The following is a 144,179-nucleotide window of genomic DNA, read 5'->3' on the forward strand; positions in this document are numbered from 1 at the left end:
TGAGGAGAGAAACATGAAAAGAGTTAGGCACACGTAAAGAAGTAGGCAACTTCAGCTTATAAGAGACTGGATTGATCTGTCCCAAGACTTCAAATGGTCCAATGATCCGGGGACCCAATTTGTAGGATGGCAACTTCAGACGGATATACTTGGAGGAGAGCCATACTTTGTCTCCGGGGCGAAAGGTAGGCGCATCCAAACGTCTCTTGTCCACATGCTGGGAGGCTTTCTCCAGAGTAGTTTTGGTGTCACTCCAAACCTTAGAAAAATCTTCAGAGAAAGTATCGGCAGCCGGAACACCAGATGATCCGGAAATGGGAAGCGGTATTCCGGGTTGCAGTCCAAAGACAATCGGAAAGGGAGACTTTCCAGAAGATTCACTTACTTGGTTGTTGTAAGAAAATTCAGTCCAGGACAGTAAGTCTACCTAGTTGTCATGATGCACGTTGACAAAGTGACGCAGAAATCCAGCCAGGATCTGATTAGTCCTCTCCACTTGTCCATTGGATTGGTGATGGTATGCCTAGGAAAAGACTAGTTCAATTTTTACCAGTTTACAAAGTGCCCTCCAGAACTTTGAGGTGAACTGGACTCCTCTATCGGACACAATGTGGAGAGGAAAACCATGGAGACAGAAGATGTGCTGGATGAACCAATCCGCCAGCTCAGGAGCAGTTGGAAGACCGGATAGCGGAATGAAATGAGCCATCTTAGAAAAGTGGTCCACCACTACCCACACCACAGAACAGCCAGATGAGATTGGAAAATCTGTGATGAAGTCCATTGTGATGTTCTGTCAGAGGGCGGACGGAATAGGTAGAGGCTGAAGCCTACCTGCAGGTAGACGTTTGACAGTCTTGTTGCGGGCACAGGAAGGACAGGCTGCGACATACGCCTGGATATCCTTAGCCATAGCAGGCCACCAGTAGTATCGGGTGATGAGTTGCAGGGTCTTCCTCTGACCGGCATGACCAGCCAACTTGGAAGAGTGACCCCACCGAAGGACACGAGTACGTTCAGGAGCAGACACGAACGTTTTCCCAGGGGGAAGCCGGGTAAGATCAGCAGAAGCAACAGCGGCTAACCTTGAGGGTTCAATGATGTGCTGAGGTTCTTCCTTCTTGATCAGGAGGCAAAAAGGCTCTGGACAGTGTGTCTGCCTTGACATTTTTGTCAGTTGGACAAAAATGAAGAACAAAATTAAATCGAGCAAAAAACAAAGCCCAGAGGGCTTGACGAGGAATCAGCCTCTGCGCGGTTTGGAGGTAAGCAAGGATTTTGTGATCGGTGTATATGACTACCTGATGAAGAGTTCCTTCAAGAAGATGCCTCCAATGGAATAATTCCTCTCTGCAGAAGAAAAAACCTTGGGAAAAAAACACGAGTTCATTCAACCAGTGGACGATTTCTGGGTAAGTACTGCTCCTGCACCTACGGAGGAAGCATCGACCTCAAGAAAAAATTGTTCATAAGGGTTAGGACGATGGAGGACAGGTGTGACAGCAAAGGCCTTTTTGAGAGAAACAAAAGCCTCCTCTGCATCAGTAGGCCAATCCTTGGGATTTGTGCCTTTCTGGGTCAGAGCTGAGATGAGCGCCACTCGGGTGGAAAAGTTAGGAATGAATTGTCTGCAGTAGTTGGCGAAGCCCAGGAATCGCTGTATGGCCTTCAGCCCAGATGAACGAGGCCACCTGAGTACAGCCGATAGCTTCTCTGGAACAATTTTCAATCCTGTGGAGGAAACAATGTAACTGAGGAAAGGCAAAGAGGATTGTTCGAAGAGGCATTTTTCAAACTTGGCATACAGTCTGTTTTCTCTGAGCCTCTGTTAGACTAGGCGTACCTGCCTCCGGTGCGCGGCCAAGTCAGTGGAAAAAATCAGAATGTTGTCCAGGTAGACAACACAGGTATAGAGCAGATCCCTGAAAATGTCATTGATGAACTCTTGGAAAACAGCGGGCGCATTGCTTAGGCCAAACGGCATTACCAGGTACTCGCAGTGGACATCACGGGTATTGAAGGCTGTTTTCTATTCGTCTCCTTCTCGGATTCGGATCAAATTATAGGCACCTCTGAGATCTAGCTTGGTGAAGATTTTGGCCCCTCGAAGGCAGTCAAACAGTTCTGAAATGAGAGGCAAGGGGTACCTGTTTTTTACCATGATCTGGTTTAGTCCCCGGTAATCAATAGAGGGCCGCAAAGATCCATCCTTTTTCTTCACGAAGAAGAATCCTTCTCCTACCAGTGATGATGATGTTCTGAGAAATCCTCTCGCCAAATTCTCCTAGATGTAGTCTGACATAGCTTGAATCTCTGCCTGAGAAAGAGGGTAAACTCTCCCATGGGAAGGAGATCTATAGGACAGTCATACGACCTGTGAGGAGGAAGTCTCTTAGCCTCCTTTTTCCCAAAGACATCCGAGAAGGCCCGGTAAGAGGATGGTAACCCAGGCAGGGTAGCAGGTTGAACAGGGGGTGAAACTGGTTCAATCTGAGTTAAGCATCGGTCCGTGCAGGAATCTACCCAATGCAGAATCTCGCCTGTTCTCCAAGTAAGGACTGGTTCGTGTTTCTGGAACCATGGCAAACCTAAAAGCAAGGGGTGAGACAAACCAGGGTACACATAAAAATGGATTCTTTCAGAATGCATTAGACCCACCCGGAGTTCCACTGGCTCAGTCTGGAACTGGACGGGTTCGGTCAGTGGATTGCCATCGACAGCGGTCACCTGCAATGGATTGGGAAGAGACTGGACTGGTAAGCAGTAATGGTCCACAAGCGTCTGCTGGATAAAATTGCCGGCGGCTCCGGAATCCAACAGACAGAGTCCAGAAAATTTTATTGCTACTTAGGACACGGAGACCGAGATCTGCAACGAAGGAGAGGAATATTCTCTGCCTACAGTGGCCTCTCCTACCAAGCCTAGGCACTGGAGTTTCCCGACTTCTTTGGACAGGAGAGGATCAGGTGTTCGGAGCTACTACAATATAGACAGTTTCCTCTTTGCGACGCGCTTCCTGGCGGCGGCTGGACAAACCTGCTCGGTCAACCTCCATAGCTTCAGGAGAAGGAGGTGAGGTAGCCATTTTGGAAGAATTAGAGTCCGGATGGTAGGACCTCCTGTCTTGCTTGATCTCCATGGAACGCTCCTGAAAACGCAGGTCAATCCGGGTTGCTAAGGATATCAGATCATCCAAGGTGGTAGGCCTGTCCCGTCCCGCCAGCTCATCCTTGATTTTTCCAGATAGTCCCTCCCAAAAGGTAGCCACAAAGGACTCATTGTTCCAGGATAACTCAGATGAGAGAGTGCGGAACTTAACAGCATACTGAGCTACTGTGAGTGTTCCTTGGCGTAAACGAAGCAAGGCAGAAGCGGTCGACGTGACACGGCCAGGTTCATCGAAGGTCGTGCAAAAAGTCTCTAGGAAAGATTGAAGATTATTAACCAGCGGGTCTCCTCTCTCCCAAAATGGGTTTTGCCAGCCGAGAGCCTCTCATGCTAGATGTGACATAATGAAGCCCACTTTGGCATGGTCAGAAGCAAACATACAGTTGTGGCCAAAAGTATTGACATCCCTTCAATTCTGTCAGATAATACTCAGTTTCTTCCTGAAAATGATTGCAAACACAAATTCTTTGGTATTATTATCTTCATTTAATTTGTCTTAAATGAAAAAACACAAAAAGAATTGTCCTAAAGCCAAATTGGATATAATTCCACACCAAACATAAAAAAGAGGGTGGACAAAAGTATTGGCACTGTTCGAAAAATCATGTGATGCTTTTCTAATTTGTGTAATTAACAGCACCTGTAACTTATCTGTGGCACCTAACAGGTGTTGGCAATAACTAAATCACACTTGCAGCCAGTTGACATGGATTAAAGTTGACTCAACCTCTGTCCTGTGTCCTTGTGTGTACCACATTGAGCATGGAGAAAAGAAAGAAGACCAAAGAACTGTCTGAGGACTTGAGAAACCAAATTGTGAAGAAGCATGAGCAATCTCAAGGCTACAAGTCCATCTCCAAAGACCAGAATGTTCCTGTGTCTACTGTGCACAGTGTCATCAAGAAGTTTAAAGCCCATGGCACTGTGGCTAACCTCCCTAGATGTGGACGGAAAAGAAAATTGACAAGAAATTTCAAAGCAAGATTGTGCGGATCTTGGCTAAAGAACCTCGACTAACATCCAAACAAGTTCAAGCTGCCCTGCAGTCCGAGAGCACAACAGTGTCAACCCGTACTATCCGTCGGCGTCTGAATGAAAAGGGACTGTATGGTAGGAGACCCAGGAAGACCCCACTTCTTACCCCGAGACATAAAAAAAGCCAGGCTGGAGTTTGCCAAAACTTACCTGAAAAAGCCTAAAACGTTTTGGAAGAATGTTCTCTGGTCAGATGAGACAAAAGTAGAGCTTTTTGGGCAAAGGCATCAACATAGAGTTTACAGGAGAAAAAAAGAGGCATTCAAAGAAAAGAACACGGTCCCTACAGTCAAACATGGTTGAGGTTCCCTGATGTTTTGGGGTTGCTTTGCTGCCTCTGGCACTGGACTGCTTGACCGTGTGCATGGCATTATGAAGTCTGAAGACTACCAACAAATTTTGCAGCATAATGTAGGGCCCAGTGTGAGAAAGCTGGGTCTCCCTCACAGGTCATGGGTCTTCCAGCAGAACAATGACCCAAAACACACTTCAAAAAGCACTAGAAAATGGTTTGAGAGAAAGCACTGGAGACTTCTAAGGTGGCCAGCAATGAGTCCAGACCTGAATCCCATAGAACACCTGTGGAGAGATCTAAAAATGGCAGTTTGGAGAAGGCACCCTTCAAATATCAGGGACCTGGAGCAGTTTGCCAAAGAAGAATGGTCTAAAATTCCAGCAGAGCATTGTAAGAAACTCATTGATGGTTACCGTAAGCAGTTGGTCGCAGTTATTTTGTCTAAAGGTTGTGCAACCAAGTATTAGGCTGAGGGTGCCAATACTTTTGTCTGGCCCATTTTTGGAGTTTTGTGTGAAATGATCAATGTTTTGCTTTTTGCTTCATTCTCTTTTGTGTTTTTTCATTTAAGACAAATTAAATGAAGATAATAATACCAAAGAATTTGTGTTTGCAATCATTTTCAGGAAGAAACTGAGTATTATCTGACAGAATTGCAGGGCCCCAAGATTTCAAAGCGTAGGGTAAACTGATTGCGAAAACCCCTGACACTGAGTGGGATCACCATGGAAGCGGGTAGGAGCCGCCAGGCGAGGGCCCTTGCTTGCCGTGACAGCAGATACCTGGGTGCTGGAAGATGAATTGGGAGTAGCCGAGGTCAGCAGAGAATCCATGCAGGTGGACAGGTTACGTAGATAAGTCGTGATCTTGTCCTGTTGATCTCTTAAACGGGTCACCTCTTGGCACAGTCCCATAGCCGGAGGCCTCTGGGGTCCAGCGGATTCCATGGCCGGAGCAATCTGTAACGAATGGAAGCGGAGGCGAAGATGGTGAAGTTCACATTCATTTTTTATTTTTAAAGTGGAAACTTAGGACCACGATCCGGGGACTCCGAAGGGGGCATAAATAGTGAGCCCCGCGTACCCGTAGTAAAGTCCCTCAGACAGGACCAGAGTGAGATACCCGGAGGACACAGGTGCTACCTCCAGTTAGACCCCGGACACGTGGCAGCTGTCCCAGTGGAACCAAAAGGGATAACATAAGTAATAGCAGAGTCCGTAATGAGATGGGTCCTGGTTCCGGGTAGTTGGTAGATAGCTGGCTCCAGTAACCTTGTCACAGTCCTTGGACTCGGATGGCTGTTGGCGGAACGCGATGGCTTTTGCACAGATAATAGCTGAGGTAGCCAGGGTAATCAGGATACATATATTCTGTGGAGACAGATAGCATGAGAGAATGCACAGAGACTGCAAACGCAGCGCAGACAGGTTAGCAACAGAACCGGATGTAGCAATGATTGATACTCGTTGCTCCGGCGCTCTCCCTATGGAGGAGAGGCCAGAAATAGCAGCCAGTGCGCTGCCATTGGATAATTACCAATTTTGAAAAATGCACACTGTCCCTTTAAGAAGACCTGCCAATGGGACGCCAGGAAGTGGGGGAAGGACGCTAAGAAGCAGCATGGGACACACAGGGAGCCGGCTGCTGCACAGGGACAGCGTGCAAGGCACGATGTGAGTGCCCTGAACGGGGAGCAGTGGCAGACCGGGGAGCAGAGCCAAGACAGGGACCGGGTTTAACAATGTGGTTGAGGAATACATACCGTAATGTAAGTAGAAGTCGCTCCTCAGCAGATATAGCTTTGGGCATCCTGGTGTCCTGAAAGGTGATCCCAGGGCATCTCCAACAGTAGATCAATGGTCTCCAGGCTCATGTGACAATATTGAAAGAATTTTTCCGGATGAGTCCGCAGAGAAGAATAGAGCCGGTGGAAATTACCTTTTATGAGGCGTTGCCACAAAAGCGGATGGACCCACATTCTTCTCCTCCTCCTCGGATCCACAATCACAGAGTATGGATGCCCAAAGTGGTGTGACAAAAGCCAGTTGAAGAGAACCTGCTCAGTAGGGTTGAAACTAAGTGTGTCTGTCATGTTGGCCAAACAACACCAAAACACCTTCAAGACAAGGCAAGGTCAAAAATTGACAGATTGGAGGCAGGCACCTGTTACTGAGCCAATAAATAGGGTGTAGGCTGATGATGTAAATAATTTGCAGGCCTTAAAACCGTTAAATGTCCATTGTGCAAGGTGGCGAGAAAATCTCGCCATATGGATTACATACGGATGCTTACATGCGCAAAATACGCAACCACACCTTGATTACAGATGACATACGGATCACTATTTAGGGGACATTTCTCCGTATTACGCATGTAAAATACGGACCGTATTTCTCGTCGGTTAGTGTGACCCCAGCCTAAGGCTGAGGTCAGACTTGCGAGAAACTCGCACGAGTCTCGCATCTCAATAGCTGGCACTGCCGCTGGCACTCGGGACAGAGTGTGCGGCTGCATGTCTTTCTATGCAGCTGATTATGCAAATTGTCTCTTCAGAGAGGAAGAGGACTAGAACTCTAGTGCCACCTATTGGAGGTAGCAATATTAAAAGTCAATGTTGACCCTTTAACGAGCCTAGTTACATGACTTAGGATAAAAGCCAAACCAGAATCTCCATCTGCAGACACTGTGTTTCGGGTTACTGCCCCTCATCAATGCAAAGTGGGAGATCTGGTTTGGCTGTGAGAGAGGCGTCTGACCGATATCCAAGAAGTATCATTTCTCCTTGCGGAGAATGACATGCTAAGCATGTCGAGGTGAGGAGACTTAAAGCCGCAATGCTCCTCTGTACACTCTGGTCCCGCGTACCGGCGCAGTGCCAGGTATTGAGATGCGAGACTCGTGCGAGTTTCCCGCAAGTCTGACCCCAGCCTTAAAAAAAGCAACCAAACCAAAAAAAGAAACATATTTGCTATCGCTGACTCCATAGTAGTCGGACAATATAATATTTTTTATCCTACAAAGTGAACCGTGTAAAAAGAAGGACTCCAGCTGTGAACTGTATTTTGTAGTTGGGCTTATAGTGTAATAATTCACAGGTTTACATAATCTGGTATGGTGATCATCCCATGTCTTTCCACGAATACTGAACCTTCGGAAATTAATAATTTATTTCCTTCTGCAAACTAAGCAAGGTTATTCATTGCTGCCACTCTTCCTCCATACAGTATTGCTAGAAGAGCGCCTAGATTAACAGACACAGGTTGAAGACCATGGGAATAAAGGGTCAAACCATTTTAATAATGGGATATTTCCTTATAACAAGATATCATCTCTCTGAAATTACACATATAATTATAATTTTACATGAAAATAATGATTCTTATATATGCAGTATTGGTTGGGATTAGGGTTAGGGTTGGAGTTAGAATTGGGGAATTTCCACTGTTTAGGTACTTCAGGGGGTCTCCAAATGCGACATGGCACCATTGATTCCAGACAATTTTGCGCTCAAAAAGTCAAACGGTGCTCCCTTCTGAGCCCTGCCATGCACTCAAACAGTGGCTTTTCCCAACATATAGGGTATCGGCGTACTCAGGAGAAATTGCACAACTAATTTTGTGGTTAATTTTCTATTTTTACACTTGTGAAAATAAAAAAATTGGTTCTTAAGGAAAATGATTGTGTTCATTTTTTCCTTCCACATTTCTTCAGTTCCTGTGAAGCACATAAAGTGTTAACAAATTGACGTATGACGTCACTGTCATACACCAGAACGACGCTGCGCGCCTCATCTGAATCGGAGGTGAGGACACCATTGGACCTTGACCAGGTAAGGAAAAATTTTTTTTTTGTAAAGCCACAGTATTGGGTGCATTATACTGCTATGGGGTGCATTATACTATGGGGGTGGATTATACTATGGGGGTGGATTATTCTATATATGACAAGGGGGTGCATTATACCATATGCGACAAGGAGATTCTGAGAGATCCAGGCATCCGCAGTGGTAAAATTGCTCAACACTTGGCACAACTAGAGGCACGGTGGATTTGGACCCTCAACACGGTCCATGGCTTCAATGAGAGCCTCAGTTTCGCCCCATTTTTGTGATCACCAGCCTTCTGTATTGTTGTACTTCTACTTGTATTTCCGCTGACTGTTGTTTTTATATTGGATTTCATTATCCTTTTATATGTTATATTTATATTTTAGGTTTTTCACACTTTATATTTTAATTTTTTCACACTTTCACGTTGATTTTTCCTTGCATCTTGCTTGACTGCCTGGATGACTGCTGGAATTGATTGGACCATTTTTTCTCCTTGCTCCCTATCCCCCCTTTCTTGAAGTGTATGGGTTGACACACATTTCCCCCTGAGGGGTACACATCAACCTACTGTGTAAATATTTTTTTACGGCCATCATAACAACAAAAGGCTAGCGGCAGGACAGGCCAGGACCTCCAAGGCGTATAGAGAACCAGTTCATGCCACGTATCCAGCTTTGAGTCCCAAAAATTAAAAGGCACAGAGGAATCTTGGAGGATGTTGGTATGGTCAGCAAGGTACTCCCTCACAATCTTCCAAAACTTTGCACTCCTTGTGAGAGTACCCCACGCCTCAGGGCCACTGTGATGGGAGGGTCTGAGAAAACTCTCCCAGAACTTTGCCAGTGTTCCCCTGCCTCTGCTGGATTGGAGTTGCGTCTCTCTCGCCTGTACTCCTATGTTGTCAAACAAACTGTGACCTCTGCCACCAGTGTTTTCAGTTGGGATTTTTTTTTATAATTCCACAACAAGGGCCTTCTGGTACTGCAACATTTTAGTACACCTGTCTGCCTCTGGAAGAAGAGATTGAAAGCTCTTCTTGTAGTATGGGTCTAGAAGTGTCACCAATTAGTAATGACTGTCAGCCAAAATTTTGAAAATACGAGGGTCACGGGAAAGACAGCGCAGCATAAAGTCAGCCATGCATGGCAGACTGCTAACAGGCAAGACTTCTGTGTCCTCACCAAGAGGACGACTGACCATGCTCTTCTCCTGCTCAGTGTCCTGGAAGCATTATCCGCTATCCAACCAACAACCTTTTGACACTGCTCTGGGTTCAATAGTGGTGTGCTGCGGTCCTCTAGTAATTGGGACAGGAAGGTCGAGCGAGAAGATATGGGTGTTTGTTGTGGCACAATTTCAGCTTGCCCACAGCCTAGACCTCTGTATGCACCATCACCATCACATCCAGTTCCCCATCCCTTGTCACGCGCCTTGCCCATTTTAAATGGAGGAAATATTTTCCACGTTCAATACAAATGGCAGAATTTTGAGCACAATTATATGTGATCCATATGACGGACAAACCACAGTTTTAAATAGAGGGATTTTTAGCGCAATAATATGCAAAGGATCTGGCTGTATTGTGCAGTGCCAACAAGCAAATAGAGCAGAAAATTGGTGTTCTCTGGAGTGATTTTTAAGCAAATAATCAGGATTAAAATCCAAAAAAAAAATTATTCCTGGCCCCTGATACCTGGGGCTATGTCTAGAAATATCTGTAAAAGCAGCAGCAGACAGAACTGGAATAGACCCTCTTGCTATATGCACTGCAGTTTGCCACATACACTGCCTGCCTGCCTAGCATCTGTATCAATGCAGCTGGATTAGTCCTCAGAAGGACTGTTAGTTGAGATGGATATGTGTCTAATATATTGTGGTATACCTACACTAACTAAGACACAAGCAAATTTCTCCCTAGCTCAGCAGCAACTCTCCCTGCCTGATTCTGGAGTAGACTGTAGACGAGCATGGCGGGGCCAGGTCTGATATAGACCTAATGACGCTGTGCATCCAGCCAATCACTGTAATGCCACAACATGGCTGGGGCATTACAGTGTGTGGCAGACACTCCCTGCATGTTCATTGGCTCTGTAAAGAGTGCTAAACATGCAGGGTGGGGACCCGAACTCCCGCCGAGCAACCCAGGAAATACTCGGCGAGCTTTGAGCATCTCGAGCAGCGAGATGTTCAGATGAGTACCGAGTAGTGGCGAGCATGCTCGCTCATCACTACTTCTGGTTTCTCATTGCAACACAGTTGTTGCCCAAACGATATTGATTAGCAAATGGGGCCTCCTGAGGCTGCAAAGCAATTTTAGCACAATCTAGTTAGATGCTGGAAGATTGATTTCACACAGGACTAGATCCTTTCCAGCTAAGTGACAAGTTCACTTTCAACAGCAGCAACACTAGCAGGAACAGATTTTCTGCACTGTGACACTGAGAAAATGGTGACAGCAAAACAAGATGTCCGCTTTTTACATGGACAGGTGTAGGTAACAGCAGGTACACAGGATGCAATGACAAGACACGAGACTGAGTTGAACTTTGGCTAGAGAACTTTTATAAATTTAAGCCGCTAGGGCTATGCTAAGCAACCAAAACCAATAACAGCTATTGTCCTCGCAGGGACTCTGTACAAACAAACACTTTAAAAGAGTACACGACTAATCCAGCAAAAGCCGGTTACTATAGGGCCGCGATATGGCCGACTACGGGTCCTTATTTCCTATAGTGTCACTTATCCGTCCTGACGTCCCTCGGCGTCTCTGATGAGGCTGCGTTGGTGTCGCAGCCGCTGGGCCCAGTTGCTGAAGATCTGTCGTAGTCTTCAGGCGCCCCAGCGCCCAGGAGGAGTTGGGGCACAACAGGCCCTGAGGAAGTCCTTTAATGAGGTAACCCCCTGTAGAAACAGCGGGGTTCTGCTCGTAGGCGAGTTCAATGAGACTCCAGTCTCCAAGCAGGGTGGTGTAGCAGTTACCAAGAGTGGCGCTTGGCAGGCCACGCGCACGGCCTGGGCCTAGGCAAAGAGTTTCCCTGTAGGCGAGGAGTAGGCCCCAACTGCCGACCGCAGTGGGGTGTCGACAACTGCGGCCGATGATGAACAGGCCGCAACCGCGGGCTGTAGCGGGGCAGCAGCGGGCAGGCCGCAGCCGCGGGCTGGAGTGAAGCGGCTGCGAGGAGCGGTGGACAGGCCACAACAGGCTGGAGCACAGCGGTAACAGCTGTGGATGACCGTGGGCAGGTAGTGACCCCGGATTGGAGTGCAGCGACAGTCTCTTGTTGATAGGTTCGGCGCTTTCTCTCCGCAGGCCACTGTAAGTCTCCCCGCTGCCGATGGTCTCCTCTCTGGTCACCGTCTGTCACTCTGGCTCTCTCAAACTCCCACAGTCTCTCACTTCATGCCTGCCGTTCTGCCAACTGTCTCCCCTGCGCGCTCCTTGTCCCTTTTATACTCGCCCCTCCCCTTGCTGTCCTGTCGCTCTCAACAGTCCACTCTCCTCCGTTCCCCGGGTACAGTTCCCTTAGGAACCTAGATGGCGGTCCCTTTGGTTCCGGCCCGGACACTCTGCATGGGCCCTCCTCCCTACACTCCCCCATCCTGTATGCTCGCCAGTCCTCGGGCAAGGGCCTCAGTGTACTTGGGTTGGTCTGCGGAGATGTCAGTTTTTGTTGCCATATGAACTGGTCCTGTTTATATCGTTCGGGGGTGTTTGCCGGCTGTTGAGCGCTCGGAGCGTCTTAGTTCGACTAGGGTGGAGTCTTCTGGGGTGGTAGACGGTGGTGGGCTAGCTGATTTGGGCAAGCTAATTGTGTCAGTTGGTTTGTCATTGAGTAGAGTCCCTGGACCTTGTGGGGAAGTTTTCTTCGTTGTCCGGGTCCCAGAACACTGGCAATGGTTCAGAGACCTGAGGAGTAGGTTAAGGTTGTTTCAGGTCGGTGGAAGTACATGGGCATAATATATTACGATGCACAAAGTGAGTAGGCAGCATTCCGTCTTTCTCAGGTCGTATTTCGTACCCAGGTCCTTCAGGATTTATACGGCGTAGGACCTGATAGGGACTCTCTTCCCAGCGTGGCTCTAATTTCTTCTGGGGGTGTTGGTCTAGTACGAGTACTCGGTCTCCGCTTTGGAGGTTGGGAGATGGAGATAAATTGTTTCCTGGGTGTTCTAAGTCTTGGAGTTTGGTATGTACAATTCGATGAAGAGTTTGCAGCCGGTGCCGGTGATTTCGGACCCATGATGATACCCCGGTCCAGGGCTGAGGTTCTTCTGGGTCCTACCTCCGTGATCCCTTTGCCTTCTCGTCCGAATAGCAGGGAATAGGGGGAAAACCTGTTACTCGGTGTACTCGATTGTTATAAACCTATACTAGTTCAGGGACATATTCAGGCCAATGGGCCTTCTTGTCACTCTCCAGAGAATGCAACATTTGGATTAATGTCCGGTTAAATCGTTCACAGGCCCCGTTTCCCTGCGGGTGGTATGGCGTGGTCCGGGATTTGTCAATACCGTAGAGATGGTGTAGTTCCTCCATAATTTTTCCCAAAAAACATGCTCCTTGGTCGGAATGTATCCATTGAGGGCAGCCGTAAACTTGTATGAAGTTTCTACAAATTGCGGAGGCAGCCGACTCCGCGGTCTGGTCTCGAGTGGGAGTGACCACAGCGAACATAGTGAAATGGTCTACAATGATGAGGCAGTGTTCATACCCCTGGAATGTGGGACCAATGGTCAGGTAATCCACCGTCAGAAGCTCGAAGGATGCTGAGGTCATGATTGTTTGTACTGAGGCTCGCTGTGCGGGCGGTTTGGCTAATTCGCATAGGTGGCAGGCCCGGCAAGCCTCGTCCACAACAAAATGTAAGCGTGGATGGTAAATTATCTGTTGTAACCACTGCAAGGTCTTTTGAGCTCCAAAATGAGCCCCTTTTTCGTGGGCTTCACGAGCCAGTTCGTTAAGTTGAGCTCCGGGCGTAACTACCTGCCAAATCATCATGGATGTTGTCCTTGATGTCATTTTACGATACAATAGTCCCTTTCTGATAACCAGCCTCTCCCATTGTCATAACATCAGCGACATGTCCTGAGTCAAAGTCTGTCTTTGGGAGTCAGTGGGCAGTTTGCCAGCGGCGACCCATTTCCAGAGAAGCCCAGTTTCTTTGTCTTCTTGCTGCTGTTGGATCCATTTATCACGGGATTGTTCCACCATGCCCATTAGGGTCTCCGAGGGGAGTACTTTCTGGGTGGCAGCTGTGAACATGGCAGTGGTGAGGGCGAACGGTATCTCTTCCCCTTCCAGTTCGTCGTCTCGACCCTTCCCTGGGGTTGTATGTCGAATCCTGGAGAGGGTGTCAGCGTGTACATTCTCGGCCCCTCTTTTATAGATGATTTTATAGTTGAATTTCGCCATCCGGGCCACCCATCTTTGTTCCAGAGCCCCCAATTTGGCGTTGGGGGGCTCTGGAACGAGCCAGCGGGTTATTGTCGGTCTGCACCACTACTTCGGAGCCCGCCAGGTACTCTGCGAACCGCTTGGTCATGTCCCACACTACTGCGAGGAGCTCGAGCTCAAAGGAGCTGAAATTGCCAGGGTTGCGCTCAGAATCATGGAGTGAGCGGCTTCCATACGCGATCTCTCTCTCCCGGCCGTCTTGAACTTGTGACAACACAGCCCCCAGCCCGTGAAGACTCCCATCAGTGTGTAGGATGAAAGGTTGCGAGAAATCCACATAAGCTAACACCGGAGCATCCGAGAGCGCAACCTTTAGGTCTTGGAAGGCCTCTTCTTGAGGTTGTAGCCACTGGATTTTTCGTCCATTTGCCCCAGCGGGAGCCCCCTTTAGCAGGTTGTACAGGGCTCGAGCTCAACATGCAAAATTCTTTATGAAATGACAGTAGTATCCGGCCAACTCCAGGATAGCCCGCACGTCCTTTATTGTCTTGGGGGTAGACCATCCCTGAATGACAGCGACCTTTTCCCAGGACAGCCTTACACCTTCCGCCAAAACGACATGGCCCAGATATTCGATCTGGGTCCAAAATAGGTGACATTTTTGGGGTTTTACCTTCAACCCGTACTTTTGCAGCCAGCTGAGTACCTGCTCCAACCGCTTCAGGTGGTCCTCAAACATGGCAGCATAGATGATGATATCGTCCAGGTATATCAACGTGGCCTCAAAATTGATATCTCCCAGACACCGCTCCATCAACCGCTGAAAGGTCCCCAGGGCGTTGGCCAGTCCGAACGGCATTCGATTGAACTCAAATAGTCCCATAGGAAGTATGAACGCCGTCTTAGCCCTGTCTTCTTCTGACATGGGCACCTGCCAGTACCCACTGGCCAGGTCCAAAGTCGAAAAATACGTCGCCTTCCCCAAGGCGGACAAGGATTCTTCTATTCGGGGTAGTGGGTACGAGTCTTTGATGGTGCAAGCATTCAGCTTTCGATAGTCCACGCAGAACCGTAGGGTGCCATCCTTTTTGCGGACCAACACAATGGGAGCCGCCCAGGGGCTTTGGCTTTCTCGAATAACTCCCTTCCGTAGCATTTGGGACAGCAAAGTGTTCACCTCTTGGCAGAGTTGTGGAGGAATCTGTCAACATCGTTTGTGGATGGGGGCCGCTCCTGCCATGGGAATTCCATGAGTGATGGCGGTGGTACATCCAAAATCTTCCTCATGACTAGCAAATACCTCGTGATAATGTCCGAGCAGTGTTTTTATCTGGGAAAGCTGAGCTGAAGTTAGTCCGGAGAGCTCGGCCCGCATTTGTTCCAGGATGTTTCGACCCTTCTCCTGAATCGAGATTTCGGTAGCCTGTAGCGTCCGGATAGTTACTTCCCAAGGGTCCTCGGATTGCACTCTCAACTGAACCGCAGGGGCCGGCAGCACTTCTTCCAAAGGCTTTACTAGCTTAGCCAGTTCGGTCCTGGGCTTCAGGACGATGTTTTGGTCTTCAAGGGTGACGCAGCGCACCAGGACGGTCCCCTTTTGCACTGTGGTCAGGGAGCGGGCCCCCAGTATGCCAGGAGGCAAGCACTCCGAGTAGCATGGCTCCACCTGCATCTCTACGCCCTCCAAGGGTATCGAGGCTCGAATTGGCAGGGCCATCACCGTCTGCCCAGGAGGCAGTACAAGCAGGGGAGCCACTGGCGCGATGACTTTGCCCAGAGCCTCGCCCTCCCAGCAGTCCTGATGTACTCGAGCTTCCCGCACCAACCGCTGGAATACCTGTCCTTGGGCTGTGCGGGAACCCCACTGCTTCAGGATCTTGTGCATGGGATCATTGAGGAGCAGATTGCCGAACTCCAGTAGTATGTTCATGCCCAGAATGACTGGATGCTGCTTATCGGTTTCCCCTTGGGTCAGAACTAGTGTTGAGGATTCCGATACCGCAAGTATCGGGTATCGGCCGATACTTGCTGTATCGGAATTCCGATACCGACATCCGATATTTTTTCAATATCGGGCATGGGCATCGGAATCAGAAGTTCAAAGTTGATTGACAGCCGAAATGACGTCATCATGATGCGCGGTGTGTGCGCATCATGATGCGCCGTCATTTCGGGCCTTCCGGGGGTCTCTGCCGGCCTGCCGGGGGGCTGTGCCGGCCTGCCGGGGGGCTGTGTGGACTGCCCGGGGTCTGTACCGGCCTGCCGGGGGGCTGTGCCGGCCTGCCGGTGGTCTGTGCACCCTGTGGGGGTCTGTACCGGCCTGCCGGGGGGCTGTGCCGGCCTGCCGGGGGGCTGTGCAGGCTCCGGTGGTCTGTGCAGGCTCCGGGGGGCTGTGCAGGCATCGTCCGATGGGACTACAAGTCCCATCGGGCGATGCCTGCTACCATGACAGTGATTGACACATTAGCCAATGATGGGACAGTAGTAGTCCCATCATCCGGCTAATGTGTTAAATGTAAAAAAAAAAATACTACATACATACATACTACATGCATGCTACATACATACTACATGCTACATACATAGTACATATATACTACATGCATGCTACATACATACTACATGCTGCATACATACTACATACATACTACATGCATGCTACATGCTACATATATACTACATACATACTACATGCATGCTACATACATACTACATGCTACATACATACTACATGCTACATACATACTACATATATACTACATGCATGCTACATACATACTACATGCTACATGCATGCTACATACATACTACATGCATGCTACATACATACTACATGCTACATACATACCACATATATACTACATGCATGCTACATACATGCTACATGCTACATACCTACTACATGCTTGCTACATACATACTACATGCTACATACATACTACATACATGCTACATGCATGCTACATACAATACATTCATACAATACATACATAGACATACAGTACATATAACATAGAGTAACATACTTACCAATACTTGTCACATTGTTCCCCGAAGCCATTGTCGTTTACGGAATAAATATTAACATAACAAACCACAAAAATACTCACCCATGATCCGAAGCAGTCCACGAATGTGTCCCACGACGATCTTGGGTAGAGAACTGCAGCATCAGCTGATGCTGCTGCTCTCTACGGGCTGCAGGAATCCAATGACGGAAGGTAGGTATCCTTCCGCACTGTATTCCTCCGCCACTTTTTTCAAGTGGCGGAGGAATACAGTGCGGAAGGATACCTACCTTCCGTCATTGGATTCCTGCAGCCCGTAGAGAGCGGCAGCATCAGCTGATGCTGCAGTTCTCTACCCAAGATCGTCGTGGGACACACTCGTGGACTGCTTCGGATCATGGGTGAGTATTTTTGTGGTTTGTTATGTTAATATTTATTCCGTAAAAGACAATGGCTTCGGGGAACAATGTGACAAGTATTGGTAAGTATGTTACTCTATGTTATATGTACTGTATGTCTATGTATGTATTGTATGAATGTATTGTATGTAGCATGCATGTAGCATGTATGTAGTATGTATGTAGCATGTAGTATGTATGTAGCATGTAGTATGTATGTAGCATGCATGTAGTATGTATGTAGCATGCATGTAGTATGTATGTAGCATGTAGCATGTATGTAGCATGCATGTAGTATATATGTGGTATGTATGTAGCATGTAGTATGTATGTAGCATGCATGCAGTATGTATGTAGTATGCATGTAGCATGTAGTATGTATGTAGCATGCATGTAGTATATATGTAGTATGTATGTAGCATGCATGTAGTATGTATGCAGCATGCATGCAGTATGTATGTAGCATGCATGTAGTATATATGTAGTATGTATGTAGCATGTAGTATGTATGATGCATATATGTAGTATGTAGTATGTATGATGCATATATGTAGTATGTATGTAGTATGTATGTAGCATGTAGTATGTATGATGCATATATGTAGTATGTAGTATGTAGCATGTAGTATGTATGATGCATATATGTAGTATGTATGTAGTATGTATGTAGCATGTAGTATGTATGTAGTATGTATGTAGCATGTAGCAGGTATGTAGCATGCATGTAGTATGTATGTAGTATGTATGTAGCATGTAGCATGTATGTAGTATATATGTAGTATATATGTACTATGTATGTAGCATGTAGTATGTATGTGGCATGCATGTAGTATGTATGTATGTAGTAATTTTTTTTTTTTTTTTACATTTAACACATTAGCCGGATGATGGGACTACTACTGTCCCATCATTGGCTAATGTGTCAATCACTGTCATGGCAGCAGGCATCGCCCGATGGGACTTGTAGTCCCATCGGACGATGCCTGCACAGACCCCCGGACATCAGCACAGCCCCCCGGCAGGCCGGCACAGCCCCCCGGCAGGCCGGTACAGACCCCCACAGGGTGCACAGACCCCGGGCAGTCCGCACAGCCCACCGGCAGGCCGGCACAGACCCCCGGCAGGCCGGCAGAGACCCCCGGAAGGCCCGTACAGACCCCCAAGAGGCTGTACAAGGGCAGGAAAGGGTTTTTCCAATTCCGATACCGGAAGTCTCATAGACTTGAATGGGACTTCCGGTATCGGCATCGGCGATACCGATACTTTTTTTAAAGATCGGCCGATCCATTCCGATCCGATATTTTGAAGTATCGGACGGTATCGCTCAACTCTAGTCAGAACTACTCGTCTGCGACCGAGGGATTTACCACACAGTGTTACCTGTACCCACACCACCCCGGCAACAGGGACCGGTAGTTGATTAGCGGCTACTAGTCTGATCATGGGTCCCCACTGGGGTCTCGCTGCCTCGGGGAAATTTTGCCGGAAATAAGTTGCAGGCATAGTTGTCACCTGTGACCCCGTGTCCACTAGGCATCGGATGGCCCAGCCCTCTACTTCTACCCATACCACCGGACATTTTGCGACCAAATCTTCGGGACTTCCACCACCCCTAATCGTGGATTCTGGCTCCGAGCAGCATCCCCCCAGCCCGGAGCCCTCTAGTTTAATGGCCGACGAGGGGGGTATCTACAACACCACGGACACTCTCGGGTGAAATGGCCCGGCTCCCCCCACTCATAGCACCGGGTCTGCGCAGACCGACCACCCAGGGTGGAGCGGGGCCCCCAGGGGCCGGGATTGAAACTAGGCTGTCCAGTCCCGGACTCAGTCCTTCTCTTCACTTCGGCCAACTCGCCCTTAATGTTCTTTAATTCTTGTTTCATCTCCTCCACCCATTGAGGCTCCTCAACTGCGTTCAGGAAGCCTCCACACTCCGGACCTTCCCCACGGGGACCGCCATCCCCTGCTCCTGCTCTCGAGCATGTGCTTGACTTCCTACCTCTGAAAAGTCTATACGGGGATTCATTCTGACCTGCTCCTGTAATGACTGTTTTATTAACGGGTCCTGCAGTCCAGTCACCAACAGGTCGCGTAGGGTAATGTCAATAGGTCCTACCCCTATGCCGTCCTTTCTTTCGATGGTCGTATGCAACTCTTGGAGAACATTCATATACTGGGTGATGGTCTCCCTCTCTCCCTGCATCCAACTGAACAACCGGGTCCTTAACTCCCCCACATTGGTTGGGTTCCCATGGGTCTGTTCAAAAATCTGTAAAACTTTATCAAAGGTGTTGCGGTGTCCCGGGGGCCTCAACATTACTGAATTCTGAGCCTCCCCATCTAACGCCAAGAAAGCTACTTCAGCTTCCAGGTCAGGAGTCATCGGGTGCATCCGAAAGAGCCCCCGCATCCATTCTATCCAGCTCCATAGCATGGTATTAGAGCCCGAAAACCTAGGCAGGTTGCTCAGCATAGCCCCCAATAAAATGCTGGAGCGGAGGCCCTCGCTATCTGTCGAGTTCACGGCCCAGCCCTGGTCTGGGGTGTCGTTGCCCATGCTCGGAGACTGCATCCTGCCGACTACGCCAAATGTAGGTAACAGCAGGTACGCAGGATGCAGTGACGCGACACGAGACTGAGTTGTACTTTGGCTAGAGAACTTTTATAAATTTAAGCCGCTAGGGCAATGCTAAGCAACCAAAAACAATAACAGCTATTGTCCTCGCAGGGACTCTGTACAAACAAACACTTTAAAAGAGTGCATGACTAATCCGGCAAAAGTCGGTTACTATAGGGCCGCGATATGGCCGACTACGGGTCCTTATTTCCTATAGTGTCACTTATCCTTCCTGACGTCCCTTGGTGTCTCTGATGAGGCTGCGTTGGTGTCGCAGCCGCTGGGCCCAGCTGCTGAAGATCTGTTATAGTCTTCAGGCGCCCCAGCGCCCAGGAGGACTTGGGGCACAACAGGCCCTGAGGAAGTCCTTTAATGAGGTAACCCCCTGTAGAAACAGCGGGGTTCTGCTCATAGGCAAGTTCAATGAGACTCCATTCTCCAAGCAGGGTGGTGTCGCAGTTACCGAGAGTGGCGCTTGGCAGGCTACGTGCACGGCCTGGGCCTAGGCAAAGAGTTTCCCTGTAGGCAAGGAGTAGGCCCCAACTGCCAACCGCAGCGGGGTGTCGTCAACTGCGGCTGATGATGAACAGGCCGCAACCGTGGGCTGAAGCGGGACGGCAACGGGCAGGCCGCAGCCGCGGGCTGGAGTGAAGTGGCAGCGGCTGCGAGGAGCGGCGGACAGGCTGCAACATGCTGGAGCCCAGCGGTAACAGCTGCGGATGACCGTGGGCAGGTAGTGACCCCGGATTGGAGTGCAGCGACAGTCTCTTATTGATAGGTTCGGCGCTTACTCTCCGCTGCCGATGGTCTCCTCTCTGGTCACCGTCTGTCACTCTGGCTCTCTCAAACTCCCACAGTCTCTCACTTCGTGCCTGCCGTTCCGCCAACTGTCTCCCCTGCGCGCTTCCAGTCCCTTTTATACTCGCCCCTCCCCTTGCTGTCCTGTCGCTCCCAGCAGTCCACTCTCTTCCTCTGTTCCCCAGGTACAGTTCCCATAGGAACCTAGATGGCGGTCCGTTTGGTTCCAGCCCGGACACTCTGCAGGGGCCCTCCTCCCTACACAGGGACATGTGACTTCGACAGTCAATCACAGAAGACCTTGTGTCATGATATTGTGGTTTGTGTGCCCTGACTTGCTGCCAAAATGTACACACATTAAGTTATCAAAGAAAAAAAAAAGACACACCCTCTCCCCTCATAAAACATGCTCATCACACAGCACCACTATCCTAGACAAAGTGAAAACAAAAGCATTAGTGGAAAAGCAAACATTTACCGAACTGTGACCAAATTTTTCCAACTTTGAGGAAAAATGCTCGGGAAACCGAACATGAATCCGAATGTGCTACGTTCATGCCAAATTTGAGATTGGCGAACATTTTATGAACAAGATTGCTCATCTCTACTGCTAACATCACCTCCACCAATCCTACTTTTGGCCCACGAGCCCAACTTGGTAGTTCAGCAATTTCTGACAACCTACCCAGATTTACCAGAGTCAAGGAATGCCACTTCAGCACCCATTTCCACAAGTCAGCTATACCTCCCATTGCTCTGATGGTGCTGCAGTCGCATATGCAGGTGCCAGCTCACTGACTGGTGTGCGACATGACCAAGCACTGGAACTCCCGACTGCACATGATGGCAAGGCTTTGTGAGTATCAGAGGCCAGTTATGGAATACCAGCTCCAACACGCCCGTCGGTAATCTGGTCAGCCTCCGCACATAACAACTGAAGAGTGGACATGGATGTCTCAAATTTGTGAGGTTCTCCAAGACTTTGAGGACTCCACAAGGATGGTGAGTGTTGATGACTCTATATTCAGCACAACTATCTCACTTCGGTGCATTACTTAAGCAGTCGCTGCTCACAATTAATCAGGAAGCTATGCATGTGGACCAGTTGAAGATGGAGGAAGACATGAGACAAGGATATACTACCCAGCCCAGCCTCATTTCATCTGCTCAGCGTGGATTAGTTAACAAGAGGAGGTGGGTGCTGAGGAGGAGGAACAGGAGCTGTTGGCTAGCACAACAGAGGGTAATACCCACACAAGCTTTGTTTTGTCACTCCTACGTGGATGAGCTGCAGAGGGGAATGAGGAATAGGAGATGGAGCGTCGTCATCATGGTGGAAACAGGGACTTGTTGGCTGTAGGGAGCTTGGCATGTATGGCTGATTTTATGTACCACTGCCTTTCCTGTCACCTTCACATTTAATTTTTCATTACCAAAAGGAGTACTGTTTGTTCAACCTCCTAGACGTACAGTACAGGGATAACTTTGCATTTCTCCTTCCTGAGGCAGACATGTCTACTAAAATGGTGCTATACCAGAAGGCCATTGTGGAAAATATGGTCAAGAAATTCCAATCAGGCAATGCTAGCGGCAGGGGGCAAGCGTCCTTGCCTAACCAATGACTAGAGGCAAATGAGACACACACCTGGTACAGCAGAGGCTGTACATTGTCAAAGGCCTGGGACAATTTCATGACACCTTCCCAGCATCCATTCCCTGATGACTGGGTATTTTTGACAAGGAGGGAAAACTTTTTAAAGATGGTCAAGTAATACCTAGCTGACAAAACCAGCGTGATTCCTAATTCCTCTTTGACCTTCAACTATTGGGTCTCAAAGCTGGACACTTTGCATAAGCTGTCTATCTATGCCTTGGAAGTGTTGCATTGCCTTACTGCTAGAGTATTGTCTGAGAGGGTTTTTTATTGCCATCAGGGGGGTCATAAGAGACAGTTGCTTTCGCCTGTCAACATAAAATGCTAACAGGTGCACTCTGATAAAAATGAACAAAGCTTGGATTAGCCCATACTTTTCCACACCCACAGATGACAGCAGCACATAGTGTTTAAATCTTCAATATTTGAATGAGGCCCTCCAGTTGTTGCCTTCAAGGGTTTATGGATAACTGAATGACCCTATTTTTTTCCTGGCTTTGCACTTTGTGAAAAGCCTTTATGAGTGTAAGGGTACATCATCTACACTTTCTTAATTTTTTATGAGGCACGACATGCACAGAAGTACCACAACTACACTTGGTTTAAAAATATTTGAATGAGGCAGTACAAATGGTGCCTTCAAGGGTGTATAGATCACAATACTTGTAATTTTTGACAGGCTTTGCACTTAGTGCATAGCCTTTATGAGTATAGGAGTATCACTACATGACAATTTTATTATTATTATTTATTTATTTATATAGCACCATTGATGCCATGGTGCTGTACATGAGAAGGGGTTACATACAAATTACAGACATCACTTACAGTAAACAAACTAACAATGACAGACTGATACAGAGGGGAGAGGACCCTGCCCTTTCGGGCTTACATGCTACAGGATGGTGGGGAAGGAGACAGTAGGTTGGTGGGTTGCAGCAGTTCCAGTGTTGGTTGAGGTGACATCTCTGGTAGTGGTGAGAGAGAAGGAGGTAGCGGGGTCATTGCAGGCTGTAGGCTTTCATGAATAGGTGGGTTTTCAGGTTCCGTCTGATGGATCCAAATGTGGTTGATAGTCGGACTTGTTGGGGCAAAGAATTCCAGAGGATAGGGGCAATTTGGGAGAAGTCTTGGAGGCGGTTGGATGAGGAGCGAATAAGTGTGGAGGAGAGAAGGAGGTCTTGGGAGGACCGGAGATTACGTGAGGGAAGGTATCGGGAGATTAGTTCAGAGACATATGGGGGAGACAGGTTATAGATGGCCTTGTAGGTCAGTATTAGTAATTTGAACTGGAAACGCTGAGGGAATGGGAGCCAGTGAAGAGATTTGCAGAGGGGAGAAGCAGAGGAGTAGCGAGGAGAGAGATGAATTAGTCAGGCAGCAGAGTTAAGGATGGACTGGAGAGGTGCGAGGGTGTTAGCAGGGAGACCACAGAAAAGGATGTTGCAGTAGCTGAGGCGGGAGATGATGAGGGCATGCACAAGCATTTTAGTAGATTGAGGGTTGAGGAAAGGACGGATTCTGGAAATATTTTTGAGCTGGAGGCGACAGGAGGTAGAAAGAGCTTGGATGTGCGGTTTGAAGGACAGGGCAGAGTCAAAGGTTACTCCGAGGCAGAGGACTTCCGGTACTGGGGAAAGCGTGATGTCATTAATTGTTATAGCTAGGTCGGGTAAGGAAGATCTGTGAGATGGAGGAAAGATGATGAGTCCAGATTTGTCCACATTGAGCTTGAGGAAGCGAGAGGAGAAGAAGGAGGATATTGCTGATATACACTCCGGGATTCTGAACAGCAGAGAGGTGACATCTGGGCCAGAGAGGTAGATCTGAGTGTCATCAGCATAAAGGTGGTACTGGAATCCATGGGACTTTATGAGTTGCCCCAGACCAAGTGTATAGATTGAGAAGAATAGGGGTCCTAAAACAGAGCCTTGGGGAACTCCAACAGAGAGAGGGTGGGATGAGGAGGTGGTGTGGGATTGGGAGACGCTGAATGCATGGTTGGAAAGGTATGAGGAGATCCATGATAGGGCGAGGTCTTTGATGCCAAAGGAGGAGAGGATCTGTAGTAGGAGGCAGTGGTCAACTGTGTCGAATGCAGAAGACAGGTCTAGAAGCAGGAGTACAGAGTATTGTCCATTTGATTTGACTGTAAGTAGGTCATTAGTAATTTTCGTCAGGGCTGTCTCAGTGGAGTGATGGGGGCAGAAACCAGATTGTAGATTGTCAAAGAGCAAGTTAGATGATAGGTGGGAGGAAAGTTCAGCGTGGACGTGCTGCTCCAGGAGTTTGGAAGCGAATGGGAGCAACGATAATGGGTGATAGCTGGACATAGCGGTTGGGTCGAGGGTTGGCTTTTTAAGGATAGGCATGATTGTGGCATGTTTGAAAGCAGAAGGGAAGGTACCGGATGTTAGTGATAAGTTGAAGAGGTGGGTTAGGGATGGGATAAGCGTGGTGGTGAGGTTGGGGAGGAGGTGGGATGGAATGGGGTCAAGTGCACAGGTTGTGAGGTGCGATTTGGAGAAGAGACAGTTAAGCTCCCCTTCAGTGATGTTGGAGAGTGAGGTTATGGGGTTTGGGCATTGGTCTGGTATACAAAGGGGTTGTGGTGGTTGAATGATGAAGACTTGCCTTGTTTGGTCAATTTTATTTTTGAAGTGTGTGGCAAAGGCCTCGGCAGAGATGAGGGAGGTTGGAGGGGGCAGTGGTGGGCGGAGGAGGGAGTTAAAAGTTTTGAATAACTGTTTGGGGTTGTAAGATAGGGAAGATACGAGGGTTGTGAAGTAGGCCTGATTAGCAGAGATGAGGGCAGATTTGAAAGCGAGTGTTGCCTGTTTGAATGCGGTGAAGTCATCTTGTGAATTTGTTTTCTTCCAGCGCCGTTCTGCAATCCTGGACACTTGCCGGAGCTTTATAGTGGTGTTATTGTGCCAGTGTTGTCTGTTGATACGTCGCAATTTGAACAGAATATGTATAAGGCCCCTTATGTTTAATACAGGATGTATCCAAGTCATTTTTAGTCATTAATTTTTGGCACTTTTTGCTTCCTTCATAAATTACACTGACATTTCCATTTTTTTTCATTAAAAATTCAATTTTGGTTTACTTAAATGATTTTTTTAAATCCTTTTAAAATATTTCCTTATATACAAGTCATTATATAGGAAAAAATGTTTCTTATCCTTTTTTCCTCTAAACTACCATTTCTATGATTTTTAATGTTTTCTTGTCAGTCCTTAAAGGGAAGTAAAAGTGTGACACTATTGTTCTCAGCAGCGATATGGGAGTCAGATATGCTTCCAGGGGACTTCACCATGCTGTTCTACTTCTATTCAGCACTCTTTCCATCCATTTTAACATTTCCACTGCCCCCCCAGACCTCATTGTAGTGTCTGCTGGAAAGATGCTTGGATTTTCCCATTAACTCCCATTATACTCATTACTTGAAGCAAGCACCTGAGTATTAGGAATTGCTCGGTTCGAGTAACGAGCATCCAAGCATTTTAGTGCTCGTCATCTGTACTATTTTCATTTATCCCTGTACATCTTCCCTTGTTAGGCCGGTTTCACATTAGCGCTTTTTCAGCGCGCGCACGGCCGGGGGTAGCTCCGCCCCCGAGCCGGCTCTCTGCCCGGCGTGCCCGCCCCTTGCTTGTAGCGCCGCCTACTAGCGGACAGCGGCGCCTGCGATCGGCGCACCCTATCTTTAGCATAGGGTGCGCAGATCGTGCGCAGGCCGTGCGCTAGTTGCGCTTTGACCTGCGCTGCGCACTTTTGACGGTGCGCCGTGCGCGCCAAAATCAAACTTTTCGGATTTTGGCGCGCACGGCGCACCGTCAAAAGTGCGCAGCGCAGGTCAAAGCGCAACTAGCGCACGGCCTGCGCACGATCTGCGCACCCTATGCTAAAGATAGGGTGCGCCGATCGCAGGCGCCGCTGTCCGCTAGTAGGCGGCGCTACAAGCAAGGGGCGGGCACGCCGGGCAGAGAGCCGGCTCGGGGGCGGAGCTACCCCGGCCGTGCGCGCGTTGAAAAAGCGCTAATGTGAAACCGGCCTGAGTCTGGTTTGTATATTTTTATACACAACAACTCCCTACTTTTCCTGGGTGGGGGTGGTGACAGATAAGGGCTGATTTAGGAGCTCTGCAAGTCACGTGGCCCCGGCGTTACCATCCAAAGTTATCTGGGGAGTAGGTATAGCTTGGGTGCCCCTAGCTTAAGGGAAAGGGAAGGAGCCCCTAGCAGCAGAATTTCCTGAAACAGTGCCATAAATTTCCTTCTGGCTTTGCACTGTGCACAGAACCTTTATAAGTGTAGAGGTACCACAACTACACTTTCTTAATATTAAAATGAGGCACTCCAGTTGGTGCCTTGAAGGGTCTGTGGATGACCTTACTTGTAATTTTTGGCAGGCTATGGACATTGTGTGTGTGGTCATGTCGCACACCAGTCGGTGAGCTGGCACTTGCATGCATTACTGAAGCACTGCCAGAATAGTGACAGCAGTAGCCGACTTGCGGAAATGGGTGCTGATGTTGGGTACCTTGACTAAAAGCTCTGGCAAATCTGGATGAGTTTTCAGAAACTGCTGAACTACCAAGTTTAGCGTGTGGGCCAAGCATGGTGCGTGTGTGAGCTTGCCAAGCTACACAACCAGGTCATGGCCATTATTACACATGGCCATGCCTGGGTGTATGTTCAGCAGCAAGAGCCACAGATCTGTCTAGTCTTAGTCCTATTCCTTTCAACAACTTTGCCGCGGTGTGCAGTTTGTCTCAGACAAATTAGCTTCAGTAGAGCCTGTTGCCGCTTCGCTGAGGCAGTGCTGCAGAGCTTCCGGCTGATGTGAACTACATGCTCTGAGATAACAAATCGGAGATGGAGGATGAGGAGAAGCAGGAGGGGGTGCAGGAACAGGTGGAAGAAACCCTGATAGAAGTAGGGCCAGCAATCCCCGGCGTCAGTAGCACATGTGCCATGCCAGGGTAGGACACAGCTCAGCCTCCACAATGTTTACCCAGTGTAACATCAGGGAAATGTAGTGTCTCAGGTCACAAGCGCTTGTCCACTTAACTAATGCATGTGGACAATCCCTGTAACTGCGTTGGTAAGGGCACTGGTGATGTTCCTGGACATGTGCTGGTACAAGGCGGCGATGCCACACTGGTAGAATTACTTGGGCTTGAATACCGAGCGACGGCTGCCACCATGAGTCAGCGGAAATCCTCCATGTCTACAATCTTAAATGGCAACATTTTCATGGAAAGCAGCCTGGAAATATTCTTGTTTAGCATTTAGACCAGTGGGTGAGTGGCTGGGAACTTTCTTTTGCGTTCCAAGGCCTGGGGTAGGGACAGCTGAATGACGTGCTGGGATAAGTTTTTGGAAGTGCCTGATGATAGTGCCTAAGAATGTGCAAGGACAGGTGCAGGGTGGGAGTCATCTGTGCTACTGTCATGGACAGGGGATTGGTAAGCAGCTAGCACAGGAAAAGAGGCAGTGGTGTCACCTGATGGCACCAATTGTGGACCCAGGCGTTCGGTCAGGTGCTTAGATGACATGTGTCTGGTCATTCTGGTGGTGGTTAGGCTCTTAGTGGTCAGGCTCCTGCTGATCTTGGCATGGCACAACTTGCAAATTACCATTTTTTTGTCTCAGGACTCTCTTTAAAAAAGTCCAAGACTGGGGAACACCTAATTCTTTGACTGAGAAATTCATGAGTGTCTATGTGGGTCGCCCCTCATACCCAGGGCAGCGAGGTACTCGGTACCGGGCCAGTGTCAGGGGGAAGGTGTCACAACAGCGGTGACCCGGTCCGTGGCCCTGGGCGCCCAATATCAATGGCGGTGATGTAGTTAATGGTACAATAGTTTGTGACGCCACCCGTGGTGTTTGGCAAGTAAGATGTTGAGCCAACGCTGCATGCAGATCCGCTGGGACTGATGGTGTGGTGCAGCAAAGATGGTATAGCTCCCCACAGGTGGAGCTGTAGTCCCAGGGCAGTGTGGGTGCAATGGATGAGGAGAGGCGCAGAATGGTATAGATGCTGGTACCCAGATGTAGCGGTGCTGACGGTGTTAGCGACGAATGAATTGAGGACACCAGGGCTTGTAGTTTCAAAGCTTTACTCACAGTTCGTGGTACCCACTGGTGACCGCCTCCATGCTGTGTCCTCCGGGGTAGAGACTCAATCAACCTCTCGGGCAAGTCAGGGTTCTCCTCTCCAACACTCCGCCAACATGTGCCTTTCCTGAACGACTCCTCTATTGCGCCTTTTAATGTGAAGAGCTCCAGTACCGTAGTTCTCTGGAATTCCTCCTGTCAGATGTTCCTAGAACCTCACTTGTACGACAGACAGCTGTAGCCTCTATCGGGGACTCCTCTCAGAGTCCTGGCTCGCAAATCGGTTGCTGTTGTGTCCCAAGTCTTGGATGGGAGCAGTGCATTTACAGCACAACTACTCCATCGGTGACTGCTGCAGAACTATAAGTGTCCATACAACCTCGGGGACCGGGCCCCGGCCTTGCGCTGAGAACCTATAGGCAGGGTTCCTCTTCCAACCCACAACTCCTCTCTGTTCTCCTACTCCTTCGTTCCGCGCTGTTCCATCTCTCTCTTATGGAAGCTTAGGTTGCAGGTCTACGTCTTTCTCCTTCTCTTCTCTTTCCCGCGCCAGCTGGCTCAGATCACTGAGGCAGCTGCAGCACTCCTTCTTCTCTTCCTCTCCTATGGAGCTCGTTCCACTAAGACCAGTCCTCAGCCTCTCCTGACTGACTGCCTTCCTCTGCCTTGAGCTCCCCTCAGGCTGACCTTCTGTCAGACTGACCTCCTTTTCTGGGACTCACCCCAGACTGACCTACAATTCTAATCCTTCCCCCTCTTTTATACTAACTCCACCCACCTCCCAGCACATCTCGTGTTACGAAGCAAGGTTCCACGAAGGGTGCTCTGCTACCCCCAGCCTGAAGCTGCTAGGTGGACCTACTGAACTATCGTGTGTGGGATGTAGATGTTGGAGTATGGAAAGGAGTTTCCAACCTACCTAGTTGGTGGGGCACTACACCTTAGGAGAATTTGCAGTACCTCTGTGGCGACTGAGCCTCAGGGGCACCACATACCCCCCGTTAAACACAGCACGTCCGCGGGTTGCAAGATAACAAAGCAGACAGCAAAGAAACATACAAAAATTTTATAATGCTGCATAAACATTTTTTATACTAATCTTCCTAGTGTAGGAGGTACTCATCTTGAATGTTACAAACAATTCTATCTTAGAATTACAAATTTTAGATTTAATCTAAGTGCAATTCTCAATTCAAAGTGCTATTCTCTGTAACACATTTTCTCTCATTTTTCTCTCTCTCTAGTACACATTTATTTTTCTACTTTCACTGTCTCTTCTAGACACAAGACGCTGACCACAAGTACCTGGTCCGTCACCTGTCTACTTTCAATTCTTTATTCATATCACTCATCTCTAAATCAGACATTCCTAATTCTTCTATAAAAGCCATTTCTCAGTTACTAATACTCAATAAACACATTATCAAATACTTCACAGTAAAACATTCAACAGTTATTCTTGTAAGGTGCTGGACACCGCTCCCAGCCGGGATCTCTTGCAGTGTCCTATGAGGTAGACATCATCTCCGAAAAGTGTCCATGCAAAAACATTATCTTCGCAAAGAGTCTCTAAATGTAAAACCAAGAGAGGGCACCTAAAGAGGTGCAACTATTTACAAGTAAGAGTTTTTGGATCACTCCAAGTTCATGATCGCTAGTTCAAATTGTGAAAACGCTGCCATTGCAAAAACTAGGCAACAAAAGTGCTACCAGAAAAACAAAACATGATAGCAAAAACAACAAAGCACAACTGGTGCAAACAAACCCTCCTGGGTAACGAGATTCGAAGTGTTTTAACGGCTACCAGATTCCAAGTAGTCATTGACAATCCTCAAGTAATCCTCTTCCCACGGTGTTAAGCCAGGGGTCTATGGTTTCGGCTGCTGGACTGGAGGTGATACAAGAGCACCCTGGTTCCTAGAATCAGGTACCTGAGCAGTCTGAGTGGTAACGGTGGGTGGAGGGGCAGCAACAGGTCTCTTTGGCTTGTACCTTTCGATAAACTCCTCTGGAATACGGTGGATATTCAGGGCGTACCACCCCCGGAGTCCTTCATGCCGGGTGAAGGTCACATACTCCCCAGGCTGCAGGTCTCTAACAGGACGCCCCCTCCTCAGATGGGGCTCCACATCCCGCCGGTTAAAGAACAGGTCCCTGATTCTTTTGGGATCCACAATAAATCCGAACCCCTTCTCTCGGTTTACATTCAGCACGCACGGGCCCTCTCCTTCCGGGCCAGATCCAGGCCCAGCACAGCCTGCTTTCTCTGCTCCCTTTCTCGATATTCCTCTGCCAGCTGTCGAATGGTATCCCGACATCCTGCCCAACTCTCTTCTTTCTACCGCTCTTCCCGGGACCTGCTCTCACCCATGGCACCAGCATCCCGGTCCCAGACCAGATCCAGGATGACCTGGCCAGCCGCTGCAACTGCGGTACACCCCAGGGCCTTCCCAGGTGGAGGAACATCCGACATACCTGGGGCCTCCTGGCGGTGCGGTCTCTGCTCCGGTGCAGGTGGTGATGGAGCGGATGGTGGCTCCGGATCCGCAGGGGTCTCTGCGGGGACCTGCGCAGCTGCGTCGGGTCCGGGCGGGAGCTCCACTTCCACTCCCGGGTCCTCCGGTAGCTCCTTCGGGCAGGTGGCACCCAGCCGCACAGTCAGGGTAGACGTGTAGATTAGCGCTGCCCGGGAACAATCCGGTGTGGTAGCGGCAGGTACCGATGGGGGGTACCGCTGGTGTAGGCCCCGCCGGGGCGCGCTGCCGTCTCAGCTTCTCCAAGGCTTCCTTCCTCAGCTTCAGACTGGCTGTCAATTCAGCTATTTTAACTTCTAGCTGCTGGCGGTTCATCTCTGTGATCGGGTCAGAGCCTTTAGCCATGGCGCCGGGGAGATCCGTTTCCCCGCGCTCCGCAGGCCTCCTTCCCTCACTCTCCAAAATGGAGTTCTCGCGTTCTTCTTCCTGCCTTGGCCCCTTTCCCGCCACTGGCTTCTTCTGCCCCTCCTTCCGGGGGCGGCGTCTTCTTCCAGCACCTCCATACCAAGCCAGGAAGCGTACCCCTCGGGGGGTGAGCCATGTATCTGTCACACAGTAGTTCAGGCAGGGAAGGCCTAATACTCTTCACGGTCTTTTCTTAGGACCTCCCATCTCTTCATGCCCTTTTTCTCTGCGCCAGCGGCCATTTCTTATGTCCATTTTACAGTCTATTACATCAGGTCTTCTGCACATTTTCAAAAGCACAAAGTCTCACAAATGTCAGGCACACAGAACTCAATGGCATCGGGTCTCGTCATCCTGTTCGTGACGCCAAAATTGGGTCGCCCCTCACACCCAGGGCAGCGGGGTACTTGGTACCGGGCCGGTGTCAGGGGGAAGGTATCACAGCAGCGGTGACCCAGTCTGTGGCCCTGGGCGCCCAATATCAATGGCGGTGATGTAGTTAATGGTACAATAGTTTGTGACGCCACCCGTGGTGTTTGGCAAGTAAGATGTTGAGCCAATGCTGCATGCAGATCCGCTGGGACTGATGGTGTGGTGCAGCAAAGGTGCTATAGCTCCCCACAGGAGGAGCTGTAGTCCCAGGGCAGTGTGGGTGCAATGGATGAGGAGAGGCGCAGAATGGTATAGATGCTGGTACCCAGATGTAGCGGTGCTGAAGGTGTTAGCGACGAATGAATGGAGGACACCAGCGCTTGTAGTTTCAAAGCTTTACTCACAGTTCGTGGTACCCACTGGTGCCCGCCTCCGTGCCGTGTCCTCCGGGGTAGAGACTCAATCAACCTCCCGGGCAAGTCAGGGTTCTCCTCTCCAACACTCCGCCAACATGTGCCTTTCCTGAACAACTCCTTTATTGCGCCTTTTAATGTGAAGAGCTCCAGTACCGTAGTTCTCTGGAATTCCTCCTGTCAGATGTTCCTAGAACCTCACTTGTATGACAGACAGCTGTAGCCTCTATCGGGGACTCCTCTCAGAGTCCTGGCTCGCAAATCAGTTGCTGTTGTGTCCCAAGTCTTGGATGGGAGTAGTGCATTTACAGCCAACTACTCCACCGGTGTCTGCTGCAGAACCATAAGTGTCCATACAACGTCGGGGACCGCGCCCCGGCCTTGCACTGAGAACCTATAGGCAGGGTTCCTCTTCCAACCCACAACTCCTCTCTGTTCTCCTACTCCTTCGTTCCGCGCTGTTCCTTCTCTCTCTTATGGAAGCTTAGGTTGCAGGTCTATGTCTTTCTCCTTCTCTTCTCTTTCCCGTGCCAGCTGGCTCAGATCACCGAGGCAGCTACAGCACTCCTTCTTCTCTTCCTCTCCTAGGGAGCTCGTTCCACTAAGACCAGTCCTCAGGCTCTCCTGACTGACTGCCTTCCTCTGCCTTGAGTTCCCCTCAGGCTGACCTTCTGTCAGACTGACTTCCTTCTCTGGGACTCACCCCAGACTGACCTGCAATTCTAAACCTTCCCCCTCTTTTATACTAACTCCACCCACCTCCCTGAACATCTCGTGTTATGAAGCAGGGTTCCTCGAAGGGGTCCTCTGCTACCCCCAGCCTGAAGCTGCTAGGTGGACCTACTGAACTATCCTGTGTGTGGGATGTAGATGTTGGAGAGTGGAAAGGAGTTCCCAACCTACCTAGTTGGTGGGGCACTACACCTTAGGAGAAGGTGCAGTACCTCTGTGGCAACTGAGCCTCAGGGGCACCACATATGCTCTGTGGAACAGGTGCCAGTCTTCTCCCTCTGGTCACACCATTGTCTCTTCCTGCCTGTTTTGGTGCTGCCTATCCCTCCCCTTAGGCTTAGATGTGCTGGCCTCGCTCTGCATGCCAGCTTCCCAGGCTGGATCAATGACTTTGCCATCCACCACCTCCTCTTCCATGATCGCACCCTGGTCATCCTGATTTGGTGACTTAATAATAACATACCTTATTGGAAACTGGGTCTCATCATCATCTACCTCCATAGACAAAACTTGCCATTCCCCACCATCATCTTCTTGTGACCGTGGCTTCTCTATGTTTTGTGCATCACTAAACAGAATCTCCTCTTGTCCCTCTTGGAAGAGGCAGGCTAAGAGGCCATAATAAAGAAATGATGTTGTAAATAGCTCCTCAGAGTGTGCTAGTATGGGATCAGTAGTCTCCTGTGACTCAACATGGTGGGAGGAAGGAGGATCAGGGTGAGACTTAAGGGAACCAGACTGCTGGCTGGTGAGACTGGACCGTGTGGAAGACTGGGTGGTGCTTGCAAGTATGCATGAAGCATTATCTGCTATGCAACTGACCACCTATTTGCACTGATGTGGCTTCAGAAGAGTCCCTTGCTTTCCTGCAAAGTGGGACGGGAAGCAATGTGTCATGGATGGGTGCATTTCTTGTGCTCCAGCAACAGGGGTAGTCATACCTGCCCCATGTCCTCACCGTCTGAGTGTACCATCATCAGCACTTTCACTTCCTCTCGTCCCTTACTACATGCCTTATGCATTTTCTAATTGCTAGGTCTCTGAAAGCCAAATGTAATGTGCTGCTGCAGTGCAGCACAATGCAACCTCCACCAGGGGGTGAGGGTAGAGAGGTTGCACACACACACCATAGTAACACAGAGCAGCAGCACAGGTGTCACAGGTAACGAAAGAGTGGTCAGACAATCCAGAGTCAGCAACAAACAAGAAGACGAAGTACCATAGGTCACAGCAATGCACGTAGTCAGAGAGAAGCCAAAAGTCAGTGCCTACCGTGAACAAGGTATCCAAAATGTGAAGAGTAAGATGTAGTCGGGGTACAAGCCAGAGTCAAAGCCAGTTGGGGAGCGTGGTATCAGATGGGAAACAATTGGCGGAGTCCAGAGATCAAGCCAAGTCATACACAAATACAGGAAGTCAGAGGCAGAAGAATCACTAGGGTATATGGGTCAACGGCTCTAGCCTGGAAGCATGAACTATAGCTGACACAGGACCGCAGGCTGCAGAGGACTGAAATAGCCCAGCCAGTTCCAAAACAAGGTAGAGGGGATTAACCCCCGCATCACCAGTCCAGAGAGAAGACAGCTGAAAACAAACTCTGGACTGGATCATGACAACAAGTTTATCTTTAATACAACAAAAAAATTGGTCATCTGCAGCAGACAAAGTGTTTTATTTTGGAGTTTAATACCACCGTAATGTAACACAAAGCACACAAAACTGTAAGGATGACTAATTGATTCCAGAAGAAAATTTTGAACTTTTTTTGGATTGTTGTATACTATTGTGATGTAACACTAAGCAGTGCGTTAAAGTCTATGGATGACCAATTGAATCCAGAAAAAAAATGCTGATTTTTTGGGGGGAGTTTTAAACACTACCGTAATTTCAAACAAAGCACGTTAAACTCTATGAATAATTCAATTCAGAAAAAAATTGAAAGTTTTTTTGGTTTTAATTATATACCACCGTAATGTAACACTAACCACGTTACTGTATGGCTGACTAATTGAATCCAGAAAAGATTTTGAACTTTTTTTTTTGGAGTTTCATATATCACCATAATGTACCACTAAGGCCCCTTTCGCATATCAGTTTTTTGCCATCAGTCACAATCCCTCGAATTTTGAAAAAAAACGGATCCGGTGACTGATGCCACTTTTTTTCTCATAGACTTGTATTAGCGACGGATTGCGACGGATCGCCGCACGTTTCATCCGTCAGAAATTCTTTGTCTGTTGGCCAGAAACAGCGGACATAGGAACATTTTTTGTCTACATCTCTGTCCAATTTTTGTTAGAATAGAAGCCCATGGGCGACGGATCCGTCACCGTCCCACAAATGACGGAATCCGACTATGGATTCCATTTTTTTAACTGCGCATGTGCCGACACTGTGTGCCTGTGTGGTGTGTGCGGGCTGTGTGTGTGCGTGTGTGGGGGGGTCTGTGGAGCTGTGCGGGGATCTGTGCGGGGGTGTGCGGGGATATGAGGGGCTGTATGAGGGGCTGTGCGGAGGTCTGTGCGGGAGTGTGCAGGGCTGTGTGGGGTCTGTGCGGGAGTATGCGGGGGGGGCTATGCGGGGCTGTGTGAGAGTATGCGGGTCTGTTCAGGGCTGTGTGTGTGTATGTGTGTGCAGGCATCGTCCTATGCCTGCTACAGTGACAGTGATTTTTTGTGAGTTTTTTTTAACCCTTTATTACTTAGATTAATAATGGAGAGGCGTCTTATTGATGCCTCTCCATTATTATCCGGGCCTAATGTCACCTTACAAAAGCAAGGTGACATTAACCCCTTATTACGCCATATGCCACCGCTACATGGCAGTGGGAAGAGAGGGGCTAAGTGTCAGAATTTCTGGGGTGGCTGCGGGCTGGTATTTGTAGCCAGGGGGGCCAATATCCATGGCCCCTTCCTAGGCTATGAATATTAGCCCGCAGCTGTCTGCATAGCCTTTCTGGCTATATAATATAGGGGGACCCCATGTCATTTTTTTGGGGTGGGTCCCCCTATTTTAATAGCCAGTAAAGGCTATGCAGACAGCTGCGGGCTGATATTCATAGCCTGGGATGGGACCATGGGTATTAACCCTTTCCCAGGCTACAGATATTGGCCCCCAGCCGTCAGGGCGTGGATTCAAGCTTCAAATCCAAGCACCATACAATGTTCGTCTAGTGCCGAGCACATCCGCGCACCCAGATACTCGACTGATATTCGACTATTAAGAGCACGTTCGCTCATCTCAAGTGTGACGTCGTTGGGAAAAAGGCCAGATGGAGACAAAAATGATTCTCTCTGCCTAATGACAATGAAGAGGTCTATCAGAGGTTCTGCCAGAATCCTGTTTTTCAGAGGTTTACACATAAATCCGGATGTTAAGCGCTCAGCATAGGGCGCAGGATGAATGTAATCGAGCCTCCGCCCTCACTCATGCGACAAACTGGTCACATTATTTCGATTAGTTTGCGAGTGCCATCATTTTTTCTCGAACATGCAGAATAAAAAATGTTTCTCCGCCTTCTCCTTTCCAACAGTTTTATAAAATTGGAGAGCAATCCGATGGCATCTGATTTTTTAACCCCTTTCTGCCATCTGACGTACTATCCCGTCCACGGTACCCGGGCCTGTATGACCGGGGACGGGATAGTATGTCATAGCGATTAGCGGTGCTCCCTGGGGGTCGCTGCTGATCACGGCCGGGTGTCAGCTGATTATAACGGCTGACATCCGGCACTATGTGTCAGGGGCGGTCGCTGATCTGACACTGCACTGCAAAGTGTCAGATCAGCGATCTGACACTTTATTATTTTGCCCCCCCCCCGGGAGATAATAAATAATAATAATAAAAAAAACCCTAATAAATTATTTTTTTTTGTAAATAAAAAAAAAACAAAACAATAAAAGTACCCATATTTAGTATCGCCACTTCCGTAATGGCCCACCCTATAAAACTGCCCCCCTTTAGTGAACCGCTTAAAAAAAAAAATAGGCAACAAACGATGCTTTATCATCATACCGCCGAACAAAGAGTGCAATAATGCGCGATCAAAAAAACGCATATAAATAAACATCATACCGCTTAAAATGGCATCTTGTCCCACAAAAACCGAGCCATGATACAGCGTCATCAGCAAAAAAATAAAAAAGTTATAGCTTGCAGAATAAAGCGATGCAAAAATAATTATTTTTTATATAAAATGGTTCTTATTGCATAAAAGCGCCAAAACATAAAAAAGACATAGATGAGGTATCGCTGTAATCATACTGACCCAAAGAATAAAACCGCTTTATCAATTTTACCACACGCGGAATGGTAGAAACGCACCCCCAAAAGAAATTCATGAAATGCTGGTTTTTGTTCATTCTGCGTCCCCAAAATCGGAATAAAAAGCGATCAAAAAATGTCATGTGCCCGAAAATGGTATCAATAAAAATGTCAACTCGTCCTGCAAAAAATAAGACCTCACAAGACTCTGTGGGTGAAAATATGGAAAAACTATAGCTCTCAAAATGTGGTTATGCAAAATCTATTTTTACACTAAAAAGCGTCTTTTAGGGTATGACAGCTGTCAAACATAAAAACCCGCTAAAAATAGTAAATCAAACCCCCCTTTATCACCCCCTTACTTAGGGAAAAATAATAAAATTTAAAAAAAAGTATTTATTTCCATTTTCCCATTAGGGTTAGGGCTAGAGTTAGGACTTGGGTTAGGGCTGAGATTAGGGTTTGGGGTGGGTTGGGGTTAGGGTTGGAGTTAGAATTGGGGTGTTTCCACTGTTTAGGCACATCAGGGGCTCTCCAAACGCAACATTGCATCTGATCTCAATTCCAGCAAATTCTGCGTTGAAAAAGTCAAACGGTGCTCCTTCCCTTCCAAGCTCTGCCATGTGCCTAAACAGTGGTTTACCCCCACATATAGGGTATCAGCCTACTCAGAACAAATTGCACAACAACTTTTGGGGTCCAATTTCTCCTGTTACCCTTGGGAAAATAAAAAATTGGGGGTAAAAAATATGATTTTTTTATTTTTATGGCTCTACGTTATAAACTTCTGTGAAGTACTTGGGAGTTCAAAGTGCTCACCACACATCTAGATAAGCTCCTTGGGGGGTCTAGTTTCCAAAATGGAGTCACTTGTGGGGGGTTTCCACAGTTTAGGCATATCAGCCGCTCTCCAAAGCAACATGACACCCGTAGACCATTCCATCAAAGTCTGCATTCCAAAACATCACTGCTTCCCTTCCGAGCTCCGACGTGTGCCCATACTGGGATATCAGCTGGGATATCAACTTACTCAGGACAATTTGGACAACAACTTTCGGGGTCCAATTTCTCCTGTTACCCTTAGGAAAATAAAAAAATTGGGGACTAAAAGATATTTGTGGAAAAAATATGATTTTTTTTATTTTCACGCCCAGGCGTTATAAAATTCTCTGAAGCCATTGGGGGTTCAACGTGCTCACCACACATCTAGACAAGTTCCTTTGGGGGTCTAGTTTCCAAAATGGTGATATTTGTGGGGGTTTCCCATGTTTAGGCACATCAGGGGCTTTCCAAAATCGGCATGGCGTCCGATCTCAATTCCAGCCAAAAAATTCACATGGCGCTGCTTCCCTTCCGAGCGCTGCCATGCGCCCAATTAGTAGTTTACCCCCACATATGGGTTATCTTCGTACTCAGGACAAATTGCACAATAACTTTTGGGGTCCTGTTACCCTTAGGAAAATAAAAATTGGGGGCGAAAAGATCATTTTTGTGGAAAAAATATGATTTTTTAATTTTACGGCTTTACGTTATAAACTTCTGTGAAGCCCTTGGGGGTTCAAAGTTCTCACCACATATCTAGATAAGTTCCTTGGGGGATCGAGTTTTCAAAATGGTGTCATTTGTGGGGGTTTCCATTGTTTAGGCACATCAGGGGCTTTCCAAACGCAACATGGCATCCGATCTCAATTCCAGCCAAAAAAGTCAAATGGTGCTGCTTCCCTTCCGAGCTCTGCCATGCGCCCAAATAGTCATTTACCCCCACATATGGGGCATCAGCTTACTCAGGACAAATTGCACAAAAACTTTTGCAGTCCAATTTCTCCTGTTACCATTGGTAAAATAAAAAATTACACCTGAAGTAATTTTTTTGTGAAAAAAAGTTAAATGTTCATTTTTTTTTTTTAAAACATTCAAAAAATTCCTGTGAATCTCCTGAAGGGTTAATAAACTTCTTGAATGTGGTTTTGAGCACCTTGAGGGGTGCAGTTTTTAGAATGGTGTCACTTTTGGGTATTTTCTATCATATAGACCCCTCAAAGTAACTTTAAATGTGATGTGGTCCCTAAAAAAAATGGTGTTGTAAAAATGAGAAATCGCTGGTCAACTTTTAACGCTTATAACTTCCTAAAAAAAAAAAATTTTGGTTCCAAGATTGTGCTGATGTAAAGTAAACATGTGGGAAATGTTATTTATTAAGTTTTTTGTGTGCCATATCTCTGTGATTTAAGGGCATAAAAATTCAAAGTTGGAAAATTGCAAAATTTTCACCAAATTTCCATTTTTTTCCACAAATAAACGCAAGTTATATGAATGAAATTTTACCACTAACATGAAGTACAATATGTCACGAGAAAACATTGTCAGAATCACCAGGATCCATGGAAGCGTTCCAGAGTTATTACCTCATAAAGGGACAGTGATCAGAATTGTAAAAATTGGCCCGGTCATGAACGTGCAAACAACCCTTGGGGTAAAGGGGTTAACGGACCCATAAACTTGCATTGCTGATTTTGATAAGACTTTCAGACCAACCGCTCAGTCTATGAAAAATCACAGACAATAGCCCCATCTGCATGCTGGCAGATAGTAAATACTGTACACACATCTACCACTCCTCCCCCTTCCATCCTTGTTGATTAATAGGAAGCAGAGAGAACAAACATGATTCCCTCTATCCGATGGGACAAATTACCATGGTCACGGTGAGAGAAGCGTGAACAGGGAGTCGGCTATTTTATCTTTGGAGGTCGCAAGGAATCGCCTTGTTAACCATCAAACATTGGTGATGCTGACCTCTGTGTATGCACAATAAGCACCCTCTATGATCCTACACATAGGAACGTGACACCAGGGCAACCGCCAGCCAGCAATGAGGCACCAATAGTGGGCATGCATGTCAAGTGCTTTACCTAATTGCGCATGTCAGACGCATCACCACGGTATCTTGCCAGTGAATAGTAGAATGCGCCTTCCGGACATGCAACAGGTGCAGGGACGTATCACCACAGCAAGGACTGGCCATCAGCATGGAATGGTCTCTAGGCATGCGCAAAAGTGCAGTATACAATTATGGACGTCGGGTCATATTACCATGGCAATCGCCGGCACCGAAACACATTACCACGGCAATCTCCGGAGAACGGCGGGACTTCCGGGTAGGCTAATAATAAGGGCTCCATGAAAAGTGGGTTGGCATTATGTCTAAAATAATGTCAAATAAAACATAAATAAATAAAAATTTGTGATAATGATGACCAGATAGGATAATAGTTGGAAAGGCATTAAATGGTGGCTCCATGTAAGCATTTCATCCATGTGCTGCACAGCACTCTGTCACATAAAGCAGCTGTGAGATCATTATAGCACCCCATAATTGTCGTTTTTGAAACTTAGGAGGGCTCCTGTTAACCAAAAACCCTTCATAGTCTATTCCCTTTTTATACATTAATCTTCCCTGAGGAGTCCCCCACTACAGGACGATGAAACGTGTAGGGAGGGTTTATACAAGGACCTTTTTAGAGGGATAGGTCACACTTGGGCACTGTCCTTATCAAGACAGGAGATATTGCATTGGGCACACGAGGGAATGTAGTTTTACCTGCCTGAGTTTATTTCCCTTATATCCATCCTTCCTGCTTTGTTTTTTTTTTTTTATCAAAAATTTCTAAAGGTAACATTCAACTATTTTTTAATTGAGCACTGGTTCACTTAATCACTTTAATGTCTGTATACTGTAGATCATTGTGGGGTAATGGCTACTCATATTTTAAGCTTGAATATTAAGTTATATTTTATCTATGATATCTGATCCTGCTTACCCCTACTGAGATATATTGGATTCTTTTACCCCTAGTGGGTTTTGCTTATACCTTTTATTCATCAATTCTTTGTACCCTAAAGCACTTTATAATTGTACAAAGAGGTGCAAGATTGCTAGCTCATCCTACTTTTAATGTAACATTAAATTATGTCTGTCGCCCATATATATTTATTTTAAAATAAAAGATGGTTGGTATATTGTACAAAACCCACTATCTTTTGTAACATACCCAATGCTGCATAGATAGTAAGCTGTTGTAAGCAGGATTGTTACGAATATTGTTTTTATGTTTCATAGTTTTAATGTTGATGGTAGACTTAAGTTCATCAAGTTCAACCTACAAAAGTGGTGACGTGTTTCTATTATGCTTTCAATCATTTGTAAGATGCCCAAGCGAGGTAGTCGTGGGCGAGCTTCGGTCCCCACTCGCTCTGGCATCCCACAGACAAAGTGTGTCGCAGTCCTGATGTGCTGCTCTGTATATGGTGGTTCCCACTTACTTCTGGCCTTCAGGCCTTTTCTGACTTCAGGAATCCTTCTTCTGGAACCAGGGCAGCAATCAATCCAGAGGACACAGGGTTTATAAAAAACAAACTTTTACTGAGTGAATGGCAGTCTGTACAGTATTTAAAGGCAGGTACAAAGGTTAAGGCCCAATGGCTTGTCATCTTTCCCACTGGTACCGGATAATTTATCCCTGGTTCTCGGAATAGGTGGCATATTCCCTTCTATGGCTTTGCTGTGAGTTCATTTTCCCCTTCACTACTGAGGCCCGAGGAACTCCCTCTTCTGGTAAAGAAAGGTAGGGAGCCTGATTATCAAACACCTGAGTCTGATGATGATGACTGGCTGAGTGGAGTTACTGACTGGATATAAGGCTGCCGACGCCCTTCTGCCCTGCGGGTGATTTCTCTGTGGGATCCTTGGAGACCAGTCTGAATTCCTGCTCCTCTAAAGCTAAGTTTTCTGCTCGGCCTTTTGCATTTGTGCTTAGACTTTGTTTTGCTTTGTTTTTCTGGATTTCTGCCATTCCCTGCTGGGGTGTGCTGAATTCCTTTAGCTCTGTCTTCTGAAAATACCTGAGTGCTGATTTAGTTTTTGAAGCCTAGCTGCTTCAGGGTCTTTTTCTTATCAGCTTGTTGGCTTATGTCTTTGATAGGGTTTTGGCAGATTGCAGACAGCAACCTTCCTTTCCTGTTCTGTTTAGCTAGCTTGGGCCCCATCGTTTGCTCAGCCTATCTTTCTATCTGTGTGAGTGTTTTTTCATCTTGCTTCACCGTCATTATATGCTGGGGGCTGCCTTTTACTTTGGGGTCTGCTCTGGGGCAGTTTAGATTTCCTTTTCTGTCTTTAGGCTATTTAGCGCTTTGGCTGTGATCGAGGGGTCTAGGGCATCATAGGAACCCCCCACGGCTACTGCTAGTTGTGTTGATAGGTTCAGGGGTCTGCAATCTGATAGTTGCCAACTTCTCTGGTTTTCTGACGTAGCTTCTATTTTTGTGTCTGCCTCCTACGGTGACTCAATCATAACAGAATCACCCGCCATACCGCAGATCCTAGGGTACTCAATAGCAGGAAAGAATTGTAAAAAAAAAAAAAAGTGTGTATATTTTTTCCTCTATATCTCTGAGGCCGTAGGGGGAATTTTTTTTCTCTCAATGGAGATAAAGCAATTGTCTGATCGTGTGGAGCAGCTCGCTGCGGAAGTGCGGGGAATTTCCGCCTACCTTGCTCATTCACATGCTGCTGAACCAAAGATTCCTACACCTGATGTATTTTTTGGGGATCGGTCTACATTTTTGAATTTCAAAAATAATTGTAAATTATTTTTTGCCTTGAAGCCTAACTCGTCAGGGAGCTCCGCGCAGCAGGTTAAAATTGTCATCTCTTTGCTGCGTGGTGATCCCCAGGATTGGGCGTTTTCTTTGAAACCAGATGATCCTATTCTGACTAATGTGAACGCATTTTTTCAGGCCTTGGGGTTGTTGTATGACGAACCTAATGCCATTGATCAGGCTGAAAAGACCCTGCTGGCATTGAACCAGGGTCGTGATTCTGCAGAATTGTACTGTCAAAAATTCCGAAAGTGGGCAGTACTTACTACCTGGAATGATAATGCCTTGGCTGCTCTCTTTCGGAAGGGGTTGTCAGAAGCCGTAAAAGATACTATGGTGGGATTTCCTGTTCCCTCTGGTCTTGACGATTCTATGTCATTAGCCATTCAGGTTGATCGGCGTTTGCGCGAACGCAAAGCTGCACGAGAGGTGTTGCCACCTGTTGAACAAATGTCTGAACCTATGCAATGTGATAGAGTTTTGTCCAGAGAGCAGCGTCAGGAGTTCAGAAGGCGTAATAAGTTGAGTTTTTTCTGTGGAGATGCCTCGCATATTATTTCTGTCTGTCCTAAACGAGAGAAACGCTTTGCACACACGTTTTCTGTTGGGGGTGTTCAACCTAAGTTTCTTTTGGCTATTACTCTGATCTGCTCCCTGTCCACATTTTCCGCCAAGGCTTTTGTGGATTCGGGAGCAGCCCTAAACCTAATGGACTTGGATTTTGCTAAACGTTGTGGATTTCCGATGACACCTCTGCAGATGCCTATCCCTTTGAGGGGGATTGATGCTACTCCTTTGGCTAAAAATAAACCTCAGTTTTGGACCCAGGTGGTAATGCGGGTCGCCCCAGACCATCAAGAAAATTGCAGATTTTTGGTGTTGCATAATCTGCATGATACTATTGTTCTGGGGTTTCCCTGGTTACAAATTCATAATCCAGTTTTGGATTGGAAATCTGTGTCTGTGGTGAGTTGGGGTTGTCGGTGTGCCTTTAGTGAGGCTCCGGTGTTTTCCACCTCTCCTCAGTCGCATGATGTTCCTGATTATGTGGCAGACTTTTATGATGTATTTAGTGAGAATGAGTCTGCGTCTCTGCCTCCTCATAGGAGTTATGACTGTGCAATTGAACTGAGCCCGGGGTGTAAATTTCCCAAGGGTCGGCTCTTCAATCTATCTGTACCCGAGCACAAGGCTATGCAATCCTATATTAAGGAGGCGTTGGAGAAGGGTCATATTAGACCATCCTCGTCACCCTTAGGTGCCGTTTTTTTTTTGTAGCCAAAAAGGATGGATCATTAAGACCTTGTATTGATTATCGTGCCCTCAACAAAATTACTGTTAAATATCAGTATCCGTTACCCCTGATTTCTGATCTATTCTCCAGAGTTAAAGGTGCTTGCTGGTTTACCAAGCTTGACCTCAGGGGGGCGTATAATCTTATTCGCATTAAGCATGGGGATGAATGGAAGACGGCGTTTAATACTCCAGAGGGACATTTTGAGTACCTGGTGATGCCTTTTGGGATCACTAATGCCCCTTCTGTCTTCCAGTGCTTCATGAACGATATTTTCCGAGATTTTGTCGATAAATTTTTGATTATCTATCTGGATGATATTTTGATCTTCTCCAAGGATTGGGATTCTCATGTGGAACATATTCGGACTGTGTTCCGGATCTTGAGGGAGAATTCCCTGTATGTCAAAGGATCTAAATGCCTTTTTGGAGTACAGAGGATTTCTTTTTTGGGATTTATTTTGTCCCCGTCAACTATTGAAATGGACCCGGCCAAGGTACAGGCCATTTACGATTGGGTTCAGCCCACTTCTTTGAAGGCCCTCCAGAAGTTTTTGGGTTTTGCTAATTTTTATCGGAAATTTATAGCAAAATTTTCTAGTATTGCCAAGCCATTGACTGATTTGACTAAGAAGGGTGCTGATGTGTTAGGCTACTTTCACACATCCGGTGTGTGGGGTCCGGCGGCGTGCGGCGAAAAGCCGGGCCGCCGGATCCGGCCTGCAGCCGTGACACCGGATGTGTGTGCGGCGTCTGATACGGCTCGGACGTGATTTAAAGGAGCCGCAGCAGGAGGTGGACAGAGACAGCCGCTGAGAGAGACAGCTGCTGAAAGGGAGGTGAGGGGAGGGTAGGAGAGGAGAGGGGAGGGGAGAGGAGAGGGGAGGGGAGAGGAGAGGGGGTTGGAGAGAGAGAGAGACATGTGGGGTTAACACTCAGTGTCCGGGCGAGAGAATCTCTCTCTCTTGCCGGGCACTTGTGGGGTTAACCCCACAGAGAGATCTCTCTCTCTCACCCAGACACTGTGAGTGTTAACCCCACAAGTGCCCGGCGAGAGAGATCTCTCACACGTGTCTGGGTGACAGAGAGAGATCTCTCTCTCTCTCACCGGGCACTTGTGGGGTTAACATTCACAGAGTCCGGGCATGCGCTGTGGAAAAAGCCGGTCCGGCGCTGAGAAAAAACGTTGCCGAGAACGTTTTTTCCAGACGCCGGACCGGCTGTTTTTGCCGGATCTGGCAAAAACCGGATACGCCGCATAGGCATCAGGCGCGATGCGGCGATAATGAAACTCTATGGGGAAAAAACCGGATCCGGTGGCAACAGGCGCCGGATCCGGTTTTTACACTTTTCGCCATATCGCGCCTGATGCACAAAAACTGATGTGTGAAAGTAGCCTAAAATTGGTCTCCGGAGGCTGTTTCTTCCTTTCAGGAGCTGAAGCGAAGATTCACCTGCGCCCCGGTTTTGCGGCAACCTGATGTCTCACTTCCGTTCCAGGTAGAGGTGGATGCTTCTGAGATTGGTGCAGGAGCTGTTTTGTCCCAAAAGGATCCTGTAACAACTAAAATGAATCCCTGTGCTTTCTTTTCCCGAAAGTTCTCTCCATCTGAACGTAACTATGATGTGGGGAATCGGGAACTGTTGGCCATGAAATGGGCATTTGAGGAGTGGAGACATTGGTTGGAGGGAGCTAAGCATCAAGTCGTGGTCCTCACTGACCACAAGAATTTGATTTACCTAGAGTCGGCTAAGCGCTTGAACCCTAGACAGGCTAGGTGGGCCTTGTTTTTTACACGTTTTGATTTTGTGGTTTCTTTTCTTCCTGGAACAAAGAATGTCAAGGCAGACGCCCTCTCTAGGAGCTTCTTTGCTGATTCTCCTGTGGTGACCAAGCCTGCTACCATCTTAGGCGAAGGGGTAGTTCTTTCTGCCATCTCGCCCGATTTGAGACGTGCTCTGGAAGAGTTCCAGGAGGACAAACCTGAGCGTTGTCCCAGTGGAAAGTTGTATGTTCCTGACCTGTGGAAGAAGAGAGTGATGTCTGAAGTTCATTGCTCTGCTTTGGCTGGTCATCCAGGTATTTTTGGTACTAGAGATCTGGTGAGTCGGTCTTTTTGGTGGCCCTCCTTGTCTCGTGATGTCAGGAATTTTGTGCAGTCCTGTGGGACGTGCTCCCGGTCTAAATCGTGTTCTCGCTCTAGTGGGTTGTTGATGCCTTTGCCTGTCCCCAAGAGGCCATGGACCCATATTTCAATGGATTTCATCTCTGATATGCCTGTCTCTCAAAGGATGACTGTTATTTGGGTGATTTGTGATAGGTTCTTTAAGATGGTTCATCTTGTACCACTCCCTAAGTTGCCGTCTTCCTCTGAGTTGGTGCCCCTGTTTTTACAACAGGTGGTTCGCTTGCACGGGATTCCTGAGAACATTGTATCTGACAGAGGAGTCCAGTTTGTGTCTAGATTTTGGAGAGCTTTCTGTTCCAAGCTGGGAATTCAGTTGTCCTTCTCCTCTGCTTTTCACCCTCAGACCAATGGGCAGACAGAGAGAACAAATCAGACCTTGGAGTCATATTTGAGATGTTTTATTTCTGCTGATCAGGATGATTGGGTTTCATTTTTGCCCTTGGCCGAATTTGCTTTAAATAATAGAGCTAGTTCTGCCACTTTGATGTCACCTTTTTTTTGTAACTTTGGGTTTCATCCTCGATTTTCTTCAGGGCAGGTGGAGCCCTCTGCCTGCCCAGGTGTTGACACTGTGGTGGAGAGAATGCACCAGATCTGGGACCAAGTGGTGGATAAGTTATCTCTCTCCCAGGAAAAGGCCCAGCGGTTTTCCAACCGACATAGGACCATTGGTCCCCAGTTTAAGGTTGGTGATATGGTGTGGTTATCATCAAAAAATATTGCTATGAAGGTGGCTTCTCCTAAGTTTAAGCCTAGATTTATTGGACCTTACAAGATTTTGGAGATTATTAATCCGGTCTCTTTTCGTTTGGCTCTTCCTGTCACATTTAAAATCCATAATGTGTTCCATAAATCTTTGTTGAAGAGGTTTGTTGAACCTGTTGTTCCGGGGGTGGCACCTCCAGACCCTGTATTGGTTGAAGGTAACATGGAATATGAGGTAGAGAAAGTACTGGATTCCCATCTGGCTAGACGGAGACTCCAGTATTTGGTTAAGTGGAAGGGTTATGGTCAGGAGGATAATTCCTGGGTCTCTGCCTCTGATATTCATGCCAAAAGATTGGTGCGTGCCTTTCATCGGGCTCACCCTGATCGCCCTGGTGGCGTGGTTGAGGGTTCGGTGACCCCTCCTCAAGGGGGAGGTACTGTTGTGAGTTCATTTTCCCCTTCACTACTGAGGCCCGAGGAACTCCCTCTTCTGGTAAAGAAAGGTAGTGAGCCTGATTATCAAACACCTGAGTCTGATGATGATGACTGGCTGAGTGGAGTTACTGACTGGATATAAGGCTGCCGACGCCCTTCTGCCCTGCGGGTGATTTCTCTGTGGGATCCTTGGAGACCAGTCTGAATTCCTGCTCCTCTAAAGCTAAGTTTTCTGCTCGGCCTTTTGCATTTGTGCTTAGACTTTGTTTTGCTTTGTTTTTCTGGATTTCTGCCATTCCCTGCTGGGGTGTGCTGAATTCCTTTAGCTCTGTCTTCTGAAAATACCTGAGTGCTGATTTAGTTTTTGAAGCCTAGCTGCTTCAGGGTCTTTTTCTTATCAGCTTGTTGGCTTATGTCTTTGATAGGGTTTTGGCAGATTGCAGACAGCAACCTTCCTTTCCTGTTCTGTTTAGCTAGCTTGGGCCCCATCGTTTGCTCAGCCTATCTTTCTATCTGTGTGAGTGTTTTTTCATCTTGCTTCAGCATCATTATATGTTGGGGGCTACCTTTTACTTTGGGGTCTGCTCTGGGGCAGTTTAGATTTCCTTTTCTGTGTTTAGGCTATTTAGCGCTCCGGCTGTGATCGAGGGGTCTAGGGCATCGTAGGAACCCCCCACGGCTACTGCTAGTTGTGTTGATAGGTTCAGGGGTCTGCAATCTGATAGTTGCCAACTTCTCTGGTTTTCTGGACGTAGCTTCTATTTTTGTGTCTGCCTCCTACGGTGACTCAATCATAACAGCTCTTCTTGCCTTTGGGGATTTACCTCATCTATAGCAGTAGATCTGGATTGAGATACCTTCTGCCCCATATGGTCTGAGTCCAGCATTTCCTGTAGCTTTACAAACCGAGTATGCCCCTGGCCCACGACATCCATCTCAAGGTTGCCCTTGGTCATTAGATGGAATCACACAAAAGGGTATTTGTGGAAATCCACTGTCCTGAATATTGGGATCATGTTTTCCCTAGCAGCCAAAAGTCCTGCTGCATACTCACTGCTGCCCTCACATTGACTGACTTGTCACTTCCTGCCTCTGTCACTAACACTCAGTTCCCCCTTACAACTGGGCTGGCCACTTCAGTTAACCCTGTCCCAACTAAATGCAGTCCCAGGGGGGTATTATACCTTTACCACATACCAATGCATAAAAATACATTTAACCCTTAAGTGTCAGGGAGTAGTGCATTAGCACCCACCACTGATACACATTGACAGCAGCATTTAAGATGCTCAGGCAGGAAGTAATTGATCCCGTCCCTGGGTGAGCCTGTCACCTGATCGACGGGTGCCAATGGGTTGTCATGACAGCCAGGTGGTTGCTGAAGACCCCGTATGTGTCATCATGATCCTCCTGTGAACACCGGTGTTCATAGAAGATTGAAATTTTTGCAATACATAGAAGTGCTGAAGCTATGGTGTCAATCAAAAGTAAGCACTCCTACAGTTCTGTTTGCTAAATAATAAAAAAAGTTACAGTTCTCAGTCTATGATGACAAAATAATTATTTTTTACATAAAGCATTTTTACTTTATTATAGCGTCAAAACATAAAACAATATATAAATCTGATATCGCTGTAATCGCACTGACCTTAACAATGAAGTTGTCTAATCACTTATACCGCAAGGTGAACTGCGCAAAAATGAAAATAACTATTAGTATACTGCTGCCTATATGTTCAATCCACCTCCCAAAAAATCTGAATGCTGCTTGGCTCACATTTATCCTGCGCTCTCCACTGAGCACTTACGTTAAGGTTTCTGTTCAAATCCCCAAAACCGCGATTCAGACAAAACACTGATAGAACCCTCACTTATGAGGCAGATGGAGTCACTTTGGACTGGTCTCTGTTCCGGCGGTGTTCCATCATTTTAGGCATCTTTTTAGTGCATAATTATGGTTGACCATTTCTGTGAATGCCAAAAAGATAGATACCACCAAAGCAGACTGCTAAAGGAATCCAAAGTGTTATCATCGGCCTCATTTTGGTGGGTGGGTCAGTTGGAGGTTTTGTCTGAATCGTATTTTTGTGGGATTTACACTGAAACCCTGACTTAAGTGCTCAGCATAGAACACAAAAAGTTTATTTCAGCCTTATAGTGAAAATGATCAAAATGTACCCCAAAATGTTACCAACAAAAACCCTTAAGTTATCCTGCACAAAACCAGCCCCCACTCAGGTTCATCATCTGTCACTGGAAATATAGGGGGTTCCCTCGTTACTGGTAGAACAAAGATTCTAAAGTTAACACGTCTCCAACATAAAATCCAGTGAGATATGAGCTCCCAAATCCAAATGCCAACCCTCCTTCTGAGACCCACTGTGCTTAAACCATAGTAGGGGGGAGAGCCCAATTAGCAATTTATGGGGTATGGCACAAGCAGTTAACTGGTAATTTGCAGTTCTCCAAAATAAAGCACGGCATAGATGTTAGAAAAGTGTCAATGCAACCATAGATTAATTAATTGAGAGGTACAATTTCTACAATGGGGTCACTTTTGGGGTTTTTTGCACCTTAGCAGTTCCGCAAATTTCGTCCTCAAATTAGTCTAGCCAAATTTGTGCTCCAAAAGCCAAATAGCGCTCCTTCCTTCTCAGCCCTGACGTGTGGCCGGGGATTCTGATGACATATTGGGCATCACCACGTTGGAGAGAAATTGCGCAATAAGCTGTGATGTCCAGTTTCACCTATTAACCCTTGAGTAACTGACAAATTTGCAGTAGATACAAAAAATAAATTTTTACCACTAAAATGTTAATTTCCACATCTCAATGTTATAAAATTCTGTGAGACACCTGTGGGTTAAAAATACTCACTACACCCCCAGATGAAATACAGTAATTAGGCAATGAAGTTTCCAATATGGGAGGGGTTTCTGCTGATCTGGCACCTCAGGGACGCAGCTAATGGAGCCCAGTCTATTAAAACGCAATCTGTGTTTTAAAAGACAAGTAGCGCTCAGTCCCATCCGATCCCTGCCATGAGCTCAAACACTGTACAACCACATATGGGGTACTGCCACATTCAGTAAAAATAGCATAAAATTATAGGGTCCAATTTCTCCTATTACCCCTTTGTGGAACTAATAGATTTGGTGGTAAAATAGTATTTTAGAGGAAAAAATGTTATTTTTTTTTCTTTCACATCTACAAGTAAATGTTCTAAAGTTTTGTGAATCACATGTGGGCTACAAATGCTCAAAACACCCCTAGATGAATTCCTTGAGGGGTCTAGTTTCCAAAATTGGGTCACTTGGGGGTTTCTGCTGTTTTGGACCTAAGGGGCTTGGCTAATGGAGCTCACAATCTGTTCAGACAAAATCTATGTTCCAAAAGCCAAGTAGTGTTCCTTCCCATCCGATCCCTGCCATGCACAAGCAGTAGTGTACAACTACATATTGGGTCTAGTTTCCAAAATAGGATTACTTGTGGGGGGAAGGTTTCTGCTATTTTTTCATGTCAGCGGCTCGGCTAATGTGACATATTATGACATTCACTATCTCTTGCAGACAAATTTACAGTCCAAAAAGGAAATGGCGATCTTTACTTTCTGAGTCCTGCTATGTGTCCAAGCAGTTTTTGACCACATATTGGGTATATTTGTGTTTAGAAGAAATTGCATAGCAAATTATAAGATATGCTTTCCTATTATCCTTTGTAAAAATACATATTTTCTGCTAAAGTGATGTTTTAGTCCAAAATTTGTACATTTTCGTATTTACATCAACATTTTAAAAAGTTCTGTGAGGCAGCTATGGGTTCAAGCTCAAAACACCCAGTCAGATGAATTCCTTCTTGGGTTCACTTGTGGGGGGTTTCTGCTGTTTTGGTACCTGCAAATGAGACATGGTGTCTGCAATCTATTCCAGCTAAATTTACATTCCAAATGTAGCTTCTTCCCTTCCAGGCGCTGTCGTGTGTTCAAACAGAAATTTTTGACTACGTGTGGGGTACCTCCGCTCTCAGAAGAAAGTGGATAACAAACTTTTTGGTCCACTTTTTCATGTCACCTCTTGCAAAAGTGAAAAATTTGAGGCTAAAACAATATTTTAGTGAAGAAAAAGGAACATTTTCATTATGATGACCCAATATTAGCAAATTCTGTGCACTACTTGCAAGTTTAAAATGCTCACTATACCTCTGGGTAAAATCCATGTGATGTGTAGTTTCAAAAATAGGGTTAGTTATTGGGGGTTTCAAATTTTTAGACACATCAAGGGCTCTGCAAATGTAACATGGTGCCCACAATCTATCTATTTCAACCAAATTTGTGTTACATTCAAATTACGCTCCTTCTCTTCAGAGCCTTGCTGTTTATTTGAAGAGGTTTCTGACCACATGTGGGGTATCGGCGAGCTGGTATCGAGGTGCAGTTTCTTGTGCTATTCCCTGTAAAAGAGAAAAAATTGGGACTTAAGCAACATTTTTAGAGTAATATTTTCAATTTGCTCAACTTTGCATTAATTCCTGTGAAGCACCTGAAGTGTTACAACATTTACTGACTGCAGTTTAATATTTGGGGGTGTTTTTAAAAAAAAAAAATGGCATCAGTTTTGGGGAATTTCCAATATGTAAGCCCCACAAAGTCCTTCTTAAATCTGAATAGGTCACTATAGAAACAGGTTTTGTAAATTTCTTGAAAAAATGAGAAATTGCTACTAAACTTTTAACCCTTCTAACATCCTAACAAAATAAAACTACTTTTGCAGATGTAAAATAGACATATGAGAAAACGGTAATTAGACCTACCGGTGATTGTGTTTCCAGGAATCCACCCTGACAGCACGCTGGAGGACGTCCTTTTTATCCACAGTGGAACAAGAAACAAGAGTTTAAAAGGACCCTCCCCCTACCACCCTTCAGTGATTTTACAAAGTAACACATCTGGATGGATGCAAAAAAGAGATTTTTATTTAAACAAGAATTCATCATACAAATGTTACATCACATTAGTATGGAGATTGCCATGGGGAGGAAACTAACTGTGCTGTCAGGATGGATTCCTGGGAACACAATTACCAGTAGGTCTAATTACCGTTTTCCAGGTCACCACCTGACAGCACGCTGGAGTAGTACCAAAGGAAATTGGTCCTAGGGTGGGACTACTGCATGAAGCACCTTTCTGCTGAATGTTGTGTTGACACTACGTCTAGCTTGTAATGCCTAGAGAAGGTACTGAGGCTGGACCAAGATGCGGCCCTGCAGATTTGTTCCGCTGAAGCTCCCCCCTTCTTTGCCTAAGAAGCAGCCATGGCCCTAGTAGAGTGAGCTCTAAGACTCCCTGGGGGACTCTGTCCCTGTGCCCTGTAGGTTACACTAATTGTGGATCTGATCCACCTGGTGATTGTGGACTTTGATGCTTTTTTCCCCCTATTCGGACCACTGTACTGAACAAAAAGATTATTATCTTGTCTCCAGGGCCTGCTTGCGTCCAAGTACCTGAGTACTGTTTACCTGACATCCAGGTTATGGTAGGCACCTTCCTTTTGGTTTTTAGGAAGCTGGCAAAATGAAGGGAGCACCACCTCCTGATTCATATTTGAATCCGAGATAATCTTGGGGAGAAAAGCCGAGTCAAGCCTCAAGACTAGTCGATCGTCAAACAACTGTAAATAAGGATTTTGGATAGACAGGGCCTGAAGCTCTCCTAGCCTCTTCGCTGACATGATGGTTACTAGGAACGCCGTCTTGAGTGAGAGATTACCAATCTCCTTCTCTGCCGCTAGCTCGTATGAGTGTCTGCATAATGCATTTAAGACCAAATTAAGGTCCCAAGGAGGGACAGTTTTCCTTTTTAAAGGTCTCAACCTCTGAACAGCCCTGGAGAATCGGGCTATCCAAGGGTGTGACGATACGCAGCTTAGGGCTGCGACCTGTACTCTTAGAGTACTGGGCCTAAGACCTTTCCTGAACCCTGCCTGTAAAAAGTCAAGGATCCTGGGAATGTTAGGGTGGTCAGTATCACCTGTCGCCTCTCCACAGTAGCTGCAGAATTTATTCCAGATTTTGTTATAAATTGCGGAAGTCACCAGTTTTCTACTCGCTTGGAGGGTAGAGATAACATCATCTGACTGACCCCTAGATCTTAGGACCTGACGCTCAGGATCCAGGCTGATAACTGGAGGGCTTCTGGGTTTCGGTGCAAGACCGGACCTTGATGATGATGGTTTCTTCTTCTTGGTAGGAAAATGGGTTCCTCTTTTGACATTTTTTTTAGCAAGGGGAACCAACTCCTCGTCAGCCAGAAGTGCACGATTAGTATGACTCTGTCCTCGCAAATCTTCCTGAGAGTCCTTGGGATCAGTGCGAGAGGTGGGAATGTGTATAACAGGCCTCTGCTCCATGATTGAGACAGGGCGTCGATCCCCGCTGGGCCTCCCAGAGGGTTCAGAGAGTAGAAGGTCTTGACCTTTGCATTTTGTTTGACCGCAAATAGGTTTACACCCGGTCTTCCCCACCGTTGGCATAGTCCGTTGAACACCTCGTCGTTCAGCTCCCATTCTCTTGCGGCTACCATTCTCCTGCTGAGGAAATCCGTGACCTGGTTTCTGGTACCCTCCAGTTGTACCGCTTTGATCGAGAGAATCTCCTTCTCTGCCCACCTGAAGATCCGTCCCGCTAGAAGTTGCAGTGCTGGGTGTCTTGGACCACCCTGGTGATGGAGGAAGGCTACCGTCGTGGTATTGTCTGACAGTACCTTCACGTGTTTGTTTCTCACTAAGGACTGGGCGGAAGATAGAACTTTCCAGACCGCGTGAAGTTCTCTGAAGTTGGAGGATTCCCTGCTGTCTTCCGGACTCCATCATCCCTGGTAGTATTTCCCTTGGATGTGTCCACCCCATCCTTGTTGACTTGCGTACGTTGTGACAATGACTTCTGGAGACTGGACCCGGCCTTGAGAATCCTCGGAATGGTCCACCAATACAGGGATTTCTTGACCAGAGGGGATAGCCGTATCTTCTTGTCTAGCGAGCCCTGCTTTCTGTTCCAGGATGCTGGGACCGCCTGTTGTAGTACCCGAGAATGAAACTGGATCCAATTCACGCAGGGAATGCAGGAAGTCATTAGACCCAAGATCTTCATCGCATCTCTGGTAGAGACCTGATTCCTTGTAAACTGACGAATCCTTTCCTTCATGCTGGTCTGCTTCTCCTCCAGTAGGTAAGACATTCTTGCCCTCGAGTCTAGCATGACTCCCAAAAATTTTATTTTTGGCTTGGGTGCTAGATCTGACTTTGCCCAGTTTATGATCCAGCCCAACTTCTGCGTTGTGTAGATCAAAGACTGACAGTCGATTCTGAGCTGACCTACCGAGTCTGCCACGATCAAGAAATCGTCTAGGTAAGGAACTACAGTGATGTTCAGATTTCTTAGGTAGGCAACCACCTCCACCATTAGCTTTGTGAAGATTCTGGGGGCTGATGCTAGGCCATAGGGGAGGCAGCGAAACTGATAGTGGCAGATCCTACCATCTTTTTCTACTGCAAGCCTGAGGTAGTTTTGGTGGTCTGAGTAGATTGGCACGTGGTAACATGCACTCTTTAAGTCTAGAGTGCACATTACCTTTTCCTAAGAGGGGAATCGTGGATCTTATCGATTCCATCTTGTGAACCTTTTGTATCTTAACTATCTGTTTAGGGGTCTGAGATTTATTATAGTTCTTGATTCCCCAGATGTTTTTTTTATCGAGAAGAGGCTTGAGTAATGTCCTTTCCCTTCTTCTCGAGTGGGTACTGGAAGAATTGCAGCCATCTCTAGGAGGTCCAGAATATCCGACCACATAGGCGAGGCTGAATAAAGACGGGAGCTGGTTACGAGAAATCTGTCCAGAGGTAGGGAGTCAAACTCTATTCTGTATCCCTGAGAGTTGACCTGCAGCACCCACAGGCTGTTGAAAATCTCTTGCCAGCTTTCTAGAAAACCGACTAATCGCCCCCCTACCATGGTGGCATAATTTCCTTTGGGAACTCGATCCCGAGACGGAGAAGATGGTAACTCTATCTACACATGCTCTCACTCCCCCTTTGGGATAGCTCCATCTTCCCGATTTCCCTTTCCCTCTGTAGTCTGTCTTTTGATTAAAATGGGGTCTACGAAAGGGCTGATATTTTTTGTTTTTCCTCTAGCCGTCTTTTTGGACCCCTTCGCTACCGGGATTTCTATTTTGGGGGTCTCTTCCCAGACCTTGACCTCCTCTGGGTCAAATGGTAGGCAAAGTCTAAAGTCTCTGGGGATAGTCAGTCTTTTCTTTGCCTCTTCCCATTCCTCTAAAATCATCGCTCGTATATGGGATTTCACTGGGAAGACCATTGTGGTCTGTGAACACAGCCCCCCAAACATCTCATCTTGTACTGAGAATTGTTGGGCGCTCCTCAATCTGCATAGTTTGTCTTACTGCTCCCAAGAGCTCGTACGTGTCCCCGGACAAAAACATATCTTTTCCCTTTTTCTGGATGATCTCTATTTGTTTCTTCCTCCTCCAGGTATCCGATTCCCTTGACCTCTTCCTGGATACCTGAGGGTTCGATTGTGTGTTCTGGGGGAACACAAGGCCTGACACCGAAGCCTGCACCTCCTCTCTTATAATAGATCTCATGTTAGACATGAGTGTAGCCTGTTCCTCCCCCACGATCCGCTTGGTGCATGTGTCACAGAGGGGTTTCTGCCAAGTGTCTTTTAGTCTTTTTGTGCAAATAGGGGACTTCTTATCCTTCCCCGACCTCTTGGAATCCTTTTCTGCTGAGGTGGAGGTTCCCCCCTGGAATATACACTGTGTGCAGAATTATTAGGCAAGTTGTATTTGAGAGGATTCTTTTCATTATGGAATAGCAACTATATTCTCAATCAACACAAAAGACTCATAGATATCAAAGCTTAATATTTTTGGAAGTTGGAGTGGGTTTTTTTTAGATTTGGCGATCTTAGGAGGATATTTGTTTGTGCAGGTAACTATTACAGTGCAGAATTATTAGGCAACTTAATAAAAACCAAATATATACCCATCTCACTTGTTTATTTTCACCAGATAAACCAATATAACACAAAATTTAGAAATAAACATTTCTGACATTCAAAAACAAAACAAAAAAAAAATCAGTGACCAATATAGCCACCTTTCTTTACAATGACACTCAAAAGCCTTCTACCATAGATTCTGTCAGTTTCTTGATCTATTTACGATCAACATTGCGTGCCGCAGCCACCATAGCCTCCCAGACACTGTTCGGAGAGGTGTAATGTTTTCCCTCCCTGTAGATATCACATTTTATGAGGGACCACAGGTTCTCTATGGGGTTCAGATCAGGTGAACAAGGGGGCCATGTCGTTATTTTTTCTTCTTTTCGACCTTTACTGGCCAGCCATGCTGTGGAGTATTTGGATGCATGTGATGGAGCATTGTCCTGCATGAAAATCATGTTTTTCTTGAGCGATACTGACTTCTTCCTGTACCACTGCTTGAAGGTGTCTTCCAGAAACTGGCAGTAGGTCTAGGAGTTGAGCTTCACTCCATCCTCAACCCTAAAAGGTCCCGCAAGTTCATCTTTGATGATACCAGCCCATACCAGTACCCCACCTCCACCTTGCTGGCGTCTGAGTCGGAGTGGAGCTCTCTGGCCCTTACTGATCCAGCCTTGGGCCCATCCATCTGGCCAATCAAGAGTCGCTCTCATTTCATCAATCCATAAAACCTTACAAAAATCAGTCTTAAGATATTTCTTGGCCCAGTCTTGACGTTTTTTGTTGAAAGGTGGTCATTTTTTCAGCCTTCCTTAGCTTGGCCATGTCCCTGAGTATGGCACACCTTGAGCTTTTTGATACGTTGCAGCTCTGAAATATGGCAAAACTGGTGGTAATGGCATATTGGCAGCTTCACGCTTGATTTTCCTCAATTCATGGGCAGTTATTTTGCGCCTTTTTTTTATCAACACGCTTCTTGCGACCCTGTTGGATATTTGCCATGAAACGCTTGATTGTTCAGTGATCACGCTTCAAAAGTTTGGCAATTTCAAGACTGCTGCATCCCTCTGCAAGACATCTCACAATTTTTGACTTTTCAGAGTCCGTCAAATCTTTCTTCGGACCCATTTTGCCAAAGGAAAGGAAGTTGCCTAATAATTAAGCACACCTTATATAGGGTGTTGATGTCATTAGACCACACCCCTACTCATTACAGAGAGGCAAATCACCCAATTTACATAATTGGCAGTTGGCTTTCAAGCCTATACAGCTTGGAGTAGGACATGTATAAAAAGGATGATGTGATCAAAATACTCATTTGCCTAATTATGCACCCAGTGTATATGTGTCCTGTGGGATTGGCCTTTTTTGGGGGTCTGAAGGGACCCTTACTGGGAATTTACGTGACCCTGGCTCTCCGGCCCCAACTCTGCCTTAGCTGGTTCCTCCATACTACTGGGTAGGGTGGACTGCCCCGGGGCTGCTGTACTGCCCACGTTACCTGTTTGTAGTTGGCAACGCCGCGCTGTCTGACATGTCCCAGAAATACTCCGTTGCTATGGAGATTCCGTCCCGCCTCTTGTTACTGGCCGTGACCCGGAAGTGACATGCCGCCCGCCTCCTGCTGCTGGCCGCGACCCGGAAGTGACGCGCTATGGCCGGAAGCTGCAGCGCCCGGCGTGCAGGGATGCCCTGTGGCGGTGATATCTCCCTGGGACCCGCATGCTGGAACGGCGGTAACGGGCTCAGGAACATCTGGGGCATCGCCTGGAGTCGAGAGCTCCCACCAGGAGGCAGCGAACCCATGCCCCAGGAGCAGCGCTACACTGGGGTATCCTGAGGGGTCCTCTGGCGGGTGTCAGCTGCAGAAGTCTTGAGGTGGGAAGGGAAAGGCTGGGCCCCCCCCGATCCTCACCATCTGCCCTGAACGGTCGGATCCTGTACTCTCGCCATTCCTATCTGCAGTGGGACAGGAAAAACACTGAAGGGTGGTAGGGGAGGGTCCTTTTAAACTCTCGTGGTTTCCTGTCCCACTGTGGATAAGAAGGACATCCTCCAGCGTGCTGTCAGGTGATGACCTGGAAATGCTATTTATTAATTTGTACAGCATGTCTAACTGGTTTAAGGATATAATAACTGAACGTTTTGAAAGTTCAAAATGACGATATTTTCACAAATAAATGCAAAACATATCAACCTACATTTACCATTAACAAAGTGCAATGTGTCACAAAATAAAAACCACTCAATTACTGGGATACGTTGAAGCGTTCTAGAGTTATTACTACATGAAGTGACACTGGTCAGAATTCAAAAAGTGGGCCTGGTCAGTAAGGTGAAAATTGTCTGTCACTATGGGGTTAAAGAACACCAGAGGGGCCTTTTTTTTTTTTTTAAAACAATGGCATGTTATTAAAATCTAAATTTCTATTGTAAAAGTGTGTGAGTGGCTCTATATTCTTATTTTTTTTTATACATTTATTTTAATGTACTGCCACTTCTATATTCCAGCATAATATACTTGTACATAATATTAATGGGTAGTAAAGCATTTCACTGACCCTTGGCACACAATGGTGTGGCTGAGAGCACAGATGGCAGTAAAACTTGTGCGAGCATCGCATCGCAATCCTCATACTGGCTGTGTGCTCTTGACCGGGGCTTGACGGTTGCATAGAAATACATCTGTCATGCTCAGGTCATGAGAGGTGCTGGGCCAATCCGTGCAGTGCCATGGATCATCACGCGTGTTTTTTCATGATATATTGTACTTCATGATAGTGGTAAAATTTCTTCGATATGACTTGCGGTTATTTGTGAGAATTTTCCAATTTTCAAGCTTTTCATTTTTAAGTATAGAGTTATTATGTCACATAAAATTAACAAACAAGCCCAATTTTTGAAGTGTAAATATATATTTATAAGGGTAACAAACTTGGCCAGCGATTTCTCATTTTCCAACAAAATTTACAAAATACTGTAAATATTGACCACCCCATATTTGAAGAGACTTTGGGGTGCCTATGTGACAGAAAATACCCAAAGGTGACACCAATCTAAAAACTGACACCTTCAGGTGCTTTACAGGAACAATTTTTTTTATTTTCATAAGGGCAAAAGGAGAAAATGGATACCAAAATTTGTTGTGCAATTTCTTCCTAAGCACCCAGATACCCCATATGTGGGGGAAATCTACTGTTTGTGTGGAAGGGAAGGGGCAACATTTGACTTTGTCCACAAAATTGGCTGGAATTTTTCCCACAAAAATGTCTTTAGCCCCAAATCTTTATATTTTCATAAGGGTAAGAGGACAAAAAAAAATGGACCCCAAAATGTTTAATGCAATTTCTCCAGAGTACTGTTTGAGCGCACAGTAGGGATTGAAAGGTAAGGAATGTTTTGGAATGCAAATTTTGATAGAATGGTCTGTGGGTGTAATGTTATGCTTGGGAGAGTCCTGATGTGCCTAAACTGTAGCAACCCCCACAAGTGACCCCCACATTGAAATTGAAAGTGTTTTTCTGGTATGTGAATTTCATAATGTGGTGGCCTATATAAATTGGGTAGAGTGCATCAGATTGCCATACGTGTCATTCTTTTATGCACAGGCCCGGTTTGTTGTGACAGCTGTTGCATTGACAAGTGTCCTTGCATATCCCCCTTCTGTAACACACTCGGCACCTCTTTTGCCAACTTCCTTTCTTTGAGGGATCTCACTGGGGAACCGTTGACCTGGTACAATACGCACACCTTCAGTTCCCAAAGTACTGGGGCCTTCACCTTCCCGACTTAATCACTACCGTCTGGAACTGAAGGTACGACGAGGTACCTGTCTGGCCTGCACATTGTGAGAGCACGAAAGCTTTGCACATTGCCATCTGCATAGCAAGCTTCTTATACACCTTAGCTTTTCACATGGCACGGTGTGACTGGAGTACTTTATCAGAGAGATCAACTTCCCATTATGTACTTGTTGTACCCCAACAGAGTTTGGTTTTTGGACCTGTGTATATGTACCTCATACAGCAGTGAGGGTGCTTCCATCACCATGTATGGTGTTCAATAAACAGGACATTCCTCAACCGCCAGCATGTTGTCGCTACCTTGGGCTCTTGCTCTTTTTGAGCAGCTGCCAATTTACAGTCTCAGGGAGGCCGTTCTGATTTTTGCGGACAATACCACAGGTTGCGGTAGCTCGCAGAAAGAAGGACAGCACAGATCATAGGCTGGACATCAGTGTTTCAGGCCATATCATGACCTGAAACACTGAAAACGCTGTATTGACCAACCACTCATAGCGAGCGTAGTTGTGGGGGCGTTGAAACCCCTGCCTTTTAGCTATGACATACGCAGTATGTACAAGGTCGGTGAGTACTTACCAACCATAATGTACTGGGTACGTCCAAGAGTTAATATAGTAGTTAGAAAAAAAAAAGACAGCAAACCAAGGGCAGTAAATTGTAGCATTATTTATATACATTTATGGCTTCATACAACAGATTGTTCTTGTGTCTGTAAATACATCAGGCACTTGTCTGCAGAGTTTGAATCATGAAATAAGAAAAAAAAAAAACACGTTAAAAGGCTGCAATAAAACAAAATAAAGCAGTTTTTACATGCCACCATTACACATATTGCTGATTTATTGACTTCATGTTGAATGGATGATGTTTGAAAAACCAGGAAAACAAACGTCAGAATAGTTTTGCTTGCATGAAACACTGTAGCCTCTAAAAGGAATATACAACTTAAAATGAACATAAAATCAGTTATAAATTAAAGAGGGACTTAAACAATTTCATAGTTTAAAATATGAATACAATATCAGTTAATGCACTGATCATTTCTTTTCCAGTGGTTTAACAAGTGCAAATATAGGATTTTACATTGGTCCGATTGAGAATTTCCATACATTTAAAAAAAGGGAACCTTTATAAAAAGCTTAAAAAAAAAAAAGTTTACATAAACAAATGGGTTTAACTGGAGCTGAGCACAATTTTTCATCAATATTCATCGAGGTCTAGAAAGCAGAAGATCTATGGTGCTGATCAAGACGGGCAATGAAGGGTTGCGTCATCTGGATATGTGGTAACAAATGAGTCATTAATGAACTTTTCCCTTTGTAACAACGTTTTTTTTTTCTCTCTGGAAGGTTGAGGAGTCCAAATTAGATTTTTTTTTCACCTCGTTGGGATGGATTCTGACAACCTACAGATAATAAAAGCAGCTTATTCATGAATACACGTCTGCATTTCATTTTCATGATTCACTAGCACAAAAACAAATTACTCTTTACATCAAAAAAAAAAAAAAAAAAAAAAATTATTAAAATGATATTGGCTCCATAATACGCTTGGCACAACTGAGAGCATACAAGAACACATCTCCTTATGGCGGTTTTATGTGTATGCCAAAACTGACACCAGCAGTCCATAATCAATAGCTTGTTGTAAATCGTGCAAAATTTAAAAAAAAAATAAATAAAAAAAAAACACTTCTATATAGATGTGATTGTTCTCAAATGTTACAAAAATTGCTCTTAACGGCAAAAATTAGTCTTTTTTTTTTTTTTATAAAATAGTTATAAGGACAACCACCTTTAAAGACCCCACAAGCCACACCATAGATCTCATTTTTAAAAGACCTGTACATACATATTCTGATGGTTGGTTGTGCTCAACACTAGTCATTATGATTTTCCAGGATTTCAGGCTTAAAAATAGAAAAAAAAAAGTTCTAAAACAGATTGATCCTTGAAGGCAAAGATCACTGATCTCATAGAATCCAAGCATCATCACTGAAGCCCAGACAAGCTGGTGCAAAAAAAAAAAAAAATATATATATTGGCTTGCTTGCGTTACATATTGCACGTAATGAGTCCAGTTACCAACTACTGGCGAGAAAGCGACAAGTGTCTGCAACGAGCAAGAGGAACTTCAGGGCATGATCGCTAATTGGCCGCGTAATAAGTTAACATAGGTAACAAGCTTGCGTTAAAGCAAGGTCTTTAGCTTACTGAAACATCAAGAACTGCACTGGTATATGCCTAACTAAACATACAATCGCACTAATAAAACAATTTCCACTGACTGAAGGAACACAACATTAGAACGGCACGGGCGGAGAAGAAAAGCTGCATAGAATGGGTACGATGCAAACGTTTGGGCACAAGTGGAGTTTCTTTTTTTAGGTTGGAGGAAGTGTTGCTTTAATTTATCTACAGAATTTAAAACAAAGTATCCAGGTTTAGTGTTTTTTTTTCTTAATGAGCACCTGTTGAAATCATAAAAAAAAAAAAAAAAATATAGAAGGGGAATATTACCCTGAAAAGTAACTATATATAAAAATTCTAAGTGTCTCCTAACAGGAGAATTCTATACATGTGTATAACTATATTCCAGTTATTAAAAGGGTATTTTTTTTATTTAATAAGGGACTATTTTACCAAATTACACAAGTTAAGTCAGTCACGAGAGGGTTACAAAACAGGAGGAATAGACAGCAGTAGTGACAGCCTTTCCTTTATGACTGCAAATCTAAATAGTTGTCAAATTACAGAATAGGACTGCCCAGTGGACTCCCAAGAATTGAAAGGGCAAAGACTAATTTGAATGAAACTCAAGTTAGTCTAAATCTCCACCCCCCAAAAAAAGAAAAAAACTCTATACATCCGTTTAGCTCCTTCAACTTGTTGCCTTCAGATTCGACATTTTCAATTTAACAGGTTCCCTTTATATGGGCAGCACGGTGGCTCAGTGGTTAGTGCTGCAGCCTTGCAGCACTGGAGTCCTGGGTTTGAATCCCACGAAGGACAACATCTGCAAGGCGTTTGTATGTTCTCCCCGTGTTTGCGTGGGTTTCCTCCGGGCACTCCGGTTTCCTCCCACATTCCAAAGACATACTGATAGGGAATTTAGATTGTGAGCCCCATCGGGGACAGTGATGAAAATGTGTGCAAACTGTAAAGCGCTGCGGAATATGTTAGCACTATATAAAAATAAAGATTATTAAAAGATTATTATTATATATAATCTGCCACTATATGTAAAGGTTTTTGAGAAATTACAAAAAAAAGTGCTATTTTTCAGTTTTAGGCCTCATTCAGACGGCAGTTTATCAGATTTCAGTGGTTTTTTTTTCCACCGAGAAAAAAAAAAAATAAAATAAAAAAAGTATGTCCACCTTCTCCTAGCAGTGAAAGACTGACAGTAGATGGACGGCGTTCGAATGAGGTCAGATTTTTTTCAGAGACCCAGACTTGAAATGCTGATTTTGATCCCACACGCAAAAACATTGCTCTTTTGCACAGATCACTTGGTCTGAAGGGAAAAAAAAAAATCTGACAAATGAATGGCTCCATAGTGTGTCCTGCATACGAGTGCTATCCGCTAAAAAACAAAACAAAAAAAAAAAAAAAAAAACATAGCTCTAGTGCGAGAAAAACTGATTAGTGAATGAGCCATAACAGTCTAATCCATTGGGTGTCTCTCGTGAAAGGAACAGAAATGCAAAAGGAGGAGCGCCGTTCTGTGAGATTGGGGTAAAGATGGTTCATGCTTTTCTAATGTTGGGTAATCTCTTTCACAGATCTCTACAGTGACTTCTCAAAACTAAACCAATTTGTTAGGGCAAAGTCAGCTACCATATGAATCGGACCATGATCGGAACACAGTGCACAGTGTGCTGGCCAGTGGCAACCCGAGTGCGACAGCTTCATGTATTTCTATGCGACTGTCACAGGTGGGACAGGAGAGCCACCAGCCAGTTCACGCACGGCGTTCCAATATGTCTGATTTATACGGTTGTCTGACTGCGCCCTTAGTCTACCCAATAAATGACCTGAAAATGCTCAAAGGCCTAGAAGAGTGATCCCTTCTCAGCTCCACCAACTGGCTGATGGTCTGGGTGTGTTGAAAGCCATTTTCCAAGCCAGTGACCGACAATTATTCCGAACGTGCAGAAGCTACGGGTGTGCTGTGTGGTCTGTAGAAGGTGTCACTGTGCCATTATCCAACATTATCAAAGCATCTTAAAAACAATATGGATTCAAGAGGAAAAACCGGATACAGTGTTGCAGCAGGGTGGTGGCTAAATGTTCTCTATTTCCAGACTAAGCATAGGAGTCAGTAAATAAATACACACATAAAGGTAGTAGTGATGAGCGAGTATACTCGTTGCTCTGGTCTCTGCCGAGTATTTTGGCGTGCTCGGAGACTTAGTTTTCGTCGTCTCAGCTGCATGATTTGTGACTGCTGGACAGGCTGAATACATGTGAGGAATGCCTGTTTGTTAGGGAATTCCCACAAGTATTCAGCCTGTCTACAAGTCGCAAATCATGCAGCTAAGACGACGAAAACTCCGAGCACGCCAAAATACTCGGAGGACACCTGAGCAACGAGTATACTCGCTCATCACTAGTAGTAGATAATTGTCATCTGATTTGATTACTAGCCATGGGATGTAACTTTGGGTATTTATAATATGACAATGGGACCGCCACAAATTAAAGCAACAATGCTCTTCAGTGTCAGCGAGTAAAATCAAACTCAACGTATACAAAGTTACATGTTCTTTGGCCAGGATCATACATGTTGCAGGAGAACATCTCCAGGAGGGCTCTGAGCAGCCAGTCCAGGATTAGGAAAATCCATTAGAACAAAAGCTATGAGGAAGGAGGGGTCTGTACATGTAAATGTCAAGAAGTCAGGATTCTCTCCCAAGCAAGTGATACCAATAATTTTACATTTCTTTTAGGCAAAAAGAAGAAATATTAACTTATCTATAACTTTCATGAAAATCTTAAATGCGGAGGTTGAGGGGGGGGGAGCACCCAAATCCTGTAGGTACAAAAGCTGGTACAGAGTACACAATGAAATACTGAAAGCTCCTGTGGGAATGCTGGCACAATTCAAACATACATAGTTATCAACAATCATTTATCTAAACAGGAAAAAAAACAAATAAAAAAGAGAAAATTATACGTACATATTAAAAACACTTTTTGTACAAGATCTAACAACTCATTGTCTCTTTAGCCGACTGCTTGTCGGTTGAACCCTTGAACTGGATCAACATGAAGCTGTCCCATAATGAGCTCTTATCCAGGCAGCAAGCTTGTACCACTTAGGCACGACTGACGAAACAAAAAAAAAAAAAAAAAAATACAAGCATCCGGAGTTGGAGTCCGAAATATTGACGCTAAAATTTGCCTTTAATGCTAAATACAAATTAAAATTTTTTGAAAGTTGAAGTTGATCTAAAAACGAAAAAAAAAAGAAGCCAATTTGCAAATAGAACACTTCCTAATCTTCTTTGACGACAGCTCCCATGCAGGTCTATGTGTCTCCATGGTAACAGACAACTAAACAATCCCTGTGTAGTCAGATTCTGAAATTACTCTACCCAATCTCTAACCCACTTCCAAATTTATATAAGCGAGAATGTGAAGACGGAAGATGGAAGAGAGTAAATAATTACACTACACAGTTCGGTTGGTTACGGTAGTTGACAAAACAGAAGAAAAAAAGAAAAGAATATAACCTATGGTGAGTAAATGGTAACAATACATGTAAATAACATAAGGTACCTCGTTAACCAAGCGCTAACCAAGCACCCCATTTACATGTAACAGTACCATTTGTTGGTTTACTTGCTGTAGGGTAACAGAACTTTTGCTTTTTTTCCCCCTTGGGTCTATGAAATAGCCACACAATGTGAACGTGCTCTTACACATTACACGTATACCAGCTTATAGTCCAGCTCAGGTTCTTTGTTTTACAGTTCGGTTTGTTGTCTCTTACCATGGGGACACAATGGTCTAAAAATATGAATCAATTTGATTTGCAAAGTTATTTCATTTTCTCTTAGTTGCATTGAATAAAATTAAAACTGCGTCCATACCTTTGAAGAAATATTTAAAAGAAAGCCATAATCAGAAAATAACCCATCAATTATATCAGGTTTTGCACGGGTTTACTTTTTTCCCCCTCAATATCAGTCTGAATTAAAATATAAAAATTAGCAATCTTGTACTTTTGGGTTCACACAGGCCATTGGGTCTTTTTTTTTTTCTACTAAGTTACTGTGGCTTCAGGAAACACCTTTATTTTAGCCACAATGGAAAAAAATGTCGATCCTAAGCCTTTGATGATAATGAGCCTGCTGAAAACTCTCCCTGAAGATGGGAGTAAAAAAAAAAAGCCCCAGAGGTTAGTGTAAAGATTGCAATATAATTTGGCTTTTTCATAAAAATCGTGATATGAACATACCCCAACCCATGCCCCCCCCCCCGCCTTAAACAATTAGGCTGTGTGCCCACGTAAGCGTTTCTGAAGCGTTTGTCCCGGTCAAAACGCTTCAAAAACGCATACAAGAAGCATCCCATTCGTTTTAAATGAATTCCGCACTTTTTGTGTACATTGATGCTTTTTTTTCCCCCGCACAAAAACCGCAGCATGTTCATTAATTTTGCGGAAAAGTCCGCGTTTTTAGCCATTTTCTATGAGTCAGAAGACTCGTGGAAAAAAACGCATCAAAACCGCTCGTTTTTTCCGCAAAAAAAAGCGCGGAAATAAAACGCACGTTTTCTGGGAAGGTGTCCGGTTTTGAAGCAGTTATCGTGTTCCCAAATATTCACCTGTACCATTTCAGATACAGTCACCGTGAAATATTACGGACTCCAACTTGAGAAATACTAGAGCTCTACCGCAAGCAGATAAAATAGGCAGACTAAAAAACTCTCTGCAATGGTTAACACATTCCAGTTTTGTTTGTTTTTTTTTTTAAATATATTTGTAATCAATTTTTTTTTAAAGACTTTGTAGGGCAGATAAGTTAGGGTTTTGCTTTTTCTTTTTTAAACAAAATTCTAGCACCAACTCGGGACTATGTATATGTTGGTCCAATAACAGGGAGGATCCCCATCAGCCTGGAATGTAAATAAATTAGACTTGCAGCCACTGAACATACATTTGGCAGTTACCGAAGAGACATAGCATTGAAAAAGAAAAAAAAATTTGCTGGCAATAGCGCTTTCTGCTTCGCGTTAGGTCATTTAGTGCACAAGGGGCTTATGTAGCTTCCAGTCTTAATCGATTTCCATGAGACGCCCCATTGCTGAGCAGATCTCGCATCCACAGCAGACGCCTAGAGCAAAGAAGCGAATACACACACCATAAAGTCAACGTTTCTGTACTGCGCATACAAGCCCCCGAATGGCGACCAAGATGCAGGCTTTCGTTTTCCCCCAGTAGATTGTTTTTTTTTTTTTTCTAGTCAGTTTGGCACTTCATAGTGATCGAGGTCCAGGAGCAGCACACAACTGGCAAACACTGGGACAGTCCTGGATTTCTTCAGGCTTAAAAGAAAAAAAAAAAGAGGCCAGAGAAGAGAATCTTTGGAGGGGGCGTCCACTGTCCTTTATGGCGATGATGCCTAAAATATAAAGAATAATAGGTCAGGAGTCCAACAAGTTCTATACCTGAAGTTTTATAGAATCCCTGTTTTCTCTACAGTATATGTAGCAGCGCTATGTAGAATCCCACCCATGCCACCGATTGGCTGCTCCCTGTGTGCACTCTACATGGTCTTCAAGCTGCCAATCAGTGGTGAGGGCGGGGCTTCACAGATCCGCTGGACTGGCGTCAATCTCCAGCGGATAAAACACTGATTACATTGAAACTACAACATGTGTCACCATTAGGCTGTGTACTACAGTTTCAATACAGTAAGTGTTTTATCAGCAGAATATCACTGTGGGACTGAGTCGTGTGCCAGCTAATCTGTGCAAACCTGCCCATAGCACTAATTGGCAGCCTCCTGTGTACATTGACAGCTTGCTGACAATCAGTGGCGTGGGCTGGGGTTTTACACCGCTCAACATTCTGACCACCGCTAGATTGGCAGCAGAGAAAACAGGGATTCTATGAAAACTGCACCCAGTGACATCGCTGGAATCTGGATCTCAGCCTCTACATCATGCTGCCATCGTATTCCATGGCAAAACCTGCTGACCTTTAAGATGTCGTTTTGGAACATCCACTTTACCACCTCTCCACAGGATAAATGATAAAATGCTGAATGTTGAGGGTCCTACCAATCATATCAATAAGGTTCTTTAGTTTCCTGTTCGCATGTTTACTAGTACGCAGATACCAAACATGTATAGGTTGTTTTTTTTAATTGAAGTAGTGCGGAGAAAAAAAAAAAAAAAAATATTTAGTTGCCATTTTCCAAGACTCGTAAAACTCATTTTTGGGGGATCTGGGGCTGGGTGAGGGCTGATTTTTTGTGCCCTTGGCGGACTTTTTAACTGATACAATTTGGGTGTAGACACAATGTTTTGATTGCCTTTTATTGCAATGTTGTGGCCACCAAGAAAATGCAATTCATTTTTTTTGCTACATTTACTGATCAGATTACATTTTATTTTGATAGATCAGAGATTTCTGACAGCAGTTTTTTTTTTTTTTTATTTTTTTTTTTATATTATTATAACTAATAGTTCCCATAAGAGACTTGAAGCTGCCATAGGCCGGCATTCATAGGAGGATCAGGACGTCAAGCACGGGGGACGTTAAGCAGAACCCCGACAGTCATGAGAACACAGACGACCCGCGATCCCGTGACTGGAGTGCCGATCGGTGGGCTAGACGATGCGCTTCCCGTCTGCATGTCATATGCTGCCGTCAGTGATTTACAGCGACATTTAACTGGTTAAAAGGCCAATGGTGTAAATATACATTATCAGTCGTGAAGGGGTTAGTTTATTTAGACAAGCCAACCGTACTACCATGACCAGAGGACGGTGGTCAATATGAACTTATTTAGCGCATAGAATATCATTATGCTACTGAATGACCATGTGCTCCCGAGAACGGTGATTTTTATGCAAGTTCATCAGGTGATCGGACGGTGATTGTGGAGCTGATAAATCCGCCGGCGTAGAAGCACTGTTAGAATTGTGAAGACGGCTATACAATATACACGGTGAATACAATCAAGACAATTACTATAACTTAACGGTATAATGAAAATAGTATAACAAGTCAGGTTAATCAGCTTTTAATAAATATTTAATTGGTAAAATAAAAATGTGATTAGTAGTGTAGACACTGAGGGGCTATATGTAAAAAAACTACAATTCTGGGTGATAACAGCATAAGACAATTTATAGAGGCAAGGCGATACACACCAGCCCGATGGTAATTTATCAGCAGACGTGTGAATAATGGAGGAATTGTCCTTGGGATTTGGCTGCATGAATGGTCCCATAATTTTAATTAGTGGTAGAAACATTCATTCAATAGAAGTAATAAGAAAATATTGACAAATTTGGGAGAACAATGAAAATAAAAAAAATCCTTCTGGTGATAAAAACAAACAACACAAAAAAAAAAAAAAAAAAAAAACAGGCTCTCACACAAAGAAAGGTTTTTGCCCGATTGTTCGCTATGGCTACACTACACTGGCTGGCCACAACTCCGCTGGCAGCTAATTGGTGGACTGGCTTTATTTTAAAAAAATAAGTTGTTTTCACGATCAAACCCCTTAACAGGTTTTTGCCATTTAATCTGAATAGCAGCATCATATATAGAAAGAGTTCCTGATTCTAGGAATGTGTCACTATTTAGGCTCTGTGTTGTAGTGCCAATACAATCAGTTTATCAGCAGGAGATCATCACTACAGGACTAGGTTTCACGTGCAGGATAGTAAGGCCAGTCTGTGTAACCCCAGCCCCATCACTGATTGGCAGCTTGCTGACAAAGTATCTGCCAATAAGGGGTGTGGGCAGGGTTATCCAGAGCTCAGCATGCAGAGAACTGCTACATCTACAACAGAGGAAACAGGAATTATATCAAAACTGAATCAAGCAGTCCAGTATGGCTAGTTTCACACTAGCGCTTTTGAGCGCAGCGACGGCCTGCGCACGGCCGGCGCTAAGCCCCGCCCCTGCCGCGCCTCCGCCGGTAGCTCCGCCTACCGGCGCATGACGCTGTATGCGTCCCCTATCTTTATCACTGTGGCGCAGGCCGTGCGCAGTATGCGTTTGGCGGCGCATGCGCCTTTTTGATGGTGCGCCGAGCGCAACCAAACTGCAGCAGGTTGCGTTTGGCGCAGGTCGGCACACCGTCAAAAGGACGCATGCGCCGCCAAACGCATACTGCGCATGGCCTGCGCCCCCAGTGATAAAGATAGGGGATGCAGGACGCATGCAACGTCATGCGCCGGTAGGCGGAGCTACCGGCAGAGGCGCGGTATGGGGTGGGGCATAGCGGCGGCCGTCGCTGCGCTCAAAAGCGCTGGTGTGAAACTAGCCTTAGTGATACATGGCTGGAATCTTGTTCTCTGTCCATACGCCATGCTGCTCTCTTGGATTACACAGTGAAACCTGTTGAAAGTTTCCCTTTAATAGCAATTCTACCAGATTTAACAAACTATACTAGAATTTTCTATGGCCATGGTTAAGCAAAATCCATGTGTTTTGCAGACCACTTAATAATCCACAAATTGTATACTGCTGTACACAAGTCAGATACTTACATTCTCTGCCTCTATCCCGATACCCAGCTGTGTGTGGTGGTTGTGACATTGTGAGGAAAGCTTTGGTTTGATAACAGACTATCAAAGTTAAAATCTGCTTCTCCATCTTCCATGAGGTCATTCCGAATAATGGACTCCATGTCACAGTCCAAGCGCTCAACGAACATGTCATCCAAGTCACTAGGCAGCATCTCCTGGTGGATAGAGACTATGCCAACTCTGCCATAGCCATTACAGCTATTTGTAGGATAAGAACCCATGCCGGACATCTGAATGGGCTGAGTCATAGGCACTTGTAATGAAGTTTTCACTGTTGACAGGCGGCTAATGCCAGCAGTGTGAGTCATGGTGCTCCCAGTATGGGGCAAGGCACGACCATTCATGGAGGTCTGCTGAGTATGTTGTTGATGTGTATGGGGAATGGTGTTCATTTTGCTGTGGGGTGGATGGGTGCCGTATGCAGACATTCCAGAATTAGATGCCATCAGCACGTTCGGACTCAGAATCCTACCATTGGCTTGAGAAACCACCGGCTCTGAGACCAACAAATCATTATGTGGTGGGGAATCTGTAGTAAGCAGTTCCTTTAGAAGTCCAGCAGGAACATTGTATGGTCCCACGGCTCTGTAGGCAGGTTTACCTTCTTGAACACTTTGCATGGTCATCTGTGACATGGAGGTTATGCCAGCTTGACCATAGGCATACTTTCTGAATTCTGGATCAGGAGATCCCATATTTGTGTCCGGGGATGTAAATAAATAGCCGGATTGCTGCTGCATCATGGATGCGGGTGAGGACTGTGTGGAAACAGTCAATGAGGTGTTTGGAGATAACAGATTCAGATTATCTAGAAGATTCTCCATATTTTCAGGGTTTCCAATCTCTGACAGACTTGGCAAAGTAGATGCCAATTTGGCAGAAGAAGGCGGATACACTAGACTGTGTACATCAGCATCTTCAAGATCTTCCTCCTCTGGCATGATCGAGCTTGCGTTGGAACTGGTCCTTGGACGAAAAGTGTTCCACGCTTCAAAGTCATCATTGCTGTGTGAACTGGGGCTTCCAGGCCACTTTGAGAACTGTGACCCAGGACTGTCACCACCGCATTCTTGACCTGACTGTAGAGAGGCTTTTTTCTTCGCAGCCCTTCCTCTGCTTTTTGTGAATTTGCTGTTGTTATCCATAGAGGCAGCTCGTCTTCTTGGGGATTTCCCATTCTTTCCACCTTCTGGATTTAGGATCCACCATGAACTCTTACCAGTCCCTTCGTTCTGTACTCGCACAAATTTGCTGTGAAGAGACAAATTGTGCCGAATCGAATTCTGAAAGACATAAACCAGACATAATCAATATAACATATTGTAGAAATCCACATGCTAACTTCACTGCCCATTGTTCAGATATCTGCCACGCATGAGCAACAGATCCAAACACGGATCAGCTCCAAGATCATTCGATAAGACTATTCCATGTTCCAGACCAAAATAAGCAACAAACTATTAAACGGAGTCGTCCCCCCTAGCAAAATAAAAAAACTTTTACTCATGCTGTGGTGACTTTCCAGCAATGATCAGGCATTCCGTCACTTGAGTGCTGCAGCCAATCAGCAGCTGCTGTTAGGCTGCATGCAGCATTCACACCTCTACCACCGGTCCAAGGGAAGAATGGGCACAGATTTGCTTCAGCGCTCATGTAACATGTCAATGGAGCACTGGGTCACCTGGTGTCAATATCACTGGAAAGGCACTGCGGCGGGAGGTCAGAAAGCTATTTTACTAAGGGGACTACACCATCTAAAGTAACAAGCCAGTGATTTTTGTAATGTTATTTTCTCCCTTTGATAGGGATCACGTGAGCAAATGTCATGAAGGTAGCAACATCCTGTCGCCATCTTTCTCCAGTTTCAGGTAAGTTCCAGCACTATGACTGCATTTGTGACCTGCCGAACCACACAGTGGTTACCGTGTGGCGCAGATGTAACTTTTTGAATTTTTTCAATGCAAATTTAAGACTTGCTTTGAGAACCAGGCAAGGTCTTGTTCTGAATCTCAGACTTACAATGAGAGTGTAATCACCAGTCCACATACAGATCCAGAAGGTTTCATATGCCGTCACATGGCGCCAGAGTGGACTGGAAAGAAGACTGCGACTCGTGAGCAAGTTACTACCTTCATGTCACTTGCATACATGATATCTAACAAAAAAGGCAAAGTACCGTTCCAGTCAATTTTTTTTTTCTTTTTTTTCTAATAGTTGTCAACCTCTTTAAAATTTTCATGATACAGCTAAAATACTTAGTGGAAGCTTCTGTAAAACTCGGGTGAGGATAGCGTTGCAATCCTCGGACTGGCCAGCAGCTCTTAACACCTGAGCGTGACAGCATGTATTTCAGCGGTCACGCTCCGGTCAGGAGAGCAGCTGGCCAGTCCGAGGATTGCGGTGTCACAGTCGTCTAGGTTATACAGCCGTCTGACTGGACCATTAGCCCGAGCACCAGACAGACACTGAATACCCTTCACACCATGCGCAGCCAGGTTATACTACTTCGTCTATTGAAGCGCTCTTCGCTTTTTTTGATAACTAGTCATCAAGTGTCCTAAAAACAGAATTACTACAGCAAGGACATCTGGGGTCACACATTCACAATGCAGCCAAAAAAATAAAAATATTTTGGAGGAGGGAAAAGCAGAATTTCCTAACAGGAAAGTCTGCTTGGCTCATTATACAAATTCCTGTTTTTACAGAAAGGCGGCAGGTTATTACAAATATCCAATGTTTTACTTAATTGGAACATACATACAGCAGATACCGTACCAAAATATTCTACATCAAGCTGAGCACTAAATCTAGAACTACCACTGTACATTCAAAGGGGAAAAGATAAGAAATATTGTTTTGGAATCTCAGCAAGAGCAACAAGTCTGCTTTTATGGAGCTCCCACAGGATGCCAGTGCTACTGAGCCATTAATGTTAAAGATTTATTGATGCAGCGATCAAAGCTTTTTTTTTTTTCCAGAAGGGTGCCACCTTGATGGGCCGTGACTGATGTTCTAACTCAGACCTATTAAAACGAGGCCAGGCCAAAGTCGAGGCCAGGCCATCCAGACTTTTCATTTCATACAACTTTTGAGGTTAGAAAAGTGATCTCAACGCCTCTCCCCTGCCTCCCGACTGCCCCTGAATGACTGATAATTGTGCCACTGGTCTGAACTGTGTGCGCTCCAATGTTACTAGCAGAGGTATAGTCATCTCTTTCAAGTGCTGCGTTTCTTACCTAGGAGAACAAGCGCGAAACAGAATTAAGAATGCTTCTATTCTTGAGAAGAGAGAACATTTTTACTAAGAGGTAAAACTGCAAAGTTGCTCAATTTTACAAGTACCTTGCAATTTTACCCATTTACGATGTTGAAAACAAAGCCTGTGTCAAAAAATGGTTGTCCACTACTTTGGAGCCCTTCTGAATACCCACACTTCTCCCACTATAAAAAAAAAAAAAACCTTAGCTTCTCACCTCTGGTGCCAGCCCCAATACGGAATACTGGCTCTCCCAGGGCTTGCGTGACATCATGTCACATAATCCCTGCGGTCAACCAGTGCTTGCTTGACTCACCCCTCCTTTGGGCAAATCAAGACATCCAGAGAAGAGGAGAGATGCTACACTGCTCTCACTTCCTCCAGATGTCAATTACGTCTAAGACAGGAGAATGAAGCCAGCGCCAATTTGCCGCAGGGAATGTTGGGTCACAACATCCCAGGGACACCCAGTGCTGACACCACAGGTGTTATTTTACTGGTAGGGTGGGGAGCACAGGTATTGAGAAGGGATTAACCAAGTTGTGGAGGTGCCCTTTAATGCTGGCTGAACCCACCAGCTGCAAAGCATTTGATATGTATGGAAGAGTCAAATTTTCTCTGGCAAATGTTGACATGTCCGATCCCTTTTACTAACTACAAAAACAAAGCTATGCCAAAAAGGAACTGGTCATTACATTCATGGGCAGCATGAATTAGACATTGGCTGCACGATTGTAGCCAGGTATGTTTTCCCATGAAACACTGTAGAGTTTGAGAAAACTAAGTCTAGTTTTAAACCAAACTTAAAAAGCCGGTCAGAGACTGTACAGGATGAACTGGTCTGAGGCAAGTCCCTGGGAGGTCTTCTCCCCACCCTGTCGCTTTGAATGACAGGTCTATGCACACACACCCTGTTGGAACTACAGAGGGAAGAATAGAAGCCAGCCTTCTCGTCTCGTCATCCAGCCTGCTTTTGTTCGGGGCAGCACGATATCTGGAAGACAGGTTTCTTTTAAAAAATAAAACAAATATAAAACATTCATATTAAATGCCTGCCCTGTGGACAATTTCCATAGAAGTATATGGGTGGCTTCAGAGTCTCTATAAACACATTTCGTTATGGATACAGCAGATTTCCACAGAGTGCAGAGAATTTCACTAGTAAATAAGGCCCATCCTGTAGACACGCCAAAAACTAAACTGAACGCTCTGAAATGATCAGTATTTGAGGTGCAATCATTTGGCTACTGGAAAGAGGGTGTCTGGGGCGCAGTTGCATTTCTTGCTCAGAGCTTCTCTGGTCCTGGCAGAATTAAGCTCAGGAATGTGTGAAAGAGCTAGGGGAAAAAATATGTGCAATGAATAGAGCCTTCAGCTTGGGCAGCTAAATCCAGCAGCCTCAGTAATTAACTCTTTATAACTACACCACACCGATGTAGCAGAGCTGACAAGATTTCATTTCTTCTCTGGATTTGGCAAGCTCCACCAGTTACATTAACGATAGTAGTGAAGAGAAAGGCACCATATCTAGCTGCAGTCCTATGTAAAACTACAAACTATCATGGTATAAGAATAACGGACTACGGTACAGAGGACTGACAAGAACACCATAAATGTCAGTTTCCTATGGAGGTCAGGGAGGTGTAGTGGCTTCGTTGTGATGCTGGACAGATAGTAGAACATTACACGCAATGTTTCTCTGTCCATCTATGGCCGCTGGGCAGGTGCCCAACATCTCTATCTTTGTGCGAGTGCCTGACTAGCTCACTTCTGCTACACTTGTAGATAGCACCAACTAAGAGTATTCCTAAAGAGGAGCCTCCAGTCCATAGAAAGCGATTGTTAGATTTTGGGTTGTATCGCTGGGATCCCCACCAATCGCCTGATTGGGGACTTACCCGTTCATTTCAATCGTCACCATTTAGGATTTACTGAATTTTTCACATCTTTTGCAAACACAATGAAGCTCAGGAGATAAGTTTCACATGAATTCTAAGGTGTGCGTATATTTTTACCTATGTACATACATGAACGACCTTGGCCAAGCTCAAAGTTCAGTTCTTGCGCACAGACTACCTGTGCAGGCCACGAGTCACCTTTGCTACACTTTAAACAGCGAGGCTTCTCCCACCCACTAACTTTTAGCCCTGTACATTCTCTACCCTAGTAACCATGAAATCAGGAGTAAACATGGTGGGGATCTGCGAGGGAACAGGGCACAGACTGGATACAAGTGAAGACGACCTTGATGATCAGCATTTCGCTTTTGTTACAGTGGAATTTGCAAGCCGACATGAAAATCAAAAACATCTCAAAGTGGCATCAAGTTAACAATTTGGGATCCTTCCCGCAGGATAGAAGCCTATACTGAGAGCCTGAGCGTAGAATGGATTTGTGCCTGACACAGCAGTGAGGGTCGGCAGGAAATCCCTTTGTCACAGGAAGCCGTGAATGTCTTAAAGAGCCGACATCAGCAAAGAATAGATCAAGAGGCAAAACAACCAGGACCATATAGATTACGGTCCAATCCATCAGAACACCGTCGGCTGTGCGCCTCGTTTTCTTCCCCAATTTTTTTTTTTTCATACGTCACTTGTCCATTTATCTACATCTTTTCCATAGTTTGTGATAGATCCTACTGATTATACACGATATATGTAGCATGATGCAGAGAATCATTGTACCAAAATCTGAAGGGTTCGTTGTCCCTATGGGGGGCTCTCCACACGCTGGGGTACTCCAGAAGAGTCATCAGGGGGCAGAGGCTGTGGTCACTGATAACACCATGTCAGTGACATCAGTTTCAGGCGGCTGTGCTGGTCCCTGTTCTACTGAGCATGCGTCCCTTTCCAATTCCAATGGACGCTCAGTAGATTTCGGTCATTGTTCTCAGTGAAAAGTGACAATGCGCTCTCTCGACCGGCTCTGATTGGAAGTGATGAGATGGCAACAAAGCGCACTGTCACTGCACAGTGTGAGCAGAGACCAACACCATGCAAGTGTATTTCTACCCTCCCCTGTTCTTTTGACAGATCTAGCTTCATAATTCAAAGGGTGCATCATGCGCCTGTACTTGGTTTCAATAGTCATCCTGGGCTGACAATCCATTTATCAAGGGAAATCAGCCAGACCATGTATTGCACAACTGATGCAAAGATTTCAATGCACCCTTACTGAGCAGGTATCTGGATGGGTAGAGGGTATTCTTAAACCACTGGTGAAGGATACAACTAGCTACATTCAGGACACAACTGACCTACTGAATAAACTAGCAGCAATAGGTCCTCTACCAGAAGGAACCATTCTGGCCACCATGGATGTGGAATCTTTGTACTCTAATATTCCACACCAAGATGGATTAAATGCCTGCAAAGTCTTCATGGAAAACAGGGACTGATGCTGATGCTGTGGTGAAACATAAAATTCATCCTCACCCACAATTACTTTGAATTTGACAACAAGATCTATCTACAGGAGACTGGCACAGCTATGGGAAGTAAAATGGCTCCACAGTATGCAAATCTTTTCATGGCCAAGCTTGAAAGCGACTTTGTCCTCATGCCCCATTAGGGCCCTGGCCTACTACCGCTTCATTGATGATATTTTAATCATCTGGACGGAGTCTGAGAAACAGCTAAAGACGTTCCACGAACAGTTAAATTAATGGTGGGATGAAATTGATTAAACACTCAACTACTCCAGCACTGAGATTAACTTTTTGGACACCATCATTAAGCTAAAAAACAATGAAATAGAGACATCCCTGTATCAGAAGCCAATCGACCGTCCAACATACCTTAAATGGGACAGTTTCCATCCAAAACACATAAAGAACTCTATTATCTACAGCCAAGCTATCAGATACAATCGTCTATGTTCCAACCCCATGGACCTTGGTCGCCTCAAAAAGACCTTTTTGAATCGGGGTTACCATCCAAGCACAATTGAAAACCAAATTACAAGAGCCACCAGAATGTCAAGGAATCACCCGCTACATTACAAAGCTAAAGAAGAAAATAATCGGGTGCCTCTAGTAGTCACCTACAACCCAAATCTGGAAGTGCTAAGGGGAGCTGCACGGAAATTACAACCTTTACTACAAAAAGATGCCCGATTACAATCCATTTTTCCAGACCCCCCACTGCTGTGTTTTAGGCAGCCCCGAAATTTAAGAAGCATCATTGTCAGAAGCTTCCTGTCCTCTCCAACAGCTACAGGAACCTTTCCTTGCAAACAGAAAAAATGTAAAACCTGTCCATTTATGACCACGGACAAGATAAAGATCTCCAACTCACACCAGGACTACAAGATCCCAGGTACTTTCAGCTGCATTACATCTAATGTGGTGTACTTAATTATTTGTACTAAATGTCCAACTGGGGGTCTGTATGTGGAGGTGACAGGGCAAAAGCTTAGAACAAGGATGAATGCTCATCGTCCCAAAATAAGAGAAAAAAGAATGGATCTACCTGTGGCCAAACATTTTTGTATCCCTGATCACAGCAACATGGATATGAAATTACTGGTATTGAAAGGTAATTTCAAGTCTCAGAGAGAGAGAAGAGTTTGGGAGTATAAATTTATGACGACCTTTGACACTCTCCGTGCTGGAATGAATGTGTCGTATGGATTTATGTCTTTTTACATCAATTAAGGAATTTGCTTGAAAGACCTTGTGGGCATCACAACACATTAGGAGACCCCAATCAGAGGACTATAAAACATCCGGACTCATTATCTATGTACTGGTCCAATATTTATGCATCTCCCTCTCCCATATTGACAGTTCTGCTTCACGTCACTTGTCTCATCTATTGCATTTTTTCTATGCTGTATTGTGCATAAATATGTGACTCTTCAGATTTTGTATTAGTCTATGCCTGATGAAGAGACCTGAGTAGTCTCGAAAGCTTGCAATGTGTTACCATCTTTTCAGTTAGCCATTAAAAGGTATCAACCACTGAGGACTCTCAATTCTGAATATTTTTCTATCTACTGGCTAACACGGTACAAAGATATACATCTATCCTGTATCAAGATTTCAATGAGAACTGTGTGACACCATGGTGGTGCTACAGGAGAAAAAAAAAAAAAAAAAAAAAAGTTGAGCACTTGCTGAAGGGTCTCTTCAGATTACAGCTGATCATTTGTGATTCCAGCAGTAGGACAGAAGGTGGACAGCTCAAACCAAAAACTAGCTATGTAATACAAATGGTACTAAACTATATGCAGCACATCAAAAGAGCACCGATACCTACGTAACAATCTATACTATAGAGGACGACCGCGTGTCTGTAAAGCGCTGTGGAATTAATGGTGCTTTATAAATCTGAGCTAAATAAATGTTATAAAGCCATTGATAATCATGCACAGTTTTATTTACTTCATTTAACCACTTCATGACCCAGCCTATTTTGACCTTAATGACCAGGCCATTTCTTACAATTCTGACCAGTGTCCCTTTATGAGGTAATAACTCAGGAACGCTTCAACGCATCCTAGCGATTCTGAGATTATTTTTTCGTGACATATTGGGCTTCATATGTTAGTGGTAAATTTAGGTCGATTGTTTTTGCGTTTGTGAAAAAAATCAGAAATTTGGCAATAATTTTGAAAATTTCGCAGTTTTCAAATTTTGAATTTTTATTTTGTTAAACCAGAGAGTTATGTGACACAAAACAGTTAAATAACATTTCCCACATGTCTACTTTACATCAGCACAATTTGGGGGAAAAAAATTTTTTTGTTAGGAAGTTACAAGGGTTAAAAGTTGACCAGTAATTTGTCATTTTTCCAGCAAAATTTAAAAAACCTTTTTTTTTTGGGACCACCTCACATTTGAAGTCACTTTGAGGGTCCTACATGACAGAAAACACCCAAAAATGACACCATTCCTAAAACTGCACCCCTCAAGCTACTCAAAACTACATTCAAGAAGATTATTTACCCTTGAGGTGCTTCACAGGAACTAAGGCAACATGGAAAGAAAAAAATGGACATTTTTTTTTCCAACCAAAATGTTTTTAGCATCAATTTTTTCATGTTCACATGGGTAATAGGATAAAATGGATCCTAAAATTTGTTGGGAAATTTCCCTGGCTGGATTGTAACATTTCACCAAGTTTCATTGGTGAAATATTACAATCACTCTGATTGGCTGTTGAAAGTGAAACAGCCAATCAGAGCGATCGTAGCCACGGGGGCCGGGATGAAGTAGAAGTCTTCCTGTACCTGTAGGTCGGGTGACCTTTCAGGAATGTGATTTATACCATGATGCCTACGTAGGCATCATGGCCAAAAGACAGTCGAGACAACCATTATATAATAAAAAAAAAAAAAAGGTTAGGTTTATACTACGGCATGATACGGTTTTAAAACACAAAGTGCTGAAACTTATTTTCAATGAACCGCGGGGCCACCACCTCATCAGGGAATCTCTAGAGACTCTGACAGATGAGTCCAATTAGTTATTATTAGGCAAGCAGTATTTCTATCATATAAAGAATATGCCATATAGGCGGGTAAAAATAAATTTGGTATACCTATAGCTTTTCTTTCACACCTAAAGTTCATACTTATCTAACATGTCCACAAAATCACAGCTGGACACAGGTTTTATATAGCAGAGCCCTTAACTAAGACAAATATTTATATAGAAAAAAAAGGTCTAGATCTCAAACTGCAGGCACAAGTTAACAGTAAGTACCACAATAACAGAAGGTGCCCGACACACAGGAATGATAGCGGCAAAGATAGGAGGATTTGATTGTTGGGGGCCTCATACTGCAGCGCTGCCCCGATCCGTAGGTAGAATAAAAGGATTATTTTCTGAAAACAGGGTTTTCTGTGGCAGATGTTGCACACAGCCTGGAGAGTATCCCACATAGAGTCAATTAAAACATAACCTTTAATGAACTATTAAAAGGACATAACACACAAAAACATTACGAAAAAGTGCTCATGTGAACCAGTGCTCTATAAAAAATGGTTTGGTCTCCCCATTGGTATTAGATATACCGTATATACCCGTGTATAAGTCGACCCCCCTAATTTTACCTCAAAAAACTGGGAAAAATGTATTGACTCGCGTATAAGTCGAGGGTGCACAGTGAGTGGCCCCCCAGCTTTGCTGCACAGTGAGTGGCCCCCCAGCTTTGCTGCACAGTGAGTGGCCCCCCAGCTTTGCTGCACAGTGAGTGGCCCCCCAGCTTTGCTGCACAGTGAGTGGCCCCCCAGCTTTGCTGCACAGTGAGTGGCCCCAGCTTTGCTGCACAGTGAGTGGCCCCATCAAGTTGCTGCTGCCGCTGCCTCCCTTACAAAAAAAAAAAAAAAAAAAAACCTGTATGCTCACCTCAGTCGCTGCCCCCTGCTCATCAGCGTTGCGCTCTGCAGTGACTGTGCAGGCAGAGAGCGATAGCGCTCTCTGACCTGAATGTCACTGCAGAGGACGCAAGACATCAGAGCGCAAGGACAGGTGAATATGCCTCCCAACCCCCGTTCATACTGACTGGGTCCTGGCGCTTGTCTCTGCAGCTCCCCTGCTTGTTCCGTTGTCGGCACTGCTCTCTTCCTGGTTCAGCGGTCACGTGGCACCCGCTCATTAAATATGCGCATATTTAATGAGCGGGTACCGTTTGACAGCTGAAGCAGGAAGAGAGCAGTGCCGACAACATGGAACAAGCAGGGGAGCTGCAGAGAAGGGTGAGTATGATCTGACACCCCAGCTCCCCCTCGGTATATGACTCGTGTATAAGTCGAGAGGGGGACTTTCAGCCCCAAAAAATGGGCTGAAAATCTCGACTTATACACGAGTATATACGGTAGCATTCCAGCATCAGGGCGTATCCTGCTGGAGAGACGATCCACTCATGGGGGGCAGAGACATGGGAAAACCAGTGTTAGTGTAAAGTATTCCCCTACACTCCCTGTCGTGCCCCAGTGTTACTCCTGTCCTAACAAGGAGAGGCCCCAAGTGGAGTCCTTGGTAGTGACAGTCACACTAGCTTGTTAGGCGCCTCGCTACTGCGGGGCCTGTGGACTTAATGGGTAACACTAATTCTATATATCCTGTCCTACTGCTTTATATCTGACTCCCCTGATGAATACCCACCATTGGGGAAGAAACGTGTAGGGAGCTTCTGTCTATTTTTCCCCTCATCAGTGGGGGTGTCCACTATAGGATCCACTTGGAGCCTGTCCTTGTTAGGACAGGAGTAACGCTGGGGCACGACAGGGAGTGTAGGGGAACACTTTACACTAACACTGGATTTCCCATGTCTCGGCCCCCCATGAGTGGATCGTCTCTCCAGCAGGGTACGCCCTGATGCTGGAATGCTAGATCTAATACCAATGGTGAGACCAAACCATTTCTTATTGCGCACTGGTTCACATGAGCACATTTTTGTAATGTTTTTGTGTGTTATGTCCTTTTAATGGTTCAATAAAGGTTATGTTTTAATTGACTTTATGTGGGACACTCTAGGCTGTGTGCAACATTTAACCCCTGAGGGGTTTTTTTGGAATAGTGTCAAAAAGCTCACACTATAGCTGAGTGCGCTGTGGCAGATGTTACATAAAGAATACAAACTCCTTCAGATCATTCGGATTAGCATGCTGTAGTTATGGTGTTTTACCATCTCTACCAGACAGGCCAAATGGGTAGAGATGCGTGGTGGGAAAAAAAAAAAAAATGACACTAAAAACATATCAAAGCATATCTGTAGAAAGCTATGCCCACTTTTGCTATATTTTTAAAAATGTCAAAGCATTAATTTAAAAAAATAAACAAATGTAAACAAAAGTGGAGAAGCTCTGCAAATAGTCTTAAAAGAAATCTGTCATCAGATTTTTGCTATGCACACGATGCAGGATCCTAACGCCAGCGATGTGTCACTTATATGGCTGCTTAGTTTTGATAAAAATCACTGTTTTACAAGCAATTTATCACTAGTGAACTAGTAAATGTGCTGCCGTGGTTTTTTTGGATGCATTGGGATAATAAATAAAAATAGGCTATGAATCTCTTCACAATCAAATGTTAAATCATGGTATATGCATTCCCTATCCACCAAAAAAACACCTAACTGAATGTCTTAAAGTACAGCAGCCAAGTCATTCATCCTTGGGCAGCTGTTCTCTACAAGATAAGCCTTGCACTACCAGCGGTCACTCATCTATGACCAAACAAATGACAAAAATACATCTGCAGGTGGAGACAACCGACCCGCCGTAAACAGGAACAAAAACTTCTGACTGGTGAGGAGGAGACATGCCGCACACTCATCAATAAAGAAAAACCTTCATCTGGGTCAATATTGTGTAGGAGACTTTGCTTTCACTTTACGTTGGCAAAACGTTCCGACACAAAAAAACATATTACAAAATTGTCCCTGCGCAGAGTTCAGGGAAGATCGATAATGCAAACAGGTCATTTCCCTCATTTTAAAAATGGGAGGGGTGGAAGGTGTTTGGGGGACAAGGGCAAACGTCAGACAGATAAATAGACTGGAAAGACCTGGGATGTGCAGAACAGTACATAACACGCAAAAAAAAACAACCCTAGACACATAAATCACAGATGTGTGGACCATAAGTACACAATACAACTTCAAAAAAGAAGCAAGGCTCAGAGCCATAGTCCAATTCATTTATCCAATGCAAATTATTGTTTGGGAGGGGGTTTGACAATGTGGGAGCGGTCTTCCTTTTCCAGATTTTTTTTTTCTTAAAAAAAAAAAAAAAAAAAAATTACAATTCGTCATTTGACATTTCACGAAATGTTGCAAAAATTTGTACAATTGTTCTCGGACATCCAACTGGTAGGACAAAATCCGCAATCTTATCTTTCGGCAGTTGAAAATTAATGTGCAACATATGAAAAGAATGTGATTTCATTCGAAAAAGGCGCAAAAAAGGTTAAGGAAAGGACATCGTTAACTGTGCGCACAATTCACAAAACCCACATGTGCATTTTGAACAATGTGAAGAAAATAATGACATTTAACAAAAAAAAAAAAAAAAAAGACAACAGAAAAAAACATGCAATTGTTAAATCATTGTTTAAAATGCTTTAGAACTGTGTATACATAGTGCTGGGTCTGCAAGGCCTAATAATTAATAAAATGAATGCACTGCAGACTTTCTAGTCAAAATGTATTTGTTTAGATACCAGACTTGGCAGGTAGTGCATAAATATGAATGTAGCCCCCTGTGCTGATCTCAGACTTCTACTTCCATGGAAATTCCAGAGGTTCGTAAAGAAACGCTCCTCCTATCAGAGTTTTCACCCATGTTATATATTGCAGTCATCATATTATATAGCACTGTATACTTACAATTGCTCATTTTGGCTTTGTACCCAGATAATTCTTCTCTTTGCCATTAGGTCTATGACATCACGTGAATAGAAACTGAGTAGCTGAATCCTAACCTCTGTGTTAGTGATGAGCGAGTATACTCGTTACTCGAGATTTCCCGAGCATGCTTGGATGTTCTCCAAGTATTTGGATGTGCTCAGAGACTTATTTTCTGTCACCTCAGCTGCATGATTTGTGGCTGCTAGACAGCCTGAATGCATGTGGTGGTGCCCGTTTGTTAGGAAATCCTCCGACAGAAACTAAATCTCCGAGCACTTCCAAATACTCGGAGATCACCCGAGCATGCTCGGGGAGTAACGAGTATACTCGCTCATCACTACTCTGTGTAGAAACAGGAGGTCAATTTTCTATGTATAAGTTAGGAGTCACTAAATAAGTCTATGGCAAAGGAGCAGCTGGGTCAGGAGTTGTATAAGGGGATGGCGTCAAAGGGAAAAAGAGTCTTCCTGTTTCTAGATAGATCAGAGAAAAAGAAGAATTTACTGAGAAGAAAGGTAGAGTGAGCAATTATAAGTACACCGTGCTATAGAATAGGATTTCAATAAGTTAAAGCAAATAAAATCTGATGGGAGGAGGAGGAGGAGCGCTTCTTTAACTTTAAAGCGTTGCTGATACTTCTGATAGGTGCCATTTAGCTGTGGCAAAACGGGTCACTTCTCTAAAAACATGGACAATTCCTTGCTTTTGCTTTCAAATCACGTGAAATAACACAGCGCATACCATGAGAAATGCTTGGCTGGCGTGGACAGGAGGACATTTCTGTTGTAATTTATGCCACTTTTGTGGTGCAAATTTTGAAGAATTGGTTGGATGTGTTTGCCTATGCTTCCACTCCATGAAGCTTTGCACATTAGAAAAAAAAAAAAAAAAAGTACGGTAATTTTTTGTGCAACTACAATTACCGTCCCACACACTATACATATATATTTCTCTGCCAAAAATGAACCCCACATCAAACTATTACATCCAGCGCTTTGTATGACCTCCAAGATGCTTAAGGGCAGCACCAAGTCTTCTGGGAATGAACAAGATGGCGACATATTGCAACATCTCCATTTTTCCATTCTAAAAAGAATTGCCTCTTTTAATGTTTGGAGAAATGATTAGTAGAGAAACTAAATCAATATTTAGTGTGCCCACCCTTTGCTTTCAAAGAGGCACAATTCAATTATTTTGGGTATATTTGCATGAAGTCAGCGACATTGTAGGACTAGGTTATGTGAAAAAGGGCATCCTCTTCAGGCAGCCAAAACTTCCGTATTAAGGGGAAGGCGATCCTCTTCAATCACAGTTCTTTTTTCCCTAAAGATTTGTAACCCTGAACTGTTGAGGTGTTTTACTTGCGTCATTTTGCCACGAGCATTTTTTCAATTGTATATATCAATAGTGAATTAATTGGTCGCTTCCAGTAACAGTTTTGCGGCTCTCCTAACCAGTTAACTGTTAGAACATATAAATAGCTGATCGTTTTTACATTACTTAGTATGTAGTCATTCTTTTTGGAGCTCTCTCACTGGTGGTTCCGGACAGAATATGCCTGAAAAGACACCATGTGCATGTACCCTTAAAGTTGTCCAAACTTTCAGAAAAAAATTAAAAAAAGATGAGGGCATGCAGATTTTCATTGCTACAGGTGATAAGCCATCATCGGCGCTGACTGTATCCATTTACTCCACTCTTCTAATGTTAAACACATGCATACTCCACCGATCTCCATGTGTATGGAAAGCCAGGAGTGTCCCAAACAGGTATCTAAAAATGTGCAAGTGCCCGTGTAAAGCTCATATGCATCACTTCCACAGCACACCAAAAGACATGGTGGAAAACGCAAGTAAAACCCTTTTATGGTAATTCACATGCTAAGGTCATATATATCTTTTTCTACTGCTATATACATGGCACTCATTTATGGTACACACCTAAGACTACCAATCCCCCCCCCCCCCCCCCCAAGATATCTACAGGGCTGGACAACTAAGATGTATATTTTGTCTGGACCTTTCCTTGATGGTAGATTTTGGAGAAAGATGGATCAGACATGGAGGATTTCAGGAAGGAATTGTTTTTTCCCCCCATTGAAAGCGCATATAAAATTAAAAAAAAAAAAAAAAAAAAAAAAAAAAAACACAAATCTAATATGTATCCATATAAATTCACCATTGATCTCTCTGGGGAGGTGGGGGAAAGGTAGCAGTGATCAAGTAGAGGAGAATGTGTCCAGTCTAGGTAGATCGCATAACCTTGATCAACACTCATAATACAGAAGTCATTGTATAGTTTTCCCTATTAAAGGTCCCCTTCAGCACTATGACAGAGCCAATGATTGCACATGGCGGGTGGGGAATCTATAATCTAGCCTGAGCAGGCAAAGAGCGATGTAGACTCAGCTGAGGAATGCCCGGTTTTCTCTCATTCGCTTCCTGTTAGCCTTACCATCAGAACCAGACTTTGAAGTTTCATTCCTCACAACCTTTGTCCTAGTGGTACAAGAATGTGGCCTGATAATGGCTTTATGACTTGAAAACAAAGAATAAGTCCTTTAATAAGCAGTTTTGTCAAATATTGGGCAATTCAAATGTGCAGGTCAAAAGATTTTGCCAGTGTAACCATTTCATGCTCATAGTGATATTCCTTTTCCAGGATCTTACGATATTATACAGTAGATATTCTGCATTTACCGCGGTCACTGCCAGTCGTCTACATGTACGCACTTGTCAATGCATTTTACATAATTTAGATGCTAACAAATTTCGTGCAATGGAAGTAAATGGCCTCCGGACCAATTCTTACATGTGCCCGGCTGGTGGGTTTCTGCAACTACAGATTTAAAGAGCAAGCTTCTGTATAGAGGACCCCCACAGTCTACTACCAAGTAGTGTATATAAAGCATGTACATAAAGTGCAGCACAGATTTCTCATCTCCGACTCCACAGCACTGGTCACTACTGAGCATGTACATAAAGTGCAGCACGGATTCATCTCATCTACTACTCCACAGCACTGATCACTACTGAGCATGTGCATAAAGTGCAGCACAGATTCATCTCCACTACTACTCCACAGCACTGGTCACTACTGAGCATGTGCATAAAGTGCAGCACAGATTCATCTCCACTACTACTCCACAGCACTGGCCACTACTGAGCATGTGCATAAAGTGTAGCACAGATTCATCTCCACTACTACTCCACAGCACTGGTCACTACTGAGCATGTGCATAAAGTGCAGCACAGATTCATCTCCACTACTACTCCACAGCCCTGGTCACTACTGAGAATGTACATAAAGTGCAGCACAGATTCATCTCCACTACGACCCCACAGCTCTGGTCACTACTGAGCATGTGCATAAAGTGCAGCACAGATTCATCTCCACTACGACCCCATAGCACTGGTCAGTACTGAACATGTACATAAAGTGCAGCACAGATTCATCTCCACTACGACCCCACAGCACTGGCCACTACTGAGCCTGTACATAGAGTGCAGCACAGATTCAGTAAGATCAGCAGCCACAGCCAGACACCACCCTGGAGTGGCACCTGTAAGATACCTGCCGCACAAGCCTGACCTCACCATTAGAGGCTCCAGCGAAGACTGATGTAGCTGTCTTAGTCACGCCCCTCCAGGGTAGTCTGGTTTGTGGCACAATGGGGCCACAACCCCCTCACTCGCGCCAACCTGCCAAGGCGCCAGCGTGACACATTGCATTTTGGGACCAGTTATGTGCGTAAAAAAAATGTAGAAAATACGCAACGTGAGCACATAGCCTAAGGCTATGTTCACAAGTTGCATTTTTGCTGTGTTTTTTTCCCCGCAGGCAAAACCTGCTCTTGGCAGTAAATAAGCTACTTACAAATAGCAGATTTTGTTGAGTTTTTGCATAAAAAGGCAGCAAAAAGCTTTAAAAAAAAAAAAAAAAAAAAAAAAAAAACCTGCAAAAATGCATCGTATGAACATAGCCTAAGGCCACGTTCAAAAGTTTAGTATTTCACATCAATATCTGTAAGCCAAAACCAAGAGGGGGTGGCAAATACAGAAGTGGTAATGCGTTTCTATTATACTTTTCAACTGATTCACGCCTGTTTTTGGCTTACACGTACGGATGTAAAATACTTACAGTGTGAATGTGGCGTTCCTGTGTAGCTCCAGCTTCAACTTTACTTTCAGCTGTTTTACGATACTTTTTTTTTTATTCAATGATGCTTTATTTTATAAAAAGAACAAGGTTCCAGTTGATGAATATGCTGAAGACAAGCAGTGCAGGGATGAAAGGAAGTGGAAAGAAGTGATGGGCTATGAAAAAGCAGGATATTATTTAGATAACAGAGAGGTCATCAGAGCAGTCACTCCTACAGCCTTACCGCACTGCCAGCCCTTTTTCCACAAGGAAACTATACTTTCTGGAAGTGGACACCTATAGCCAGTGCTCTTCTGCCAGAACCGAAGTTTTTTTTTTTTTTTTACATGAAAAATCAATAAAAACCTTTGGAGACCAATGCAATTAGCACAAAAGCAACTTTTGCACCAAGAGTAAATCTAATACAAAAGTTTTTCTAAACCAAACCACGTACCAATTAAAATCCACATGATATACTGTATTTGTGCAGTCTGTATTAGGACCTCAATGGATGTTTACATGTGTGCTTGGGCCACATATTATACAGCTTGATGGACACTATTATGCCCTTTAGTGGCATTTATTCATAGTTACAGATAAACCTGCATCACTCCCCCTGGCAATCCAGTCATTGCTCTTTGTTTGTCATTGGAGTTATGTATCCATAAGATTGACTTCTTCTGTGAGCTTCAAATATTTTTGCATTTTGCACATATTTTTGACTCAGCTGCTTTTCATTGTTTTCCATGTCGCTCCACAATGATTTTAAAGGCTGTGTCTACACGTAGTGCTTTTTTTTGCGTTTGAGGCGTTTAACACGCGATTTTGCCGCGAAAACGCAAAAAAAGAGAAAGCATCCCATGCAATCCTATGGCAATCCGCACATGCTGTGCTAATGCTGCGCATTTTTCCACGGCTGAATCGCATCGCGGAAAAATATGCATCATGCTCAATCTTTGTGCGGAATCGTGGGAATTCCGCACATATAGGATTGCATTGTTCTGCTTACTTTCCGCATGTAGCTATGCCCACCATGCGCAAAATAAGCGGATCATGTGCAGATGGTACCCACGGTCCGGAGGAGAGGAGATTCTCCTCCAGGCTCTGGGTACCATATACCTGTAAAAAAAAAAAAAAAATAGAATTTAGATAAAAAAATAGTGATATACACACCTTCCGGCAGTCCCTGGAGTCCTTCCCGCTTCTCATCACGCTCCCGGCATCTTCCGTTCCCAGTAATGCTTTGGGCGAATGACCACAATGACGTCGCGATCTCGCGAGCGTGACGTCATCTCAGGTCCTTTATGGCGTAAAGCAATACTGGGACCAGAAGATGCCGGGAGCGTGGCGGACAGGCGGGAAGGCTCCGGCGGCCGGCGGAAGGTGAGTATATCACTATTTTTTACATTCTTTTACTATTGATGCCACATAGGCAGCATCAATAGTAAAAAGTTGGTCACACTTGTCAAGCGCTATGCTTGACAAGTGTTACCAACCTGTCAATCATCTTTCCAAGCGATGCTTCAAATCGATTGGAATGCACAAGCATTCCGCAAGCGAAAAACGTTTGCAAAACGCTTGTTTTTCACGGGAAAAACGCATGTGAATTCGCATGCGTTTTACCCGCGGCGGGGGTTGCGGAAATTTCCGCAGCATTTCTGCAACGTGGGTACATAGCCCAACTGTTTTTAATTGTGACTTTGTCTGCCATTTTTGTTGTAATAAAGCCTTATTTTATGTATCATTGCCTTGTGCAGCACTATACTTTGTGCTCTTTTTCTTGACTCTTCACATTTCTGTTTGCGCCTTGGCTATATGGATCATTTAGATTAGATTAATTGGTGCCCACTATTTTCTATTTTTAGATTTCACCCGTAGTAATGAGTGGGGAAAAATTTGCAACAAAAAACGCACGTAAAAAAAAAAAAAAAATGCAACAAAGACATGTATTTTACACTGCGTTTTTCCTGCCAAAAGATGCAGAAACTTCTGCCGCTAATCCTCCAAGTGCTCACATACACACATTTCCCATATAAGAAGGAAGGCCTGTCCTGAATTGCCCTAATGTACTGTACTTTGATCAGGCTTAGATGAGATTAGCACCTTGTAAAAAAAAAAAAAAAAAACGAAAGTAATTAATTATCGCCCTTTCTGGATCCAATCTTGACAAATAGCAAAGCAATCCTCGCAACATCTTATTTTAATGATATTTACCCTATCTAGCTAATGTGTCACAGAGCGTCACAGATGAACAGCCATAAAAGTCCATTGTTCGTGGCTACACCAAGTCACACGCTATAACCCGGTAAAGGCAGCGACTCCCAATGATTGACCAGGGCTTCATGTGCTGCTAACAAAAGCCGGCATGTTAACCGTTGTCAACCTTCAGTTTCAGATTAGCGCAGCTAAATGTTTTAATCCCAAAGACCTGGAGGGGGAATAACAGACCTGTTTTACCCATGGTCAGAGGTCAGGAATTTGTAACTAGAAGGATTCAAACAAACAGTCCCCGGCTGCATGTGTTACGTAGGTCAGCGCAGAGATCTTATCCAACTATGTCACGAAAACCTACCTGCCAATGACCCTTGGCACAGCAGCTATGGACAGTGTGCTGCTCCCAAGGCCATTTACAAGTACAAAAGCAACAAAGTAACAACAATAAACGGAATTGGTTACACTTCACTCAATATGACGCTATTGAAAGGTGAAAAATATTTACCCTAGACATTTGGATACAATTCAATAAACACCATACACACTGGCAAAGCGGGAGAAGATTTTTATGAATTTGCACACAATAAAATATAAGCGGATATGTGTAGAAACTTGGCAGAAAAGTCGCAAATTCCTCCACAAGACCAGTTTCACATGTCAGTTTTTTCCGGTACGGAAAAAAAGGTATCAGAGATGTCAGTGTCCTTTGTGTGTAATACTTGCGGCACACGTGTGGCAACCGTTTGCCGAATCAGTACCACACATACCAGCAACTAAGCAGTGATACAGTTAGCACTGTTCCCCGACTCCGGGGGCTGATGACTGCCCTCATCATTCTCCCCTGCTCTACCGGTGATTAGCGCGAGCAAGGGAGAATAATGAGAGTTATATTCAACTGATAAGAGACAGCTGGCAGCAGCTGATGGGACTATAACTCCCATCAGCCTACACCTGCTGCAGCTAATAACAGTGAGAGCAGGTACTGGCTGATGGGATTATTCATCACCCGTCAACTGCCCTTAAAAACAAAACAAAAAAAAAAAACGGCGTGGGTTCCCCTGTATTTTCTATAAGCAGCCAGGCAAAACTCACAGCTGGGGCTGCAACCCTCATCTGTCAGCTTCAGCAAGGTTGGTAATGAAGAATAGAGTGGTCCCCATGCAGTTTTCTAAATTATTTAAATAATTTTAAGAAAAAAAAAAAAAAAGTGTGGGGTCCCTCCCATTTCTGACAACCAGCCAAGCTAAAACTGACAGCTGGGGCTGGTATTCTTAGGCTGGTAAGGGACCCCTCAACGTTTTGTTTTTCTCAATTATAATTTAATTAAAAGAAAAAAATACTGTAACTTGTTAGCAGTGATTGAGTTTTGTACGCAAATTTGTATGGGAAGTAATTATTTCTGTTCATACTAATGATATGATTTCTTTCTCAACACTGTTACATTTAAATATTTTCAATAAAAAGAACATGGAAAGAAAAAAAAAAAAAAAAACCACAACATGGGGACCCCTCTATATTTGATAACCTGCCCTTGCTGAAACAAACTGCTGAGGGATGCAGCCACCAGCTGTGAGTTTTACAGGGGAAGCCACAACAGATTTATGGATTTATTTATTGGGGAGGTGGGAGGTGATGAATACTCCCATCAGCCGCCGCCTGCTCTCACTGATATTAACGGCAGCAGGTGTAGGCTGATGGGAGTAATAGTCCCACCAGCTGCAGCCTGCTCTCATTGTTATCAATGGAATATAACTCATTCTCCCCTCTTCACGCTGATCGCCAGCAGAGCAGGGGAGAATAATGAGAGCCATCTTCAGTACCCAATGTACTGCTGCTTCTCAGGCGCCGGAACTTGTCACACAGATGACATCCCTGTGTGTCATCCGTATGTGGGACGTTTTGCAGCCCGTGCTGCTGGTAAAATATGGGCACATCAGCAACACACGGTCTGGAAACACACTGACATATGCACAGAACCATTCACTTGAATGGGTCTACATGCACAAGTGTCTCCGGTACATGTGAAAACTGTCACCACATGTACCAGAGACACAGATGTGTGAAAGAGGCCCAAGACAGAGCGCCAATTGTAACCAGCAGAATATACATCACCATTACACATCATCCAAAAGGGACTCTAGGCATGTAAGAAAGACTCCTGCAAATAAGTGTGGTAGGCTGAGGCTTTTCTATAATGCACAGTAAAAACACTGTCAGACCGGAGGTCAGATTGATTCCAAAGTTTCAGATTTTAGACTCCAGTCTGGCTTATTCAATACCTACGTTGGCACAATGTCAGAATACCATTTTTCAGTGCTTATCATCTGCTATGGTGATAAGAATACCGCCATACATACAGATTTGCTACGGATTTCACACTAAGCAATAGTGCAACAAGTCTCTACTCAGCATATTGGCATTTTGTGGCAGATGTGCCAGTATGTGCACACGATGACTGCGCTGGTATGTATGAAATAGTGAGCGGCTTGAGCCACCTGAAGAATGGATATATCACTTTTACCATTTGGCCTCTTTAGAAATGTGGAGCTGTTAAAAGCAGCTCAAAAGACTGAATGTATCCACAGCAAGCTGTTCTCACATTGCAGTATATGTTCTCTCTTTTCAACATTTATTAAGCGCTTTTTCAGGCGAGTTACAGACCTTGCCCACCTGAAAAAGCTGTGTGCACATACCCTTCTCAGACTAAGCTTGCAGGGCCCTCACTCCTCTTGGGATTTGCTGAGTTGTGTGCCAACTCTGAAATGTCCGATATGGTCTGTACCCGTGCCCTCTGATTTGTAAAATGCTGCGGAACACGTTGGCGCAACAGAAATAAAAAAATATTTCCAGGATATACTTTCGTAGTGCACTGCCAGGAAATGCTTTAACTAACATGAAAAAATACACTTCTGGGAGTCCACACCAGATACAAAGCAATCCGCACTGCTGTGGCACCCAAGCCAAAATGTCCAACTATGGGGACCACTTCACTGCAGGCATTAATACCAGGACCTCCGGGTGCCAATCCACAGAAAATAGTGACATCAATAGTCGATATCAAGATGAAGAAATGGATGCACTCACCATTCCTTAAAATCCAGTGTTGATTGCAAATATTTAAAACATCTTCGGCAGAGGGGTAACATGTGGAGTGAAAGGACGGTGACCGTTCCACGCTCCGGCGCTTCATCTTGATATGGACTCTTCTGTTGGTAACCCAGATTCCAGAAATTGTCCAGGTATGAATTGGTAGGTTCTTGAAGCATATATTAAAAAGCCCATTTAAAAGGTAAACGGTCAGCAGGTTTCTGTTACGTAATCTGATAGCAGCGTGATGTAGGAGCAGAGACCCTGATTCCCGGAATGTCTCTTACTGGGCTGTGTATTGTAGAATACATACAATGATATGTAAGGAGATTAACCTCTGCTGGACTAGGGTGTCACCTTACCAGGCAGTCCCACTACTGACGGGCAGCTTCCTGACAATGCGCAGTGCACACAGACGCTGCCGATCAGTGGTGTGGGTGGGATTATACAGAGAGCAGTGTTCTGAGCACTGCTACACCTACAGCAGGGATTCTATCAGAACTGCACAGCTTGTACATAGTTTGGTCTTTTCTGTGGCAATACATGGATGTGAAAACTGGTCGATTAAGAAACAAGACAGACGAAGAATCAACGTCTTTGAAATGAGGTGCTAGAGAAGGATGTTATCAATACCATAGATGGCAAGAAGAACAAGAATAAATTTTGGAACAAATCAAGCCAGGCATGACACTTGAAGCAAGGATCACCAAGCCTACTTTGCTCTCTTCATATGATGTGTCCAATCACTGGAGAAGGACATCATGGTTGGAAGAATAGAAGGAACAAGGTGAAGAGGTAGACCAGCAATCAGATGGATGATACAATTAAGATAAAGGTGGAGAAGACCCTGATGGACTCATCTAGGCTTGCACAAGACTGATCGATCATCCAACAAGTCACCATGGCTCAAGATTGAGTCGAAGGCAGTTACAAAAACACACAATTGCACCAAAGCACAAACAGTCCAAGATTGGGATTTATTTTTTGTTCCCCTTGAGATTTACAAGGAGTAAGTTGAATAAAGAATTTTCAGTGTATGTTGCACTTTACAGGTCTCCCTAGAACGATGTCACTATTACATAAACAGCAATTCATCGCAGTATACTACACTCATCATTCCCTAGTCATTCCTCATTAAGTAATGGTAGGCCAATATCCACACTCAGATTATGTGAAACCCCAATAACATGGCACCTCATTGGTTTTAATGAGCATTCAGCGCGGTCCTAGAAAGCATCACAACTATGTAGAATCAATCACAGCGATTGTAAATGATCGGTGCCAAGCAACACATTCCTGTATCTACATCAAAAGCCTAATTGTCAGAGTGTTAACCATGTAACTAGAATCATTTACTACATGAATAGGTAGTCTGGTGAACACTCTATAATGAGCAGGTAATCCTCAGACCTGGCGTTCATAGTGTCTGCCCCAACCTGTTCCTTGTGATTAACTTCCAAAACATCCCAGTGTCAGCAAGTTCAAGTTGAGTCAGGGCTGTAATAATAAATGGGTTATTTTTCGTGCTTGTGGAGGAAACACATCGTGACTTATTGTGGATCGGTATCAAGGCTGTTTTTTTTTTTTTTTTTTTTTTACAGGAAAATATAAAAATAACCAAGTTACTCTATTGAATTCTTTTATTTTGTTCATTGACAAAGACCCCAATGAAACCAACTTTCATAAAGAAGTGTTCTGATTAAAAAAAAAAAAAAATACAATGCACGGCTCACGAAAAACAGTAAAAAGGCATAAACAGCTTGGAGGAAAACGGAGCGAGAGAAAAAGCATATGAGGGTGCCAAGAAGAATTTAATTGATCTGTAGCAAGACAAACAACTGCTGCCTATTTTTGTAGCTGACCCTTTGTTATGATCTGGAAATTTTGGCTTTTCTTCATAGAATGATATTAATGGTGTCTGGGCAGCCTACATGGACCGAGCAGTTAGTTTATGCAGTCAAGAGATTGTCACGTTATTTTGCAGGGAAAGTTTTAAAGCTCTCATGAGACAATGCACCAGACACCCAAAAAGTGAGGGAGGGGAGGTGATCTCCAGTTAGGTCCAGAGGTGGTAGATTACAGCGATACTTTACGCGACCAAACGCCCATGTCATTACGCATTTGGCTGAATACCCCAAAAAGCCCATTTGAAAACTGGACATCTTGACATTAGGCTAAAATGAAGAGGCTTTCGAGTCTAGGACTATTCTGCGGGGCAAGAGTTTCAGAGAAAATTTTATTCAGAAAATTATGCAAAATTGCCTCCTCAGAGAGGAAGAGGACTAGAACACTAGTGCCACTTATTGGTAGTAGCAACCCTAAAATTCATTTGCCTACCCTTTGGATCCCGGTCAGACGCCTCTCACCTAAACCAAACGAGATCTCACGTTGCACTGATGAGATGCACTACCCCGAAACAGTGTCTGCAAATTGAGATTCTGGTCTTGGCTTTTATCTGAAGTCTTGTGGCAAGGCTAGTTAGCTGCTGGTCGATATTGGAAGTAGCAGTCCTAAAACGTCAACGTGTGGGACTAACGTTCTAGTTCTCTTCCAATTTGCACAATTAATTTCACAGAGGAGCAAAACAAGGCTTAAAAAAATAAATAAATAAATAAAAAAAAAAGTCTCCTTGCCTTGGCATGTCAGGTTTGAAACGAGAAACATTACCCCTTGGATCCTTATTTAGAAAATAAAAACCCTTAAACATTTCCCAAACGTTTGTTTGCCAAAATTTTAACCATACGCCTAAAGTATTATAGGTGTAAGGTCGGGCATAAAGGAATAATAATCTTTATTTTTATATAGCGCTAACATATTCCGCAGCGCTTTACAGTTTGCACACATTATCATCACTGTCCCCGATGGGGTGCACAATCTAAATTCCTTATCAGTATGTCTTTGGAATGTGGGAGGAAACTGGAGCGCCCGGAGGAAACCCACGCAAACACAGGGAGAACATACAAACTCCTTGCAGATGTTGTCCTTGGTGGGATTTGAACCCAGGACCCCAGCGCTGCAAGGCTGCAGTGCTTCTTCTCACCTACATCCAAACCTTGACTAGATAACGATGGATAAATAATACCCCATCATCTTTAAATCAGAGCACAAAAAAGACGCGCGACTATAGAAATGCAAGCTTTAATTCTACATACACAGAGGATAGTATTCAGCCAACACCGGCTCTTCTATATCCTTCTTCCGCCAACACGACAAGATCAAATGCAGCAATTAGAATTGGATAATAACTCTACCGATGAGTAATTACTGTCTGCTAAGTATGGATGTAAAGCTTCTTATAATTGCAAAGTTATTTCTTTTACAGCAAGCTAAACAGAACTGAGACTAGCAATTAATTTCATACATATTAGTATTTCATGATCCTATTAAACCCAGTCCGATTCTCTGAATTTAAAGCTTGGATATCTAAAGTCAGACATTTATTGTACTCTGCCATCAGGTCGGTGGGGTATTGTTCATCCATTGTCGTCAAGGTCTAGATGGACATGGGAAGGTGATATTATTCCTTTATGCCTAATCTTTCTATAAGGTTTTAAAGGGGTAGTCCGGTCCAAATCAATAAGGCTTCAGCGGCTGAGTGACTGTGCGCTATGGGGATTCGCCGGTTTATGAGTCAGGACCAGAGGGTATGTAGGAGTCAAAGGTTGTGAAGGGGTTAAAAGAATTGCGTTACCTTAAGAAACGCCATTTGACTGCAGATATAGCTGTAGCATTCAAAATTTAGCATTTATCCTCCGCTCCTGTCACAGTTGTGTGTGCTGCAAATATCATTGGACACTGTCAGGTCTGAGCCCAGGTTGCACTGACTAGGAGCAATACCCAGAAACAGTCTGCAAATTGGAATTAAAGCCATTAAAGGTCAGTATATGTTCACTGATCAGGTGCTCCGGGCGATGGGCTGCTGAATGGTCAAATATGAAGAGGATTAAGGGTCTGTGCACACGCTGCGGATTCTGCTGCGGATCCGCAGCGGATTTGGGCCTGCGGATCTGCAGCAGCTCCACACACATTGTACAGTACCATGTTAGCCTATGGGATTTCAAATCTGCAGTGCACATGATGCAGTTTTAAATCCGCAGCATGTCAATTCTTTCTGCGGATTCCGCAGCGGTTTGACACCGGTTCCATTGTCCAGGTGTCAAACCGCAGGTCACTTTACCTGCAAATCCGCAGCGTGTGCACTAACCCTAACTGTGCTGGAAACTCCGGACCTAACTTTACTATGGATGGGAAGAGTGTGTAAACAGATTTGTGCTTTGCCAATGTGACCGTCTCCTTACTCTCTTCTGCTCAGGAAAAAACAAAAGCATAAGAGTAAATTACCGGACTCCAGGGAGAGCAGAATCCAGCACCTACCATAGTAACATCAATGTGATCACGCTCTAATGTCTCAATTACCAAAATCATAAAAATATATAAAAGCAGCGTGTCCTGTCATCAGATCAAAAGTGGGCAGTCATTGCTCTTAAGGCCCTTTTACATTTAGCGATGCACCAGCGATCCGACCCGGTCAGGATCGCTGGTGCATCGCTAAATGATCGCTAGTGAGCTGCCACACAGAAAGACCTCACAGCAATTCAGCAGCGACGCAGCGGACGATACTTACCTTTCACACACAGCGATCCTGACGTCCTCCCGCCTGCCTCCACGCATCGCTCGTCGTCACAGCAGGAAGCCCAGCAGGAAGCTGACGACGAGAAATGGAGCCGCGCGATCAGCGATGGACAGCGGGGGAGCCGGTCGTTGGTAAGTATCACACATAGCGATATCGCTAGCAATATCGCTATAACGTCACAGAACCGGTGACGTTAAAGCGATATCGCTTAGTGTAAAAACCCCTTTACTACAGTCCACTCTGAAGATCAGTGGGGGTCCCACTCCAATCTAGTAGTCGTCACATATCCTGAGAATTTTCCATTGTATACCTGTTACAGGGGTTGTACTGCAGTATATGGATTTTGCTTCTATTCTGCCTCATTTATCCCGCTTATCAATATTTTTCAATGCCTCTAGAATCTGTTAGGAAGAGAGTTAGAGCCAAATGCTTCTACAGATGAACTGAAAGTTGTCAGGTCCAGTTTCACCATTGAAGTGACTGCAGCGGTAACTAGTTTGTGCTCAGCCTCACTCATACACATGGCAGCAGGTGTGAATAAGATGCCAATTATAAAAGGGAATCTATCAGTAGGATGAACCCTCCTAAGCAGTTTACATGGATATGTAGGTCATAGGAAGCTGAATAAAATGATACCTTTATATCTGCGATCCGATGTCTTATTCCAGAGAAATCCATGTTTTTCTTAATATGTAAATGAGCTGCTAAGATTATGGGCCGGACACTGATCTGCAGGAGAATCCTCCTCCAAATAATGGGGGCATTACCAGTGTGAGACATGTAACACCGAACTGAACTTGGTCTCAAACAGATTGGCTGCAGCTCTCACAGCTCTGAAGCTGAAGGAACCTGCAGATGTGTCAGGTATAATCACACATAGCTCTGCAGTGAGATCAGCACAGCAGCCATTACACAACCCAGCTGTAACTCCCCCTTCTATTTAAAATAACCTATGCAGAGTCCAGCCCATAGATTTTAACAGCTCATTTACATGTTAAAGAAAAACATGGATTTCTCTGGAATAGGACATCAGATCGCAGATATCAAGGTATCATGGTATTCCGTTTCCAATGACTTGCATGCCCATATAGACGGCTTAGGAGGGATGAGCCTACTGACGGATTCCCTTTAAGTCACAGATTGAAGGAAATCTAAAGACATACTAGACAATGTAAACATTTATGGAGGCTTAAAAGGGGTTCTCCAGTTTGGATAATTCCTATCACTACAATGCCCCTTGGCAATAAGATGGTGATCATAAAGTCTCCTGGAGGGAGTACAAGGAATTGACCGTAATCTGTGTAGAATTCCGGCAGTAAAGGTTCAGTTTCCCCTGTAGTGCCTCCACAGGGCTACTGAGGTATTACAGTTCCATTTACATCAATGGTTTCTATGAGCAATACAATTATATAATCATTCTCCTTTTATAAATGAAGAAAGGGAAACAAACATGCTTCCTTATCCATCCCATTTATTTTTTTAAAAGTGGAAGACCGATGAACACATACATCTCCAACAGGCTCTCTGTTATGGGGCCCATGATCTAAGGACCCTTCAACTGAGTCAACCAACTTTTCATGCTACGCCAGTCAGAAAGTATGTGATGTGAAACTTGCTTAAGCTTTGTATGATGTTCTACTCGGTTACATTTCCCTTTAAGTAGAACAGTTTCCCTTGAGGGCTAGAATAACCTGCCGTGTTATACTGGATGATCTCAAATCTGAGGCTTTTTAGAGGAACTATTCCAAGCATCGCTAATGTTACATCATTTTCAGTCTTCTCACAGTGTCTCTGTCTGAGGACACAGCCTGAGGATACACTTCTGCATTCTCATTCCTGTAGACTGGATCCATGACTTACTCTGCTGCTACCAACATGCTCAATGGATATTGCAGAAATGATCTAGAATACATCAGATATTGATAAAGTATAAAATGTAGCAGCAAACCTTCCTATCAATAGCCTTGAAGGACAAACAGACCGTGGTACAGTCTATACTAGATGCCATATTCTAGATGTAAAACACCTTAAAGAAAAAAAAAAAAAAAAAAAAGTTTAAAATGGAAAAGTGTTGAACAGTCTATTGCCAGACGGTGGTGGCACCAAATCAAGGTAACTTGAACAAGTCAAATTCAGAAGAAATTCAACACATACACGGCAATAAAAAAATGCTTATTAGGGGACTTTATGGCAACCACATGGATGTGCAATAATACACAACTTCCGATTATGACCTAAAGGGTAACAATGGAGGCGCTAGGGAATATTCAGGCTGTGTGCACGCAGTACGTTTTTGATGCCTTTTTCCAAGCGGAAATGGGCCAAAAACACCATGGAATCCTTATGCAAGCTAGCTCAATGACAATCCTGAAGGTTGTGCACATGATCAGTAGTTTTCCTTTGAGTATTTACAGTGCATTTTTTTCTGCAGCATGTCAATGCTTTCTCCGTTTCTGTGGCATTTTTCACCCATTGACTTCAATTGAGTCAGTCAAATTAGCAGCAAAAACGCAGGTATAAAAAGATTTGTGGATTTGCCGAGTTCCTGTTTGTGTTTTTACCAGCTTCCTATGGTGTTTCCCACGCTGTCATTGGTGTGACAGTGTGGGAAACACCGGCACAGAGGTTATCCGTGGTAACGCTACCGCCAGCAAGACCGTCAGTCAGAGCGCTCCGGGGTCATGATGTCAGCATGACCCCACAGGTGTGAATGTGACCTGCAGCGGTGACCTGCAGTGCAAAACTTACCGCAGGTCAGCAGGCGTGGGCTGATGAGACTACTGCTCCCATCGGGCTACGTCTGCCATCACTGATGAGTGACAGCAGGCGCCGCTGATTGGAGACGTAGTCTCATCAGCCGGCGCATGTGCTCACAGTTATGTCCCACGACGATCTCAAAAGTAGAACAGTCACATTTGGAGATGTGACTGCTCTACCCACCCGCCGGCGATTCACTGCAAGAGCGATTACTTCCTGTCAGTATCACTGAGCTGCTATGAGAGTTCACCAGAACTTTTTCATTGAAGCACAGTGATACACTGCGGGAGAGATTACCTCCTGTCAGGGTATCACCGGCTGTCTTTGAGAGCAGTCACATGTGACTGCTCTCAAAGCATCAGGATCGTTGTGGGACATTATGGATTATCTCCTCTGTGGACAGGTGAGGAATATTGTAGTTTAGTATTTTTTGTTTTTGTTGTAGGAGACATTGGCTTCGATGGATAACTGGTTCAGTAAGTATGGTTTGATTAAGATTCATTAAAGAAGTGTCTATTTCAAATAAAAGGACTTTATTCTGGGTGTGTTTTTTTATATAATATCACTATGAGGTTACTAATGGATAGGTGTCTTATAGACGCCTCTCCATTACTAACCTGTGGGCTTAATGTCACCCAACATACAAAGGTGACATCAACCCCACAAATATGAACCCGGTTACAGGGCAAATGGGAAGAGCGAGGTTAAGCACCAGATTTGGCACATCTTAAAGATGCGCCTTTTCTGGGGTGGCGGAGATCTGATGTTTTTAGTCTGTGAGGGGGTCAATATCCAAGGCCCCTTCCTAGGTTATTAATATCAGCGTGCAGCTGTCTGCCTAGCCTTTGCTAGCTAGATTTTATAGGGAGACCAATATCAATTTTTTTCTGGGGTCCCCCTGTAAACTAGCAAGTAAAGGCTAAGCAAACAGCACTGAGCCGATATTAATAGCCTTTTATGGCTATTTGCTCCTTCCTAGAATATTAACATGAGCCCTCAGCCGGTTATTAAAATTATGCGGGAGCCCACACAACTTTTTTTTCCTTTAAAATTAACAGTTGCAATTTGGTTGCAGCATATGTACATTTGTTCTGTTAACACTATCCTACATAGGCTGGTGACAGAGTGAGTGTGTGTGTGTGTGTGTGTGTGTGTGTGTGTGTGTATGTGTGTGTGTGTATGTGTGTAATCAAGCCCTAATCCCATTAACTTGATGCCACTGCATCAACATGAAAAAGGTGGTGATGAACCAGAAATTATATCACAAAATTTTAAAAAATATATTTATTTAGGTCAAAAAAGCCTTAAATCGCTGTCCAAAAACACATGCAAAAATGCACGGTTTTTGCCACGTTTTTCCTACGGAGAGATGCAGAAACCTTGCAGAAATTTCTGCAGGCAAGTATTCGACATGCGAACATAGCCTTACACTGCGAATAGCCTAGGAACTCTTTTCCCAATCTTGCAGTCTAAAACAAGCTGCCAATCCCCATGGAGAGAATGTATGTTTTTATGATTTTTTTTTTGTGGTCTTTTTTATTTTTTTAACCTGTGGTATTTTTTTTTTTTAAATAAATTCAATTCTATAAAGGGAATTTGCCACTAGGTTTTTGAAACCCCATCTCAGTGCAGCATGATGGAGGGTCAGAAACTCCGATTCCAGTGGTGTCTCATTTACTTTGTGATTTTATCAAAATTATAGCTAAAAATAGCTATAAAAAAAAAAAAAAAAAAAAAATCAGTGGTGAGGACGGTGCTATACAGAGCTTATGAATATAGAAGACGGAGTGGGAAGGTTTACCAGTCCTCTGGTGACTAAATCACAATTTTATCAGGAGATTATCAAAACTACAACAAGGAGCCCAGTTAGTGACATATCACTGGAAGCAGGGTTTCTGTCCCTACATTGTGCTGCTCTCAGATTGGCAGAAATGTAGTGACAGATTCCCCTTGGATGTTTTTTTGTTTTTCCCCAATTGAGATCAAAATGTGATTTCAACAAAAATGCACCAAAAATGTGCATAATGTTCAGTAGTGTTTTCTGTCCATAGTAAACTTTTTCCATACAGAAAAAAAACTTCAGAAGACGACATGTGAAGATAGCCTTAGGCCAGGCGACACCAAATCCAAAAGAAGCGACAGCCACAAGTGTGAACACTTTATGAATCTATTGTGAATTTCTTCTAGTCTCAGGAGCAGACTACAGAAACTCTCCGCGCGATGACGCATGTATTATACAACAGCCGCGAAGGCAAACACGGTTACATGACAGAATCTTTCATCGATCGCTGTCAGAGCCAGTCAGGCGTGTTAATCTGCAAACTGCCGGGATTACAAAAGGAACAGCTCATATTCCGACGTCCATCACCGAAACAGGAATCCCAAAGTGGATGAGAAAGCAGTGAGGCCGTGCGCACACGGAGGGTACAAGGCAGTCAAACAACGAGCTGGGTAGTAGAGACGGCGTCAGAAATAAAACACTCATTTGAGTTTTTGGTTTCCTGAACTGGTTTTGAAGCATTTTTTTTTTTTGCAAGTTTTTTTTATTGGACAGCTCCAAAAACATCCATCAACTGTGTGCACACATACCAAGTGGCAATAGGTAGGAGGAGGTTTCCAGCCGTTTGATGAAATGTTCATAACTGATTATTATGAGTAAGGCCTCTTTCACACATCTGGTGTCAGGGGTCCGTTGGCGTGCGGCGAAAAGCCGGGCCGCCAGATCTGGCCTGTAGCTGTGACACCGGATGTACATGCGGCGCCTGATGCGGTTTGGAGGATATTTAAAGGAGCCGCAGCACCGGGGGTCAAGAGAGACAGAGACAGAGAGAAAGAGAGAGAGGCGCTGCTCGAATTTCCATCACAAACGGCATCAAACATGAGCATGTATATATCAATGTTACAGTAAAACTGTATTGCACGGCGATCTCCAGACAGGAAACCCAAACTAATGACTAGACCTATTTATGTGGTAGGGTACAATTAGGGTGCAACTTATTCCATATACATCTACACGTGAACATTGGGAGGCATGGGATCCTTACATTAATTAGTAGAGTTTTACAGAAAAATATTCAGAATTGAGAGTCCTCAGTGGTTGATACCATCTTTTCAGTTAGCCATTAAAATGTAACGCATTGCAAGCTTTCGAGACTACTCAGGTCTCTTCTTCAGGCTAGACTAATACAAAATCTGAAGAGTCACATATTTATGCACAACACAGCACAGAAAAAATGCAATGGATAAGACAAGTGACGTTCACGTCACTTGTCTTATCCATTGCATTTTTTCTGTGTTGTATTGTGCATAAATGTGACTCTTCAGATTTTGTATTAGTCTAGCCTGAAGAAGAGACCTGAGTAGTCTCGAAAGCTTGCAATGCGTTACCATCTTTTCAGTTAGCCATTAAAAGGTATCAACCACTGAGGACTCTCAATCCTGAATATTTTTCTATCTACTGGCTAACACGGTACAAAGATATACATCTTTCCTGTAGAGTTTTACAGTTCACTTAAAGTGACGTACTCAGGTTTAAAACTTATCGCTTATCCATGGTATAGGGAAAAACTTCAGGTTACTGGGGTTCGACCACCATGGCCCCCACCGATGCCAAGACTGGAGGTTGATCATGTGCACTGCCTCTCCATTCACTCTACTAGGAAGGCTGTAGATCAGCCGAGCGGTAGTGAGCATGATCGACCTCCACTCCGTTCAGCCAAGGCCCTTCTGAGTCCCAGTTCTCGGGATCTGACCAAATGCAATCGGAAAGGCATGCCCTACCTACACCATGAATACGGAATAATACTTTAGATCATCCCTTTAACTCCTCTATCTACATTACATACAATAGCGATACTTTTCGGAGTGACTATGATGGATTTTGCAGTATTAAACAAAACAATGCCTCAATATCTTCCCACAGAAAGCCGAGGCCACATTCCCAAGCACTGTTAATGCGACTTTCTTCCCCCAGATATCTATACAAAAATACTCAATCCTAATCTGTTCTGATTATTGCGTGTTTTTTGGCTGCAATTTTTTTTTTTTTTTTTTTATACGCTTTTGGTGCAGAGTTACAATGGATTTTTAATTCATTTTTTTCCAGTGCAAAAATGCTGGGATTCTGCACTTCAAATGCACAACTGCAAGTTTTACCAGACTCCCCGCTAATCTAGTATTGATGGTACAATGTAGTGATAGGACATCCGTTATAAAAAGGACAATCTCTAAGGTTTAATACAAAAAAAATATCAGCGGGAAAAAAAGCCTGCAGACGTTCTCAGATACTAGCACTTCAGCAAGAGACTTTACGACTTGCACAGCAGTTGTACCAAACCCACAGGTCACCCCACACATCATCAATACTCCAGACTCATCAGGTTGATTAACACCATCAAACCCCAACCCCTTGAGTGAGTAACCTATGCAAATATCACATCTTTATAGGGACATTTTATCTGAGTTTTGGGGAATTAGTCATAGTACAAGTGAAGCTCAGATTATTCACATCTGCCACACTTGTGGGTTTCTGTCAGTCTGCTCCACCCCAGCTATTTCCTCTGCTGAAACAGGCTTTGTCCCGTGCACTTTTTTTTTTTTTAGAGAGATTTTATATTTTACTTGTAGCCTACATTATGTGATTTACAATGAGAAAGCATTTACCGAATGAAAAAAAATATATAGGCTGTACCCTGCTATAGAGCATGTGACAACCTACGTCATGCCCATGGAAAGTTCCCTATTTAGGGTATATTCACACGCAACTAATTGTTCTCAAAGTCAAATTAACACCATCAAACTTTTTTTTCCCATGACTATGAGATAAACATATAACCCCCATTGGGGGGGGGGGGGGGTTAGAAGGAAATAAATTATATATACATATATATTCCTGTTGCAGCAATCCAATCACATGGATTTCTGCAAGCTCCATGTGATGAGTAGACAGTCACATAGATTTCTTCCCCAAATCTATAATTGGCAAATACACCTGGAAGGTCTTAGGGGTTGTCCAGGACTTTAACACTGATGGCCCATCATTAGGATAGGTCATCAATTTCTGATCGGTGGAGGTGCCAGGTGTCACACCCCAACCAATCAGCTGTTGCAAGGCACAGCTCCAATGACGTAATAGTGGCCGGGTACTGCGCATCCACATCCTACTGATTTGAATAGAAGGCGGATGTGCAGTACCCGGCCGCAGCCACTATTCCGTTGTCAGAGCTGAGCATTTCTGGCTTACACCAGGAATAGCTGATCATGGGTGGCGCCGGGTGTCGCACCCCCACCAATAAGAAATTGATAACTTATCCTAAGTATAGGCCATCAATGTTGTAGTCCCTGAAAATCCCTTTAAGAGATCAGTCACCACTTTATGGCTTTTTTTTTTATTTTTGTATTTTTTTTTTTAGGAATTTCAATTCCATTCTCTCTCATCTACAATGCAGCCCAACTTCACACATTGTGGTCGGAACCTTTATCCTAATGTTTCAGGGCCATAAAAACAAATGCCAGGACTTTGGTGAAGACTGACAAAGATATGGCAGCCCACAGGGACGGGTATAAGAGTTAATGCACAGTATGATGGATCTCGGCGGCATCATACAGGATCCATGCCCAGGGCTTTGCCTCGTACACAGACAACTCAATTTTAGATGTTTTTTTCTAACCAGTCCTGTGACAAGCTCCAAGCACGATCCCTAAAAACAAGACCCAAGAGTCCTGAATGTAGAATACGAGAAACGTCCACGTCATTCAATATACTGACACCAATGTCCATACGCTCTCATCGATGGTACCCCAGTGATATCCCAAACATGCAGCGGTCACATACCTATTTCTACACTCACGCGCTAATTATTTTCCATTTAGTACCTCATTACTTTTACAACATATTTGTCAGGAGCATTTGTAACTATTGTTATAAAACGTCAGCGCGAGTCTCAGCCTTCATTTATAGACGAGGCTTTAAGATGTGAACCTTCGTGTCATTACAGGTAGGGAAGGCAGACAAAGGTGCGCTAATTATTCACGATTTTGCCAGCTCAGAAAAATTTAATTGCTCTACTAAATACTGTTGAGAGAAAAAAAAAAAAAAATATAGACGACACAATCTGCCTTTGTTTCTTGGATGGCGTGTGAATTGTAATCCCTGCCGGAATGTAGGAGAACCTTCTATATCGAGGAGAGGACTGGACCTTTGGGTGAACTTGGAGCACGCAGCGTTCCTTGTAGGAAGGGGCACCGAGTACGACAGATACTCCACTGCACACAATCAGGAGTTATTTTCTATTAAACAGGACCCTAACCATTGCTGGTAAAATCCACCGTATATACATTGACAAGGGAGCCACACTGAAGGTCCAGGGCATAACCTGTGAATCATTGACATGTCACTTAACTCACAGAGATACTTCCTGAAGATCACAGGTCGCGACACCAACATCTGCAAGTATTACATGCTACAAACGATGGGATATTATACATAGTAGAAGGTGATGGGCGACTGAAGACCGGCATAGACCCTAACGATTAGGATTTATGCAGGATTGCTCACACATTTGCATTGTGTCACACCAGGTCCTGCACCACAGATGGTAGAGATAGGAGTATTTTTCTCACCTCCTACACCTGTATCTAATCAGAAAGTAGTCATAACCTAAATTTCTTCTGAAACCCATTAGTAGATGGTGACAGTCAAATTTGAAGGGGAAGTCCAGGTTCAATAGAATATAAAATTAAGATTGCCGAGCATCATTTAGCTAATATTTTTCTTAATTGTAGCACTAGGAACCTTCCAAAATTTTTTTTTCTATATCAACATACCAGAGTGTCACACAACAACCCAACTAAACCATTCTAAGACAATATGTGAACACATCAATTATGGAAAATCTCTAAAGCAGTTGCAAACTCGTCAGAAAGCAAAAGGAGCCGTTTCCATTAAGAAAGTGCCTAGTGTCCCAGACAAAGAGAATTCCGGTTGAGGAGTCAATTCCATTTTGGAGCAAATACATTTTTACATAATCCTAAACTTCTCCTAGGGAGACACAATGTGACTAAAACAAACTGTAAGAATGTAAATAAATAAATATTTGAGACACAAAGTGAACACGTGTAAGTAAAGGATGCAGTGTAACTGTGGCATTACAGACAGCCCCAGTGGTGCATTACACATCAGTCACGCTGACCCACGGTACAGTCTGTACTGAGAGCAGCAATGTGACACCGTGGGGCAGAGCCTCTTCTGTTTACAGCAGGGTCTCCAACCTGTGGCTCTACAGCGGTTGCGAAATTACAACTCCCCTCAGGTCCAGAGAGAGAGATCACTTGGAGCAGCTACTCTAAATGTTACAAATTGGAACAGTTCTAAGAAAAGACTTTTCAATAATTGGGATCCCTGAGGGACAAGATTAATAACAGGCCAGAGAAAACGTGTGTAACATTCAGCAAAAGAGGAAAAAAAAAAAAAAAGTCAACTCCAACACATCGCTTCTCCCTGCCGAGTCTCAAAGTATTACCGGGTTGATAATTAATTGGAGTTCATGTATAATCACCGGCTTTCTCAGAAAAGAGTAACCTGACAATGAGCTCTTCCTCAGGATGCAGTCCAGCGGAAATGGATAGTGGAGAGAATGTGTCACTACACAATGGAGCAGTGTGGGGGGGGAAATCATAAAGTGGAGCTTCTATGGGTGCAGCTCAGACAGAACATGGTAAATACTATACAAAGTATATGACATGTATACAACCCAAGGGGTAACCACAGAAGAGAGAGCATGCCATACGTACAACCCAAGGGGTAACCACAGAAGAGAGCGCGTGCCATACATACAACCCAAGGGGTAACCACAGAAGAGAGCGCGTGCCAAACAAACAACCCAAGGGGTAACCATAGAAGAGAGAGCGTGCCATACATACAACCCAAGGGGTAACCATAGAAGAGAGCGTGCCATACATACAACCCAAGGGGTAACCATAGAAGAGAGAGCGTGCCATACATACAACCCAAGGGGTAACCATAGAAGAGAGCATGCCATACATACAACCCAAGGGGTAACCATAGAAGAGAGAGCGTGCCATACATACAACCCAAGGGGTAACCACAGAAGAGAGCGCGTGCCAAACAAACAACCCAAGGGGTAACCATAGAAGAGAGAGCGTGCCATACATACAACCCAAGGGGTAACCATAGAAGAGAGAGCGTGCCAAACAAACAACCCAAGGGGTAACCATAGAAGAGAGAGCGTGCCATACATACAACCCAAGGGGTAACCATAGAAGAGAGCGTGCCATACATACAACCCAAGGGGTAACCATAGAAGAGAGAGCGTGCCATACATACAACCCAAGGGGTAACCACAGAAGAGAGCGCGTGCCATACATACAACCCAAGGGGTAACCACAGAAGAGAGCGCGTGCCATACATACAACCCAAGGGGTAACCACAGAAGAGAGAGTGCCATGTATACAACTCAATGGGTAACCTGAGAAAAGAGAGCGCCATACATACAACCCAAGGGGTAACCACAGAAGAGGGAGTGCCATGTATACAACTCAATGGGTAACCTGAGAAAAGAGAGTGCCATACAAACAACCCAAGGGGTAACCACAGAAGAGAGTGGCCATACATACAACCAGGGCTATGGAGTCAGGGATATTCAGGAGCTGGAGGTTTAGCTTACAGCCTCCACAGCACTGATTTTAGGAGATCCAGAAAACATGACCCGTTACCTGTGTGGGTGCTTAAGGAGTGGAGTTGAAAGACACATCTACAGAAGTCAGAGCACATCACATACATGTACTCCATGAATGCACAGGATACACGCCAGCCACCACAAGTCATCTATAGTCACAGCATATCACATACATGCACAGGATACACGCCAGCCTTCACAAGCCATGTACAGTCTGAGTGCGGCGCGCAGAGCGACTCCTCGGAGCCTTGTTATAGTAAATTCAGGATCATCATGGGGATAGCTCCTGTAATGAGCCCTGAGCCTCGGAGCCTGGGTAATAGCTGCACAGTGGCAGATGTGGTCCCCAGAGCCCCAGACAATCCCCCTCCGCACAGCTCATCCCATTGTCAGGCCGCTGCTGTGCAGGTGCTGCCAGGCGTTGGCTTACCTGATGGCGCTGACACCTCGCAGCAGGTTATTACCGGGGAACATCACACGGTAATCTGACACTCAAGTGCTGGTTATACATCAGGTACTGTGTCAAGTGTCAGCGCTGCAGGCAATCAATGGTCTCCAGCAGCCACTACATTCAGGAGACCCGATTTCTCCTCTAAGACGAGGTCAGTTCCTCCATGACTTTACACTGGGCTGAGACTCCGCAACCAATAATCAACTGGAGAAATTCTGTATTTATGAACCCACGATTGTAAGAAGGTGAAACCTGTCTCAGAATATGGCAAGTGATAAACCGTACACGGCAGCTGACATTATAGACACCCTGTGTGACTTTAGGGGGTCACTCCAACCATGTCACCGACCACATACCGCCCCGATCTCCCTGGATGGGCCCCCACACACTGATCGCCCCGATCCCCCTGCATGGGCCCCCACACACTGATCGCCCCGATCCCCCTGCATGGGCCCCCACACACTGATCGCCCCGATCCCCCTGCATGGGCCCCCACACACTGATCGCCCCGATCCCCCTGCATGGGCCCCCACACACTGATCGCCCCGATCCCCCTGCATGGGCCCCCACACACTGATCGCCCCGATCCCCCTGCATGGGCCCCCACACACTGATCGCCCCGATCCCCCTGCATGGGCCCCCACACACTGATCGCCCCGATCCCCCTGCATGGGCCCCCACACACTGATCGCCCCGATCCCCCTGCATGGGCCCCCACACACTGATCGCCCCGATCCCCCTGCATGGGCCCCCACACACTGATCGCCCCGATCCCCCTGCATGGGCCCCCACACACTGATCGCCCCGATCCCCCTGCATGGGCCCCCACACACTGATCGCCCCGATCCCCCTGCATGGGCCCCCACACACTGATCGCCCCGATCCCCCTGCATGGGCCCCCACACACTGATCGCCCCGATCCCCCTGCATGGGCCCCCACACACTGATCGCCCCGATCCCCCTGCATGGGCCTCCACACACTGATCGCCCCGATCACCACCCCCCCACCGCTCACCTTCCAGCCCGCAGAGCTGTTGCTGTCCCCCTTGTCCTTGAAGTAGGGGACGCTCTTGACCATCCAGTCGTAGATCTGGGACAGGGTGAGCCTCTTCTCCGGGGCGCTCTCTATGGCCTGGCTGATCAGGTCGGCGTAGGACAGGTTGCCCCAGGCGTTGCGGCGGGAGGAGCTGCTCTTGCGGGGCTGCTGGGCTCCCAGGGGGGCCGGGGAGGACGCCGGGGACAGGGCCGGCACACTGGGGGGCGCGTGCAGGGCTCCAGGCTGGGGGTGCTGCTGCTGCGGGTGGGGGAGCTGCGGCTGCAGCTGCAGAAAGTCCCCGCACACCCCCGGCTCGTAGTCCTCGCTCTCCTCCAGCAGGCTCATGAAGTCCACATTGCCGGCCGCGGGCTCGGGCTGCAGGGAGGGCGCCGGGGACGAGGTGGCGGAACTGCTGGGGTTAAACTCAGGACGGGGCAGCGGCCAAGTGCAGGACCTGGGCCGGGATAAAGGCTCGAAGTCCGGGTCTATCTCCACCACCGGGGGCGCAGGGGCTTCAGCCATGACTCCCGGCACTACGCACTAACTTTGCCGCAAAAGTTTCAGTCACTTCATGAGGCAGCGGCGCTCCGCGGGAAAAGAAATCTGCGTCACTCACTCGGCGCGTCACTCCACAGAGACCGTGCGTCACCGCGCCGCACACACTGCGCCCGCACTCACGCTCCTCTCTCCTCGACAGCCGCCTGTTGAATGTCCGACCTGCCCCCCGGCAACAGGCTGCAGTTACTGGAAGCGCCCGTCACGAGCCGGACCCGCCCACTTCTACAAAGAAGGAATGGGGGTAGTGGGCGGGGTCTCTGTGACAGAGCAGCGTCCAATCCCGGCGTCCCATGGCTAACTCCTCCCCCTCTCCACCCTCCAAACTTTTCAGAGTTCTCCTGCCTTCACCTAGTAATGCCGCTGAGTGGGCGGAGATGAGGCTGTGACGTCACTAGCTTAACCCCATCTTTGCCTTTCTTTGCTTGATAATGGGCGTGTGATTGGTCAGGTTATCTCACAGCCGGCGTGACAGGGGTTAAGAGCCATGTTGTTATGTCTCTGTGTGGAGCGGTGTGCGGTTTGTTTATGTTCCTTGTGCGCAACGTGTCTGCCGCGCTTGCCACAAACAGCCGGAGCGATCCAAAGAGCAGAGAGGGGAATGACCGGAGCAGATAACGCGGCTGTGCTGGGCGTGTTCGCCGTGATCATAACAGCACCGGCTCCAGAAATGTGCAGCTCACACAACACGCGTGACGGCGACAGGAGTAAACACTGAGGAGTGACGACACTCTGAGATTGGCCACAGCGTGCACCTATGACCACCACCTAGTGACCGGATAATCCCCCCACACCACACAGTGACCGTATAATCCCCCCACACCACACGGTGACCGGATAATCCCCCCACACCACACAGTGACCGGATAATCCCCCCACACCACACAGTGACCTGATAATCCCCCCACACAACACAGTGACCGGATAATCCCCCCACACCACACAGTGACCGGATAATCCCCCCACACCACACAGTGACCGGATAATCCCCCCAGACCACGCAGTGACCGGATAATCCCCCCACACCACACGGTGACCGGATAATCCCCCCACACCACACGGTGACCGGATAATCCCCCCACACCACACGGTGACCGGATAATCCCCCCACACCACACAGTGACCTGATAATCCCCCCACACAACACAGTGACCGGATAATCCCCCCACACCACACAGTGACCGGATAATCCCCCCACACCACACAGTGACCGGATAATCCCCCCACACCACACGGTGACCGGATAATCCCCCCACACCACACGGTGACCGGATAATCCCCCCACACCACACGGTGACCGGATAATCCCCCCACACCACACAGTGACCTGATAATCCCCCCACACAACACAGTGACCGGATAATCCCCCCACACCACACAGTGACCGGATAATCCCCCCACACCACACAGTGACCGGATAATCCCCCCAGACCACGCAGTGACCGGATAATCCCCCCAGACCACGCAGTGACCGGATAATCCCCCCACACCACACAGTGACCGGATAATCCCCCCACACCACACAGTGACCGGATAATCCCCCCACAACACACAGTGACCGGATAATCCCCCCAGACCACACAGTGACCGGATAATCCCCCCAGACCACACAGTGACCGGATAATCCCCCCACAACACACAGTGACCGGATAATCCCCCCACACCACACAGTGACCGGATAATCCCCCCACACCACACAGTGACCGGATAATCCCCCCACACCACACAGTGACCGGATAATCCCCCCACACCACACAGTGACCGGATAATCCCCCCACACCACATAGTGACCGGATAATCCCCCCCCCCACCACACAGTGATCGGATAATCCCCCCACACCACACGGTGACCGGATAATCCCCCCACACCACACGGTGACCGGATAATCCCCCCACAACACACGGTGACCGGATAATCCCCCCACACCACACGGTGACCGGATAATCCCCCCACACCACACGGTGACCGGATAATCCCCCCACAACACACAGTGACCGGATAATCCCCCCACACCACACGGTGACCGGATAATCCCCCCACACCACACAGTGACCGGATAATCCCCCCACACCACACAGTGACCGGATAATCCCCCCCACCACACAGTGATCGGATAATCCCCCCACACCACACAGTGACCGGATAATCCCCCCACACCACACAGTGACCGGATAATCCCCCCACACCACACAGTGACCGGATAATCCCCCCACACCACACAGTGACCGGATAATCCCCCCACACCACACAGTGACCGGATAATCCCCCCACACCACACAGTGACCGGATAATCCCCCCACACCACACAGTGACCGGATAATCCCCCCACACCACACAGTGACCGGATAATCCCCCCACACCACACAGTGACCGGATAATCCCCCCACACCACACAGTGACCGGATAATCCCCCCACACCACACAGTGACCGGATAATCCCCCCACACCACACAGTGACCGGATAATCCCCCCACAACACACAGTGACCGGATAATCCCCCCACACCACACAGTGACCGGATAATCCCCCCACACCACACAGTGACCGGATAATCCCCCCACACCACACAGTGACCGGATAATCCCCCCACACCACACAGTGACCGGATAATCCCCCCACACCACACAGTGACCGGATAATCCCCCCACACCACACAGTGACCGGATAATCCCCCCACACCACACAGTGATCGGATAATCCCCCCCCACACCACAGTGACCTGATAATCCCCCCACACCACACAGTGACCTGATAATCCCCCCACACCACACAGTGACCGGATAATCCCCCCACACCACACAGTGACCGGATAATCCCCCCACACCACACAGTGACCGGATAATCCCCCCACACCACATAGTGACCGGATAATCCCCCCACACCACATAGTGACCGGATAATCCCCCCACACCACATAGTGACCGGATAATCCCCCCACACCACCTAGTGACCGGATAATCCCCCCACACCACACAGTGACCGGAAAATCCCCCCACACCACACAGTGACCGGATAATCCCCCCACACCACACAGTGACCTGATAATCCCCCCCCCCACACACCACATAGTGACTGGATAATCCCCCCACACCACATAGTGACCGGATAATCCCCCCACACCACACAGTGACCGGATAATCCCCCCACACATCACAGTGACCTGATAATCCCCCCCCACACCACAGTGACCTGATAATCCCCCCACACCACACAGTGACCGGATAATCCCCCCACACCACACAGTGATCTCATAATCCCCCCACACCACACAGTGACCGGATAATCCCCCCACACCACATAGTGACTGGATAATCCCCCCACACCACACAGTGACCGGATAATCCCCCCACACCACACAGTGACCGGATAATCCCCCCACACCACATGGTGACCGGATAATCCCCCCACACATCACAGTGACCTGATAGTCCCCCCCCCACACCACAGTGACCTGATAATCCCCCCACACCACACAGTGACCGGATAATCCCCCCACACCACACAGTGACCGGATAATCCCCCCACACCACATAGTGACCGGATAATCCCCCCACACATCACAGTGACCTGATAATCCCCCCACACAACACAGTGACCCGATAATCCCCCCACACCACATAGTGACCGGATAATCCCCCCACACAGTGACCGGATAATCCCCCCACACCACACAGTGACCGGATAATCCCCCCACACCACATAGTGACCAGATAATCCCCCCACACATCATAGTGACCAGATAATCCCCCCACACCACATATCACCAAAACATAGTGACCGGATAATCCCCCCACACCACATAGTGACCGGATAATCCCCCCACACCACACAGTGACCGGATAATCCCCCCACACCACACAGTGACCGGATAATCCCCCCACACCACACAGTGACCGGATAATCCCCCCACACCACAAAGTGACCGGATAATCCCCCCACACATCACAGTGACCTGATAATCCCCCCACACAACACAGTGACCTGATAATCCCCCCACACCACACAGTGACCGGATAATCCCCCCACACCACACAGTGACCGGATAATCCCCCCACACCACACAGTGACCGGATAATCCCCCCACACCACATAGTGACCGGATAATCCCCCCACACATCACAGTGACCTGATAATCCCCCCACACAACACAGTGACCTGATAATCCCCCCACACCACATAGTGACCGGATAATCCCCCCACACAGTGACAGGATAATCCCCCCACACCACACAGTGACCGGATAATCCCCCCACACCACATAGTGACCGGATAATCCCCCCACACATCACAGTGACCAGATAATCCCCCCACACCACATATCACCAAAACATAGTGACCGGATAATCCCCCCACACCACATAGTGACCGGATAATCCCCCCACACCACATAGGACCGGATAATCCCCCCACACCACATAGCGACCGGATAGTCCCCCCACACCACATAGTGACCGGATAATCCCCCCACACCACACAGTGACCGGATAATCCCCCCACACCACACAGTGACCGGATAATCCCCCACGCCACATAGTGACTGGATAGTCCCCCCCACACCACATAGTGACCTGATAATACCCCCACACCACATATCACCACCACAAAGTGACCGGATAATCCCCCCACACCACATAGTGACGGGATAATCCCCCCACACCACATAGTGACCTGATAATCCCCCCACACCACATAGTGACCTGATAATCCCCCCACACAGTGACAGGATAATCCCCCCACACCACACAGTGACCGGATAATCCCCCCACACCACATAGTGACCGGATAATCCCCCCACACATCACAGTGACCAGATAATCCCCCCACACCACATATCACCAAAACATAGTGACCGGATAATCCCCCCACACCACATAGTGACCGGATAATCCCCCCACACCACATAGGACCGGATAATCCCCCCACACCACATAGCGACCGGATAGTCCCCCCACACCACATAGTGACCGGATAATCTCCCCACACCACATAGTGACCAGATAATCCCCCAACACCACATATTACCACCAGATAGTGACCGGATAATTTCCCCACACCACATATTACCATCAGATAGTGACCGGATAATCCCCCCACACAACGTATCACCACCAGATAGTGAGGGTATAATCTCTCCACACCACATATCACCACCAGATAGTGACCGTTAATCCCTCCACACCACATATCACCACCAGATAGTGACTGGATAATCCCCACACCACATATTACCACCAGATAGTGACCGGATAATCCCCCCCACACTACATATCAGCCCCAGATGGTGACCAGATAATCCTCCCACACCACATATCACCCCCAGATGGTGACCAGATAATCCTCCACACTACCTATCACCACCAGATAGTGCCCAGATAATCCCCCCATACCACATATAATTACCACCAGATAGTGACCGGATAATCCCACCACACCACATATCATCACAAGATAATGACCGGATAATCCCTCCACATCACATAGAGACTAGATAGTGCTCGGATAATCCCCCTCACACCACATATTACCACCAGATAATGACTGGATAATCCCCCATACCCCATATAACCACCAGACAGTGACCAGATAATCCCCCCACACCACATATTACCACAAGATAGTGACTGGATAATCCCCCCATACCACATTACCACAAGCTAGTGCCAGATAATCCCCCCCACACCACATATGACCACCAGATAGTGACCGGATAATCCCCCCACACTACATCACCACAAGATAATGACCAGATAATCCCTCCACATCACATAGAGACCAGATAGTGCCCAGATAATCCCCCTCAAACCACATATTACCACTAGATAGTGACTGGATTATCCGCCATACCACATATTACCAGATAGTGACCGGATAATCCCCCAAACCACATATTACGACAAGATAGTGACCGGATAATCCCCCATACCACATATTACCACCAGATAGTGACCGGATAATCCCCCCATACCACATATTACCACAAGATAGTGACCGGATAATCCCCCCCTGACCACATATTACCGCAATATAGTACCTGGATAATCCCCACCACACCACATATTACCACCAGATAGTGACCAGTTAATCCCCCCATACCACATATTACCACCAGATAGTGACAGGATAATCCCCCATACCACATATCACCACCAGATAGTGACCGGATAATCCCCCCACACCACATAGTGACCGGATAATTCCCCCACACCACATATCACCACCAGATAGTGACCAGATAATCCCCCCATACCACATATTACCACAAGATAGTGACAGGATAATCCCCCATACCACATATTACCACCAGATAGTGACAGGATAATCCCCCATACCACATATCACCACCAGATAGTGACCGGATAATCCCCCCCACCTCATAGTGACCAGATAGTTCCCAGATAATCCCCCACATCACATATTACCGTTAGATAGTGACCGGATAATCCCCCCATACTACATATAACCACCAGTAAGAGAACAGAGAACAATTGTTTGCATAACTCTGGAAGTTACCAATTCTGAGTCAGATTCTCAGGACCCGTTTCAGCCCATCCCAGGCTTTTTTCAATATTGTTTGTGGCTGCTTCCATCAGTATTTTGCACCTGTGCTTCCCCTGCCTTTATAATGGGGGTCCTGCTGCATCTTGCTTGTGCATTTATGATCTGATTGGTGCTGGTAAGGCTGTTTTTCTGTTTTGTTTTTTGAATTTATGTCCTTTATGTTGATGTTTTTTTTTTATTTTAGTGTTATGACTCGCACGCGTGAGGACCCTTGACTTGGGTTGCGAGCTTGTGTATTTTGGCTAAAATATAGAACAATACCCAATCTAATGTCTTTATGGTATATAATATTTTAATTTTTTTATTGCCAATTTTTGCAGGATGCAGCCAGGCCCTTTTATTGTTGGTTGGATTAGCTGGGGCGTCTGTCCTTGTGGGGTGCACTCATATAGTGCTGGATAGCCTGCCTGATCTAATATTATGGACATCATTATCAGACCAGGGTCAGACTTGCGAGAAACTCGCCCAAGTCTCGCATCTTAAAGGGAATCTCACCTATTTTTAGTGATATCATGTAAAGATATCATTCAATTCTGTGTCACAAAAGGATTATATTAGTACTTTTGATCCCCCCTGATCCTGCACCTTTGATGCATAAATACCTTTTCAATCACTCTTCCAATGTATGTATATCGCCGCGGTCCGGTCCGATGGGCGTGGCTTATTCTCCTCCCCCCCCACCTTGACTTGCTGGATGTAATTTCATCTGAGAATATCACAGATGCCGTTGTGTTTTCGCGCCTGCGCATTGATAAGGCCGCTCGCACTTGTGCAGTATGCTTTGCCCAACTGTGGGCAAAGCATAAAATCACTACTGCGCATGCGCGGGTATTTTTCCCTGCCATCTATGACCCGGAAGTCTTCACATGCCAGAGACGCTCTTCCTGGATGCCGGATACCAGAGAAAAGGCCTGAGCAGTGCGTTCAGTAGATGATTTTCTTCCTCAGGTTCCGGGGTGATGCGCACTGGTCGTGCCTTTTCTCAGGTATCCGGCGTCCAGGAAGAGCGTCTCTGGCATGAGAAGACTTCCAGGTCATAGACGGCAGGGAAAAATACCCGCAAAGCATACTGCGCAAGCGCGAGCTGCCTTATCAATGCGCAGGCGCGAAAACACAGTGGTATCTGTGATCTTCACAGATGAAATTACGTCCAGCAAGCCAAGGTGGGGGGGGAGGGGAATAAGCCACGCCCATCAGACCGGACAGCAGTGATTTACATACATCGGAAGAATGATTAAAAAGGTATTTATGCATCAAAGGTGCAGGGTCAGGGGGGAGCAAAAGTGCTAATATAATCCTTTTGTGACCCAGAATTGAATGATATCTTTACATGATATCAATAAAAATGGGTGACAAATTCCCTTTAATATCCGGCACTGCCGCCGGCACTCGGTTACAGGAGCGCTTAACTGCATAGAAATACATGCAGCTGAGCGCTACGGTCCCGAGTGCCGGCGGCAGTGCCGGGTTTAAAGATGCGAGACTCGTGCGAGTTTCTCTCAAGTCTGACCCCAGTCTTAGGTGGTAAACCAGACACTGTGCATCACACGTTCCTGTGTAACTGAAGTTCTGTTCATTTATGTGCATTTTTTACAAGGCAGCCACCCTCTATGTATTGTTAGGTTTTGAGTGGCTGCTCCCATCAGTATTTTGCACCTGTGCTGCCACCGCCTTTATAATGAGGGTCTACTGTATCTTGCTTGTGCGTTTGTGATCTGACTTTGGTGTTGGTAAGGCTGTTTTTTCTGGGGTTTTTTTTTTTTTTTAACCTTTAAGATTAGGGTAGCACGTGCGCACTTTACCAGGAAACAGGGAGGACGCTAGAGATCATGTCGCACAGCCAGAGAGGTTAGTATGTTGGCATCACAGCATGGAGGGGGAAGGGGAACCATACAGAGTTGCCGACAATAGTGTAAGGGTATGTGCACATGCTGCGGATTCTGCTGTGGATCAGCAGCGCTTTTGGCCCTGCGGATCCGCAGCAGTACCATTAAAATCAATGAAAAACAAAAAACGCTGTGCACATGCTGCAGATTTTTCCGCGCGGATTTGCTGCAGTTTGTAATCCGCAGCATGTCAATTCTTTGTGCGGATTCCGCAGCGGTTTTACACCTGCTCCATTGTACAGGTGTCAAACCGCAGGCTAATCCACAGATAAACCGCAGGTCTTTTGACCTGCGGATTTACCTGCGGATTTGACAAAGTCCGCGCGGAAAGATCCGCAGCACAAACCGCAGCGTGTGCACATACCCTTACAAGGACACGAGGACTCTCTGCAGAGACGTTGGAGGCTGACACCTCTTCAGAGACTCCCATGATTTCTCTTCAGGACCACAAATTCTACTGTACACTAGATGAAAAGTGACAACTCTCACCATCTTCACAACTAGTATGCTTCTCTTAATAAAGACATTCTTAGCATAGGACAAAGCAGGCGTAGTACAAGGAATTCGGCATTGGGAATTCTCTCTCCATTCATTGAGATCAGCTATCATCCCAGACAATTCAAGGACCAACTGGAGTTACTCTGCCTGGTTGGTGGATTTCAGAGACTTGGAAGATGCTACTGCCTTGATATTCTCTTCACCAGACCACCTAGGAACTGAAGATACCTCCTTTGGTTCCACCATCTTCAGTCTGGTCTCCAAGACCACATATCCCCAAAGGTTCCTGGCCTGGACGTTTGGGAATCACACACCTCTTGTAACTCGACCCTCCCTAATGAAGCACCAGATGAGGTCTCCAAACTAGAACGGGCACTTGAGTTCTCAACTCTGGACAACCTATGGGAAAACCAGACAGCACATGAAAGGCGATCATCTCCATATACAATTCTCCAATCTGGAGCTATAGTTGCTTGGAAATTACTTGACTGTCTTTAGTTAGGGCTCGTCCTTCACCTGACAACACCCTCAATGAATTCTGGAGCTGTCAGACTGGAATATGACACCGACTCTTCACGGCTTGCAGATACAACTCACCAGTCGAACCAAAGCTTCCACTTGCCACGGATACAGTCAGTCATTGGTGGAGAGGGAATGCTCTCACCATGTGCAGCATCTCCTATTTGGACAAGGCTTTGTAATTTTTTAGACTTTTCAGGACAGAGACTATCAAGATATTCTACTCAACCGCAGCGATACCGCAATCCCTTCTCATGACTGAGTTCCGGCTTCTGCACATTCAGCCAAACATGGTTGACCTTCATGGATTCTTCACCGGTAGCTGCGACAACAGTCTGGATAATGGGTGGTCTTTGGAAGGACAGGGCGGTTCATGATGGTTTCCTCACATGCGTCATCTGTCTGTGCTGCTCCTGTAAGCTGGCAAAGGAAGATGTTGCAGAAGATTCTGACTTTGGCTTATTGATGACCTTTTGGAAGGCCATCAGGAAGGCCTGCAGGTGATAGGAGCCTCATTTTCCCATAGGGAGTTGAGCCATTCTAGGGCATCTCCTGCTAGGTAGAACAATAGTTATCCCATCTTGACCCGGTCGTAAGAAAACTGATGACCCAAAATTTCATAGTGCTGCATGCACTGCTCTAGGAACCCAACAACACTGCTTCGGATCATCATAATACCGTGGCAGATTAGACAGGATGGGTTCAACTTCAGAGACATATATAGGCGCAACCGTAGGTACTGCAGTTTAGGCTGGTGCAACTGACATCAGGGCTTCCAATTGTGCATCTAATGTCTGCAGATGAAACAAAAAATTTTCCCTGGCTTTCTCGCTGGTAGCTCAGCTCCCGATACAGCTCCAAGCGCAGCGGAGCCCATGACAAAGCAAGCTGTTACGCATGCAGGTGGCGCACGTGGTTTCAGTGACCCACTGTGCCAAGGGGCCCGGCTAACCTAGAAGATGCATAGCTAAGGAGCTACCAGGTGTTCACTAGAGCTCCTGTTTGGGAAGTCCGGATTGGCTGCAGGTATCTTCTAGGAACCAGTGTTAAGCAGTCCTAGGCAGTCTCCGGTACTGCAGTTGTAGACCTCAGAGGTCAGGTATGCATACACGGATATCATTAGGGCTCCATAAAGACTTCTAAGTTCTGGATCCTCTGTAGAACAGTTACTGACATGAACGTGGACTCCGACTTCATTCAGACTACTAGGTTCAGGATCCTCTGCAAAACTGTTACTGACACAGAGTCTTAGACAGGGCTGATTCGGAGACTGGATGTAGCAATCCAGATATACGGGGTACTCAGATAAGCACATGTTCAGACACACAGGTCTCTGTTACAGATTCAGGGACTAGCCTCACATGGCCTAAGTGACGGGTTTCAGGCACTGGTCGCACTATGACCAGGGAATTCAGGTTCAGATCTGGCTTTACAAGGACCAGGGACTTTGGGTTCAGGACTGGCCACGCATTGATGAGGGATGTCAGGTTCAGGACTGGCCATACATTGACTAGGGACTTTGAGTTCAGAAATGGCCCCAAAATCTACCAGGGACTTCGCGTTCAAGACTGGCCGCACAAGGACCAGGGACTTTGGGTTCAGGATTCTGGCCTCACCAGGATCAGGGGACCTCACAACTTCACTAGTAGACTACTACACTACCTAATGATTTACAGTGTTGCATAGCACCTCCCTTTAGACGAAGGTGCCTTATATACAAGGTGCCTCCTAGCTATTGACTGGGAGCCATCTTGCAGGTGTACTCTGTTACTAAATGCCTCCCAGCTATCGGTTGGGTATTTTACTATGTGCGCTGCCCCTTTTAAGAGCAGGGGAGCTGCCAGAAACTGTGGCATGCACATTACCAGGAATCAAGCAGCACGCCAGGGTTCACGCTGCGTGGCTGGGGCAGTGGGTATGCCAGTGTTACCATTATTAGAGCAGAATAGAAGGGTACAACTACTATGTTGAGTATTAAGAATCATTTTTCAATTTCCAGATAGTCTCCTATAGCAGACACACAGGAGGGTATGCTAAATTTGCCACCGATGCACTGTGAACCCATCAGAAATACGTCCTTGCTGAGGGGTTAGCATGCAAGCTTTCTAAAAATAACCCCTACATACAGGTGACCACATTCCACGTCCAGATATCTGTGTCTTTTTAGTTAGGACTTATGTCAGGAATGCAGACATGTAACATCTAAAATATCAGAATCATGTCATCAATGTCTGCACATATAGTACAGTAGGTGGATACAGGATGCCTAGAGCTTACAGAGGATTCCCAGCACCAAAAATTACTCATGTGTGATTATTGTCCAGAAAAATTCAAGTTGGCAACCTCAGCGACAATCCTAAAATGTATTTTTGTGTCCACAGAACTCTAGCGTCCACCATTCATTGGTGACAATAACTTGTGCTCTAAATTGATTGTGCAGGTTGTTTTTTTTGTTATTGCCACCCCCCCGCTAGACACTTAGTGATTAATTTATCTTTATGGGGACCAACCAAAAATAAAATGTATCCCAAGATTAGTGTTGTCCAAGACATACATTTGTAGAGTGAGGTAGGAAGGGGTTAAAAATATTAAACGCTCAGGAGGCCCAAGTCTATGGCTAAACCTATGAATTGCAATATTATAAATAGAAATAGAATTCCTTGATCATTAAAGCCTGTTTCACACTTCACTTTTTCCTGTCTGTCCGAATCCGCCAAAATAGCGGAAAACGGATCCGCAGGCGGACTGACAGGAACGGGTGGCATCAGATCGGCGGATGTACGGATCCGCCGAAGTTGACAAATTAAAGGAACCGTGCCTGTGAAAAAAAAAAAAAAAGGAAAAATACCGGCGATGTAGCGCTGTCCGGGAGCGGGCATGGTGACGCGGGAGCTGTGGGCACGGCGGGATCAGCAGCGGTGAAGTAGCAGGAGCAGAGCGGTGGTCGCGACATCAGTAGGTGCGCTGTTGTGGAGAAGGTGCCGTAAAGGAGCGGCGATGTGGAGGAGTATGTCGTGGAGGAGAGAGAGATCTCGCGGGACAGCAGCGGCGATGTGGAGGAGTATGACGTGGAGGAGAGATCAGCAGCGGCGATGTGGAGGGGTATGTCGTGGAGGAGAGAGAGAGAAAGATAATATTTTATCCAGCAGCCAGACAGAAATGCGGGTTAATTTAGTAAATAGCGGATCCGGAGAACAAAATAACGTTACATGCTCCGTCCGCGCCGCTGAGCGGACGCCAAAATCTTGGAGGATCCGTACAAAAGCGGATCGAACGGACGACCATCCGTCAAGATCCGCCGATAATGCAAGTCTATGAGGAAAAAAACAGATCCGCCAAGAAAAATGGCGGATCCGTTTTTTTTTCAAATCAGCGGATCTTGTCTGATGGTCACAAACGGAAGTGTGAAACAGGCCTAAGGCCTCTTTCACACTTCAGTTTTTTGCATCAATCAAAATCCGCCAAAAGGACGGATGGCGGATCCGTTTTAGTACTGATGACAACGGATGCCACCCGTCCGTTTTTTTGACGGATCCGTCAAATGAAGAATTTTAAAGGAATCGCAGCCTGGAAAAGGAGAGAGAGAGAGAGAGAGAATGAGAGAGAGAGAGAGAGAGAATTTTTTTTTTGTCCGGCACCCAGAAAGAATTTCGGGTTAAATGAGTGTCTGGAGGATCCGCCAGAGAAAAAAAAAGGTTCCAAGCTCCGTTTTGAAATCTTTGAGGATGGTGATGGACAGCAACTTTTGGCGGATCCGCAAAAAAACGGATGCAACGGACGGCAATCCGTCACAATCCGCCGATAATGCAAGTCAATGGGGAAAAAAACGGATCCTCAAAAGAAAATTGAGGATCCGTTTTTTTTCAAAACCTGGCGGATTGTGACTGATTGTAAAAAACTGAAGTGTGAAAGAGGCCTAAGTTGCATACATGTAGTTTATATTAACTGCACAGATATGTTGTCTACATAGCTTTTAAAATTGTTATTGCTATTTACATTTTATTTAAGAAGTATATGATTAACCAGTTCAGGTCCGTGCCACCGTGCCATTTACCTTCATTCATGACCAGGCTCATTTCACTTTTTTTTTGTACATGCAATTGTAACATTTTTTCTCGTTTGGATGTTCAAATATTTTTTGTATCTTAGGCTACTTTCATACTTGCGTTTTTTTGCGCTGCGTTTTTTGCGCACACAAACGCATTGAAAAAACGCATACAAACGCTTATAAATGCTGCGTTTTTTGGAGCATTTTTGTGCTCATGACGTCAAAAAAACGCAGCGTTTGTATGTGTTTGCATGCGTTTTCAATGCATTTGCGTTTTTTATGCGCATTGTTTGTCTTCACAGAAGAAATTCAAGATAAATATCTTGCAGCACACACTACCAATGGCACATCAGTGGTGGTGTGTTATGGTAATTCTTTATATAGACCCTGCCTACAGCCGTATTCACATTTGCTTGCTTTTTCTTGTGTCAACATGGATCTGCGCTGGAAGAGTTTTCACTTCACCTTGGATTTGGACATCGCGATGGCTCAGGCATATGCAGTTGCTTGCCATGAACAAAGGAAGAGAGAGAGACAGCGAAGACGGCAGCAGCGGCGTTTGTGGATACCTACGATTGTTGAACTCCGGGAGAGCCGTGGGGCATACCACACCCTCTACAGCGAGCTACAGGCAAACCCGGAGAAATTTACAGATTATATCCGGATGTCCCAAGAAAGCTTCAAGAATTTCCTGGCTCGTGTCCAAGAATACATCCGGAGACAGGACACACAACTCCGTCCTGCGATTCCTCCTGAGGAACGGCTCCTGGTCACACTACGGTACATAAAATTTAAAAACCAAGGGGGGGCCTGCATAATTTTTTTTTTGTGATATGTACTATTCCAAACCTGGCCTAATTATTTTTCTTCAATGCACTAAATTTTTATTTTATTTTATTGTTTTAAAAAACCATATACAGAAATATTAATTTTACTTCTTTCTTTGTTTCGCAGATTCCTGGCTACTGGAGAGTCCCTATTTTCACTACACTTCCAGTACCGTATTGGAATCTCCACCTTGTCTGGAATTGTTGCGGACACATGCCGGGCTCTCTGGAACGTTCTTTGTCTACAATTTATACCCCTGCCCACCGCTGAAAAGTGGAAGGAAATAGCTGACAAATTCTGGACAGTCTGCAATTTCCCCAACTGTTTGGGAGATGTTGATGGGAAACACATCCGGATAATCAATCCTAAAAGAACTGGATCGGAGTACTATAACTACAAAAAGTACTTTTCTACAGTTCTCATGGCCATTGCGGATGCAGACTGTATGTTTGTTGCAGTGGACATTGGGGCATTTGGCCGTGGGAATGACTCCCAGGCTTTTAAGAACTCTGACATGGGCCGGAGGTTGTATGGCCACCAATTTAATTTCCCCATGCCACGGCCTCTTCCCCACACCGAAGCTCCGCCACAGCCCTTTGTAATGGTTGGTGATGAGGCATTCCAGATGTGTCAAAACCTGCTCAAACCCTACTCCAGCCAGGACTTGGACCACACCAAAAAAATCTTTAATTACAGGCTGACCAGGGACAGATGAACTGTAGAGTGTGCTTTTGGGATTCTTGTCTCCAGATGGCGCATTCTCGGCACAGCCATTAATCTGAAACTTGAAACAGTGGATGAGGTGGTGAAGGCGTGTGTGGTTCTACTTAATTTTGTGATGGCTAAAGAGCACCTGACCTTTGAACTGGATGATGCTGCTCCTAACCCATTGCCTGAATTCACTCAGCACCCTCTCAGGTCATCCGTTGAAGTTGGCCAAATGAGGGACCAATTTGCGGCCTACTTTATCTCTGATGTAGGACAGGTGGACTGGTAAGATCAAATGGTGTAAAAATGTTTTCTTCTGTGTATGTTAATAAAAAAACCTGTTTTGATACCTCTACCGAGTGCACTATGTCTTTTTACACTCCAGTACAATAATCACCTGCCCAGGTTTGATAAATATTTATGATGCTAGGCCTGGGTATTGTACATATGACGGGTATTTTACCCATCATTTTATTCAACACACACTTATTATAGGATGTGGTTAATTACAAGGTATATCTATAATCCCCCTGGCCTAGTATCACAATAAGTGAAGTGAGGATGGTAAAAACAGACCATCCTTAAATTACTTTTTATGACACCTTGTAAAGTGTAAGGCGCATTGTGTGTACGGCGCAGTGTGTGTAAGCGGCAAAAAAAATATTAATCAAACTTTATTATGGTAAACCAGAAATGAAAATTTATTTTTAAACAAAAAAATTATAAAAAAGTTTATTTTTTTCTGCGTTTGGTGGAAGATGGTGGGGGTGTGCAGTGACGAGGAACAGCTTATAGTGGATGAAGGTGTTCTAGGGGAAGGGGCAACAAAACTTGTGGGGAAGGGAGGTTAGTGATGGGAATGGAGCTAGACACACTAGGAGGAGAGAACAAAAGTACAGCAAAAGTGTTCCTAGCTCTTTTGGGTCTCCTTAAACTGTCCTGCCTGGACCTCCTTGTGCCCAATGCCCTCCTTGATTGTTGGCCCCACCTGGAACTTGAGGGAAATAAGGAATGTGGGTCCCCCGTCTGCTGCTGTTGCTGCTGCTGTGGCTGTTGCTGATGCTCCGTGGTGGCGGTGGCAGTTCTCGTCCTTGCAGGAGGACTGGTGGCGGCAGTGATGGTCCATGTCTACGGAGTGGTGGCGGCAGGGCTAGTACATGTTAGAATGTTGGCGGCAGGGCTGTTCCACGTTTGAGGAGTGGTCACGGTGGCTGTGCTCCAAGCATGCATGGGGGTGGTGCTCCAGACAGGACCAGCGCTTGCCATGGAGGTGTCGGTGAAGTGACTGGCAGCACTCAGACTTGTGGTGGTGTAATGTTGGCTGGCTTGGCTTTGAATAGAGGTGTCCGTGCAGTGGTATGCAGCACAAGTCGGTAGTGAGGTGAAGCGAGTCAATGGTGGCACAGTTGGAAATGACACCACTAACTTCTGCCCGTACCGATTCTGCTGCATAGCCTGCAAGAAAGCATTGTTGCAGGCCTGCAACACACTCAGCTGTTGCTCAGGACTAAGGTGTTCCGCCATGCCCTTCTCAGTTTTACTAAAAAATGGTGCGCTGGTCTGTTGAGGTCGGCCTCCAGACGGTCAAGGCGCTGTTCGACAGAGTGGAAGCGGTGTTCCATGTGGTTAAAACCACGTTCCATGAGTGAAAAAACGCTTTCCACTCTGTCTGACAGCGACTTGAGGCTGGCATTAAAGGCCTCGCTCAAGTACATAAACTCGGGCAAGACATTCCTGTCCAAGGCCCTCTGCCGCTGGCGGGTAGTGCCCGCATAACCAGTGGCAGAGACCTGGGACAGGGAAACACCTGATTGACCAGCTTCCTGGTCAGCAGCTGTCCGTGTTGCTGACGTGCAAGGTGCTTCCTGGCTGTGGGATAGCTGAGACGGGTCCGAGGTCGACCGATGAAGGACCGCTCCAGGGACAGGTTGCAGGGTGCTGCTCCAGGTGCTGTGGAAGAAAGGAAAAAAGGAAAAACATTACTATCATGCATTTACAAGAAGCATCAGCCATGGAAAAGAAAAGCACAGATTGATAAAAATAAAAACCCAAAAATTAAAATACTTACGCTCTGGTGGCAAGGACCGGTCTTAGGAACTCCAAATCTCGATAGTACCGGTATTTTGTTCTGGGCCTTGCCCCTCAGCACGAACATCAGTGTTGAAGCGGTCCTTGATCGAGCGCCAACGTGTTCGGACTTTGTCCACTGTTGGAAAAAGAAACAAAAACATTTAACAATTGTGTATGATGCACGATATATGCTATCAGTAAACACAACAGTGCCATCAGTAAAAACAGTCAATGCGGCACAATACAGCAATACAATACCCAAAAGCAGTCACTGTTGAGCCAGATGACACTGTTGGGTTTCCTGCTAGAATATATCTAGCAGGAAACCCAACAGTACCATGACGAACAAGAGTCAATGCTCCACAATACAGCAATACGATACCCAAAAGCAGTCACTGTTGAGCCAGATGACACTGTTGGGTTTCCTGCTAGAATATATCTAGCAGGAAGCCCAACAGTACCATCAAGGACAATAGTCACTGCGGCATCAGAGAGCAGGGAAATACTTACTAAACGCCTTTTTGGAGGTTGCAGGGACGCTGTCCCAGCCATCCATCAACGCTGTGGCCACCTCATTCCATAGCCGCCGGGTCACCACATTGTCCTTGTACAGCTGGTCACGGCCGTCCCACAGTGGGCCACGCTCCTGGACCAGGCAGATAAGCTGCTTATGATGCAGGTAGACGTCTTCATCCCGTTGTGGAATCTAGACAAAAAACAATCATTAGAATCTTCGAATTTTGTCTGAATAAAAAGTTAAAAAAAGGTACATAAAAGAGGAAAGATAGAAGATAAAAAAAAAAAGAGGAACATTTCAAATCATTTTATACTTACATTCTGTATCACCACCGGGACTTGGCTTGGCTGCTCCGCCTCACTAGTCGCGTCTGCTGAAGATGACGATGTCTGAAAAATGAACAAAAAATGTTAGAGATTTGGAGAAGCAGCAGATATACTTACCAAACGCACGAAAATAATCACCTCATGGTCTGCTTAGGCCAGTTCCTGCCAGGAAGGTGAATATTCAGATTCAGAAGACATACTGCATGTAAAAATAATACATAGCATTAGTACATAATACAATTTAAAAGGACACGCATACATTAGATGTAATAATACATTCTTGCCGCTGAAGCTTGAATTGAAAATGGTCTCTTCTTTTGCAGTCTGTCTGATCTCCAGGCTGTCTGAAGCGTTGTGGTACAGTTCCGGCAGACACCTACTTTTATATAGACTCATGTTGATTATGTAGGGGGTGGTTTCAACATGTGTCTAGACAATGATGACTCAAAAAACGCATACGTGCGCATTGTCATGCACACATATGCGCACCAATAGACTTTAATGTTATTTTTTTTGCGCATTCCGTGCGCATACGTGCGCATGCTTTTTTTTAAAGTGGTTGGGCGGACCAAAAAATGCAACATGTAGCGTCTGGAAAGTATGGGTGTACACCAGAAAAAAACGCAGCGCACAAAAATTACATACAAGCGCATGCCAATGCGCACCCATGTTAAGTATAGGAAAAAAACGCATGCGCATGTATGCGCAAGAACGCAGCGCAAAAAAACGCAAGTGTGAAATCAGCCTTATGGTGATTATTTTTTATAGCATTTTCATAGTCTTTCCTCATTTTTCTTTTCCAATATTAGACTGTATTGGTGGGAAAATAAAGGAAATATGTGTTTGTTTTTAATTTTTTTATGAGCACACATCACTAAATTACATTTTAAAACTCATTCACTTTCTGTAACATTTCTTTTTATCTCTCAGACATGCTGTTTTTTCGAGGGTCAGAGCTACTAAAAATGATTTGGAATGTCAGTGTCTTTATTTATTTAGTTATCATTTATTTCTCTTAGGCCACCTTAGCAAGTCCTGATATTTCCGTTACTGGAAAAAACAGTATTATGTTCGTGTGTCCATGTGCCGCATCAGTGTGACACGAACAGTTCGCGCTGTTCCCAGGTGCCGGGTGCTGAAGGCAGCTCTCATCGTTGTCACCTGGTCTCATTGAGATCAGCGCGACCAGGGGGTAATGATGGGAGTGGTATTCAGCATTCGCTGTGTACAAGGAAAGCCATCCGCTGAGGGTGGTGTGGAAGGTTGGTTCACTTAGCTGCTTCTCGAGGTAGACACAGGCACACATGTGGTTAAAGTCTCTGAGTGGTTTATTGCATCATAGACCAAAAACCCAAATTGGTAACGTAAAAACAGCCTTTCTGGCTTAATAGAAAATAAACAGTTCATACACAGTCCTGCCTAGCACTTCTGGGACAACACATATGGCAGCTCTCACAGGAGCTTCAGTTTGGAGACTTCGGTGCCTCCACACAGATCGGGGAAAAAAAACTAGCTTGACGTTTATTTCCCCAGCCACAACCTTGAGATGGAGATATGGTGAGTATGCGTCCCACCCATCTCTTTACCTACTCACCTAAAAACCTACCCATAACATGGCCGCTTAACTCCTTCAGCACATAGCCTGCTGAAAAGAAACTTATGGGTTTCTAGATCACAGTGGAAAGCAATCTCCATGATTCATATCTCCCCTCACATACAGTTCCAGTGACCCTGTCACATATTCCCCCCTGCCCAAAACCAGGGGCTTTGGCACCTTCCAACACCAAACGGGGAATTCAGGAGAGGGTATCTGTGTTCCTGTGTGACTTCCCGGGCCTGTGTTCTGCATGGAACTTGAAATCATGGAGGCCTAAGAACCACCTAGTCACCCAGGCGTTCTTATCTTTTCTCTCTCTTAACCATCTCAGAGGGGCATGATCGGACACAGGTTTGAACCTCCGGCCTAGTAGATAACACCTCAATGTATCCATGGTTCATCTTATGGCCAGACACTCCTTCTCGACGATGGCGTAGTTCTTCTTGCATGATGAGAGCTTCCAGCTCAAATACAGGATGAGCTGTTCTTCTCTATTTATTACTTGAGACAGCATGGCTCCCAAGCCAACTTCCGACGCATCTGTCTGGACCACAAACTTTTTGCTGAAGTCTGGTGCAACCAGAACTGGATGTTTACACAGAGTTCTCTTCAGTTCCTGGAAACCATCTTTGTGTCATCAGTCCATTTAACTATCGTCGATTTAGTGTCTTTAAGAAGATCTGTCAATGGCGCAGTGATTATAGATTAAGACTTGCTTCTTGCAGAGCAGTTGCAGCCACTCTTGAATCTCCTCGATCTTGTTGATTTATGGATTAATTTCACCTCTCCCGACAACATAGCCTAGGTACTTGACCTCTTCCTTATGGCACATTTTTTTCAGATTTATCATGAACACCACATTTCTTAAGGCATCCAAAACCGCCTGTACCTTTGGCAGATGACTAGCCCAGTCTGGGCTGTAGACCACTATGTTATCGAGGTACGCTGCAGCATATTTCTTATGCGGAGCCAAAATCGATCCATCGCCCTTTGAAGCGTGACCGAGGCCCCCTGCAGACCGAAGGGCATCCTGGTGTATTGAAAACACTCATCAGACATTGAGAAGGCTGTCTTCTCCTTGGCACTCTGGGACATGGGGATCTGCCAATAACCCTTCATTAGGTCCAGGATAGTAATGCACCTCACGGGTCCAAGTCTCTCAATGAGTTTGTCCATATGAAGCATCAGGTAAGCTTCAAAACTAGAGACTTCATTCATCCTGCAGAAGTCGTTGCAGAACTGCCACTCACCGTCAGGCTTCGGTATGAGGACGATGGTGCTCAACCATCCACTTTTGAACTCCTCTATCACCCCATGGTCTCACATCCTCTTCACCTCATTGGATATCACCTGGAATTCTATAGGGCTTGAGATTCACCCTTACATGAGGTTCTGTCAACACGTCATGCTTGACCACCTACATATGCCCCGGCAACTCTGAGAATAGGTCCCGGTTCTGCTGCAACAGCTCCAGAAACTGTTGCCTCTTGGCCGGCGTCAGAGTCTCTGCAATGATGACATCGTCCACGGTAACTTTGGGACTGGCTCCCAGGCAAGGTATGTCCAGCGATTCTCGGTCTCACCAAGGTTTTAGCAAGTTCACATGATAGACCCGATTCAGCTTCCTTCGCCCCGGCTGGTGCACCTTGTAATTAACTTTGCTCAGTTTTTCCACTACCTTATATGGGCCTTGCCACTTGGCTAGGAACTTGCTCTCCACTGTGGGGATAAGCACTAACATGCGGTCCCCTGGCTGGAGCTGCCTCAGCCTTGCCAATCGGTCATACACCCTTGTCTGTGCCTCATGTGCCTGGAGAAGATGCTCCTTCACAATAGGCATCACTTTTACCATTCTCTCCTGCAGCTGAGCGACATGTTCTATGATTCTCTGGTGTGGTGTGAAACTAGCTTCCCACATTTCCTTGGTGATGTCCAGGAGCCCTCACGGATGTCGAACATACAGGGGCTCAAACAGCGAGAAAGCCTGGGGAACTTCCCTGATGGAAGAGAGCAGAATTGGAAGCAAGTAGTCCCAGTCTCGACCGTCCATCTCAATGACCTTTTCGAGCATGGCTTTCAAGGTTTTATTGAAGCGCTCTACTAGGCTGTCAGTCTGTAGATGGTATACTGAGGTTCACAGTTGGGCAATCTGGAGGACCCTATAGAGTTCTTTCATTACCTTGATCATGAAGGGGATTCCCTGGCCTGTCAGAATCTCCTTCGGCAGGCCTGTCCTAGCAAAAATATGGACAAATTCCTGGACGATACTCTTAGCCAAAGAGTTCCTTAGGGGTACTGCGTCAGGGTACCGGGTTGCTTCGTCCATGACCACTAGGATATATTTGTGCCATCGTGCAGACTTAACTAAAGGACCTACTAGGTTCATGGCAATTCGCTCAAATGGGATCTCTGTTACGGTAACGGGACTAGAAAACTTCGGAAGTGCGCAGAGGGAGCAGGTATCTGGCAGGTGGGGCAGGACCTACAATAATTCAGGATCTCCCGATAAGATACCGGCCAGTAGAAACTCTGCAATAATCTCTCCTGCATTTTCTCCACCCCCAGATATCCCTCCAAAACATGCCATTGGGCCATGTCTAGAACCCTCCACCGGGATGGCCCTGGAACCAACAGCTGCTTCACTATTTCACCTCCCCTCAGTGTAGTCACTCTATACAGCAATTCGCTATTGACTGCAAAGTGTGGGTACCTGGTGTCAGCCCCCAGCTCTTGAGCAACCCCATCAATCACAGACACATTTTCAATGGCCTCTTTTAGGGCAAGATCCCGCATTTGAGCAGTTCCAAAATTTTCCCCAGAGTCCCCCAGCTGAGGAAACTCGGCCTCACTGGTCACCATTTCATCCTCATCACCAGCTAGGGGACACAAGGGGAAAGCCTCCACCTTTGACTGCAACAGAAATTCTTCAGGGTGGTGCTTACTGTTGCCTGAGGCACTCGGCAACCCTGCCCTTCCCCACAAGTCCCAGAACAGGCTGATGTCCCACTAAAATCTCGGGGTGTAGTAAGTCTCTGACTACACCAACCTCATGGAACTCTGAACTGCGGCTCGTTTTAATCAACCCTCTGGCAACCAGGTAGTCTTTGGCATCCAGCTGGTGGGGAAGCGTGGCCCTTATCAGGGCCTCTAAAATTCCGGAGTCTAAGAGGCCTGATACCAGTACTCCGTTTATGGTCACGGGGCATGACTACGGCCCCTCTACGGCCTGATAGTCCACACTGCAGGCTGGGTGGGCATAATACGAGCAGCACCTGCCTAGGCTACAATCCATCTGCTCAGCAGACATAGGACAACGGGCCGCTATGTGTCCAGGACCATGGCACCGCCAGCTGATCAAGTCTTTACCAGCAGCCTTTGATAGCCACTCAGTGGCTCCTTGGGACCTTGGACTCCCCTAGTGGTTGCTCTGTTACCCCTCTTTTTAGACTTGGGCTCCTGCTGGGTATCCCAGTATAGAGATATACCACCCCCTGGCTTCCTCAGGGACCTCTCAACCACCTGGTACTTTTCTACGAGGCCCACCAGGTCATCCGCATTCCGGGGGTCTCCTTGGGCAAGTCAGGTCTGCAACAGTCTGGGGAGAGAGTGATTAATTCTTTCAATGATTTTTCAATGATGACCTGCTCAATCATCTGGACTGGAGTGGAGGACCAAATCAACAAGTCAAACATTTCTGAGCGGGGAGTTTTGTCACCACAATACACCCAGTGATGAACCCTTTGGGCTCTGACAGACACAGTGACACCCGAGCATGCCAATATCTTTGTTTTCAACTTGACATATTCCCGGGCATCCTGCAAGGCCAAGTCAAAATAGGCTTTCTAGGGTTCACCTGTCAGATAGGGGGCCTGCACCTCTGCGCACTGCTACAGGGGTAGCCTCTCCTGCTCTGCAACCAGTTCAAAAACAGTCAAAACTGCCTCTATATCATCCCCTGGGGTCATCTTTTGCATGGCTTGTCTTACCGCTTTCCGGATGCAGGAGTCATCACCTTGACGTGAGGGAGGGGTGGGTTCTCTGCTGCGGACATCTCCCACCAGGAGTGCCATCTGCCTTTGATTTTGTTGCAGCTGTTGTATTAGGAGTGTATTAGTCTTCTGCTGTACCTGGTGCTGTTGCTGCTGGCTCAGGATAAGGTGCTTGAATGGCTCCTCCATTGTGACTGACTGCTGTTCCATCTCCGTAGCTGCCTTAACCCAGGACATACAATTTGTCCACCACTGTTATTTGTGTTCATAGAATGCTTACCCACATCCAAAACACCACTTGTGGAAGGTCAGCTCACTTAGCTGCTCCTCGAGGTAGTCACAGGCACACATGTGGTAAAATCTCTGGGTGGTTTGTTGCATCATAAACCAAAAATAATAACAGAAAAACAGCCTTTCTGACGCAAAAGAAAATAAACAGTTCATACACAGTCCTGCCTAGTAATTCTGGGACAACACATATGGCAGCTCTAACAGGAGCTTCAGTATGGAGACTTCGGTGCCTCCACACAACACTGACCGAGTTAAAAAACTGGCAGGACATTTATTTTCCCAGCCACACCCTTGAGGTGGAGATATGGTGAGTAGGTGTCCCGCCCATCTCTTTACCTACTCACCTAAAAACCTGCCCATAACATGGCCACTTAACTCCTTCAGCACATAGCATGCTGAAAAGAAACTTATTGGTTTCTAGATCACAGAGGAAAGCAATCTCAATGACACATATGTCCCCTCACATACAGTGCCAGTGACCCTGTCACAGTAGATATTAATAAACTGGGAAAGTGGACAATATCCCAAAAGGTCCCCAGTCTATTAATATCACCTCTCAGCTGTTTGCAAAGCCTTTACTGGTTTCTTTATAGGGGACCCTAGAAAAAAATGATGTGGGGTCCCTCTATAAATTCTAACAAGCAACGGCTAAACAGACAGCTGTGGGCTGATATTAATAGCCTGAGAAGGCACCAAGGATATAGCCGCCTACCATGCTAAGAACATCAGCCCTCATCCATCACAGAAATGGTGCATCCATAAGATGCGCAAATCTGCTTAGCTTCGCTCTTCCCACTGGTGCGGTGGCGAGTGGGGTAATAGGGTTGGGATTGATGTCAGCTGTTTTATGGCTGCTAACATCAAGCCCAGGGGTTAGTAATGGATAGGCGTCTATAAGACACACCCAATACTAACCCCGTAGTCATATTGTAAAAAATACACAGCCAGAATAAAGTCATTTAATTGAAAGAAAGACACAGTGTTACGCCAAAGGTGGTGAGTACAGAGAGTGGACCCTCTGGACCGTGGTACTGAAACTCCCCTGAGTGAGCACACCAGATGGGACCAACACCTATACAGGGATCATTAGGAGCAGACTTAGGGCCCTCGAGTACCACGACTGCCAGGATCAGGGGTCAGCTCAAGAGGAAGGTACCCAAAATGGAGAGGCGACTGGAGCTGGGAGAGGGAAACGGACAAGGCAGGAGTAGGTACAGGGGAGACGAGGATGGAAGGCACGAGGTGGAGAGGGTCCAGAGGCAAAAGGTATACCGAGGTAAAGGAGGAAATGGAGGACCAGGAGGACAGGAGCGGGCTCTGAAAAGACACGGAGGGAGAAACACAAGGTACGTGAGAAGGCTAGCTAAATGGTAGTAAAGCAGTAGTGAAAAGAGCCTAAGCATAGGTATAGTATACACAATAATCAGGTGCCTCCACTAAGGGAGGGCGGCCTGAAATACCTTGTGCCTGTCCCTCATTGGAAAGGCAGTGTTGCTGGGTCACGTCACGCCGACGAAAAAATGCTGTGGGGGCTCGCACGGCCAGGCACTAAGGTGGATGCACGAGAAGACCGTGCACGCAGCCGACGGCATAGGGGGAGCAGGCCGTGGTGCCTGTGCAGCTGCACGCTGGAGAGCTGGAGGAGCACAAGGCAGGATGGGAGCAGCGGTGGACGCGGGCCCAGGAGCGGTGAGTATGGTGCTAACAGTACCCCTTCTCTTACAGCCCCCTCTCCCACATTTGGGCAAAAACCTTTTAAGAATATGGGGAGCACTAATGTTCTCCCAAGGTTCCCAGGACCTTTCCTCGGGACCAAACCCCTTCTAATCAATTAAAAAGAATTTCTTTCCCCTGACCCTCTTAGTGGCCAGAATATCCTTAACCTCAAAAACATTGTCAGTACAAACTGGTTGAGGGATGGAACCAGGGGCAGGATGAAAACTATTCAGTACGACAGGTTTCAGGAGAGAGATGTGGAAGACATTGGGAATGAGGAGCGAGGCAGGTATCTTTAGCTTGTATTCTATGTTATTGATGCGTTTGAGGATCTCAAAAGGACCGATGTAACGAGGCCCTAACTTGTAGGAGGGAATCTTCAATCTAATATACTTAAAAGAAAGTCAAACCCTTTCACCCGGAAGATAAGTCGGGGAGTCTAAACTCCTCTTGTCAGCATGTCCTACAACCGGAGGAATGAGGCAGGTCAGTGCTAAAATCCAAAGCTATGTGTTGCCACGGAGCCGACGGAACCAGTAGAGGAAGCAGAAGCCCTGAAGGTAACCATCTGGGGACCTTGACTTTGGCACAGGAGGGACAAGAAGGAGTGAAGTCAGTCATGTCTTGGCGAAGGGAGGGCCACCAGTAGAACTGAGAAATGAGGGCTAGAATCTTCTTAACTCCAACATGTCCAGAGATCTTGGAGGAGTGTCCCCAACATAAAACTACCTTTCTATCAGCCTCAGGAACGAAGGCCTTGCCCAGAGGCAGAGTAAACTGCTTCACGGGAGCCACAGTGATGATCTTGGCCGGATCAAAGGCTCCTCCACTAAGTCTGGGGGCTGAAGGGACCACCTTGATGTTCTTATGAAATGAAGCTCAAAGTCAAAGCGACCAAAGAACAGACACCATCTAGCTTGCTGAGGGTTGAGTCTCTGGGCTAACTGGATATAGGCCAAATTTTTATGGTCTGTGAAGATGGTAAAAGGATGGACTGCCCCCTCCAGTAGGTAGCGCCATTCCTCCAGAGCTAATTTTATGGCCAACAGCTCACAATCCCCGATTGAATAGTTACACTCTGCAGTTGAAAAGGCCTTGGAGAAGAATCCGCAGGTGACCAACCTGCCAGAAGACGACCTCTGGGATAGTACTGTGCTGGCACCTGTGGAAGAAGCATCCACCTCAAGGACAAATGTTTTCCTTCAGGATGATATAAAACAGGTGCGGCCTCAAAAGCTTGTTTCAGGCTTTAAAAGGTGTCTTCGGCCTCCAGTGACCAGATTGTGGGGTTGACTCCCTTTCGAGTAAGACACGAGATCGGCTTGATTACTGAGGCAAAATGCAGAATAAACTGTAGATAATAGTTGGCAAAATCGAGGAAGCGTTGGATGGCCTTAACCCCCACCGGACGCGGCCATTGGAGTATCGCGGACAGTTTCTCAGGATCCATTTTCAATCCTGAATCGGAGACGATATACCCCAAGAAGGGTAATAAAGACTGCTCAAAGACGCACTTCTCGATCTTGGTGTAGAGGCGGTTTTCCCGCAGACGCTGCAGCACTAGAGGAACACTCCTCCTATGGGAAGATAGGTCCAGAGAAAAAACGAGGATGTCGTCCAGGTACACCACAACGCAAGAGTATAGCAGATCCCGGAAGATGTCGTTGACAAATTCCTGAAATACTGCGGGAGCCTTGCAGAGGCGGAAGGGCATGACGAGATATTCATTACGCCCGTCCCGGGTATTAAAGGCGGTCTTCCACTCATCACCGGAGCGAATGCGGATAAGGTTGTAGGCTCCACGTACACGTAGAACCAGTTTTGAGAAGACCTGGGCCCTTCTCAAACGGTCAAAGAGCTCAAGGATAAGCGGTAGGGGATACAGTACTTATCCTTAATCGTAATGTCATTCAGACCTCTGAAATCAATGCAAGGCCGAAGAGAGCCATCCTTCTTCTTTACAAGAAAAAAACGACTCCGGCGGGAGAAGAGGATTTCTGTATAAACCCCTTAGCAAGGTTCTTTCAGATGTGTTCAGACATGGCTGAGGTTTTCGACCGGAGACAGCGGGTAGATTCTGCCCCTAGGCGGGGTGGTCCCGGACCGCAGCTCAATTGGGCAGTCATATGGCCGATGAGGTGGGAGGCTCTCAGCCTCTTTCTTATCAAATACGTCAGCAAATGACCAGTAAGCAGAAGGCAACCCTGCTGGACCAGAAGAGGGTTGAGCAGAACTGGTAGACCGGCCGGGCTTTAGGCACCTCTCTTGACACTGATGCCCCAACGAAGGATCTCGCCAGAACACCAGTCAAGGACAGGCTCATGAGTCCTAAGCCAGGGAAGACCGAGAAGCAGAGCATGAGACAAGTTGGGTAAGACGTAGAAGGCAATCTTCTCCTGGTGCAGAGCCCCAATTTGCAGAACCACTTCCTCAGTAACCATGGAGACAGACTCTTGCAGAGGTTTGCCATCTACAGAAGCAATTATACGTTGGTTTTTCAGGGAAATAACGTGAATCCGATACTTGTTCACCTCCTTAAGCCTAATAAAGTTCCCTGCCGCACCCGAATCCACAAAGGCCACTTCAGAACCACGTCTCTGACCCTGGAAAATAAAAACTGAAAGAGTAAGAGGTGGAGAGGAATTAGACACACCTAGGGAGACCTCTTTTACCTGACCTAGGTGGAGGAGTTTCCCGGCCTCTCAAGACTCGAACGCAGAAAATGAGACACTCCACCACAATAAAAGCACAAGACCTGTGCAAGTCTCTCTCTCCAACGTTGCTCGGCCATCTTAACCCGATCCACATGCATCGGCTCTGCTGCAGGACCACCGGAAGACCCAGCCCAGAAGATCGTGGACTGGATGGCCTGTGGACGGAAGAAGATGGTCTGAAAGGTCTCCTCTCTCTGGCGGCCTATCGATTCCGCTCCTGAAAATGCAAATCAATGCGTGTGGCTAATGATATGAGATCCTCCAAGGTGGTCAGAGTATCCCGACCTGCGAGCTCATCCTTAATCTTGCCAGAAAGCCCTCACCAAAAGGCCCCAACCAAAGCCTCATTATTCCACCCCAGCTCAGAGGACAGGGTGCGGAAGTGGATAGCATATTGTCCGACCGTGAGGGGGCCCTGGTAGAGGTTAAAGAGGGACTCTGTGGTGGAGGCCAGCTGCCCAGGTTCATCAAAACCCCTACGGAAGGTGTCCATGAAAGTCAGTATACTGGATACAATGGGGTCGTCACACTCCCAAAGGGGACTCACCCAAGTGGGACACTATAAATGCCACTGTAGCCCAGTCAGTGGGGTATTGCTGGGGTAATATCTCGAAGTGTAACTTACATTGGTTTAGAAAACCCCTGCACAGCTTGGGATCGCCGCCATACCGAGACGGTTTGCCGAGACGTGGAGGAGGATAGGAAGCGGAGTCAGGGCTGTGAGACGATGCCTGTGAGGAGGCTGACTGCAAGGAAAGCAAACGGTCATCCACGGAGGCCATATATGACAAAATGTGGGCCTGGGTATTGCGCTGCTGGACCAGCTCTTGCTGAAGGCTGACTAACTGGGAGGCATTACCGGGATCTCCGGCCTGTAAGGCCGACAAACGAGAATCCATAGTCTGCAAAAAGACATAGTGACATAAAATGACATAAAATCTCCTTCTGAGCGGAGGCCCCAGCGGGGTTCATGGCCTGATTATTCTGTGACACCAAAGTGGGCGAGTTCTGAGAGTGGACCCTCTGGACCATGGTACCGAAACTACAATGTCCGACTACAATCCATTTGTCACATGTTGAACTCCAGCTCTTCTACATCTGGTTTGCATGGCAGAGAAAATTACTTCAATTAAAGGACTTCATGCTGGCTGTGTATTTTTTATCAAGATAGCAGGATTTTTTATCCACCAATAGAGATCCAATTAAGCAAATGGATAAAATATAACTTTTAATCAAAAAGGTTTAAAAATTCATACACAAAACAAACATCACCCTTGTGACGAAATCAATACCAAAAACCACAAAAAAAACACAAAACAATGTAGGACACAAGTAAAAAATACCCACAGGTACACCTGTTCAATATAGGGTATAAGGCCTCCTTTTAAAGCGGTATGGCGTATATTCAGTCAGGTATAATATACATCACTTGGGTACCTTACTCATTTATAACTCTCATTGGAGCAAGGTGTGAGTTGTGGCCACCAAGATTAATATATTTGCACAGTAGCCCTTTTCTGGGTCTCAATAAAGTGCTTGGTGCATGTATAGAGCTTTTACCCCTCATAGGGAACTTATATTATATATTGCACTGAATAGATAATCATTCATAATCTACACAAAAAATTGTGCAAATAACAATTGTGCATATAACAACTACCATCCGTAGAGACCTTTAGCAAGATCAATCAGACTGAGCAGCAGATAGGGTAGGCAAATAGAGAGATCAATCTACTGTATATACAGTCACAGAATCAGAACCCTGCTGCCTCACTGGCTCAGTGAGCGTTCCCAGTGACCGATTTTTTATTAACATTAATCATGCTATATTGCTTCATGCCATCACGGCTTTATATTGTCTGATCTCACCCGGTTAGAGGAATCCCGTCATTCCACATCCATTTATCATGACTGCGAGCCTGCAACGTGCTAATGACCCGGTATTGCCTCCCTCATGTATTGCGTTTCGTTATGTTGTTAACCCATCAGGGGAGTCTTTGCAAAGTTCTGGCTGCCTTACCGTTGTCCCCCGCTCCTGTGGTTCAAATACCTAATGCCGGTAGTCGCGCCAGTCAAGGCCCCGCCCCCGGCGTGTGACGCGCTTCCGGTGGGCGGACCTCATTGTTCACGTTATGTTTTGACAGCTCATGGAGCGCTCCTGTCACCATGGTGACCGCTGAAGCGAAAAGAGAAAAAAAAAAAACACATTCAAGCACGTCATATCAGGACATTTGTATCTCGGCGAGGTCCACCTCTATTAACACTTACTAGAGTCACAATATATTAGAATGTAGGCCCTAAATATGCTAAACATAACGGGCTTATCCAAGGCATAATTTTGTGGGCATAATGGCCCATATGTTTGTATACAGCCCCCTAATGTGTAAATCTAATTATTACAGAGGGAAATCCATTTAGGCATGATTCAAGGTACCTCACGCCTCAGCATATCTCCAACCATGTGTACATAGGTCAAAGGAATGTGACCTGAGTGATTTCAAACCCAGATGTGATTTTTACAAAATTCTTTTAATGGCTTAAATGACAAATATTCAAGACCATTGCTAGTCGATAGTGTAACCAGAAAGAATGAGTGAACGTTCATATACATCACCTCCTGTCCAGGAAGTGGAAGAAGACGGCCCCTATGTACAAACACAAACAGAAGAAGAAGAAGGGACAGTTCTTCCAGTGGTGAAATATTATATCATATAAAGCAATAATAGGACAATTTTTCATTTAAAGCATGCGGATGCATTGTTTTCAATTGGAAAATCCATCTGCTTTCTTTTTGGAGTATCAGTTTGTCTAAGTCTCCTCCTCTCACTGGGGGCACAATCTTATCAATACCAGAAAATGAAAATCACTCCAGAGTCACCCTGATGATACACGTTCACATGGTTGGCCACTGAGGTGTCCTTTCTGTTTACAATATCCCGTATGTGTTCGCCCATGCTCTTTCGAAATTCTCTCTTGGTCTTCCCAATATACTCAATGCCACAACTACACGTGGCTTTATATATCACTCCACTGGTGCGGCAGTTGATAAAATGACGTATGGGAAACGTTGCACCAGTCACATTACTCACAAAATTACACCTCCCACATTAGTAACAACCTTTTGATTGATAAGATAAAAAATTACCAGTCTCTTTTGCTTGAAAATGGCTATGAACCAGTCTATCTCGCAGAGATGTACCCCTTCTGTAAGTTATCTGTGGGTTCACAGGAACAAATTTGGCAATGAAATTGTCCATCCTCAGGATTGACCAATGCTTTTGTAATATGGACCTTATTCAGCACCATTGGAGAATTTTGTGATGAAACGAATACAGTCCTCTTCCGTCTTTTTTGGTTTGGGGTTTAGTAGTTCTCTCCTATTCTTCCTTTCAGATTCCTTATCATCCCTATGTAAGACTTTACTGGGGTATCCCCTATCCAAGAATCTCCCTTGTAACTCTCTTACTTGGATTTGAAAATCTTCTGTCTCTGAAGAATTTCTTTGTATCCTAAGATATTGACTTTTTGGTATGCCTCTCTTGAGGGCTGAAGGATGACTACTCTCCCATTTCAAGAAGGAGTTAGTAGCCATTTCTTTCCTATGGGTCTTAGTGCAAAGAAAACCATCGTCATTTTTTGTGATGCAGATATCAAGAAAATTCAATGTATTGGAATTTGCTTCATAGTTGGAACGCAAACCTATATTGTTTGTATTGAGGCCCTCAACAAAGGCACCAAAATCTGCCATGCTGCCCTTCCAGATGACCAGAATGTCATCGATGTAGCGTAGCCACATGACAATCCTGTC

General features: G+C 45.8%; 1 protein-coding gene across 1 annotated transcript; it reads right to left on the reverse strand.

Annotated features, from left to right (window-relative positions):
* Positions 1–60,798: 60,798 nt before the first annotated feature.
* On the reverse strand, positions 60,799–112,315 carry FOXO1 (forkhead box O1). Its single transcript, XM_073583273.1, has 3 exons — positions 111,530–112,315; positions 70,887–72,208; positions 60,799–67,777 (listed from the first exon to the last, which is right to left on the reverse strand). The coding sequence occupies exons 1-2, from the start codon at positions 112,070–112,072 to the stop codon at positions 70,898–70,900; spliced, it is 1,854 nt and encodes a 617-aa protein (XP_073439374.1). The 5' UTR covers positions 112,073–112,315; the 3' UTR covers positions 60,799–67,777; positions 70,887–70,897.
* Positions 112,316–144,179: the final 31,864 nt, after the last annotated feature.

The sequence above is a fragment of the Dendrobates tinctorius genome, unplaced genomic scaffold (assembly GCF_039654945.1).
Source record: "Dendrobates tinctorius isolate UK_male_01 unplaced genomic scaffold, ASM3965494v1 ptg000075l, whole genome shotgun sequence".
In the NCBI taxonomy this organism is placed as follows: domain Eukaryota; kingdom Metazoa; phylum Chordata; class Amphibia; order Anura; family Dendrobatidae; genus Dendrobates; species Dendrobates tinctorius.

What these genes read in the sequence shown, in the direction of transcription:
- FOXO1 (XM_073583273.1), bottom strand. Translation starts at nt 112,072, where the DNA reads ATGGCTGAAGCCCCTGCGCCCCCGGTGGTGGAGATAGACCCGGACTTC. An exon ending in ACAGCTCTGCGGGCTGGAAG is followed by an intron (nt 72,209 to 111,529) that starts GTGAGCGGTGGG and finishes TATGTCTTTCAG; the next exon opens with AATTCGATTCGGCACAATTT.